Genomic DNA, 101,429 nt, shown 5'->3' with positions numbered 1-101,429 from the left:
TGCCCACAGGAGAAACCTGTAGGAGCGAGCGGAAAGCACCTGCACACGCCAATGGGGAGGGGGGGAGGGTAACGGGGACAAATGCCAGGAGCCCCCAAGGTGCCTGAAGCCACAGCTGCTCCTCGCCCAGACCTTATGGCCCACAACTACATTTCTTTGCCTGTCTGTCCTTCAGAAAACCTCTTGCTCTCAAGTGACCTGGAACCCTTAACCGCGTAACCACGTGGCCTGGAACTCAGGGCGAGCCTGCTACCTCAGCCTCCCAGTGCCTGGATTCCAGTCATGGGCCACCACTCCCGGCTGTCAAACAAACACCCAAGTCTATTGCAAAGTGAACAGTGGTTTCTTCTCCTCCTCTGTGCCCGCGCCGTCTTGCTTTCTTTTGCTTTTTCTCTCATCACTTTTTCTTTTGGCTTTCAAGAAGAGTGAGAATCATCAACAGCACGGACCAAAGCGGTACAGAACAGAACTCCAAGACCAGATGACCGGAAATTAACAATGGTTATCACATTGCACATCTGTTGTTTTCGGAAGAGGTGCCTGTATCACCAGCCATGGGCACGCAAAACTGATCAAACAGGGCGAGGGCTACCTGATCCCCACAAGGAACTCATGGGAAGGCGAGTTCCGAGAGCTCAGCTGTCGCCTGTGCATAAAGAGAAACGCATACGTGGCTGTACACGCACACACGTGTATTTTTTCCCCCTTCCTTCTTGTCTCTTGTGCCCCGTCCCAGTCGTTCTTTTCTTTTGGAGCATTTCTTTACGTTTCACAGGTATCTCTGGCACGTTTTGGATCTTCCCGACTCTTGCTGGTTTCTCACGGTAGGGAAGGAACATGGCGCTTACTCATGCAAAGGCTCAAGTGTTTCACTTCCGAGTACGGTTGCTAGCCGCATCCATTTACCTCTAAAAGTATCTTCCCTCATACCTGGGTAGTGTTCCACTAAACCAAAAGCTACTGCGTCTTGACAACAGCGTACTCCTCAGCCACAAAGTGTGGTGAACTAGACACCTGTGTGGATAAATGCAGACACCTTGAGAACCCACTCATTTGTGAAATCCCCAAGACACACATGTGTAAACTTACATTGTTTCCTCAGTGTGCGAGGGCTGAAAAGGGCAAAAGCTACGGAGGGCCGGAGGCCTGAGTTTGGTGACATGAGAGCCTGCCTGACAAGTGCAAGCTCGTGAGTTCCATCCTTGGTGCCAAAAATTACAAACGCAAAAAAATCTATACATGTATGTATATGTGTATAAAATAAACAGTTAAGACAGTTATATTCTCGATTTCTCTCAGTTGACTGAAGACAAAGATTTGCACCGCTATTACTCGGACAATTGCAGGCAGATGTCTTTTGCCCTGGGTGAATGGTTTGGTGATGACAATGCGCAACCTGTGTGCCACTGTCACCCTTTGGCTGGTGTATTTAAAATTTTGTTGTAGTTTTTTTTTTTTCCCCACCTCTCCTCCCTCTTCCTCTTCTGCCACTGCTTGCTTCTTCTTTGTCTCTGCTTTGATCTATGACTATAATGGACTTGAAAGAGTAAATGAATCAATCAGTCAATACAAGGGAAAATAAATACCACATCTCCGGTCAGCCATTCCTCGGTTTGTGGGCATTTGTTTTGGTTTGTTTCCATGGCGTGTAGCTATCCCAAGTGGTGCCGCTACCTACATGGGTGCACGGACAGCACCGAGGTTCCATGTTTTCAGTTGTCCAGGGCAGATCCTCAGAAGGGGGATTTCAAGCTGGGTGGAACGGGGAACCGCTGGTCCTACTCCTGCGAGGACTCTCCACACGGGATATCCACAACGGTGACCCCAATCTACACTCCCGCCACCAGTGGAGGACCCTAAGCGTTGCCTTGATTTCTGCCCTTCCATCTCTAGGTCTCTGGCCCCGTCCCACAACCTGCGGTGTCTCCAAGAAGCCTGCGTGGTTTGCACAGTGAGGGAACTCCGGGGTCTGGAAAGTCTCCTCCCAGGGGGCTTGCCGCATGCAAGAAGCGCCAAGGAGCCCCTAGTGGTACGGAGCAGGAGCAAAAGGACTGGAGAGCGCCCGCGGGTCTCGAACCACCGGACCGATGGAAGCCACCGGCCCAAGTGACTAAGCTTGATTGATCGAAGGAACCGCTGAGCTAAAGCCAGCCCGCAAGATATATGCTCACGAGGTTTTCTTGAGGAGAAACAACAAGGTGCGTCACAATCTGAGTCATAGTCTACGCATTGAAATCGCAGTTCCACACTGTCCAATCAGCTTCCTCGCCACACACCCAACCTGGCACCAAGCCAGGACTCCAGCCTCCTTCCCTACCGGTCTCCCTCCCTCTGCTCTGTTCTCCTCCCCTGCCCTCCCCATCTCCCTGAGAGTTGCTGCTGCAGCAGCCCGTCTTGTGCTCACTTCTGCTCTTCTAACTAGCGCTCCCCGCCTCAGCACCTTGCTGGAAGCTCGGCCTCCGCCCTCGCCGCCGCCACAGGAGCCTCCGCGCTCACAGGACCGCCACACAGGCTCATGCGCTGGGCGTCAGCCCGATCCCAGGATGGAGTGGAAGCTTCACGACATGCAGACTAGTGCGGACCGCCTCTTGGAACTCCGCAGCTTAATCCAATGAAACCCCATAACCGGATCCCAGCTATAACCTACTGGAATTGGCAGTTTTGTTTTTTTATTGCGATACTGGGAAAGGACGCCAGGGGCGCCCTAACACTGAGCTGCATCCCCGGAGCTTTTTCTTTTTCTTTCCAGACAGGGTCATGATCAATTGCCCAGGCTGTCCAACTTGCAGTCCTGCTGCCTCAGCCTCCAAAGTAGCTGGGATTACAAGCCAGGAGTATGATGTTCCCTTTTCACATCTATTCCTATCATGCCCATTGTAGATAGCCGTTTCCAAACACTTCTATTTTTTTTTTTTTTCCTACCTCAGGTTTATTTGTACAAAGAGCACAGAAGGACACTACCCACCCCACAACCAGATGGCAGTCCAGGGATCCAGAAGGGCAGTCCAGCCCTTCTGTCCTCATATCAGCAGATAGAGGACTTTACTGTGAAATCTTCACAGGGGCCTGGGCACCTTTGGACGCCTAAGCTGGACTAGAAGTTGGAGCAGCAGCCTGAGCCTCGGCCTTGGTTGGAGCCTGGACTTTAGTCAGAAAAGCCTGCGACCCTTGGCAATGTGGGCGTGGTTACTCTTCCAAAGCTTGAGATGGACAGTAGAAGCAAGTTAAATGAGTTTGTGAATCCCAAAGACACCCTTTGGGATCTTGGGCTTGACCAAGGCTTTGATGGCCGCAGCTCCTGTGTGTACTCTTGGCCTAGCATTGTTTTCCCTGGATCTTCTACAAACCCTTCTTACTCGGCAAAATGTGTGTTCCTCAGGGACTTGGTATCTACCCCTTCAGAGACCTGGATTTTTGAGATTGGGGTTTTTCAATGTCATTTCTGTGCCATGTTTGGAATATAGAACTGTACACACTGTGTATGTATAGAGAGAGAAAGAGAGAATTTTTCCCTGAAAATCAATCTGTTAAAGGCTTTTCTTTGGGAATGCTTGGTTTGTTTTTACAGTACTCAAGATTGAATCCAAGAGCCTTGGCACTGAGCTGCATCCCCGGTGCTTTTCATTGTTTTGGAGATAAAGGTTGGAACAAGGAAACTGCCACCAGTTCCAGGTCAGCCTGACCTGCACACTGATTTGAAGGCTGCTCTGAAAAACATGCATGACTCGGTCTCCAAAAAACAAGATGTGAAAAAGAAAAAGAGAAGAGAAAGAAATTAAAATATTAAGTAACCTAAATCAGACACACAAGCTTTAATATTGCAGTTTCTCTTATATGAGAAGTCTAACACATAAAGAACAAAATAAAAGATAGATCATAAAAACATAGGAAGATAGATCTTTTCAAAATGGAAAGGGAGCAGGAGATGGAGAGAGGAGGGAGCAAGAGGCAAGAAAGGAGAAGAAGAAAGAATTTGCTAGGAATGTAATTATTAAGTACTGCAAACATGTACTGATAAAAACTAAAAAATGAAAAAAAAGAAACCGAATCAGTAATGAAATATCTTCCTCAAAGCAAACTGAAAACCAAATATTGAGTTCAGTCAAATATTATGGAAAAATAAATGGTTTCAATTGTATACACACTATTCAAAGTATATTACAACCTTGGATTGGAAGTAACGCATTCTGTTAGTGTTCCACAACATGAACAGACATTTCTAATAAATTTTATCTTGAAAAATGAGTATCGTCTTGATGTACAAGTAGTATATGTTACAGAACAAGAGGAAGAGGCGAGGACAGGGATGAAAAAAGATGTCAGTTGTGTTATACACAGTGCCAATTTCCCATTAGAAATACAATCATTGTGCACTGCAAACATGTACTGATAAGAATTAACCTTTTTTTTTTTTTTTTTTTTGGTCTTTTGAGATGGGATCTCACTGTGCAGTTCAGGCTAGCCTTGAGCTCACTATGTAACCCAGGCTGGTATCTGCCTCGCAAAGATATTCTTGCCTCAACTTTCCAAGGGCTGGGATTACAGATGTGTGCTGCCATAACCAATCAAAATTAAACACTGAAAAAAAGAAATTGAATCAGTAATGAAATATGTTCCATTAGGAAAACTCAAAACCAGATGGTGAGTTCATTCAAATATTAAGGAATAGTAAATGTTTCAATTGTATACAAACTATTCTAAGTACAATAAAACCTTGGATGGGCAGTAACTTGTTCTGTGAATGTTCCACAACATGGACAAACGTTTCTAATAAGTTTCTTTTTGAAAAAGGAGCATTGTCTTGCAATACCAAGAGTATGTGATGTAGAACATCACAAGATCACCACTGAGCCAATGGTTCTTCTCTCCCTGGGCCCCCCCCCCCCGTCTGTCTGTCTGTCTGCCTATCTGTCTGTCACTATCCCTCCCTTTCCCCTCCCGCCTCTATCTCTCCAGAGTTGTGGATGATCATCTCCCAACAACACAAGGTAGTAAAGGTGATCTTGATTCTAGAGGAGGAGGAGAAAAAGGCAGAGGAATCCCTCAGGCCGAGGTGTAAAATGTGGGAAACTGTGTAAAATTATGTAGTAAATTACTACACCAAATAACATTGTAGCAGTAGGAACAGTGCTTTTGTTTGATGATGATGCAATGCCATATTTCCACCAAATCCTCAAAAGGGAGCAAAAACAAATGTCATTGGATGGGTTACTGCATTTATTGTTAAAGTGTCACAAAAAGAAAGGTTCCATTGAGCCATTAAATAGCACTGATTCCCTTAATGGTAGTGAAAGTCATCCTATACAATAACCCTCCTCTCTTTTGTCTCCCCCGCTCCACCCATGAAAAATTTCAAAGGTAAATAGAAGTTCATTTGTTTATTTTTCTTTATATTTTGTAATATCTTTATTACTTTGGATTGTATTACAGTGTTGTTAATCATTTTATATGAATTTTTCTGGGCTGTGGAAGGAATCATCTGTCTTTGTTTCCCTATTTCTTATGGAGAAATTTGCTTCGAAGTACAAGTGCCTTGCTCACAAGCCTGTTTCTCGAATGGATTCTGCTCACAAGCCACCATTTTATTGTGTAAGAAAAAGAAACGACACATCTTACATGATTTTCCATTGCTAGAATAACATTAACAGAGTCCACTACACGTCATTAATGAATACATACACAACAGTTATGTAACTGACTTTCAGCAAGTGAAACAAATTATTAGCAAATGAGAAAAACAGGACATAAAAAGAATAATTTATATAGTGGAAGTAAGTAGAAATTTCCCCAGAATTAAGGTCGAACTAGCATTACACCACTAACCAAGCATACACAACTTGAAAACATTAATGGAAAAACAGTATAATTATCTATGTGCATGTGGAAAAAATATTTAATGAAATCCACTATTTTTTCATGATTGTAAAATAATCTTAATTCATATAAACATTTTAACAGATTTGTTTTATTTCCAGTAATAAGAACATTGTTCACTTAAGTGTATCCAGAAATTAAAAAACTAAAAGACACTTGACATTAAATGATAGATTTTTCTGTGAAATCCAGAACAAGACAGGGATGCCTGATTTCACCATGTTCAATCATCACTGTTAGTATTGTTCTAAGATCCTGAACAGTGTATATGGCAACAGAAAGACATAAACATATAAGGAATGGAAAGAAATGAATACAACTCCCTTTGTTTAGAATTGATATAATTATGAACATTAGCATACCCAGGAAAATCTATAGAATACCTAAGAGAATGAAAATAAATACTATTTTTTAGGAGGCAATGGTTACTATTCACCACACATCATTTCTGAGAAAAAACCACCTGCAAATTCAATACAAAAATAAATATAGTACTACTAAGTATGTTAATGCACACTAGTAATCCCAGCAATCAGAGGCTATGGCACAAGGATTTCAGTTTTAATTCCACCTGTGTAACTTCAAGAGTCCTTCTTTAAAAAAAATTATGGAGGAGAGGTGGGTGTTGGGAGCTCAGTTACAGATCAGTCAATGCCAATGTGATAATCCAAGAGGCCCTGAGGCAGGAGGATCACAAGTTCAAGTCCAACCTTTATTTTAACAGCTTAATGTGACTGCATGGAAATGGAAAACGTTAAAAAGGGCTGGGGACATAGCACAGTGAAAAGGTCTTGGGTTCAATACAAAAAAAAAATAACGAAATAGTAAAAACAAAAGGCATATTGAAAATAACAGGTGTACACATTATAGAGAAATAAGGACTGCACCATCAGTACAAACATAAAATGATGTAGCCACTATGGAAGCAGTATGGCAGTTCCTTAGTTAAAAATACAACCACCATATATCCCAGGAATTCCATTTCTGGGTACAAACCCAAAATTATTGAAAGCACAGACTCAAACTATGTCCATGTTCACAGCAGCATTACTCACAATGAAAATAACCAAATGTCCATTCACAGATACGTGGTTTAAAAATGTCTCAAAAAAAATGTTGACTCCACAATGAAATACTCTAATTTTTTAAAATAGTGACATATCTGCAACCTGAGTGAACCCTGAAGACATCAGGCTACATGTAATAAGCCAGTCACTAAAACATAGACATTGAATGACTCCACTTCCGTGAAATGCCAAGGGCAGTCAAAATTATAGAGACCGAAAGTGTAAAGGTAGTTGCTAGGGGTTGGAGACAGGAGGGAGACGGGAAAATATTGCTTACTGGGATAAAGTTCCGGTTTCACAGGATCAAGAGTTCTGCAAGTAGGAGCTGGTGATGGCTGCATAACAATGTGAATATGCCACCACGGAGCGCAACATGTAAAACTGCTTCAGAGGGTAGATTTTATGTTCCAGATTTTACCCTAATCAAAATATTTTTAAAAACAAAATTAAAACAAATGAGTTGGCCTCTGGACTTCCACAGAATAATACCAGGCACTTGAATTTGAATCTCCTACATTTTAAAGACAAAAGTAAAAAAAATCAACAAAACCTAGTGTAGCAGATGTTCCCACACCCCAATAGTATATTTCACTTTATTAGTAGCCCGATTAACAGTTCTGCTTATAGCTCCTGTTACTTTTTTTTTTTTTTTTTTTTTTTGTCTTTTTTGTCAGAGTCTCCCTATGCAGTTCAGGCTGGCCTTGAGCACACTTTGTAACCCAGGCTGGTCTCGAACTCGCAACAATCCTCCTGCCTCAGCCTCCCGAGTGCTGGGAGCTCCTGTTACTTTTGTGTCTTAGAATCTGCTGGTCACTGTGATGCATATTGTAAGAGCCAATCAACAACTGACAAGCCATTCTGCCTCTGTACTTTCTGCTTGCTTATCCTGTATAAGCCCATGACCATAAGAGATCAGGGCCTGATATTTTGGGAATAATTCATGTCAGTGCCTGTTGACATAAATAAATCTACTTCCAAACACTGGGTTTTTGTTTTTTGGTGGTTTTTTTTGTTTGTTTGTTTTGTTTTGTTTTGGTGTAAGTGCCCGCTTGGCAAACATGAGGTCTTGAGTTCAACCCCTGGCACAAACAAAAAGAAAGTAAACTTCATTTTACAAATACATGAGTCAGTATACCTCCCAAACCAGCTGATCCTGTAACATAGCCATGTTATAGAACAGAAGCCAAAATGACATGCAAAAGACTAGAGAGCATCAGGAGCCTAGCAATGAGACACACATAAAATTGTCACTAAAAAATATCCAGCCCATCTTAAATGGAGAAATAAGGACAGTAGGTGTGAAACCTGGCAGATGGCAGGAACTGAGGAATCTCAAAGAAGGGCTTGTAAGTGCTTGAGGTAACAGATGACAATTCTGAGAAGGCATCATTTTCGAGGAAATAGGTGATGTGACAAGAATACCTTGAGAGCCTGATGGTGAAGAGAACAAAGGAAACACTCAGAAGAAATGAATAATCCACAGAAATGAAAGACAATCACAGAATCAGCGGACAGCCTATATATACTTTTTACCAAACTCACAAAATAGGCCTTCAATAGGGGCTGGGGGTTTAGCTCAGCAAGGGGCTGCATTCTGTTCTGTGAACACTAGAGGGCACTCTCGAACCAAAACCGGGCAAACCCAGATTCAATTGCTGTAGTTACAATTGGAAAACAAAACATTTCAACATGTGCAAAAAATATCAGACATCACAAGATGTAAAGAAATTTTAAAATAGATTCAATATTTTTAACTAATCAGGGAACTGGAAAACTGAAACATAGCACAACAACCTCAATAAAACTACATTTAACAGTCACGGTGACATGAAAAAGCACTGTGAATCAGAAAAAAACCTGAGAAATTGACAACAAAAAGAATAAAAACAGAATTGATCAAAATCAGGAAGTGTTAAAAAAAAAAAAAACATAAGTCACGGGGCTGGAGGTTTAGCTCAGCGGCATAAGCGCCTGCCCTGCAAGCAGGCCGTCGTGAGTTCGGTCCCCGGTACCAATAAAAAGGAAAAAGACAAAAAAATAAATAAATAAATAAATAAACAGACAAAAATCAGACTAAGTTTATAAGATGTCTAAAAATTTATTTTTTATGTTTATTAGCATATAATGATACAGTCACTATGGAGAGGTGATATAACATAACACATCTTAACTCTTTATTTCTACAGGAATATTTTACACAAAATAAAACTGGAGGGCTGGGGATATAGCTCAGTGGCATAAGTACCTACCTGGCAAATATATATATACACACACACATAGCTGAGGGATTGTGCATTTAGCTCAGTGGCATAAGTGCCTGCCGGGCAAGCACAAGGTCCTGAGTTTGATCCCCGGTACCAAAAAAAAAAAAAAGAGTAGGTTGCGTTGTGTTGTGTTTTCTACTCTTTCTAAGTGTTGCCTTCCTTTCCGGCACTACATCTCTGCGTTTCTTGCCCTGTCCAGGAATCCTGGTATCTCCAAGAAAGTTGCTTTTTTACAGACAAGGAACTACACCTTCTTGGGAAATCGTCGCTTTCCAGAGCTCTGGGCAGAGGAGGAGTCTCAACCACCTTCTCCAAAGCTGCTTGCTGAAAGAAGGTAGTAGCCTCTGGTGGCAAGAACAAAAGGACCAGAGAGCGCCCGCGGGTCTCAAACACCAGACCAGCCCAAGAAGTCAACTAAGAACAGTCGAAGGAACCGCTGAGATAAAGCCAGCCCAGAAGCCGGACTCTGTTAAGAATATCTTGACGAGAGAGAAGAACCTGTGTCACAAACTGCGTCACCTTCCCTGGGCTGACTCGCAGTTCCACGGTGTCCAATTCTCTTTCACGTCACACACTTGCAGTGCACAGACAGCAGCCAGCCACAATTCCAGCCTTTCTCCCTTCCTCCCTCCCTCCCTCACCCCCAAGGGTTTGTGCCGAAGCCCCCCGGCTCAGGCTCACTTCTCCCCTTCGGTGCAGCGCTCTCCGCCTCCACGCCTTACGGGAAGCACTGCACCGCCGGAGTGCAAGCGGCCACCACAGGAGCCTCCGCGCTCCTACCACCACGGGCTCACTTGGCATCAAGCCACACAGTCACGGCCCGAGTCCACTCGGGAGTGGAAGCTTGACCTTTGCAAACTATTTCAGGCTTCATCTTGGAACTCTGACATTTAAGCCAAATAAACCTTACTACCCTGTTCCCAGCTATTAACCTACTTCTACCATTGTTTGTTTTGTTTCTTACGGTACTGGAGATGGACGCCAGGGGGCGCTCTGACACGGCACTACATCTACACTCTTCTCTCCAGACAGGCTTCTGATCAATTGCCCAGACCGTCCAACTTTGGCCCTCAAAAGAGCTGGCATGGCAAGCCAGTCCCAACACGCTGGCCTCTACACCTATCCCCATCGCGTGCACTGCAGATAGCTCTGTCCAAAAATCTGTCTTGGTCCATTTAGCCAATACTCATATTTTGTATGGAGCCCTCCAGTCCATGTGCGTTCACTGTACACTCTGATAGAATTTATAGGTGAAAAGTCCATCTCTTGAGGGCTTTGGTTTGGGATTTGTTTAGTTCCCTTTCGTGCTACTGGAGATTGAACCCAAGGGCCTTGGTTCTGAGCTGCATGCTCTGTCCTTCGAACGGTTTCACAGATGTAGGTGCAGGCAGGACAATCACAAGTTCAAGGACAGCCTGGGCTATACGGTGAGGTCGAGGCCAGAATGCCCTGAGTAGTGAGACCCTGTCTCCAAAGTCACAAAAATTAATACATCGACAGCAAATGCTGGGCTCATTTGATCCTCCTGCCTGAGCACTTCAGAGTACCAGGACTTCAGGCCTATTTTTCTTTCCTAATAGAATATGTTGGAGAGCTTTCTTTTCAGTATGTACACATCTGATTCACATATTTTGTAACGGCTATACTATATTCCATTATTTTACTACTTTTTAAACTGTCACTATCCTAAAGCTGGAATGAACATCCTTATGCAAGTATGTTATTTGAAGAGTATTTTTGTAGTGCTTGGGATCAAACTGAGTTTCATGTACACTAAGCAACACAATGTTTTTAATACATATGCTTGAATGCTAAGAACACTGAAATGGGGCAACTGAGAGAAATGTACAAGCCTTAAAGGCGCCTGAAACCACAGATGGTAGTTCAGGCTGACATGAACTATGTTGACCTGATAGACCTGAATTCCCAGCAATTCTATTGCCTCAGCCTCCTCATTTGTGGGATTATAGCATTGCAGCATCATACATAGTCTCTGCCCTAGATTCCGAACTGGACTTTCAATAGCAATTCCACCAAAATATGAATCCCACCACCTCTGGGAAATTGGCCCCCAGCAGGAAGGTATTAGCGGTGACTATAACATCCTCACCTCCTAAGCACTTGCTCAATGACTGAACATGAGAGAAATCAAAGGTATATTCCTCAAATGGAGTGCAAAATTTCCATAGATTTTAGAGAACATCAAGTTCCTCTTCCAAAGATTTCTGAATAATGTTCTGGGTTCCTGAATTTTCCCTTTCTTCTACCTCCCCTTTTTCAAGTCACCCCTTTAAGCCCCTTCTAACACTGGAAAAGCTAGGCAGATCTCAAGATTCAAATTACAAACCCTCCCAAGGTTAGGATACCTTGAATTCAGAATTGATTTTTATATTGCTGGTACAGAAGACCAAAGGGAAAATCCCATTATGGTACAAGGACTGAGTAAAATGGTTTCCTAAATGAGGAATACCAAGCAACAGAAGGCACTCCCCTCACGGCAAATTCTTTCTTCTGCCTTAAAAAAAATGTACCAATAGGCCAAGCATATAGCTCAGCAACACAGATGCCTGCTTGGCAAGCCTAAGGTCCTGAGTTTGATTTCTGGTAAGAGAGAGAGAGAGAGAGAGAGAGAGAGAGAGACAGAGAGAGAGAGAGAGACAGAGAGAGACAGAGAGAGAGAGAGACAGAGACAGAGAGAGAGAGAGAGAGACAGACAGAGAGAGACAGAGAGAGACAGAGACAGAGAGACAGAGACAGAGTCAGAGAGAGACAGAAAGAGAGAGAATAAATGAAAATAAAGTATAACAAAGGAACTGGGCATGGTGGCCGTTATCCTAGTACTTAGGAGGCTGAGGCAGGACTGCTGAGAGTTTGAGGTTAGCCTGAGGTACACAGTGAGTTCAAGGTCATTCTGAACTGCACAGTGAAACCCTGTCTCAAGAAAAATAAAAAATATAACAAGGGCAGACTTTCACCCAAGGACCTAGAATGCATAAAACTTGACCAGGAATAGTACCCACTAATCTAACCCCACTGGACCAACACACAATTGTACTTAATAACTTGAGTCCAGTCTTCATAGCCACAAGTGAGATACTGTTCCTAGTGGCTAGATTCAGCATCTGGATTAGGCAAAAGGTACACCTAACAGTGAGAAAACTATACAAATCACAAAGGAAAGAGGACAGTGCTTTGTAAGACCCCAGGGATCCAGATACTGCAGAAAGGTGTGTGAAGAGCTACATAATACAGAGAATAAGTCATATAACAGCAGGTTTGTCAATCCGAACAGGTACACAAGCAAGTTTCAGAGGATATTTCAAGTTTACATGACTTCTCTTTTTTGTGTAGAAACTCTCATTTTCCCCTCTGTATTCCCTAGACCTAGTAGAGTACCTTGTCTAGGAGCACTCAAAGTCTTGGGGGTTTTGTTTTCAATCAATCTATGTCATATAATTCTTATGAAATGGCAGGGAAGGCAGCTTCTTCTCAGTGATTTTAAGTGACTCAGAGGCTAAGTAGGAAGAAATGTACCATCTCTCAAGAAACACAACTGTAGTTGTTACAAAATAAAGAAGGCAGGGCTCCAGGCATCTGGTAGCTAGGGATGCCACTAAACAACTCCACAAAGCACAGAACAGCGTCCTCATCAAAGACTTACCTGGCCAAGATACTAATAGTGCTAAGATTGAGTAACTAGGTGCCTAGCTCAACAGCAGATAATAGGAAGGACTAACTTCAACACCAGGCCCTGCTGCTCAAGTTCAAATCAGATTAAATTACAATATTAGTTTTGTGTAACTCATGCTAAAAGAATCTAGACTAAAATAAAAAGAGATCAGGGTCAAATGGAGAAGAAAAGGCTCTACTTGATAACCCTCAGGACAGAAACAAAATCACACACACAGGGAACATGGAAGATCCCCACCAAAAGTGAAACAGGCCAGTCAATGCCATTTATTTCGCATGCTGAACAGCCTCTGAGACCCAGGGGCGCCCATATTGAGTTTGTTTGCTTGTGTTGTATGTTTTTTCATTTTGTTTTTTGCTTCAGCAGGTTCTTCCAAAAGCCTGCTCACAAGGAAGACAAAAACAAAGAAATTCTCAGTAAAATGAAACAAACAGGAGAAGCTGAAACAGCGTACATCTGAAGAACAATATTAAAAAAACTCACCAGACATAAACCACACCACTCATCCCATTTAATTTCCTGTTACATGCGCTGAGGAAACCGAGAACATCAGGGCGCAGGGCGGCAATGCTCTGAGGTTCTAACTCAGGACTCCTCTTTGTGACAGATTCATGCACACATACATATCCACACACACCACTGACCCAGGCAGAAGTACACATGCATGCACATGTGGCTAGAGACCCAGGAGACAGAATGGGAAAAAGGACTGATCAAGGATATACCATTGACTGGAAACTGGGGACCAAGATAATCCTTCTGTTGCAGGCTGAATGGGAGTAGAAATTAAAACAGAACACAGAATAAAGATAGGATGCTCAGACAAGAGGTTGGGCAGATGAAAAGGGAAAGAAGCAGGGGGAGTTTTGGGAAAGCAGCCTTAGAAGAGGAGGCCTGTCTTTATTGGGAATTCAGGCAGAGGTCTTGTGACTCCAGTGCTACACTGAGACTGAATGAATATGCCACATTACCTCTGTATCCTGTGCCCTCTCCCAACTCGGAGGGAAACCAAAACACCCACCCTCCTCCCTGCCCACCAACACTCTAAGGAATTTACCAAGGACTTAGAAATGAACCTCTCCTCCCCAACACACACAAAATGTTAGGTCCAGCATAGGCCAAAATCAGGCCAAGTATAAGAAGCTTCAGTAACTCTTCTTGGTGGAACCAAAGCCAGAGAAGCCCATCACAGCTGCCATCTCATCATCCTCCTCAAATGTCAACTCTTCCTCGGCCCTCCTCTTCTTTTCCTTCTGTTTCTCTTTCTTGTATGCTTTAGCCTTCTCCTCCTGCAGAGGCGGAAATCACTCAGAATCAGTTCAGATTCCTGAGATAAATGTTGTCAAAAGATGTGTGAACTTCAAGAGTCATTTCTATCTTAAGGAGAAGATAAAACAGAGCCAAACATGTGGCATATGTCTGCAATTCCAGCACTCGAGGCTGAGGCAGAAGGACTGTCATGAGTTCCACACCAGCCTGGGCTACACGGTGACCTCAAGGCCAGCCCTGCACTTGTACTACATAGCAAGGCCTTGTCTCAAAAACAAGCAAACAAAAACAGAAAGTAAAATAAAACCTCAAGGGCAGAATAAAAGCCATAATGAAGATTATTAAGGATAAGAAAGAAGTTTTAGCCTTTGTAAAGTTCTCAGTCTTATACCTGACTTCATCTCTTAGTTCTTAACAGGGTTATGGGAGCAAAATCATATAACACTTCCAGGCATTTAACAGATCAGGAATTGTTGAGTACTTTGTGTACTAAGATCTCTGATAAGAATTCAGGTTTATATAGCTTTCTAAGGTTCACAGTAAATGAAGCAAACAATTCTGACCCAGTCAGCCCCTCAGAGATTTAACTCCCTCCCACAGTTTAAAAAAAGAAAGGGAAAAGCTAAGTATGTGTGGAGTAGGAGATAAACAAGGAAATCTCTGTTCTTCTCAGTTTCACCGTGAATCTAAAACTGCTTTTTAAAAATGTTAAATGAAAGAATAATTATCCAAAACAGGTGTAGCTCAGAGTCCAGGAGAAGTAGACTTACAGCCATTTCCTTTAGCTCACCAGTATCTCAAACAAGAGCAATAAAGATGGGCGCTGGGGATTTAGCTCAGCGGCATAAGCACCTGCCTTGCAAGCAGGCAGTTGTGAGTTTGATCCCTGGTACCGATAAAAAAAAAAAAAAAAAAATACAAAAAAAAAAAAAGGAAAAGAAAAGAGCAATAAAGATGTCCCCTAGATGCAGAAATCCAGAGACATAACTGGGAGGCAGCAGAATGGGATAAAATGAGGACCACCTCTGACTCACACTTACAATTCAAAGCTGAGAAAAGTGGAGCTAGGACAGTCTTACCTCTTCTCTGAGTTCCTTCATTCTTTCCTCAAAATCATAGTCCTTCTGTTTCTCTTCCATCTTTTTCTTGTTGACCTCAAAACGTTTCTTCACCTGATCCAGGGTGGAACGTTCCACACGCATAGACATGCCCAGGTTTCGCTGATCTGGGTGGTGAGATCAACAGTGAAGAGGGCAATGTCACTGCAACATCCTGAGCTCCTCAAGTCTTGTCCTGGGTCAGGCATGGTGGTGCACACCTATAATCCCAACACTCAAAAGGCTAAGGCAGGAGGGTGGCCATATAGATTTTGAGGACAGCCTGGGATACACAGTAAGTCCAAGGCCAGCATGAGCTACATAACAAGATCTTGTCAAAAACCAAAAAAAAGGGCCAGGGGTTAAGCTCAGTATCACAAGCACTCCCTGGGAAATGCAAGGTCATGAGTTCAATTCCCAGTACCAAAAAAAAGAAAAAGTTTTGTTCTGGCTAAAACAAGAGACCATGGATTCCATCCCCCAGCACCTAACGAACAAAAACAAAAAAGAAAAACCCTGTGTGTGTGTGTGTGTGTGTGACACACACAGGGTCTCACGATGTAGATAAGGCTGGCCTTGAATCCAGAGAGATCCTCCTGCCTCAGCCTCCCGAGTCTTGGGATTATAACTGTGCGCCACCATGCCTGGCCAAACATACTCTTAATAAATACCCAGCAAAAGTAAGTATGATTAAGAGAAACTTTGGCTTCATCCGTTCCTAGAGGCAGCAATCCCACATAATAAGATGTAGGTGGGTTTCAATTGCCCTTACTCTGAGCAGATGAACACCAAGTGAGGTGTTGGAGGCCCAAAAGACCATACAGTGATTTGTATTGTTAAAAAATCTAGAACAACATGCACTAGAATCATTTAAAAAAGGGGAGAGGGGAGTAAAGGAATCCCTGGGAAGTATCTCAGTTTGTCCTCCAAAAATATCATCTAATGAAATAAAGAATTTCAAAAAAATTTTTGGCCTCCAAAAATATCATCTAATGAAATAAAGAATGGCCTCTGTGAAACAACCGAAGAATTTCCCAAGGATATCAAATAACAGTCCAAGAGAAGCCATCTTTGCCTTCTATGTCGCCTCCAAAACCCAACCCCAGCCCCAATCACAAACTACCTCTAAGCCTTACGTTTCTTTCCATTAATGTGATCCAGGAAGTTGATGGAGTCCTTCACCACACAGTCACACACATTGCAATAATACCTAACAGATGGTAAAAAAACAGAATTAACTCAAATTCAATTTTTCAGAATCTGGTTTTCAATCAAGAAATTAATTTTTAGGTAAAAGCTTTCACTCTTGGGAGAGGGTAGCAGTAAACCTCCAGGATAGACCCACCACAAGCCCTGTTTTCCTGGTATCCTGTGTAGACTCTTGCCCAATTTGTACCATAGTTGATCTGTGAGATCAGGAAATTACAGCAAAAGTAATAGCATAGCACTTTTAAGATTAGGTAATACAAAAATGGGCATCTGAGATGAACATATACTCAGAACACACATTCAGAACATATACTCACAACATATATTCTCAGATGAAGAAGTACAAACAGCAAATAAATAAATGAAAAAATGTTCAACAGCACTGGTCATTTGAGAGATGCAAATGAAAACACTGAGAATTCACCTTACCCCAGAAAGAATGGCTAGTATTAAGAAATCAACTAATAACAAATGCTGGAGGGTCTGTAGGGAAAAGGGAACCCTGCTCCATCACTGGTGGGAGTGTAGACTGGTACATTCACTGTCGAAATCTGTGTGGAGATTCCTCAAAACACTAGGATTGGAGGTCCCAGCTATTCTCCTTTTAGGTATCTTCCCCAAAAAATTAAAAACATCGTATCACAGTGATAATATGTACACCCATGTTTCTAGCAGCACAGTGTATAATAGCCAGATCTTGAAAACAACCTAAATGCCTAATGACTGAGGAATGGATTTAAAAAATGTGGTATTCCAATACAATGGAATACTACTCAAGCCATAAAGAATGATAAATTAGACACTTTTATAGGTAAATAGAGGTACCTTGAGAACATACTTATTAGTGAAATAAGATACATATGTGTAAACATCTTATTGTTTCATTAGTGTGACAAGCTGAAAGAAAAAAATGCATATGTGTATGTATATAAAAATTATTAAAGTACTTTAAAAAAAAAAAGAAGCATAATGGCCTCCTTTGTCATCAATGCCTAAGGTCACACCTTTCTTTACTTTAACCCACTGTGAGCCATTTTGAGTTGACTTTTGGATGTCTTAAGAAATTTCTGATGTGCTATAACGCTTAGGTCTTCTTAATGTGGATATCCAGTTCCAGTATTATTTATTGAAGGTACAATCCTTCTCCAGTTAATTGCTTTTGCATCTTTGCCAGAAATCAATTGTCTGCTATGTGGGTGTCTATTTTGGAACTTCATATTGGTACCTTGATGACATCAATGCCATTTTGTCATGATTGGTGTAATTTTGTGTAAGTCGTGGGATTGGGGAGGGTTGGCGCTCTAATTTTGATCCTTTATCAACACTGTATAAACTATTCTGAGTCTTTTTGTATTTCTACATAAATGTAAAATCATAATGTTAATTTTTATGGAAAATGATACTGGTATTTTTTTTTTTTTTTGGTTTTGGTTTTTATTGTTACCAGGGATTGAACTCACGACTGCACAACTGCTTACTTGTAAGGCAGGCGCTTATGCTGCTGAGCTAAATCCCCAGCCCCAACGTTGGTATTCTGATAAGAGATTATTTTCTGATCTTTATTATTTTTTCCTATTTGTTTTTATTCTCTTTTACTTCTAATTTCTTAAGGAAAAACACGAGGATATTTCATAACTTGCTTCTTTTCTAACAAATGTACTTGGTGAAAAAATATTAGGTCATAAAAAACTATAGTTCTTAATTTGGTGTGGATTATTTGTTCTGAGGAACCCAGTTGATTTCTTGCGAGCAGTCATATGAAGAGAACCATGGGGTACAGAACTTAATCCTCTAAACCATAGGCATGTGACAGCTTGACAGTAGATGTTCCCACCTCATTTAAATCTCAGATATTGGCAGACTGAGCCAACTCCTTGAACAAAGCTTCAAGAAAGACCTTAAGCCAGAAGCACCTTGGTACACTACTGAGCTATTTGTTATTTTACTCTACCAAAACTTGAGTTGTTAATTTATATAGTAAAGGATAACTAACACTAAGAATAACATAACAGGATTATGAACAGCTCAGAGGAAATATTAACTGCTATTTGTGTTGCCTCCTGCTAGAAATCCTAACAGAGAGGTAGGCAAAAGGGTGGCAAGTTTTGCAGAGCCCTTCTTCCTGAAGGTTCCAGCCTTGATCTAGGAAAAAAGTACACAACCAGGAACCTTCCATACCAGTTACAGCCTTCTATTCTAGAAGAATGCCCCTTTTTTCATCATTAAGAGTTTCTTGGTTCCATTTCCACACCACCTAATTTTTCTCCTAGAAAAATCCTCAGTAGTTGTTTTATTTTTTCTGACAGAATCAACAATCCCTGTTAAGATATTCAGGAGTGGGGCTGGGGACGTAGCTCAGCGGCATAAGCGCCTGCCTTGCAAGCAGGCGGTCGTGAGTTCAATCCCCGGTACCGATAAAAAAGAAAAAGACCAAAAAAAAAAAAAAAGATATTCAGGAGTGTTTATAATTCTAATATGAAGCTCACAAAACCCCTTTTGGAGACACTATTGTGTTAAGAACTCAGGCGAAAGAAAAAAATCTAAGAGTGGAATTATGGGCAACAAGGCTGTTATCTTAGGACCATGCGCCCTCCTCAACATGATCTAAGACCAATATAGGTAGTTTATTAAACCCATTCTGGGCTTTAGAGAAAAATAAAAAGCCACTCACCCTCCCATTTCAGACTGTGGAGTGGTCTTCGTAATGACAATTGTCTTTCCAAGCTTGGATTCCAAGTCCACTTTGTAGTCCCGGTGCCGCAGAAGCTCCCGCTTAACTGGCTGCACTGGTTTTCCTGAAACATGATGGGAGAAACTGTCCCTTTATGGTTCCTCAACCAGAAAGAAGTAACACATGGAACTCAAAATTCAGAGCTACTCTCATTTCTTTGATTCCTGAAAGATGGGACACAACAGGCATTTCAAGCAGCACTTTGCAGCAGCAAGAAAAAATAAGAACACAGAAAAAATGATAAACTCTCCCCAACTTTTCTCCACTTTAAAACTAGCAAGCCTAGTCAGACATGGTGGTACCCCCAGGCTCTTGGGAGCTAAGGCACAAATTCAAGGCCAGTCCAGAAAATTTGGCAAGACTCTGTCATAAAAAAAAAAAGAATAACCAGGTGTTGTGGTGCACACCAGCACTTGGGACGCTGAGACAGGACGATCACCTCAAGTTTGAGGCCAGCTTGGGCTACATAGTGAGTTTAAGGTCAGCCTGAACTACATAGTGAGACCATGTCAAGAAAAAAGAAAAAAAAGCAAGACAGACAGAAAACAAGTTTAAAATAACTGTGTTCTCTACTCATTAATTCACTGACTGAGGTGGGAGTGGAGTTCTAAATTTTCACTAAAACTAACCTTTTCAAAAAAGGAACAAAAACATTCAGTAATGCTTTTAGCCAGGTACCCTAAGCATAATACAGAGAATGATTTTAGTTTATTAAATCCATTCTGGGCTTTAGAGAAAAATAAAAAGCCACTGGGTCAAATTTAAAAAGGGGGCCAACATTTTGAAAATATTTGTTCATTAACAGGTATATCAAGCATATCATGCATCTTACACAAAAAGCTGAAAGTGCGTGCAAGTGGTGTGGAAAGAGAATGTTTGAAAACCAATATAACGACATTTCTTTTTGTAAAAAGGAATCTACCTAGGAGAGGAACACGACTCCTTGACACTACAAAGGACAGAGCAATAGCACCACTAAGCACTAAATGAAACAATCACTTGGTTCCTGATGAGTAGCAGTGCTTTTCTCATGACTATAAGGAAGGATTCTGACTGGGCCAAGAACGTTCTCCTCCTCCCTAAGAAATTTTTAAAGAATACTGTGTGTCATCCATACTGTAACGTTCAACAGCAAAAGCCTCCACTTAACTTTTTCTCTGTCACTACTACGAATTCCAACGACCGCCCTCTGTATTTCAGGAAAGCACTACATGAACCAAGCAAAGAGAGAGCACGAAAGCAGAGGATAACAAAAGCTGAAGAGCACCTCAAAACAAACCACCTCAGACCATCTCCTTGCTCTAATTTTATGTATGTGGAAACCGAGGACCCGCGAGGCAACATCTCCAAAAGAGACATCAGGTAGGAGGGCAGCTTCATCTTAACTCCCCGCCGCTGTCCGGCCACTGCATCGCTTCTATGCCACCCTTAGCCCTTCACGAAGTAGGCACCTACCATCCTTCTTTTCTCTCTCTTCTGTAAGCCTCTTCTCAGCAAGCTTCTCGTATTCATCTTTGTCCCACTTTCGGCGAAAGTCCAAGTTTTTCGTCTGTAGGGAAAAAAGCGCTGAAGAGCCGTCATTAACCGCATCTGGACCCCTAGAGAAACTGAGGAAACCGCAGCCTCGCCAATAAGACGGCCCCAGGGTCTTTAGAAAACGTAGCCTTTCCGGACCTCACCAGGAAGGAAGCTGAGGTCGCCTCAAGACCCCAACCCAAGAGACCTCCGCGAGTCCACCGTCCCTGCATCAGGGCCTTAAGGGATAATTCGCAAACCCGGACACTGGAATTGCGAAGAGGTGTCAGGAAGCCAGTCAGGTGCCAGCGTGCGTCTGTATTCAGCGCTGAGAAGGCACCCGCCCCCCCATCCCGCAAACCTCCTCCTCACACAGATCACCTACCCCACTGCCTGACGCCATCTTCACAGTCAAGTGAATGGGAAGCCGGAAAATGCCGTAAAAAGCGAACGAGAGCCGTAAGGCAAGGTCACCCTCCAATAAATTCAGAGTCTCCAGTTGTAAACGAGGTAAGGACTGGAGGGCTTGTGACAACAGGCGTATTGGTCCCGCCTCTGCTCCAAGGAGAAGGCGCAGGCGCAAACAGAGCGTGAAGCAATGCGGAAGTAAGGGCGCGTGCTAACATGTTTTGTTTTGTTGTGGCCCTGGCTTTCAAAACAAGAATGAAGGCTTGTTTAGTTCAACTAGTCTGTTTTACAAAAAACTGAGAATCGGAAGCACTGATTGCAGACGTAAGCTAATCAACTCTGCGTGTATTGCCTAGTTTCTAAACCTTGTTTCTCCCCCACCCCCGTAGTAAGGTACTGGGGATTAAAGTGGGGATATTCTACCACTGAGCTACATCCCCAGCCCCTTTTACTTTTTGAGACGAGGTCTAAATAAATTACCCAGACGGTCCTCGACCTAAAACGTCCCTACCTAGACCTTTTAAAAGGGTCAAGTTTTCAGGGGCTCTAGCTGCCCCATTGACTGGCACGCACTAGGGCTACTACCCAAAGCTACCCTGTTGCGGCATCTTCTTCAAGGCACAGAATAAAAAGGGCTTTTTGCAGGTTTTTGTTTGTTTGTTTGTTTGTTTGTTTGTTTTTTGGTGTGTGTGTGTTTGACAGTGCCACCGTTGGTTAACCCACTTTTCCTTCACCTGGAACACATTATAGTTGTTCGGTCAGTAGCACACAATTTAATCAACATGATTGAACTTGGGAAAGCAGGTCATCAACAGCATCATAGAGCAGCAGTCCCCATTTTTGCACCAGGGACCGGTTTCATGAAGTTTTTTGGTTGGTGTTTGAGTTTTTGGCTATGTAATTCAGTGTTGGTCCAAAACTCACTATGTAGTCCAGACTGGCTTTGAACTCCCAGAGATTCTCATGCCTCTGTTTCTCAAATGCTGGGATTACAGGTCTGTACCACTGTGGCAAGTTTCATTGTTGCTTGGAAGACTATTTTTCCACAAACTTGAGGAGGAGGGCTGAGAGATGAATGGTTTGGGGATTCAATTCTCACTAGGATCATACAACCTGAATCTTTCACTTACATAGTTCACTGTAGAGTCTATGCTGCTATGAAAATCTTATGCTGCTGCTCATCTGACAGGCAGCAAAACTCAGGCAGCGATTCAGGCAATGGTGAGCAGCTCCACTGGCTCACCCACCACTCATGTCCTACTGTGCAGCTCAGTTCCCAACAGCCAGTAAGGCTCCAGAGCCTACAACTTCAGAACCTAGAGTGAAGCAGTCTGGGAACTAGCTCCCTATAGGTTTATTTTTAGTGACATGACTATATCTCCAAGCCACAGGAGGGGAGGGAGGAACTGTGGCTGCTCCCTTGCTGAATATGTATGCATCACTCCTGGAAGGTTCCTCCTAGCTCACAGAATTCCTCCAGTGTGCACTCAAACATTTTCTGTGGCCTATGCAAGTTAATCCCTTGATAACAAATTACTCAAACTACTATAGTAAACATTTTATTTAACATATTATCCAACCACTTCTAGAAAAGGATTTATGGCAAGATACGGAAAGTTAGAACAGTAATTCTAGAACAGGAAATAGTCTTCAAAATCCTAGATCTCTATCTTGCCAAATCACCTATTAAGTTCAGTGGTCCAGACTGTTAAACAGCAGCCCTGCCCTAGTATTGTTCAGTGCATGGACTAAACAGAGACCAAATAAACATAGGCATTGCCAAGCCCCTGGAATTGTACAATATTTCTGTCCCCAAAGCAGACAGTTGTCACTGTTCATCTTTGCTGTACTCCCGAAACTCCTTGGACAAGCCAAAGGCTGGATGTTGACAAATTTCCCGGACTCTGGTTCCAACTCTGGAAAGCTAAGAATCTGGCTTCTGATCTCAGGGGTTCAGTATCTTCCATCTGGAGAGGACTCTTCCAGAGTTTTGCTCACAGCAACAATCTTAGCACCTCTAGGTGGCATTCAGTGGTGCTTCCAATATGCCCCTTCAGCTACAACATGTCTCTTTCATGCCATCTGCCCCCATGAAAAGTAGGTGTTTACACTAGTCCAGGAGTCCCCACGTCCTTCAGTATTCAAGAAGAGAAGAAACTGAAGGCACTTGTCATTCATGCTGGCCAGCTGTTATAAAGTACATCAGGAACTCAATGCTAAATAAATACTTTTGTACGAAGAGCATCAGATGGCAATCAGGCTAGGATCAAGGCTGAGACACTCGCCTCTGAATTTCAGCCACAAGATGTTCCCGTTTAATGACCTCCTGAAACATAAGAGCTCTCAGGTGACAAATAAGAAAGTGATAGTAGCTCTTTAGCCACTTTTTCCAGATTCATTTTACTCTGCATCCATCCTATTATTTATACAACTATTAGGGAATAAGCTCACTGGGAGAATGTATACCAACAAGACTAAAGGAGTCAAATACCTAATCAATGTCTGTTTTGCTGACTAGTCTCAAAACACCCATGCAGATTTCGTCTGTCCCCATTTGCCCTCTTAGCCAATACTTGCTGGCTGCAGTGATTGCTTGAGATAGAATCTCATTCATCTCTACCACTACTAGCCCTCACCCAAGAGACATATTTCCTAAAAAACTCAAGAGAAAAGGAGAAACACTTTTTTACTTCTATTTCTGCCAGCCCCAACTCACCTCCTCTCTGGTGGCCACTGACCGGAGCTTGATGACCCCTTCCTGCTGTTCTTGCTCACCAATAATAACCACCAGGGGAATGCCTGTGTTCTCACAGTAATGCAGTTGGGTTAATAATTTGGGGTCATTCTTGTATAGCATCTCTGCCTGAAAAGAGTTAAAATCTATTTTAACTCTAGGTGACTTAGAGTGACCATAGCACACAAACCCCCAAAACATGTATTTTCTAAAAAGCCGGAAATTAGGGGGCCAGGGATTTAGCTCAGTGGCATAAGCGCCTGCCTGGCAAGCGTGAGGTCATGAGTTCGATACCTGGTACCAAAAAAAAAAAAAAAAAAAAAAAGGTAAAAAGCCAGAAATCAAGCTGGGCATGGTGGCACACGCTTGTAATCTCAGCACTTGGGAAGCTGAGGCAGGAGGATCGTTGTGAATTCAAGACCAGCGTGGGCTACAAAGTGAGCTCAAGGCCAGCCTGAACTACATAATGAAACTCTGTCTCAAAAAGACAAAACAAATAAGTAGCCAGAAATAAGTGGCTAGCTCTCTGCTAGTAAACTAAAAAGGCCTTGAGTTCCACTCTTATATAGGCCTTTTTTTGTTTTGTTTTGTTTTTGTCTTTTTATCGGTACCGGGGATCCAACTCTCAACTGCCTGCTTGCAAGGCAGGCGCTTATGCTGCTGAGCTAAATCCCCAGCCCCTTGAGTTCCACTCTTGCTCCTGAATTCCACATATACACAGCTGCTTCGGATATGAGCTCCAACATACCTTGATCCCAGCATCCCAAAGCTCTGCAATTAGCTTTAACCGTTCTTGGAGAAAGTTCTTTTGGGGTGTGGCCACAAATACCTGGGTCTCTGTAGTACGCACTTTCTCACCAAAAGTCTGATAAAAGACACAGAAGTAAAACTAATGAAAGTTTCCCTTGCACAAGAAATTCTGAAAACAAGACAGAAGAACTGTCAGAAAAACCACCTAGCTACACCTCTTGAAATAAGTTTTTAGGCCTCCAGCACCATCTCACCCCTAACTAAGACATACCTTCATCCTCTGTTCCACAATGTGGAAGATTCGCTCTACTCCAATGCTCAGGCCTACACATGGCACCTTATGGCCCTTAGGGTTAAACATGGCCACCAGCTCATCATAGCGCCCACCAGCAGCCACACTGCCCACATGCAGGGGCTCTTCTCCAGCAGCTGGAGGTTGTAGCAAAACTGCTTCATAGATTACTCCTGTATAGTAGTCCAGGCCTCGAGCAAGACTCAGGTCAAAGGAAATCTGTGGGGCGAGGTTATAATCAGTCCCACACCAGACTGTGACAGTCCCTGAGCTGAGCTCTCAAATTCAGCAGGTCTAATCCCAACTTGACTTACCTTCTCAGTGATTCTAAATAAAGTCAAGTATTCAAAAAGAAGCTTCAGGGACTTTAACCCCTCCAAGGCCTGCTCGCTTTGGGATAGTCTGGGATCCTGGAGCATCTGCTCTACCAGAGATATACCACCTGGAGAGAAAAGTGATGGAAAAGAAGGCCTATTCCTTTACCAAAGATGTGCTTTACCGAAATGACCTAGTCTTCCTGGTTTTTTCTTTAAAAAGATGCTGACCACAACCTCCTCTATCCCTGCCATCTAAAGATACAAAGTAGTTACAATAAATAAAAGGGAAATTAAATTCAGGCCAGACTCTAGAATTTAACACATCTACAAAAAGGAGCTGATTCAGAGATAAAAAAAAAAAATGGAACATGGGGCACCCTCAGCCGGATTTTGTCACAACTCTGAAAATACTGGTTCTTACCATGATGTTGGACATAGTCCCCAATTCGATCAGCCACCTCAGGAGCCAGGCCTTTCTTTGCCACCATTTCATGTCTCACATCTTTCCAAGATATCTGTATAAACACCCAAAGATTACCTAAGCCCCAAGTCCTTCTTTCTCTTGCTGGAAAAGGATATTTTAGTTTCATTTAATATGGTCTTCTGAGGTAGCTAATAATTTACTCAGAACAATCAGAGGCAGCTTAAGAAATCCAGTCACAGTTCCCACTGTACAGCTCAGATCTTGCATCAGAATGCTGCCTTACCTTGCTTCCGTACTTGTCTCACTTCAGTCACTATTTCTTAGGACAGAAACCTAGTTAAGGTCTTTATTACCTTGTCTAGTTTGTCCATCGAAGCACAGATAGTACGGAACTTGCTTTCAGGAACACCACAGACAGCAAAGATCCCATCTACAATCCGACGGTCATTGACCTGTAAAGTCAATGAAACCCAAGGGTCCTGTCACGCTGCCTTCTGTGAAAACAATGGCGTTCCTCTCTTACTTGTAAAAGGGTTAAAAAGGGAATCTCATAGGAAAAGCACTCATACAGATATGCATGCACACATACACAGATGGCCAAATCCAGACTCTCACTTAGTCTTGGTTTTACCTTAATGAGAAAGTCTCCCAGCTGCAACCCACTGAGGATTTCACACATGATCTTCAAACATTCTGCATCAGGGATCATAGGGTCAAACTGACCAGCAATATCAAAATCCTAATGCAAAGAAGACAGGAAAAAACACCCATTGAGCAGCCAGTTTCCAGGTTAACTATGAAACTATGCTGTCCCCATCAGGTCACTTACACACTGGTAGAACTCCCTATAGCGGCCTTGGACGATAGTTGGACTCTCCCTTCGCCACACCTTTCCAACTTGGTAGCGTTTCATCTTCTTCAGTTTATTCATAGCCAGATAACGAGCAAAAGGGACCTCACATAACTAGGTTAAGGAAAATACAGCAGTCAATGCATAGGTCCAGTATATAGACATTAAATGGGACTTAACCTCTATTTGATCTTAACCAATAGGATGAGAACAAAGATCTTCTCTGTTTTGTTTTCCACTATCTCCAAAATTTATAAGTGCTTGGCATTCAAAACATACTGAATAGTGTCAAATAAAACTCACCTAGCAAAACAACGTTGAGCAGAGAATAGGAGAAGAAATAGAAATGGCCCAGTAGGGATTTAGCTCAGTGGCTTATGTGCCTGCCTGGCAAGCTCATGGTCATGAGTTCAATCCCTGGTACAAAAAAAAAAGAAAGAAAAGAAAAGAAAAGAAAAGAAAAGAAAGAAAGGAAAGAAAGAAAGAAAAGAAAAGAAAGGATAGAAAGAAAGAAAGGAAGAAAGGAAAGAAAGAAAGAAAGAGAGAGAAATGCGGGGGCTGGAGATTTAGCTCAGCAGCATAAGTACCTGCCTTACAAGCAGGCGGTCGTGAGTTTGATCCCTGGTACCAATAAAAAGTTAAAAAAAAAAAGAAATAGAAATGACCCAAGGTCAGCTATTTCCTCCCATTTAGACCAATATCCAACTATCTCTAAATATAGTAATCAGAAGAGAGAATAAATAAATAAATAAATAAATAAATACAGTAGTCAGGAATCAGTCTACATTTGTCTCTAATATCAAACCTTTGTTTCTGAAAGTATATGCCAAGGACCAAATGCATTCTAATTACTGAGGACACCTATTTAAAAATGCAAGTCTTTGAATCTTGCTTCTATTACAGAATTAAGAAGCCCTGGAGCTGGCATTATGTTTCAGCAATCTTCCCCAAGGGATTCTGATAGACACTGAAGTTTAGTGAGAGGTCTTGGGGCCAGGGGTTTAGCTCAGCGGTGTAAGTGTCTGCTTGGCAAATGTGAGGTTGTGAGTTCGATCCCTGGCACCAAAAGAAAAAAAAAAAAGAGAGAGATGTCTCCAGGCCAGGCTTTGCTGACATAATTGACTTGCAGAAGGAACAAGAAGTAAAGATTACTGCTAGTGGAGCTATTATGTCCCATAGTCATGCTCCTCCCTTTTCTCAGAGAAAGTCCTCTGGATTTGGAAAGAAACAAGTCAGGCTCCAGCACTTAGAAGGATACAGTAAGGTCATAACGAAGGGACAACAGCTCTCCACCTTGATCCTCCAGGTCATAGATGAGCCCAGACTGCTCATTATATTTCTCAGTGAGCGTTTCCTGCATGGATCAGATAGAAAGAGCCACAGTTCAAAGGGTAACTACAAACCACAGATGAGAAGCCCTCTGGGACACTGAAGGCAAGTGAAGAAAGGAGATTCCAGATTCTCGTCTGCCTTACTTTTAGCTCAAATGCTGGTGTATCCAATCCCTGTGCTCCATGACGTTTAAAGCAACTGATAACCATATCAAGAATTTTCTCCCTCACAACCATCTGCTGGGGACTCAGATCCCTGGTGCCCTGAAAACCAAAATGGTCATAGTACAAACAAAAAACAAAGATTAAAACATGTGAAACAAAGGGTTAAATTATACCTATAATGTAAGGAATGAACTGAATTTTATTTTTTCATTTTTTTTGTAGAGTGCAAGAACTTGCACATGCTAGGCAAGCACTCTACTAATAAGCTACATCCCTACTGCTTTGTATTTCTGAGACAGTCTTGCTACATTTCCCTAGGCTAGCCTTGAACTTGTGATCCTCCTGCCTAATCCTCCCAAGTAGTTGGAATTACATAAATGCACTATGACTCTTGGCCTGAAAATTCTTTAGTTCAGATAACTCTGAGCCTCATCTAGTACATCAAGAATAGAAGAAGTTTTTAGTTTTGCTTTTGTTTGAAACTTACCTCAAAAAGATATTATAAGAAGTTACAGAGCTAAGTACAGCACAGGTCAGTTCTCCATGGTATTCTAATGGGATAAGATGGGTAAAGGACATTACCTTTGGAGTCTTGATGATAAAATTTGGTTTCTCTTGATGTGGTTTCAGTTGGGACGTTAACATTACCTCTGCAACCTGGCAGAAAAAGAAACATAAAATATAACTTATCTGGACACTGGCCAGACCAATGACATCTCTGAATTTATGGACCACTAGCCTGCAAGGATCTGTGACCCTGAGCAACAGGAAGCCAGAGCACTGTTTTATCTATCCTGATCTCAGAACCCATGTTCTGTCTACAGTATTACATGTATTATATATAAAGTCTCTATCGCTTTTCACTGTATTTGAAGTTTTGAAATGTATGAAAAAGTTTAAGCACATGAGAAAAATGAAGGCACAAAACAAAATATTACTACCACCAACACTACTCCACTCTTGGTAGAGGAGCAGGGATTAGTATCAATGCTTCCAGTTCTCAGTTCCTACTCAAACTGCAAAAATAAGAATTGTTAGTAAGATGGATCTATTTATCAGAGATAAAGGTATATGTACTTTGAATAAAGAGAACCAACCCAAGAACACAACAAGCTTGTCGAATAAAAAGAATGTATTTCTTGAATGAACTCAAAAACTACTAAGGATGCTGTGATTGAAAATTAGTAAAAGATCTTAGCTCTGTTGTTCATGGCAGCACAAAGCATCTGCTAAGAGGGCACTAGGGACTTTCTGAAATGAGGCAAAACAGAATCACCTGACTTAAATACTGTATGTCCCTCCAGCAACTGTGGTATGCTAGTTCCTTACTGCGATTCTCTCTCCAAAGAGAAGTCCTGTTCAACTCCACAACCCTCCATCTATAATTCTGAAACTAAAACTAAAAATGCTTTTCTCAAACGCATTTTAAGATAATACGAACTCTATTGTCTATAGCCATCTCATTCACTAGGAATATCCATATACTTTGCTTACGAAATATTAAAGTGGCGACTTTTAAGAACTTCGGCTAATGAAATGGGGAACTGCATTAAAATATTTGTTTGCTAAGATCTGCAGGTAAGTCTTTGAACCTTGCAGCTTCTGTCTGCTCAACTCTAAAGTGGAGAACCCCAACCTCTCAAGATAGCTCTAATTATTAAATAACAAAGCATACAAAATGCTTGGTTAGGTGCCGGTACATAGCGGGCGCTCATTAAAACCAACTGCCATAATTGTCCATATCTTCAGACCCAGGGCTCCTTCCCTAAAAGCCTGGAGCTATCTCAGTTTGGTTCACCTGGCTATGGCAACAGACCGCCGGGAGGCACGCAGCGCGAGGTGGTCGCAGCATCTGGCTGAGCAGTGCAGCGCAAGCCCGTCTGGGCAAGAATCCGAGTTGGGGCATCATGCAGCAGGACACAGCTTTCAGAAACAACAGCCAAAGTCCTGGGAATGAAGCAGAATCGTCCCCAGGAACACAGCCTGGTGCTGAAGACGTGCAGCCAGAGTACTAGAGCACGAACTAGTCCCACAAACTGAACTCGTTTTCCCAAAATCCCTGACCCGGAAATGGTTTGAGCACTCGGCAGAGGCCCTCTAGGCTGTGCGCCCGCGACTCGATAGCCGGAAGTCATCCTGACCAAGGCTGAGTTACTGAAGGCCGGTCCAGACAGCAATAATTGGCTCCAGTTGGGCACAGGGATGGCAAACTGTGCTTCACTGGAGGAGCTGGTACGACTTCAGGGAGAGCATGTGCGGAGCCTCAAGCAGCAGAAGGCCAACGCGGAGCAGGTACGATTCAGGCAGTAGGGGAGGTGTCAGGCAAATCCAGCGAAGACATGAAGCCAGGTGGTTTGGACAGAGGACTGGGATGTGAAGGAGAGGACTGGGCTGGCAGGGAGAAGGATGGTCTGGGTCGTGAGATAACTACGGCAGTTCCTCAAAGAAGCAAGGCTAGGCCGAGGCAGACAAACTTGCCTAAGTTTTTGATAAGGAAAAATATGAAATGAATGAATGGGGGAGGGAAGGAAGTGACGGATATCCGCGGCTTTTTTCCCTCCACAGATCGAAGAAGAAGTAGCAAAACTCCTGAAACTGAAGGCACAGCTGGGCCCTGATGAAAGCAAACAGAAGTTTGTGCTTAAAACCCCCAAGGTACTGTAATGTCATTCCTATAGGGAGCCTCAGAGAGAGTCTCTTGATTGCAGTAGTTAGCAAAGGCACATATATTGGCTTCCCTGAACCAGGTCACTGAGGACGGTCTGAAATATTGCAGAGAAACAATGGTTTCTATTGGTGCTGGGGTGGGTTGAACTCTGAGTCATTCTGAAATGGCAGCTGGATACTCAGACAACTTGGCCTGCTGCTGCTACTTTTTTTTTTTTTTTTTCAGTAAATACTCATTGAGTGCTTATTAGCATGATATAAAGCCCCAAATATACCATGGTGCACCGTACAGCCTGCTCTCTTATAAGCCAGTATCCTACTGTAAGAAACAGATTTAGGACCACATGGATATGTAATTACAAATTGTGATTAGAAAGAAATTAACAAGGGTGTTCTGAGAAAAACAAAAGAAGGTTGAAGAGTCTAAGAAAATCTTACCTGAGGGAATGTTATATTAATGCACCTAACAGATGGGTAAGAGATAACTAAGGAAAAAGAATAAGGAGATGAATCCAGTAGTTTGGAAATCTGGAAATAATAAAGAGATTTTGGTAGCTTCCAGGAACTAGAAGAAGGCCTATTCAACTGGAACCATGATTATACTTTTTTGGTACTGAGACTCGAATTTAAGACTTTGCACTTTCTAGGCAGGCACAGTGCTGCTGAGCTATATTCCTAGCCATTTTAATAATTCTTTTTTGTGGAGGTGGAATACCCAGAATCAGACTCAGAACCTCACACTTGCCAGGCAGGTGCTGTGCCACTGAGCTAAACCCCCAGCCCCCACAATCAGAACCAAATAGAGAGGGAGAGTAGATTAGAGTGAAGTTGGCAATTCCTAATTCATCCCTCTAGAATTTCAGTTCAAATGCCACTTTCTATAAGTTATGTAAAAAGAACTATTGGGGCTGGGGATTTAGCTCAGTGACATAAGCGCCTGCCTTGAAAGCAGGCAGTCGTGAGTTCGATCCCTGGTACCGATAAAAACGAAAAAAGCCAAAAAAAAAAGAACTATTTACCTCTTTATCTAGCTTTGTTTGACACTTTATATATATTTTTCTTCTTTTGCACTGATTTCTTATAGTTATTTGTGTAGGTTATTTTCTAGGGAGGCTGAGATCAAGTACCTTTAAATAAATAGGTATTTTATGAATGTATTTGAAATTGGATTCTAAAGGAGAGGGATGATGGTCTTCTTCCTTGTGTGAAGGTTGATTCTTTGGGCTCCTAAATTTATTAAGGTGTTCCTTTCTCTATACAGAACATTTTTTAAAGGTTAAAAAGAGACAGTGTGAAATCCCAAAGCAGTGATGAAATCAGTATTCAAACTACTGAATAAGATAAAAATTTAAAAGGAAATTTATAGCTGGATGTGGTGGCACACCCCTGTAATCCTAGAACTCAGGAGACTAAGACAGGAGGATCATTTTGAGTTCAAGAGTATCCTGGGCTACAAAGTGAGCTCAAGGCTAACCTGAACTGCGTAGTGAGATCCTGTCTCAAAAAGAAAAAAAGGGGGAATTTGTGATATATACTGACAGATCACAAATTCCTTCACCTAAATCTAGTGCTCAGTCTTAACATCATTAAAAGCAAGACAACCAAAAATTATCTTCTAATTGATGTGATGCAATAAGATTGAGCAGCTCCACCTATAAAGAGCACTCTTGCCAAGAGAATTTCAATTTGAATCTAATCAGGCCTTTAGACTATCTGTTCTACAGGAAATACTAGAGACAGAAAACACATTAAATGAGACATCAAGGATACTTCTAACCAAATGTAAAAGACACGTTGAGAGTATTGTTAACCAGATCTAAAATACAAAAAAAAATTAAGACAAATGACCAATTTCCTCAACAAATAAATGACATGAAAAGAAAAACAGGGAACACTAGTGGTGTAATTCAATGGTAGAGCACATGCATAGCATGTGTGTGGTTCTGGGTTTAATTCCCCGTACCACAAAAAAGAAAAAGAAATGAAACTGTTGTAGATTAAATAGCCATATCAACTAAATACAGTCCATGGACTTTGTTTAGAATCTGAATCAAATAAGCCACCATAAAAAGATGCTATTGAGGCAGTCAGGGAAAATTGAATGTGACTTAGTATGAGATAATGTTATTAAGGGGTTGCTATTAATTTTGTTGATTATAATAATGATTTTTTTTCAAATCCATTTTATTTCAAAGAGGAAAAAGAAAACAAAATTTCAAAACATGGGGCTGGGGATTTAGCTTAGCGGCATAAGTACCTGCCTTGCAAGCAGGCAGTGGTGAGTTCGATCCCTGGTACCGATAAATAGGAAAAAGACCAAAAAAAAAAAAAAATTTCAAAACATATCAATCAGGAAGCAACAGTGGTACATATATTGTGTAATATCCCCACATCATTCACCCAGAGCATAAAGCATCTGCATTCAATTGTCCAAACAGGTCTGGGAATATAGCTCAGTGGCACAGTTCCTGCCTGGCAAGTATGAGGATGTGAGTTTGATCTTCAGTATCAAAAAAAAAAAATCACTTCAATATCAGAAATAAATCTTCTAGTTATCTTTACCTGGTTACCATTAGTTGATATCAATAATTATCAGTTGTCTGAACAATACCAGCAAAAATCTTTCTCTTTAATGAACTCAGAGAAATCAATATTATAAGCATCTTAACTATTTTTATATATATATACATATATTGTTTCTTACTAGTGAGACAGTATGATGTTTACATGTGTCTAATTTATTTAACCTAGGAGTATGATCTCACATTTACCTATAAGTCTCCAGTTTATCCTTCTTTATGGCTGAGTAGTACTCCATTGTATAAATGTATCACATCTTTTTTTTATCCATTTCTCAGTCGATGGGCATTTATGTTGTTTCCAAGATCTAGCTATTACAAATTATGCTGCTATAAACATGGGTGCACATATATCGCTGTGGTATGATGTTTTTAATGCTTTGGGGTTGATTCCCTGAAGGGAAATAGCTGGGTTGTTACTGGTTTTTTGTTTTTTTGTTTTTTGGGTTTTTTGGTATTGGGGATTGAACTCATGACCTTGCACTTGCCAGGTAAGCGCTTGTGCCACTGAGCTGTATCCCCAGTGGAATAGCTGGGTCAAATGGGACCTCCAATCTTAGTTTTTTGAGGAATCTCCACACAGATTTCCACAGGGATTGTACCAGTCTGCATTCCCACCAGCAGTCAAGAATGGTTCCCTTTTCCCAACAGCCCCTCCAGCATTTGCTATTGTTTGCTTTCTTGTTACTGGTTAATTTCATTCTTTCTGGGATAAGGTGGAATCTCTTGAATGATCAGTGAGATTGAACATTTTTTCACATATTTACTTGCTGTTTGTATTTCATCTGAGAAGTGTGTATTCATCTCAGATGCCCATTTTTGGATTGGGTCTTTAAATCTGGGAAGACATATTTTTTTAAGTCCTTTATATGTTCTCGATAATAATCTTTTATCTGAGGTACAGCTGGCAAACATTTTCTTCCGTGTTGTGGGTTATCTTTTCACTCTGCAGATGATTTCTCTTGCTGTGCAAAAGCTTTTCAATAGGATGAGATCCTAGCTGTTGATTCTTTTTGATAGTTCCTGTGCGGTTGGAGTTTTGTTCATAAAGTCTTTGCCTACACCAATGTCTTCAAGAGTTTTACATACTCTGTCTTCCAGCAGATTTAATGTTTCTGTTTTAATATAATAGTGATATTGAAGTGTTTTAGGTTTTCTTAAGATCCTTATGCAGTAACAAATCATACTGAAGTTTTGATGGATGAAAATGATAGAATGTCTGGCACTTATGTTAAAATACTTGTTTTGTTTTGTTTTGGTATGGGGAATTGAACTCACAACCTTGCACTTACCAAGCAGGTGCTTGAACTGCTGAGCTAAATGTCTAGCCCTGTTAAAATACTTTAGAAAATAGTTTTAGAGTTCAAGTGAAATAGCAATAATAGATGCTACTAGTTGTTGAAGCTAGATTATGGAGCTGTGGATTTAACTCAGTGGCAGAGTGCTTTATCTAGCATGGTCCTGGATTCAGTCCCCAGTACCACAAAAACAAACAAACAAACGAAAACCACACTACTTTTGCAGAGATACATCTGTGTTAGGTTAAATCTTGTTTACATACTTGAACCAGAACAACATATTACAACAGAATTAGAAACAAAAGCACATATAGCTATCTTTTAATATGCCAGACATTAAACATTTGCAAAGATATAATGAATGCCATTTTAACTAAATTTTTTATTTGAAAATATGCTTTCCTAAAACATTGTGTCAACATGTAATTGATAGATTAGTAAATACCTACAAAACTTTTGTGGTTTTAATTCCTAACAGTAAATAGTGAAAATTTAGTATAAAACTATAAAGAGGTCCTAAGACAAAAGACTTTGGAGTAGATTCTAAAAGTTCAAACTAAAACTTCCAACCTGGAAGGAGAACGGAGTTCTGCTACAGGCTTGCCGAAAAGCCTTAGGATGTGACTTCTCAACATCCTATAATTTGTGTAAAATGTATCTGCCAGACTGTCACTGAAGGCTGTTATCAAAAATAAATTAGAGAAAAAATAATAGTTTTAATAAAAGTAATAATAGTATCAAAAGAAAATAATGTTGGGAAAGAAAAGTTGCTGGTTAAAATTTACACTTCAATTTGTTGAGCCAGTTTGAATTGGCTGTTCCATTCTAGAGGAATAGAATTTAGAAGGCTGATAACAAATGAGCATAGAAATGATACTAATAGTGAACTATTTGCACTCGTTTTACAGTGACTTGTAGGAAAATTCTAAATTGGGAGGCAGGATTTGCTTTCCTTCTTATTGAGCTCATCCTTTTATATTTCTCAAACTCACTGTTCTTTTAAATCTCATGCCTTGTCCTTTGGCTGCTTTCAACTTCAAGGGCACAAGAGACTACAGTCCCCGGCAGATGGCAGTTAGGGAGAAGGTCTTTGATGTAATCATCCGCTGCTTCAAACGCCACGGTGCAGAAGTGATTGATACACCCGTGTTTGAACTGAAGGTAAGAGATGTGTAAAGAGAAATTACATAGGAAAGAGCAGGTCTGTAAGTAACAGAGGATAACAAGCGTCTGAGGACCCAAAAGTTTTATTCCTATCTTGGATACACTTTTTCTTCAATAAAAAGTGAGACAGGAGTGGCTTAGAGAAAAGGCATTGCTTTTTTTTTTTAATCTTGATGGTGGCCAGCAGCTTCCCAAAGATGTCCTTCTTAGGAATGGAAATTGTTCTGACTCCTGTTTGTACTGAATTCTATAGTCTCTATACTTAAGATGTTTTCTATAAATGCAAACCATGTGCAAATAAAGTATAAACATGTAGCCAGTCTCCTATTGATGAACCCTAAGGTAGTTTCTAGTTCTTTGCTATTAGAAATCAGATTGAGGGGGCTGGGGATTTAGCTCAGTGGCTTAAGCGCCTGCCTTGCAAGCAGGCAGTCGTGAGTTCGATCCCTGGTATCAATAAAAAGGAAAAAGACCAAAAAAAAAAGAAAAAAAGAAAGAAATCAAATTGAACCATTCCCTGTTTAAAACCCATAAAACATTTATAATACAATTTCAACTATCTCGTTTTGTTTTGTTTTTGTGACAGGGTTTTGCTACATGGTCCACATTGGCCTGGAACTCACTGTGTGGTCCAGGCTGGCCTGAAACTCTTGGAGGGTCTCTTGCCTCAGCCTCCCATATGATAGAATTATAGGCGTGTGCCACCTTCCCCAGCCATAAATTCTCTCCACACCCCACCCTGTCTCCCTGTTCTTTTATTGGTGGTACTGGGAGTTGACCTTAGGCCCTTGTACTAAGCTGTATTATCAGTCCTTTTTTTAAGCTAGGATCTTGCTGAGTTGCCCAGGCTGCCTAGACTTGTGATCTTCGTGTCTCAGCTTACCAAAATGCTGCGATTATAGGTATATGTCACATACCCAGCAGGGCCTTGGTTCTTGCTCTTTCTTTTTCCTGAACTCTCTTTTCTCTAGGTTTTTCCATGGGTTTCAGATTAAATTAAAGACTATAGTTTCAGATTAAATTAGAGACTATAGATTTTAATTTCCAATCTCAACAAAAATGTAGAATAATCAAAATTAGTCATGTTTGGCTGGTGGGTTTTTGTTTTCAAAACCTTCTTTTAAATTGTTTTGCTTTCACCAGGCATGGTGGTACATGCCTACAACCCCAGCACTTGTGAAGCTGAAGCAGGAGGATTGCTGCAAGTTTGAGGCCAGCCTGGGTTATATAGTAAATTCAAGGCCAGCCTGAACTACATAGCAAGACCCCGTCTCAAAAATAAATAACAAAAATAAATAAATAAATGTTGTAGCGATGATTGTGACTAAGTTTGGGTTTTTTTTTCCCCCCTTTAGGAAACCCTAACTGGAAAGTATGGAGAAGACTCTAAGCTTATCTATGACCTGAAGGACCAGGGTGGGGAGCTACTGTCCCTTCGTTATGACCTCACTGTATCTTTCTAAACATGGGTTTTTGAGATTTTGATGGATTGGCCTTCATTGGGCTGGGGCTATTTGTAGCCTTAGATTTAGGGACAGGCAAATATAGGTAAGATTAAATATAAAGCCTATGACAGGAGAATTACAAGTACCGCACACTAACGCATTGTGCCTCTGGAGCTCCCGGGGAATTAGATCTCTAAACCACTGTGGGACTGTTGACAAGAAAAACCGTAGTCTTAGAAGTGTAAATCCAGAGTGAGACCTAAGCTTTATATTAGGGCCCTGGTTGTATAGCATCTCCCTAGTCTTAGGAAGCTTTCCCCGCCCTGTCGAGTGAACAGAGTTCTCTTAATTGAGCAGCACTTCTGCTTTCTCTCCAAGCTACACAGAAATTCATCTGCTTAATTATCTCATATGAGCCCCTTTGTGTGCTATGTCCAGTTTGCTAAACCCTGATGTACTTGGCATGGTCCGGGGAGATATTGTCTAACTTTTGCAAGACCTTAGCTGCCCGGTGGTAGTGCAATTGATTCTGATACTCAGAAATGCTGTTAATCTTTTACCGGTAGTAGTTTTACCCACACAGGGAGCGGTCAGACTCCAGCATCTGTGGGAGATGATAACTTCCAAACAGCTATAGGAGGGGTGTTCTCCTTAACTCTCTGTCACCAGGTTCCTTTTGCTCGGTATTTGGCAATGAATAAACTGACCAACATTAAACGCTACCATATAGCAAAAGTGTATCGGCGGGATAACCCAGCCATGACCCGTGGCCGATACCGGGAATTCTACCAGTGTGTGAGTGCTGGAAAGTTGGGGGTGAGATGGGGACAGCATGGGTAACATGGACCCTCCTTCATGCTACTGGAATCTATTGAATGTTGTAGTTTTCTGAGTAAACTGGATGTTCAGAAAATACTTTCAGTTTTCCGTGGTATTTTCATGTATATTCAGTGGCCTTGTGGAGTATGAAGGAGAGGGATTTTCTCCATTTTATAGGAATAACTTGATGTTTAGCAGATGTGGTGATCATAGAGCTTAGACAGGCAATCTGTGTTGTGTTCTTTGTGTTAAATCACAATGATAGGATCACAGGAGAGGGAAGGGAAATTTGATTTAAGATACTGAAAAGAGGACTTACGATGAAGAGAAAACTTAAGGATTAACACTGGATAACTGTCCTATCCAGTATAAGGAATTAGGGAAGAAAAAAATTATGAAGAAAAACAGCCCAGCAGATGAGGACATTAGGACTGGTCGGGAGGCCCAAGAATGTTGGGCCTTTCCTCAGAGCTAATGGCCAGACAGCAAAAGAAGGGGGAAGTCTGTTCCTCTGTGCAAACGGACCTTTTTAAAAACATCAGAGCTCTCAAGTTCCCCCCTTAAAGCTATTGATCCCCCGAGAAACTCTGGTTCCCCTTTTCCTTGCAGGATTTTGACATTGCTGGGCAATTTGATCCTATGATCCCTGATGCAGAGTGCTTGAAGATCATGTGTGAGATCCTGGGTTCACTTCAGATAGGAGATTTCCTGGTCAAGGTCAGAGCTGAACAAGGCTGGGAGGGCAAAATTAGGTCTGGCAGAGGGACAAATACCAAAAGTTATTGACGATCCCATAAAAGAGATTCCCTCCTCATAATGCCTTGGGTCCCACAGGTCAACGACAGGCGCATCCTAGATGGGATGTTTGCCATCTGTGGTGTTCCTGACAGCAAGTTCCGAACCATCTGTTCCTCAGTGGACAAGCTGGACAAGGTAATTAAATACCGGACTATATTCTTCCCAAATCCTACCCTGCCTTGAGAAATAGAAAACAAGGCAGTATATAGCTGGGCATGGTGGCACATGTTTGTAATCCCAGCACTTGGGAGGCTGAAGCAGGAGGATCCCTGTAGGTCTGAGGCCTGGCTGTTACATACTGAGTTTAAGGCCACACTAAGCTACCTAGAAAGACCCTATCTCAAAAAAAAGACAGGTACAGTAGTGCATTTCTGTAAATCCAGTACTCTGTGAGGCTGAGGCAGGATGGTGGCAACCCTCTTGAACAACTTGGCAACTTCGAGGGATTTTCTTAAAGTAAAATAAATATTGATAATACTAACATCAAAATGGGGGCTGGGCATATTAGCTCAGTGCAAAGGCCCTCAGTTCAATCTTTAGTACCAAAATAAAAAAAGAAAAGAAGAGTGAGAAAAGCACTTGCCTCTAGGTCCACGTGAAGACATTAGCCCCAGGTTAAAGGACAACTTCAGGTCTGACTGCTACCCAAGGAGGGGCCACACTTGCTCTGTGCTAGGAGGCTGCTCAGGAATTCTTCATTGTCCTCTGTCTGCCCAGGTGTCCTGGGAGGATGTGAAGAATGAGATGGTGGGAGAGAAGGGCCTTGACCCCGAGGTCGCTGACCGCATTGGGGACTACGTCCAGAAGCATGGTGAGGAACAGAACCCAGGCTCCTTCCCCAGTGGCCACTGCGCTGGCCACAGACCTAATGTTAAAACACGAGCACGCGCATGTGTGCATATGTGCATGTATGCTTGCAGTCTGGGTGACAATGTGCCTTTATCTTCTCCTTATTGGTTTGCCTTACAAATCTGTCTTCCAGGTGGAGTATCCCTGGTGGAGCAGCTGCTCCAGGATCCTAAACTGTCTCAAAACAAGCAGGCCTTGGGAGGTCTGGGAGATCTGAAGCTGCTGTTTGAGTATCTGACCTTGTTTGGCATTGCTGACAAGGTGAGTCAAGTTGCAGGTGTGAGTCTGGCCTGACTGTGCTATTAGGTCTCTGATCTTAATCTGGTACTGACCATGTCCTTGTCTCCACAGATCTCCTTTGATCTGAGCCTTGCTCGAGGTCTGGACTACTATACTGGGGTGATCTATGAAGCTGTGCTGCTACAGACCCCAACCCAGGCAGGGGAAGAGCCCCTGGGTGTGGGCAGTGTGGCTGCTGGAGGGCGTTATGATGGGCTGGTGGGCATGTTCGATCCCAAAGGGCGCAAGGTGCCCTGTGTGGGGCTCAGCATTGGAGTGGAGCGAATCTTCTCCATCGTGGAGCAGAGACTGGAGGTAGGTCTTCAAGACAGTCTGAGCAGTTGGTGGCTCCCAGCTGTCTGATCTACAGGGGAGCAAAAGATGCTGTAAGCAGCATCTCAGAGAAATAGAGAAGAGATGATCACTGTCCTTATAGTCTTACCCCATTACAGGCCAGTTTTTTAGATCTTTGATCTTTCTTTCTCCACTAGATCTCATGCTCTGGAATCCTGCTTTCCCTGGGCTGTCAGGAATGTAGGCTGCTGTATCCAAAACCCAGATCTTTCTCATGACAGAATACTAAACATTTTATTGCTCGTGGTCATGAGATTTTAAGAGAGTCAGAATTAAATCTATGTAGTAAAGTCCAGTGTTTGGCTCCTATCCACTCTGGTAATACTGCCTCTCAGTTGGAAGCATACATCAAGTCCTGGGGTCCCCCATGGCTGCCTTGACTAACATCCTGACTAACATCAAGAAAGGCCACAATGCATGATCTCAAAGCCTTCTGTGTTGCTACTGCTCTTAAGTGGTTGGCTGCATTTCATCCTCATGAATGCTCTGGTGTCCTTCCCAATGTTCTTGTCCCTTTTCTCTAGAGTGGACACCACCCAAGCTTCTCAGCTGACATCATCATTTCATTAGGCACCTTACATTGTAAGAACTTTGAAAACAGATTGGCATAAAAGTCAAGGGGCGCCAGCAGCATGCTCCCTTACTCCCCATCCTTATGTACCTTGAGATCTGCCCCATGAAAGGCATGGGCTCCTGAATGGACAAGTAGGTAGTTGGTGGAGACTAGAATGCCAGGGTGATTTGATTTCTAGGGTTGGCTCACAGTAGTACTTGCATGTGAATATTTTTGTGGACCCATAACCTGCTGGATGAAGATGAACTTAAAGTGAATGTAAATAAACTGCCTGTATTCTTCCCCTAGATTACTTATTCTGGCTAGTTCTGTTCTAGTTAACTCTTTTTTTATGCTTTTTTTTTTTTTTTTTTTTTTTTTTTTTTTTTTTAGGCAGGGTCTCACTATGTAGCCCAGGCTGGCCTTGAACTCACAGTGATCCTCTTGCTCAGTCTCCCAAGTGCTGGTACTGCAGGCATGTGCCACTACATGCCTGTAATTGATTATAGGCTCTCAGTTGACCTTACATCTCCTAAGAGCTACCTTATACCCAGTTTCTAAGTAAGGACAGGTTTCTCTCTTGTTGGGGCTCACTGAACAGGACGTAATCTGTCAGAATCCTGACTATAGCCTTCTCAGTTGGCTTTTTGATGGTTTTAGCCCAGCTCTCTATTTGCTCTTTCTCTAGGCTTCAGAGGAGAAGGTACGGACCACAGAGACACAAGTGCTTGTGGCATCTGCACAGAAGAAGCTACTGGAAGAGAGACTGAAGCTTGTCTCAGAGCTGTGGGATGCTGGTATCAAGGTACAGGAGGCAAGCCCCATGACAACAGGAGGTTTGAGTGTGCGAGGTACAAACCTAGTGTTGTACAAAAATTAATGTGCTACTTCTTGGAGTGGAGCTAAGAGCAAAGTGCCAGCTTGGGCCCCCAGGAGGTTGTCCCTGAAGGTAGTAGAAGCCAGCTTTTATCTTCTATCCTGATCCCTTATAGGCTGAGCTGCTCTACAAAAAGAACCCAAAGTTACTGAACCAGTTGCAGTACTGTGAGGAAGCAGGCATCCCACTGGTGGCCATAATCGGTGAGCAGGAGCTCAAGGACGGGGTCATCAAGCTACGTTCAGTGGCCAGCAGGGAAGAGGTAAGTGGGGAAGGCAGGAAGGCTAAGGAATGTATGCTACGTTGTTAGGCCCCTGCCCATGTGAGACGTGAGCCAGCTTGTAAAAGCTCTAAGGGCCTAATCTATTTCTGTGGTCAAGGTGTTGGATAAGATCTCCAGTCCCCACATAAAGAGTACCGGTAGTCTTTCTAACTTCCCCAGGGAGCAGTCTGGGGTGTCTGCCTAGGTCCCAATCTCCCAGCAGAGCCAAACCTGATAACTAGGTAGGCACCTAGAGAGCACTGAAGTGGAATATGTTCATACATTCTTCCCTCATTCTGGCCAGGTGGATGTCCGAAGAGAAGACCTTGTAGAGGAAATTAGAAGAAGAACAAGCCAGCCCCTCTGCATCTGCTGAGCCAAGTGAACTATCAGAAGAAGGTGGGACTCACACTACTTTGTGCTAAAACTGCATTTGTGCTTTAATAGTTTGGCACACTTTTGTGCCAGGAAGAAGACCTGAGGAATCATAACCATGATTGGCAAAAATGATGGGGTACTACACCACTTTCTACAGAATGCCATGGGAAACTAGGCCAGTCCACCTCCTGAGCTATGTGGACAGGCCTGACATGTCCTCATCCACAAGACCCAACTCCAGTCAGAACAGATGCCTACCTACACCCGTCGCCAAAGGTCCAATAAAATGCCTCAACCACTGAACTGTCGCTGATGCCTCACTCCGCCTTCCCCTCCAGCCTCTTGAGCTACCCATTCAGATCACTTTGTGGGTGGGAAAGGGAAAAAGACTCCAGGTGAAGGGCTCCCTCTAGATTCTTGCCTCAGGTGATCACCCTTCCCATTTGAGCCACTCCTCAGCTGGTAACTGCCTGCTACTGTCTTGCACCACAGTGTCTAATTTTCCACATGAGGTCGAGGGCCTGGGGGCGCACGTGCAGCTCCACCCCCGAGAGGCGGGACCTCGCTCAGAGCCAATGAGCGCGTGGGGGCAGAGGGTAGAGAAGTTTCCAGAGGCCTACAGCTAGTGGGGAGGAGGAGGAACTTATAAAGAGGGTGCGGGTGACGCTGCTGCACAGCCATGCAGTCCAAACGTGAATGTGAGGTGAGTACCGCCGAGGAGTTCTGCGGAGGAGTTTGGAGTTCGGCCTGCTGCTTAGGCTGTGACCACAGGAACTCTGAATCTACTGGGGGCGGGGGCGGCAGTGCGCAATTCCATTTTGCCTTTTCCCTCAGCAATGGTGTGAGAGGGTGAATCCAGAGAACAAGGCGGCCCTGGAGGCTTGGGTCAGGGAGACGGGCGTCCGCCTGGTGCAGGTGAACGGGCAGAGGAAGTATGGCGGGCCACCCCCAGGTACGACTTCCCCCGCCCCCCCGCCCCCGTGGGCCCAAATGCGCCGGCCGGCCGGCACCCTCCGGAGGAGCCCGACGGCACCCTTCGGGAGGAGCTAGGCGTGCACCTCTAGCACACTGGGAAGTTTGCTTGGGTTCTGCACCCTCATCCTCTGCGCGGGTCGGAAAGCGGGAGTCAGCCCCAAGGTGCACCTGCTCAGCGCCAGCCTTGTTGGTAGTAGCTCGGTCACCTCTTCCCCTGCGGCCCCGGTGTACCCCTTTGGTGGACGGTCGCTCACATTGTGCCCTCCGACGCTGACAGTGCCTTCCGCACCCCCTTCTCCAGGCTGGGTGGGCAGCCCGCCGCCGCCTGGCTCCGAGGTGTTCATAGGACGGCTCCCCCAGGACGTGTACGAGCACCAGCTGATCCCACTCTTCCAGCGCGTGGGCCGCCTCTACGAATTCCGCCTGATGATGACCTTCAGCGGCCTGAACCGCGGCTTCGCCTACGCCCGCTACAGCTCGCGGCGCGGCGCCCAGGCAGCCATCGCGACGCTGCACAACCACCCTCTGCGGCCATCCTGCCCGCTGCTTGTCTGCCGCAGCACCGAAAAGTGCGAGCTGAGCGTGGACGGGCTGCCGCTGGCCGTGACCCACAACATGCTGCTGCTGGCACTGCAGCCACTAGGGCCTGGCCTGCAGGAAGCGCAGCTGCTGCCCAGTCCCGGCCAGGCGCCCGCGCAGATAGCGCTGCTTAAATTCAGCTCGCACCGCGCTGCCGCCATGGCCAAAAAAGCCCTAGTAGAAGGTAAAGGGGGTGGGGGGAAACGAGAGGGGGCGGGAGGCGCGCTCCTGCTTGGCGTCTAGCCTTGGTTAGTCTTAAAATGTTAGGGCCAAGGAAATTTGTTTTTTAACTTGTAGTTGTGTTACAGGTAACTCTTTACCTAAAACTTAGCACTCCCTGGGCATTATCTCATGGATTCATTCTCAACATTCCAGTGAAAAAGAATTGACTTGCTGCCCAAGGGAGTCCAACTGAAAGGTTCTCCTCTAGAGCTGCCTCTTCAGACTTGTGAGAATTAAGTAACAATGGACATATGGCACTTAACATATTTCCTGATCCACAGCTAGCATTGACTGGGAAGGCTGGTTATTGTGATGGTTATTAGGTAGATAAAACCTGCAGCAAAACAGTACTCCTTCAAGGAAACAAAAGGCAGTTTTATTAACACCTCTCTTACAAATAAGGCCAAGGCTGTTGTTAACTTAGGCCCTTAGGCCAAATACTGTGAAATGGTGAGGCCATGACTTAAACCCAAGTCTGTCCTCCTTGGCTCACTCAGGCGTCTCATTCAAGACACTTTGTGTCTTGTTTTCTGCAGGTCAATCCAGGCTCTGTGGAGAACAGGTGGCTGTGGAGTGGCTCAAGCCAGACCTAAAGCAACGGCTCCGCCAGCAGCTGATGGGTCCCTCACTTCAGTGCCTACAGCCAGAAGGCAGCCAATTGGTCCTAGGCAGGGGCAGGCTAGGGTACCAAGGTGCTCGGGCTGCCCTGCAGCTACTGTGCCAACGAATGAAGCTGGGTAGCCCAGTATTCCTTACCAAGTGTTTGGGCATAGGACCTGCTGGCTGGCATCGCTTCTGGTACCAGGTAGTGATCCCTGGGCATCCAGTGCCTTTCAGTGGCCTCATCTGGGTTGTGCTAGCAACAGAAGGGCAAGATGGGCATGAGATGGCCAAGGATGCTGTGTCAGCACGGCTGCTGGAGGCACTGAGTGAGTCCGGAGCCAGTCTCTTATGGTGTTCTGGAGCTGAGGCAGGTGCCGTGGTTAAGCAGTGACCCCTTACTCTCCCCTCAGGCAGCCTGAACTGCAGGCAGGGCCTGTGTCTGCCCTCAGCCCAGCAGGCCTGGGCAGAAACTAAGTTGATCCCTAGAAGGGGAGGGGCCCCCTCCCCAGGTCTTGAGACAGCAGCACCACTGGGGCAGGGCTCAAAGAACACCTGAGGACTGCTCAGATTTGGCTTAAATTGTGAGGCATTTTGCCCTCCTGCCCTGAACCCAGGGCCATTCCCTGTGTAACACAGAACACCATATCCCTGCTCTCCCTCACCCCCAAGATAGCATGAATCTTTGTTTTTATTTGGGGGACTGGCTGAACCAAAAAGTCAATGTCTGCCCTTCTACCCCACCAGTTGTCATTCTGACTTTGTTTGTAATATGGTTTTGAGCTTTTCTATGCTGGTTGTATTTATATTAAACTCCTAGTTAGTATACATGATGTCTGTGCTGTCTTAACACACTGAGGGTTTGTCGTACATTGTTAGATCAAGCAGCTGCTGCAGGGCATAAACTCTTCACCTATTCAGTACTCTTGAGTTTTGATCCCCTGCACAAGTGTTAATATAGTCATGGTCTCAGGGCTGTGTGCTTTATATGCACAAGCACCAAAAAGTTTGGTGTTCTCTTTAAGAAGTCTTTTTTTTTTTTTCCCTTGGTACCAGGGATGACCTCATGCTTGCCAGGCACTTACACCACTGACCTAAATCCCCAGCCCTAGGAATTCATCTTAAGAACAAGAAGCTTATGCTCAATGAAATTTCTGACCCCAATAGATTCTCCTCATCCTCTCAGTCACTGTCATCCTCACTCTCTTCTTCTGGGCCCTTGGTATCTTCTTCTTCCCTCAGTCCTGCAAAGAAGTCATCAGTGCTCCAGGCTTTGTTGCTCAGGGCACGCAGTGGCCCTCCTTTTTTCTTGCGTCGACGGTAGTCATCCACCACCACAGTTCGCAGCTGGGCCATGTCCCAAAACTTGAGGTGTTGGTCATGGCCACTACTGGCCAGGAAGCGGCCACAGTGAGAAAGGGCCAGCTCCTCCACGGGCTCCCCAGCATGCTGGCCTACACTGCCCACTACTCGGTTAGGCAGGATGTTCACAGCCCTGAGCAGGAAAAGAACAGTGTTGGGGTACTTGCTAGTGGGAGCTACCCAGCTTCCTTGTCTTTCTGACCCTCCACCCACAAACACATTAATCGGCTCGGAAGCTGTTGCAGTTTCCCTTACCTGATGATTCCATCAGTGGACCCAGTACACAGCAAACTCTCAGTGACTGGAACCATGCAGTCAATAGACTCGGCTCTCAGGGCAAATCGGTCACTTGTGGCCCCAAAACCATTCCAGTTAAAAAGGTAGATAGTACCTTCACTAGAACCACAGGCCACCTTCTTCCCACACTGCAGAGAAAAAAACCGCATTTGTGCAGGCACCTCAGACCCACACCCCTAGCATATACACCCAATCCCATCATACCCAGCTATACTTTCATAAGGGTGACAGAGGTCAGGTCCCCAGACTGAGGCTCTGAGAGTAGCTCAAACCGGCGTCTTTTTATGTTGAAGACACCAAGGCAGCCGTCACCACTGTAGAGAGCAATGCAGCAGGCTTAGGTGACAGTTTTTTTGAGGAAAACTAACGAGGGAAAAGATGAGGCAGCTTTGAGGTTGTACCTGGCCGTCAGCAGCAGCTTTTTGGCTGGGTCGAGAGCCATGTCAGCAATGTATTCCTCATGCTGTCGCATATCCATTAGGGGGCCCTCCTTACGCTGGTCCCAGAGCCGTACACCACCTGAGTCATCCCCAGTGGCCAGAACATTCTCATCTACCAGCAGCAGACTGTTGATGGGGGCACTGGAGAGATGTGGGGAACTTAATTAGAGCATCCCTATCCTAGTAGGGACCTCTTAGTCCTTCACACAAAAATTGACAGCCCTTACCCATGAGCCTTAGAAATCCGTCTTTCTAATCGGCCCTGCTCCACATCTAGGATATGAATGGCTTTATCCTTGGAAACAGTAACAAGTTCTGTGGGAAAAGGTGCCCAGCTCAGTGCTGCTTACTGCATCCTTCCCCTCACCACACTGCTGGCTGCTTTTTCCAGTACTTACTCTGCCCATCTTCAGAAAAGACTACAGCTCGGCAAGCCTTGAGGTGGTGACCTGAGGACCAGAGTTCCTTAGTTTCTCCCTCTTGGCAAGAATAGGAAAATCTGGGAGAAGGGAAGAAAGGTAAATGATCCCAGACCACACCTTGTGATGTGTGACGTGGAGAACAACTAGGTAGACCAACTTTGCACCTACCTAGGAGTTCTTGCTTATATACATCCAAGAGCAGAGCTTACCATCCTGTACCCATTTTCAATAAGCTTCAAAAGGTTGGTCTTGTTTCAATGCATATTTCAGGTACATTTGCACAGGACTTTTTGTGACCTCACTCTACCCCCACCTTCATCATCCTTGAAAGCACCAGACTAGGAAAAGACTGGGTCCAGACGTCTATGAGGGCCCAGAAATACTTGTTTAAGCAATAACGGAAGACCCAGAAGTTGGAAAACTGAAAATCAGGATGTGCACTCCCAAGTGCCTAGGAGCTAGTATTTGCCACAGTTAATTACAGCACATTATGACCATTATCAAAATGCTGGGTGTAGGGGCTGGGGATTTAGCTCAGCAGCATAAGCACCTGCCTTGCAAGCTGGCGGTCCTGAGTTCGATCCCTGGTACCAAAAAAAAGAAAAGAAAAAAAAGCTGACAGAGATGGGACCAAAATGGAGGTAGAACAGAGAGGCACCAGCCTGTAAACTAAGCTTTGAAACCCGTACCTATCCAGGGAATCCTCAGTGCTTGACACACAGCAGACCTAACTGGGCCAAATACACAAATACTTAATTGCCAGTAAGTTCCATGTGGACACAACTGGGTGTGCTCATTGTCTTCTTTGTCCTTGTGTCTAGCATGAAGAAATGGCTTGATAGTTACAAACTGAATACTTGAGAAGGGAGATGAGACCCCGTGGACTGGGAATGTAGCTCCGAGGCATAGTATGTGCTGAGAATGTGAGGCCATGGGTTGATCTGCATAACAAAAACCAAACAAAAGGCCCTGAAAATTAAGATGACAACATGTCAGTTGGGCCATGAAAAATTATCTCAACTGGCAGAGAACAGGGAGCACACTGGAGGCAGGCATCAATGTCTCTTCTAGAATAAAGTCTGGCTTTTTTAGGAGAAAAGGAACTGCTTGAGAATGATCATGAAAGGAGGAGTCAGAGGATCACCAGAAGGCCTTCAGTGAGGGTGAAGAACTGGGGTGGGGGTGGGGTGTTTCCAAAGATTGTTCTCCTGACCATTTATAAGATGGAGAACTTCATGATAAACTGAGTAAATGAAATTTTGGGGAGTGGAAAGAAAAGTGGTGGTGTAGGGCATGAAACTCCCAACTATCAGGCACTGAAAACATGGGTAGCAGTAAAAAACCTACATGTGTTGAGCCGCTCAGGGAATAAACTGAATAGTGTCCTCTGCAAGGCACATGTTATTCCCATTTTTACAGATGAAAGCACACAAGTTAACCTGCCAAAAGTCATTAACACTAAGGGCTGACATTTAATTATGTAAATTTCATAGCATAATTCTCCTGCTTATAAACCTTGAGGGGCTTTCCAATGCCTCCACCCTGTACCTCACGTTTAAGCATGCATTGAGTACCTATTCTTGAACTAGAAGCAGGAGACAAAATGGAGAACAAACAAGACTACGGATTACACTCCAGTGTTGGCTTTTTTTTTTTTTTTTTTTTTTTGTCTTTTTCATTTTTATCGGTACCAGGGATCGAACTCACGACCACCTGCTCGCAAGGCAGGTGCTTATGCCGCTGAGCTAAATCCCCAGCCCCACTCCAGTGTTTTTCAAATTCCAATATAATCCACAGTAAATGTCAATCATCATGTTGTGTACATGCAATAACAACTGAATAAAATAAACCAGAAATTATCATTATGCATAATGTAAATGATATTTTTACTGTGGGGCAAAGCCAAAAACTTTGAAAAAAGAGCTAAGCATGATGATGCAATACTAGGTGGCTGAGGCAGGAGGATTCCTGAGAGTTCAAGTCTAGCCTGAACTATGTATGGAGATCCTGTTTCAAAATGACAACAAATTACATACCTATAGATTAAAAATGAGCCCACTAAGCAAAAGGGAGCGCAGGTAAGAGCTAGGTGGTCAAGAACTTAAAAGCCAAATGGAGTTTGTTTTAAATCCTAAAAACAGATTACGAAAGGATTTTAACCAAGGGAGTGATGTGATTGCACGTTGTTTTTAGTGCAAGCTGGCCTCGGAGTTTTTCCGGCAAGTGTCCTCCCTCTGCCTTCTGAGAGGCCAAGTGCTATGATTAGAGGTTTAAGCACCACCTAGCCAAGCTAGGTATGTGGCTTTTTTTTTAAAAAAGATCCACTAAAAAGGCAAAAGCAAGGGTTGCTGTTGAACCGTATGGCTCTTACTACAAGTGGGAACTTCGGGACTCAGGCATCTTTTCTTTTCTTTTTTTTTTTTTCCTGATACAATCCCTGGACTCAGTCACAGTTTGTTGTTGGTTTGGGGCTGTTTTGTTCTTTAGAGAAAGAGTCTCTATCTGTAGGTCACACTGATCTTGAACTCACTAGGAAGCCCAGACTGGTCTCTAAATCGCGGCAATCCTCCAGCCTCAGCCTTTAAGAGTGCTGGGTTTATGGGGGTGAACTACCAGGCCAGGCCCGCCTCTTTCAGTTCTACTGACACCACTGTGGATTAACTTGTTCAAGAATCGAATCCAAGTCTTGCGAAATTTGTCTCCTGGCAACATTCTTTCCATCCTTGTCCCAGTTCCATCCCTGGGGAGCTTCAAAAAGAGACGACCGCCTCCACTACGCCCTCACTCACACGAACACGTCCCCGTCCACGTCCCCCGCCGCCAGCAGGTCGCGGGTTGGGTGGAAAGCCAACCCGCTAGCCGGGGCTTCCAGCACAATGTCTTCCGGGGTGTCCCGGATCCGGGCCGGGGCTTCAGTGGAGTCAGAATCCTCCTCGTCGCTCCCATCGTTCGCAGGCCTCTCTTCACACGTGCTGTCCATGCTCAGAAGGATTCCGAACGGAGATCCCGCCCAGCACCAGCACTGAAACCAACCGTAAGGCTGTGGCTGCGGCTGCGGCCCGGACACTGCTTCCGTGTTGGGGCGGGGACGGAAGTGCGCCGAATGACGTCACAGGTGGGAAGGCGGGCGTCAGGGTTCCGAGGGCCCTTCCACCCTAATCAGACTTTGTTTTTATCTTTTTTTTTTTTTTTTTTTTAAATATGGAACGCTTCACGAATTTGCGTGTCATCCTAGCGCAGGGCCATACTAATCTTCTCTGTATCGTTCCAGTTTTAGTATATGTTCTGCCGAAGCGAACACTTTTCTTTCGTTTTTTCCTCTTTCCTTCCTTTTTAATTTGCTTTTTTACATATATTCGTTCATGTAATTGGGAATTACGTTGTTTTATCCCCTCCCCCTCCCCCATCCTAATAGGTGCTCCCTTGGGGCTGGGGATTTAGCTCAGCGGCATAAGCGCCTGCCTTGCAAGCAGGCAGTCGTGAGTTCGATCCCTGGTACCAATTTTTAAAAAAAGGAAAAAGAAGAGGGATGCATGGTAAATTCAAACCATGGCAAGCTGCAGCCAGGATGCTCAAGCCGCAGCTAAAGCCACAGTTACCCAAAGATGACAAGGCATCCTGCACACTTGTTCAAGCTGACTATGCACAAGGTTTTTATGGTTAAATGAGAAGTGCTCTGCAATTTCCCTGCAGTTTGGTTTCGGGACTCTTGGTAGTCAAAATGACCTGGGCTTAAGGCTACCAAGCTGGAAGGGGAAAAGGGCAGGACAGCAGATGTTCTGGACATCCCTGCTGTCAAGTCTCAGTGATGGGACGCTGCACGGTGGGGATAAAGGGCAGGTATACCCTTGTGTGACCAAAGGGAACTTCCTTACATCTCTGTAGTACTGCCTTCTAAGCCTTTTTTGTTGTTTTGGTTGAGACAAGCTCTAAATTGCCCAGGCTGAGTTTAAAGTTGGAATCCAACCTCAGCTTCCAGAGTGCTGGCTAAGACATTTGATGTTGATGCTACTTGAGAGGGGAACCAAGGCTTAGGGACTTCAGAGAGGCAGTCTGTCACACTTGCTAAGTGCCTGGAAGTCATTACAGTATGTGATCCTGAGTTTTTGTCACCCATTCAACATGTAGCATTTCGGTTTGCTTCAGTGAGACATAATAGTACCTGCAGAAACTGAATTTTAAACTTGGAAGCCAACCCCCTGGGCTTATTCTTACTGAGCCTTCAGGTATCCATGATCCACGTCTCTATGACCTTTTTCCTAATTGGAACTGGGTACTGTCCATGGATTTAGAATCACAGTTCAATAAAGACGAAATAACTGTGATTTTTTTTTTTCAACCTGAGATTTAATTGAGCCCAGAGCCTTCACACTGAGATACAGCTCCAGCACTTTTTGTTTTTTTGAGACAAGGTCTTCATAAATTACTAAATTACATGGGCTGGGCTCAAACTTTTAATCACTCCTGCCTCAGCCTCCCAGATTGCTCGGATTATGTGTGCACCAAGACAGATACAGTGCGCATCCTTGTGATTCCAGCACTTGGGAGACTGAAGTAGGAGGATCTCCACAAGTTCGAGTAGAAAGACTACCCAGCTCTGTATGTGATTTAATGTGTTCCCACCAGTTTGAAATACTGGGGTATGTACATAACTGTCTCAACAGGTGATCTGTACCACCGAATACAACTGTTACATGCTCCCAATGGGACAGTGATATATGTATTACCAGTGAGTGGTATGCATATACCACTGGTGGTACAGAGCCTCCCAGCAGTGAGACAAACGAATTACAACCCCATCAAAGTGTTCATATAACAGCAGAACTGGCCACCTAGTGCTCTAAGGGACCCTTGAGGAAGGAGTACACTCAACAGAGAAGACAGCAGGTTAACCAATTTTAATGGAACCAAATGATAATACAATAAAATTTTATATACATTCACAAACACACAAAAAACTCCACATTGTAACATTAGTAGGAATTACAGGAAGAAAGTAGTAGAAACAATATCCATGTGGAGACTCTCCAGTAGAGATTAGTATTTTGGTCTTTTCACTTCAACCCTGCAATGGAAGGAGAAATAGGTCAGCATATGATCAATGCAATAAGCAATTCCAATGAGTCCCGAAGAAGAATAATGCTGCTCACCCATCAGCTTCCATCTTCTTCCTCTTCTCAATGATCTGCAAAAAAAAAAAAAGAATAGTCTATAGTCTAAGCTCACCTAAGGCCCAATGCTTCTCTCTCACTTCCATGGCCCTCCAACCCTGTGAATGTTCCTCAATCTGTGGGCCAGTGTCCCCTCCCAGCTGAAACCCTCCCACCTGAGAGTGTGTCCCACTTACTGCACTAATCTTCTTCCACTGGCGATCAAGTTCTGCCTTGTCATTAGTTTCCTTGAAGCGTCTGGTTTTTCGTCCTTCAGACATCTTGATGCCATACTGGAATGCAGCCCTTAAAAGGACCATTAGAAGAAGGTATTAAGAGTCACACAGTGTTGGGGACCACAAATTCACAATGGCTAATTTTACATATTTCTCTATGGGATAAAAGGAAGAACTGGGATTATCAGTACCACCCATCTGAGATTTCCCATTGACTCTTCTAAGATTAAGATCATCTATACCTTAAGTCATCTCAGACTTATACTCAAGGACAAGATATTTCTAAGTATAAGATCACCTATGCCTTCTTAAAAGTCATCACAGGATTATACTCGGGGTCAAGATACTTCTAAACATAAGATTATCTATACCCTCTGGAGATGGGGTCTTTGGATGAATTATAATTCTTTGTTAGCCCCAACTATCACTGTATACACTGAATAAATAGTGGCTGCTTTGGGAGTGGAGGAGGTTGGATCCAGAGACTGACTTTCAGCCATTGAAGGAATACTTGCCTCTTTATTTTTCTCACAGCATTCTAGAGACAGACAATTGGGATTCTTGGCTGGATTCCTGAATTAACTATCAGGACTCTTGGATAGGTTCTTGATAACACAGCAGTAACAAGGTTTTTCCCCAGAGGGTTCTGCAAGCAATGTACCTATCAGAGACTTCAGGACTATGTCCTCTAACCTGGTGTGGGCTAGTCTACCCAGGTGCGAAACTCCTCCTCATTCCTGCCCATATTTAGTACCAACTCACTTCGGCAAAGCCTCCTTGTTGTTCATGTATTCGCTGTACTCCTCCTGTGTATCGAAATCCCAGCGGCCTAAGGGGCCCTTTTTGTTACCCTGTGGCAGGACAAAATAAGTAGATGGGGAAATAGACGTCAGTAGAAAAGGAAACTTAGCCAGATTCTTCTACAAACTCAGGTTAAACCATTAAAAATTCCTATCCTAATAAATAATATTTCCTATACATTTACTTTTAAGTACCATACATTATCCTAAACACTAAAAACACATTCTCACAAAAACCTGTGAAGAAAAAATGTATTTCTATTTTCCTGATGAGGAAAACCAAGGCAGTTATAAACAGTAAAAGAATTTAGCAAGGAGCCCAGCATGGTGACATATACTTACAATCTCAGCTATTCAGGAGGCTAAAGCAAAGAGGATTGCCGAGTTTGAGGCCGCTCTGGGCATTGAGACTATTAAAAAAAATTCAATTGGGGTGATGGGGTACTGAAAATCAAACTCAGGACCTCACATTTGCAAGACAGGAGCTACACTGCTGAGCTATATCTCTAGCCCCCCAAAATACACTTTTTTAAAAATCTAAGGAGGTAAGTCAATGGTAGAGTGTTTGCATAGCATGTTGATAAACCTTGGTTCAATCCCAGTATTGGGGGAAAAAGAAAATTACCAAACTAATTAATAGCAAAGGCAAGATTAAACAAAGCTCAAACTTATAGCATGCTCTTACATTGTAGTATACTGTGAAAAAGAGAAAAGTAGATAAAATTTCTTCACAAAATTTCTTAAAGCTGTTAATAGTGATTTGTTACTATCTTTCTTAGTTCATGTTTACAGTACATGAGTACATTTATTATGGGAAGTTTGTACATGTGTACATTTATTTATTTATTTATTTGGTACCAGGGATCAAACTCATGACCTCATGGTTGCCAGGCAGGCACTATGCTATAGCCTCGGCCCTCTTAATTCTTTTTATTTTTCCTCCCTTTCCCGTCCTATCTCTACTCCAATTTTTATTCTCCCTTCCCACTCACAGAATCTCTATTTCATTTTTTCTTCAATTCTCCCTTTCTTCTTTCTTCCTTAGTAGAAAGTGTAGGAGGAATTGTTCTCTTAGAAAATATCCAGAATTTGGAGCTGGAGATTTAGCTTAGCTGCATAAGTGCCTGCCTTGCAAGTATGTGATCGTGAGTTCAATCCCTAGTACTGATTAAAAAGAAAAAGACAAAGAAAAGAAAAAAAAAAAACTAAAAAAAAAAAAAAAGAAAAGAAAATATCCAGAATTCATCCAACCAGGACTGGCATTTTGCTCTTGTTTTAAGCAAAATTTTTAAAAATAGTATTTGAAAACTATATATATACTTTTTTTTTTTTTTTTTTTTTTTTGTCTTTTTCCTTTTTATCGGTACCAGGGATCGAACTCACGACTGCCAGCTTGCAAGGCAGGTGCTTAAGCCGCTGAGCTAAATCCCCAACCCCTGAAAATTATATTTAAGACAGAGGAAAATGTCAATTGTGGCTCGAAATCCAGACATTTTCTAAAGACTGCAGTTCTTTCTAACCTTTGCATCTATGTATTAATGCTTACTTACTGCTGCAGATGAGAAACTGTGATATGCATTTTTTGTAGGAAATAAAAAAAATACATTTTGGCTCTATCTTATTTGATCTTGTGCAGACTCTAAAATATGACCTAAAATATGACTAGTAGCTTTAGCTACTAGTTTTTTGTTTTTTTTAATCAGCACCCTACTAGTTTTTTGTTTTTTTTAATCAGCACCGCGGATTGAACTCACGACCACCTGCTTGCAAGGCAGGTGCTTATGCCGCTGAACTAATTCCCCAGGCCCAAAGCTACTAGTTTTATTGTTAATAGCAGGAGTAGAGCCTAAGAACTGAGATGAATTTGGAGGGAGAAAGAGGTACCCTAGAGTAACTGCCCAAAGACTCAAAGCATCCTCCTAATCTCATACCTGGTCCATTTTGCTATAATCCACTTCCTCATCACTATCCACAGCCATATCATCCATCCTAAAAAAAAAAAAAAAAGAACAATTGAAAAGATGGTGTAAACTCAGACCACTATGCTTCATATACAAATCCAAACATTAGTCATGACCACTCCATAGACCTCCATTCAGAACCTAATAGAAGGATTCATCCAAGTAAGAAATACCCTTGGGTCCCTATGAGTCAAGTTCTCACCTCATCAACATGCTCCCCAGTCATCCGAACCCCTAACAGGACCCTACGTACGTGGCTGGATAGCACTCTGCATAACTATTGGACATGCCAAAGAAATCGCCCAGCTGCTTTTTGTCTTCCGGCTTCTTCAGCATATGCTATGTTAAAGAAAATACTAGGTAGAATTTGATCTCTTTCATGCAGGAGCTTCAGGCAGGGAATACATGGGCAACAGGGCTCAGCATGAAAAGCTTCAAGAGCAAATTGTGAGCTTGAATGAATCCTCTGAGGAAGAGGCAAAGTATGATTTTTATCCCTTTCAAATCCAGCAAGAAAGAAAAAGTGTAGGTAGGATAGAAGGGTATAGAAAAGTGAGAGCTAGAATAAAAAGAAAAAAACCTCTCTACAACCCAGGAGCTTATTTAAATAAAGGATATGATTCAGTGCCTTCCCAGCCAGCAGACCCAGCAAACTTTTCATTGATGGACTTGATCAACTCCTTGGCAGATCCAGGTCCTGAGTGGACAGAAAAGTCTGGTTAGGTTTGAACTAATAGTCTCTCTTTTTTTTTAAAACTAATATTCTGAATCTCCTCATCACAACGTATTTTCAATTTGTAGCTCCATTAAAACCTTTTTAAGGCAAAAGGACCCCTTTAATGTAACAAAATTTTAACCAAATTCCAGATAATAATCAGCTATTCTGATTAAAAAGGGTAATGGGAACCAGAAAATAGACTCTAACCCTATCTCAATCCCTGTCGCACTTCCTCAAAAGCGCACTGCTTGAAAAATTATTTATCTAACAGCCCATATACCCCACCACTGCCCAGCAAGTGGATAAACTCCACATTCACTCTATTCCATTAGGTAAAATGTGGTTACTGTGGAGCCCACACCCAGGAGTTCCCCAATCCTACCTTTGCCAGTTTTGTATACAGTTCAGACTCTGAGCCCAGAGGAAAGCAGGACTGTCAGAGTCAATGTGAGATGCTCTAGTTACAACTCACCTTTGTCAACGTCCATGGGCTGCAAAGAAAACAAAAATTGAGGTAAATGTCATCATAGGCTATTCCCACTCAGCCCTATCCCGTCTGAATCAATTCCTTACCCCACCTTCCCTGTGACCAGAATGATTCCAACTCCCAGTTAGTTGGCCAGTTGCTTGTAGGAAGCCACAAGACACCTATGTATCAGGAGGGTCCCAGACCTGGCCTGGCAAAGAGAAGTAGCTCCACTGCCTGGTGCCAAGGGCCAACATCTCACCTCATCATCCACTTTGGGCTTCTCAAAGTAGCTATGCCTCTTCTTTTCCTCCTCTCTCTCTCGGTCCTGCTCCCGCTCCCGATCCCGTTCTCGTTCCCGTTCTCGGTCCCGGTCTCTGTCTCTCTCCCGATCACGCTCCCGTTCCCGGTATCTCTCTCGCTCCTTGTCCCGAGGTGTCTTGGTTGTGGAGGGAACATAATCCCCAATGTCTTCAAAAATGCTAGGTAAAGGTAGAGATCACTAGGTGCCAGAGTCACGTACACATCTACTCACCCTAGCCACTCATAGATTCCCGAACCAACAAGGCCTCTAACAAGCACAGAACCCCCCCTCAGACCAGGTGCCCAGGCTAGGACACGTACTTCATGTCAGCTTCAGGTGGTTTCTTCTCTTCTAGTTTCCCTGTGAAATAAAGAAAGCAGTCAGGAACACACTTTGAAGTTAATTCCACATATAACCCACTGCAGTTCTTGATGTCCTTTTTTTTTTCCCTTAGGAGACAGGGTTTCACTATGCAGTTCAGGCTGGCCTCAAACTCTCAGCAATTCTCTTGCCTCAGCCTCCCAAGTGCTGGGATTATAGGCATGTGCCTCCACGCCTGGTTTCTTAATACCTTTTTAACCGCTTCTGTTTGAAATGTAGGAATATATACTGATCACCATTAAAGTCAGAACATCTACTTTCATGTTATCACAATACTTAAGGTATAATGCTTATTACATATATCATTTATATTTTAAGGCTCTATTTAAGAATACTTTTTTTTTTCTCAAAATAAAAAGACATCTCAGGTGTTTTTTGGATTACCTAAAAGCTTTCATGTCCCAGAACTTAGCCTTTACCTATGAAATGTCACTACCCATTTTTCATAGTAAATAAAGTAGCTGTACAACAGTATGTATTACTTTGTATATTTTTAGCTGTGATACAACTTTGTGATTAAAAAGGAATATTTTAGTCATGATTTTAACTCCAAGAATAACTTTTTTTCTAACCATTTCTTATTTTTTTTTTTTCTTTTCTTTTTTTCGGTACCAGAGATCGAACTCACGACCGCCTGCTCGCAAGGCAGGTGCTTATGCCACTGAGCTAAATCCCCAGCCCCTTTTTCTAACCATTTCTTATTTTTGTACTTTGTCAAGTATGCTTTTAGCATGTGTGGTAGCAGCTATATGTACATGGTTATAACCAAAACAGGTTTTGAGGTTACAAAAGATATATTTGTTTCTTTTATTTTTTACTTTTTTTGAAATATGTTTGATATAGAAATTTTTTTTTAAAAATCTCTGTATTTATATATAATGGGACACTATTAACAAAATAATGAAGTCACATTTATTTTAAAAAAATGTAGGAATATAGAACAATATTCTCCCTCCTCCTGACCATTGCATTCTGGGTGGGTCAAGCAGACAGACCCTGGGTATACTCATCTTGCTTATGTCCTCTGCACTAGCACCCATTGTTCTCTACTGCCTGCAAGGTTTTCAATGAACTACAGACAGAAAACTCCAGACCTTGGCTCCACCTTCAAATGCCATCCCCCTGGAGGTAAGGTTTCCCTAACATTCCAGATACCTTTATCCTTCTTTTTGAGTTTCTTGTTACGGGTACCCTGTCTCAGGTAGGAAAGAATCTGAGTGAGCTTGCTGATGACAATGTCATTTGTAGTCAGTGTAGTCTGAGCCTAAAAATCCCAAAAAACAAGAACATTATCACACTGAACAGGAACATCTTCATTTATTAATCTACTCATGTAATAAATTAAAGGATGTTACAGTTAACCAGGTGAAGACAGGGAACAGGGAAGACAGAGAAAACAGCATGCATCAAGGCCCTGAGTTAATAAGTGAACCCAGAACATTCGAAAAACCCAGGATGACAGGAGAACAAACAACAGGGAGGCATGATGAAATGGGGCTAGAAAGACCAGATGTTGCATAGGCTCAAAGGCCCATGGTGAAGAATTTGCTCTTTCTCCTAGGAATAACAAAACACCCAAAGCTTCTAAGCTGTGATAACACAAAAATTTTGCATTATAAAAATAAGAAGTACCTGGGAATACAGGTGGTGCACACCTATAATCCTGGCACTTGGGAGGCTGAGGCAGGAAGGTCACCTCACAGCCAGCCTGTGAAGCAAGTCCATCTAACCACTTCCCCCACCTCCCCCAAAAGATGATCTAGGCAAGGAGGGGGAAAAACATCACCTGACCAAGTGTAAACATGTAAAAACCACATGAGGGTGAGATGGAGAAACTAGGAATAGCAGACAGCTAGACAGTACACAATTTCTTGCAGGAATGAAAATTGAATCCAGAATCTTTGTGTTAAACAGCCTCTTTTTAATTTATTTTGAGACAGGTCCCTAAATTGCCCAGGCTCAACTTGAACTTACAATCTTCCTTCCTAAGCCTCCTAGAGTGCTGGGACTAATACGTATGCCACCACACCTGACTTAGTATAGGGTTTCTTTGGGGATAAAGGCAAATTCTAAAACTTATCATCAACAGGGACTCCCAAACTTGATGAATATGCTAAAAATTATCAAACTGCATACTTTTCAAAAATGAACTATTGAAGGTGAATTATATTTCAATAAAAAGAAATGATTCAACGAATAGAAACCAGAGTGGAGGCAGGAGTGGTAAAAACAATTAGGAGCCTCTGAATATTTCCACCAACAGACTATGATTTAGACTGCAATGTTGTTGGTGGAAATGAAAAACAGTGATGGATTCAGCTGAAACTTTGGCGGTTAAAAAAAACAAACAGGACACAGTGATATGACAGATAAGGCAACACTGATTCCGAAGTTTGAGGACTATTATGCAACAGGCTCTCAGAACTCTCTTACTCACCTCCATAGTAGGACAGTCAGCCTTGCTTCGGATAAGAGTAGTGGGGATGTCTGTGTCTGCATACTCATCATCCAGGTCTACCACATAGGCCATTCGACCCGGCAGGAACAGCTCATTGCGCTCATACGCTTTGCTCTTAAAAAGCATACGGTAAACATTGCGGCCTACACAAAGAAGAAGAGTAGTTATTAGTCAATGAGAACCTTTTATAGTAACAGTAGCCAGGCATGGTGGCACACACCTGCAATCTTAGAACCTGAGAGACTAAGACAGGATCGCCACAAGTTCGAGGCCACCTGGACTACACAAGTCAGTTCAATACCAGTCTGAACTACACAGTAAGACCCTGTCTCAGAAATAAACAAAAACCAAACAACAAACAAGCAAAAGCAATGGCCATTTACTAGGTACTCACCTTGCCCTAGGCACCATGTCAAATACTATGCTTAATTTATTTCATTCAATCTTCACAATAGCTCCATGAGAGGACATTATTATCCTTTTTGCTACTAAGAATACTAAAGCTGAGAATGAAGTGATGTACCTAAAGTTACAGAATTATCAAATAAGAGCAAACAATAGGATCCATGTGTCCAATTCCAAAGCCTGGGCTGCTGAAGTAAATCAGACACACAAGCTTGAACATCACGCAGTCTCCCTTATATAAAAAGTTTAATATATAAATAAAATATGACATAAAAGACAAATAGGGATTAAAAAAAGTATTCTTAGTATACTTCAGCTATTGGTTTATGGGTTTTTTTTGGTTTTTTTGAGACAGGGTGTCACTATGCAGTGCAGGCTTGCCTTGAACTTACTTATGTAGCCCAGACTGGCCTCGAATTCATGGTGATCCTCCTGCCTCAGCCTCCCAAATCCTTCGGCGGTTAAAAAAAACAAACAGGACAAACAGGCATGAGCCACCACACCTCGCTTACTCTGAGCTTTCAACCACTAAAAATGGTACCTTCTTTAATACATGTTTCAAACTAAAAAAGCTTTCAATCTAACTCAAAAGACTGTGGAATAATTAAATCTATGTTGGGTGCTTTTTTCCCCTGAGTACTGGGGATCAAACCTAGAGCTCTGCACATGCTGGTAAGTGCTCTACTACTGAGTTACATCCTTTCTACTACAGCTGATGGGAATTAGCTTGTTTGGGGAACAAAAAGAAGAAAAGCTATGAGGAAGAAAAATCATACTCTGATGCAGCAGACTGTGTCACCTAGAATACATAGTTACTAACTAGTACAGAAGGTACATACCCAGACGTGTTTTAAATTCAATTTTGTTTTCAGGATCCTCATCTTTCCTGAAAACAAAAACATCATAATTATTATTTTTTAATAACTTTGTTCCTTATTTTAGGCCCCAGCTTTTCCAAACTTTTAAGTATTCCCTGATACCTCAGTTCATGAACTGAATTTGTTCAAAAATTTTGTAAAAGATGCCCATATCTGTGTTTGTGTGGCAAAGATGGTTACAGCATGTGCCACCTGATAAGGTTTGCAAACAAAAGCATTCATGAATGAAGGTTATTACCTTATTTACTTACTTGGTTTCCTTCTGGGGCTTCTCCATCAGTTCTTCTTCCTCCTTCTCTTTGCTAGCAATCTCAGCTCGTACCTAACAAGAAAGACAGTAGAGCTTAGACATTCATACTTTATGTACATTTACCAAACATCCACTATACCATACCATGCCAGGAAAAAAATCACACTGTGACATACTGTTCTTACTATAGTAGAGTTTATAGCAGGAGACACAAACAATTTCAACAAAGTGTAATAACTGCTATAACAAATATAAGAGTCATGCAAAGGCACGGGAAAGAGGCAAGGTTTAAAGGACTTAATCCTGGATGACTGTAGATAAAATTTATGTTGATATTGAAGGAGGAACATTAACAAGTCTTGCAGAAGGGCCACATTTAGCTCTTCTTCCAGAAAGATGGTCAGTACTAGGAGGTAAGTCCCTCTTCACTTCACCAAAGTCCAGACAAGAGCATTCAGTACTCTAGTTAATTACTCCCACCTCACCTTCTGAAGCAGAGCAAAATCCAAGCCTTTCACCAAATGGGTGTGTTCCATGTCACCACCCAAGAATTTGGACTCTTGAATCAACTGTCTTCTCTTTTCTGCAGCTGATTTATCCCTGTATAATGATAAAAGTCATATAGAACAGTTTTTTGTGAGTAGCAAGTGCCTCTTTAAATAGCATAGTGTGAATTCCAAAGCAGAACATGTAGGAGAGTTTGTACTGTGATTGTATGAAACTATGCCCTGGCTTCCTCAGTACTCACGCTTCAGCAGTAGGGCCCACAGCCCTGTAATTAGCTGTGGTGCTAATAAGCTCAGTTTCCTCATAATCTTTGTTCACACCATCTCTCCGTTCCTTGGCACGGTCCCGGTATTTCTCCGCTAGTTCTCTCTCTCTCTCAATTTCTTGTTGGCGTAGTTTGGCATAGTAACTGTCACCAGAGAAAGCAAGTATGTAAGACTCATCACTTACTAATGGTCAAAAGAATTATTTCTGCCTATTTCTCTGTATCTTTTATCCATCTCTCTATGGTGAAGGCTACGTATGTCTTAATCCAATTGCTGGCTACTTCCTTGATAACCCTCATATAAAACTACAATTTCTTTCAGCTCACAGATATTTTTTCAGTGGCATCTTAGGATACTGCAGCTGCCACTAGAGAACTTGTCAGTCCCCCTCTTTCTTTTCTTTCCTTTTTTTTTTTAGTACTGGGAATCACACTCAGGACCACATACTTCCTAGGCAGGCGCTGAGCCACTGAGCCCCAGCAGAACTCTTTAATGCCACCTAACTCTACTGATTTTCTGTAGCCATGAGGGACTTGTGCATATACAATAAAAAAAAATTCCTCTATATAAGTACTTTTTTAGATACAGGGTCTTACCATGTCATCCACACTGGCCTTGAACTTACTATAGACTCAGAACGGCCTTGAACTCATGCTCATCTTGCTTTACTTTCCCAAATGCTGGGATTACTAGCATCCAGCATCTCTGAATTTTTACTACTTTTGAAATTTTAACTAAACATAACATTCCTTGCTGTTCCACCCTCAGAAGACAAGAAAAGAGAAACAAAAGTTACAGAATTTTTTTCCAAAAAGTTTAATATTATATAAAAATGGTAATGATGATGATAACAGCCTGGATTGAGTGGGGGACACCATATGCCAGGCACTGGTTATAAGCATCTACACACACTAAGATCTTGATAAGTTACTATTATCTTTTTTTTTTTTTTTCTGGTACTAGAGATTATACCCCAGGCCTTCACACTAAGCTACATTCCCAGTTTTTTTGCCTCCCGAGGTGCTGAGATTACAGGTGTACACTACCATATCTGGTTTGTTATCTACATTTTATCCATAGGTTAGAGGTTAAACAAAATACACAAGGTTATCCTGCTAAAAATTGGTAGAGATGATAAAATACATTCAGTCTGATTCCCAAGTCACACACTGCCAATTTAAGTAGCACCTTCTTCATTAAGGAAGCAGAAAATGTCAAGATAACAAATGAAAATCTCAGCTTCTACTCCCTTCCTCTAACACTATCTGTCTTAAAACCCAACACCCCTTCACTCTTGTTCCACCTTTTCTTTTTCCTCCTTCGTGCAGCTGGGTCTTCATCCTCATTGTACTCTCTTGGCATCCTATAAGAGACAAGAAAATCACTGACAGTACAACTTTGCCCCAACCTTGAAAACTCCAAGAAGCAGCCACAAGAATTAAAAAAACAAAGGTATATAATACTGACCAAAGCAAGTTTCAATCTGGCAGAAATAAACATCAGTATTTTTAAGTGATCAGTTCTCAAATTCTAAAACCATAAATATACATTAAGGGACTATTAAATTAAATAGCCTTAAGTATTCATTCCACATGGGGTTGTAACAGGCCCAAAACTCTGTTCATTAGCACCAGCAGCAACTCTAAGCGTGGAACGCACAACAGGAAACAATAAGAACATGAATTATCTAATTGGAACATCAGTCTTCACAGGGAGGAAATCAAAAACACAGGATTGAAAAAAAGGACTTTCAAATTCTAAGATACTCTGGTTCAGTAAAAAGGGACAGACAGGAACAAAAGAGAAAACAGACTGGGCCAACTTACTCATGATGACGTGACTTAGAAGGTGGTGCAGAAGTAGGTGCAGCCCTTGGAGTCATGAGAAGTTTTCTAAAGTCTTCATTTGTAAGTTTGGATCTAGAAGAAAAGACAAAGATTTTAAAAATTAGTACCCAACAGGAAATGAAACAAGAACATGTAAAAACCATAGATTTATAATTGAAACCAGAGAAATACAAAGTAAATCAGTAAAACTAATTTGGAAGAAAACTTGGCAGTATTTCTTAAAATTTAAGTGTATATATTATGTGAATCAGGAACTCCTTTAATCTACATTTAGGTCAGCCAATTACTATCACATATATAAGACTTGTAAAAGAGATTTAGTTGTAGCCTTTTTGAAAATAATAAAAAGTAGTAAGAACCTAAATGCCCCTTAACTGGAGATTTAATAAACAAACTGATGGGCTGGGGTTCAGCTCAGTGTTGTAAGAACCAGCCTGGCAAGTGTGAAGTTGTGAGTTTGATTCTTGGTACCTAAACAAAACCAAACAAAACCACAAACTGATGGTATTTCCCAAGTGTGGGGTAGATAGCACTGATGGTACAAGGAAATTTTTAATTAGTACAACGACTTACTCCTTGATAAAATCAGACTTCTTCAAGTCCTTCATAATAGGGCTCTTCCTTGGCCTACTGACCCTAGTCTTAAAGGAAGAACCCTGTTAATTTATCAACAATTCCCTGTTTTCTGTTCCCCAAGCTCTCTGTACCCTTCTCCCATCTTTGACAGCTAAGAAAGACTTTATTGAAAATGACTGTCATAGGAGTCAACATTATTTCAATAAAAGAGATTGAATTTAACTCCAATACAACATAAATAAGTAAAGATTTATGGAAAATTACAAAAGAGAAACACATTATATAATGCAAGATGTAATGAACAGATACTCTGAAGAAGAGACGCTAAGAAACCCAATGCTAATTTTGTAGCATTATGATATAAATTCTAGCAATACTATTGTTCGCTGATTAGAATGACATTGGTCTGGTCTCTTGAGTTCAATTTCAGCATATGTAGAGATGGGGACGGCTACCACGAAGAGAATGAGAAATGCGATGGTAGTTATTATTGTCTTCCCTAATGTTGGATCTTGAAGACCTAAAAAGCATTCATCATCCTGTAATGATTTGATTAGTTCTATAATATGCAATAAGTATATAAAGTGGGTGAAGATGGGGACAACTATTTGTAAGAAACTAGAGACAGTTAGATAGACAGTGAAGATCTCCAGTGGACTTGCTTTGAAATCTGTATTTCTTTAAATTGTTTTTTTAACTGTTTTGTTCCGTTTTGATATGTTTAATCTTACTCTCTTTGAGATGTAAAACAAGTATGTAGGACTGATAACCATATTACTGAGTTTTTGTTCGATCATTGAGCAGAACTGTTTGTAGTGTCACTTTTTGAATGTCATTCTAAATAATTTTGTAACCTGAACAGCTATTTCTTTTTTTCAATTTTTTTTTTTCTTTTTCTCTTTTTATGGGTACCGGGGATCGAACTCACGACCGCCTGCTTGCAAGGCAGGTGCTTATGCCGCTGAGCTAAATCCCCAGCCCCCTGAACAGCTATTTCTAAGATGACAATATGTAACTTATCAACCAGCAATTTCTTACCGTTTGTTTTTCTGTAATTTTGTATTATTTCTACCCTTTTTTATCTCCATGTATTTTTTTGTTTCCTTTTCTTTAAATAAAAAAAAAAGGGAGAGAGAAACACAACTATGTATGTACTGAGAAGAGTTAATACTGCTCTAACTGGGCTTAGCAAGTCAAGGACAAAGCCTAGTCAAAAATATGTTCTTGAGGGGTGGAAATATAGCTCAGCAGCGTAAGTACCTGTGCCGTGCAAGCGTGCAGTCATGAGTTTGATTCCCAGTACCAAAAAATATAAATAGATAGATAGATAGATAGATAGGTTCATTCTTGGAACCTGACATGTGTGGTCAAGAAGGGAGTCTTTTCTGGGACTGGTGGTGTACACCTGTAATCCCAGCATCAGAAGCTGAGACAGGAGAATCATTGCAAGTTCAAGACCAGCCTGGACTACAAAGTGAGCTCCAGGCCAGCCTAAACTGCATAATGAGACGCTGTCTCAAGAAGACCAAAAAAAAAAAAAAAAAAAAGAAGCAAGTCTTTGTCATTGTCATGAAAAAAATCTCCAAGACATTCAGTGGGGTTTAAAAAATGGTATATATTGTATAACATCATTTAAATATTTTTACTTGCAAAGATTTAAAAGCTATATTTTCCTCAGATAACTATGTGTGCACATAACTGTTTTAAGACTAGGAGAAAAAGATATACATTTAAAAAAAGGAACTGTGCTTACTGCTAAGAAACAAACTGGAATTGGGAAGATTAACAAAGACCTTACTCTTTTTTCAAATATTTTAATTTTGTTCAAGAAAAGCTAATTTCCATATAATACGCTGTAAACAGATTAAAGAACAAGCACTTTCTTTGTTAGAATTTCTCCTCTAATATTTGTATGTGGGAGGCCTTAAACCACTTAAGGTTCACAGAATAGGTCAAGCAATACAATCTCTCTCTCTCTCTCTTTTTTTTTTTTTTTTTTTTGTCTTTTTCGTTTTTATTGGTACCAGGGATCAAACTCACGACTGCCTGCTTGCAATACAATCTCTTGACCCTCCTTGTTAACAAGATATTCAGAATTCTTTCACTACTAGCATCACCACCACTCCTATTCATTGTTCTTCTCACTTTCATAATCCTAAAACAAATACTTACTGATGGAAGGAGTGAGGATCATCCACATCGTGGCCATCTGGAGCCAAAGGATTGGAGAACGGCTCACCTAAGAAAACAAAATCACCGTTCATGTTATTAATCTTAGTGTCTGGTCCTCTGGAAAAACTGAGGATTACAGCAGCAAACAGTACAAAAGAAAGCCAAAATAAGCTGCAGTGACAATACACGGTTATAATGCCACACCTGGCACACCCACAAACCCTGCACTTGGGAGGGTGAGGCAGGAAGATCGCTGAGTTAGAAGTCAGTCTGGGCTACATAAAGAGTTCACGATCAGTTTTAAACACAGGAGATCCTGTCTCAAATAGTAAAAACAGAACGAAACAAAAAATAAAACGTATTAATTGCTTAAGTGGGAAAATGTAAGAAGCTAGGACGGCACAGAATGGTTTCTTCAAACTGAGCTGGAAGGTTAGCAAAGGTTGTTGAAGATGACATCTAAAAATGCTATATGAAAGAGCTGGCAGTGTGCACGCCTGTAATATCAACTACTCAAAAGAGTGAAGAGGCGGAGGGCGAATTCTAGGCCAACTTGGGCAACAGTGGAAGACCCACGTCTCAAAACAAGATAAAGTAATAAATGAACCGGAGCAACACATTAGTTAAGTAAAGGTGGCGATAAAGACGGTCGTAGTCCTGTGGGACGGGGACGAGGCTCGGGGAGTCTACAGCAGTCTGGCCTGTGAGGGCCAGAAGGCTTCGCCCGGCTGCGAGCGTTACAGGACACCGGTTAAGTTTGGCGGTCAAAATAACACGCCAGATGTCCCTAATCCCGCAGAGAAAAAAGAACAAATTAGCCAACACTTACTATCTCGCTCCGGCATTTTGTCTCAGTCTCTCAACACCAGCAAGTACCAAATCTCTAACAAGAAAACGACGGCGACGCTTTTTTCCCACAGTGCACCTCGAAAACCAACCACAGTGCTTTGCGTTCCGAGCCTCCGCTTCCTCCCTCTCGCTTGGGTCCCAGCCTGCTAGAATGCTTTCGTGTCATTGGCTAGACTGTGTCCCGCCCCACCAAGTCATCCAATCCACTATTGGTCCAGCTGAAGAATTTGACTGGGGTTTAAGGTCTGAGCGGCGATGGCGGCAGCCGCAGCTAGTAGGGTAGTTGGGGCAAAGCTGGGCCTGCGTGAGATTCGCATCCACTTGTGCCAGCGCTCGCCTGGCAGCCAGGGCGTCAGGTAAGGTGTGGGGGAGGGATCGGGGTTCGGGAGGCTGAGGTCGAGACTTCGACCTTCCGATGTTTGGGGAAGTCCGCGTCTACCGTAGCGCAGGGCTCTATCTGGTTCCGCAGGGACTTTATCCAGAAACGCTACGTGGAGCTGAAGAAGGCGAACCCTGACCTTCCCATTCTAATCCGGGAATGTTCTGATGTTCAGCCCAAACTGTGGGCCCGCTATGGTGAGTGCGGGGCAATCGGGGTCTAGGAGAAAGCGCAGTCCAAGGTCACACGAAAATATGTGGAGAGACTAAGCTCGGATTTAAACCAGGTTGTTTCCGCTGAAAAGTTCACATTCGCGGCCGTGATGCTTTGTATGTTGGATAACATTTGTGTAGGCTTTGGTTAGGATCTACTTAGGTACCAGAGAGATTTTCAGGTCAGAATTGGCTTCAAGAGCCAGGCACATTCGGGAGGCTGAGGCCAGAGGATTTCTGTGAGTCAAAGGCCTTCCTGAACTACAAGACCTTGTTTCAAAAACAACGAACAAAATAAAAGAGCTTAAGAAAAAAAGAAAAAAAATGCTATCCAATTGCTGTCAGTCCTTTCAAATTACCTGTGGCCAGTGCAGATGTAGGTACTGAGAATCTCAATAATGAGCAGTAATTTGTTCCCTAAATCTCACTTAATCCTGACTAAACATGAGGGGTGGATTAATTTTTCCTGTATAGATTAGAAAAATAGAACGTTATGAAACATACTTATGCAGCTAATGTAATGATAGGATTGAGCCTTTACATTTGGTCCCTTAAAATGCACCTCCAGACTTTCACAGCTGACTCTTATTACTAAGTTTGTTGTCATTTGTGTCTAAATACATCACTTCAAAAAGACAATCCCTGCCCAGTAATGTAATATTGTCAGTCCCTTTTCATTACCCTCTATTATATTCCACCATATCCCAATCTTAAATTCCCAATGCTGCCTAACATGTAGTAGAATTTTGTTTTTCGTTACACTCTACCCTCAGAATGTTTGGGGGTAGGAGAAAGTTACACCTAAGGCAAGTTGGGTGTAACTATGGACATCTGTACACTAATACAATGAGGAAAGGTTCTCGCCCTTAAAGCTAGTAGACAGTAAGAGGAGATACAAGTAACTTCAGTCTATTGATTGTAGAAGCCCTAAGAATGAAAATCTAGCCAAGGCTAGGCTCATATATATTATACACTGGCTGCCATGGTTAGTAATAAATGCTTACAATGACTCTTGAAACGTCAAAATTCCTTGAAACACGTCAAAATTCTTGTTGGATGTAGGTGTATTTTGAAACCCCCTGGATTAATTTTACACATACCAAATTCACTTTGATTATAATCTCTTTACTGTCTTTCGCATCCTAACAAGACTTGTAATTTGGTAGCCCCAAATGAGGTACAGTGATATCCACCTATAATCCCAGCATTCAGGAATTTGAGGATAGCCCTGGCTACATAGTGAATTTATAACCCTTTTTCAAAAAATAAAAACAGATAAAACCATCTGGTAGTCCCATGATGCAGAGTACTTATTTAGTAATCTTTCTGTCTCTTCAGCATTTGGCCAAGAAAAGAATGTCTCCTTAAACAACTTCAGTGCTGATCAAGTCACCAGAGCCCTGGAAAATGTGCTAAGTGGCAAAGCTTGAAGCCTTCACTGAGGATTATGACCAAGAGCCCCTGAACCTGGGCTCTGCAGGACAGTACAGTGGGAAAATGTGTTCTCTTATAAAGCTTGTGCTGTAAAATACTGATTTAGAGTGTTCTTTCAATTGTTTTACTTCTACCCCTTATTTTACAACCAGAGGCAAAACAGTGTAATATAAAAATAAAACTTTATTCTTTCTCATCAGAAGCCACCAGTTGAGCAGGGGTAAGGGTTGTAGTGAGAGAACCGGGGCCCCAGAATAAAGATTGTATCATTCCCCCGGGTGTCCCTGTTTAAACAATGTGGGAAAAAGAGTAGCTAAAGTGTGGGAGAAGAAAGAGTTCATAACGATCCTAATCCTCCTGAAAAAAAATGAGCAAACAAGTGACTGGTGAGAGTGTGGGGAGTATGTAACATTAAAAAGCCAGGTCAGCTATGAAGAGCTATCTGCTGGAGAGCATGCACTCGATCCTGAAGCTGGACTTCCTCCTGATGCCTTTCCAAGGCCTGCAGGCCAGATTGCTGCAGGAAGGCCTGGGCAGCCTAGGGGAAGAAAAAGACCCAACACCTGGGTTCCCATGCCCTAAGACTCAATCCTAGCCTCATGGATTAACCCGCTTTTTGGTGAGCTCCTGGAAGAGGGTTCATTCCCAACAAGACACAGGTTATAATCTATAGCCCACACCAAGCCAACCCCACCTGAAGAAACATCCATAGATGGGACTAGGAGGCCATAGTGACAGTAGAGACTTCTGAACAGAGAAATGAAAGGCCAGGGGCAGAAACCCACCTCTGGCTGATAGAAGAATAGCAGCTGCAGCAGCTCCAAGCTCTGACCTACTACCTCAGTGTCTGAGAAGGTCACTGTATTTAGCAGACAGGGGAGCAGTGGCCCTGGCCACAGCCGCTGACAGTAAGCCGGACCCTTCTCTGCAACATTGCACAGAACTGTGAGCACCTGCAGAGAAAGGTATACAATCCCTCAGAGGAGGAATAACAAAGATGATATATGGTATTGGGCACATACACACTATCCCAAACTGGTAAGCACATCCTTTAATCCCTGCAACTAACTCAGGTACTTTAGCCCCAATTATATGTGGAGAGGCTGACTGATTGATTTGTATAAGGAAAGTAGTAATCCAGTTTAGGAAATTATACCTAGATTGGCCTAGATCTCAAGTCATAACATACCACTTGTCAGCTTTCAATAACAGTGTCAGCTTTACCACTTCTGAGAACTGAGGACTTTTTGTTTACTCTTTAACAAGCGAGTCTTGGACTCATCACCCTAATACATACCAGTATGCTCACCACATTTGACAGTGACAACAGCTGCAAGAGGGGTTCAACCAGGTCCAAGGAGAGCAGAGAAGTACATGAAGTAGGACTGTTTGCTGGAAGGGAAAATGTCAGTATGCAGTACTTTATACTAGGGCATGAACTGTTTCACCCAATGCTACCCAACTCAGCCTAGCTCATGTGTAAGCATCCCTTATAGTTAAAGGTCTGAGCCAGCCTAAAGAAACCAGTTTTCCAGATGGTTGGTCTGCAGGTCCTGTGGACAAAAAATGCCTATCTCCACTGATGGCTACTCCTAGAGCATGTGCCTCTCTGAATTCTTCACCATCCTTCACTTTCCTCCCATCCACATCATGAAGCCCTTCATTACCACCTGTCTTCAGGAAGACAAGAGTGTCAGAGACCTCTTTAACTGTGGCTGAGGACTGGACCTCCCTAGATTTCTGACAGGGGCTAAAGGGGGCTAGTTTCCTGAGATACCCACTCTGTTTCAGCAGCTCTGGAGCCCCCTTCCCCTGGCCCTGCTCCAGCCCCAGTGGAAAAGTTTCATTTACACTTCTGTCTCCAAGAGTTTCCAGCTGTGGGGTGCTAGCTACCACCAGGACGCTGAATAAGCCAGGACAGGAAGGCCTCCACTGAGGGTTAAAGAGAGGTAGGTGAAGGACCTCCTTAAATCCAGACTACATAGACCCCTCCAGAGATACTGAAAAGTCCCCCACCTACCCACCTTTCATTTTGCATTTTAGTTTTTTAACTGCTTTATTCCCTCATGCTTTGGTTTTAATATTTTGATGATATTAAAATGAAGGGCCAGATCTGAATAGACAGACTGTGGTACATACCAGTGAGATTATTGAGGAGCCAGAGGCCCTCAGGAAGCAGGCGGGGCTGTTTCTGAAGGAAGAACTCAAGTAGGATAAACAAGGCTGCCACAACACGTTCATCTTGGAGCTGCATTTGCCCTCCTACATCCTCTACTGCCACCTCTGTTAGCAAGTTACTTAGACACCGAATCACAGGGCATGCAAGCTGCAAAGACAAATCGAGGGTCAGGTGTAAAGAAGAAACGTTACTGAACACCAGAAGGGCAGAGAATAAAGAAGTATCTCCCAGACCATGACCCGTCCTTTTCACCTACCAGCTCTAGTCCTGCATCCTCTGTTCTCTGGACAACCTCAGCCAAGTCCAATAGCAGCAGCCCTAGAGTAGACAGAGCTCCATGGGTGATAAGCAGGGTATTGTTGACCTGGCTGGGCAATAGGACACAAGTAGTCAATACCTTTAGGCTGGGAAACAGTCTCATTCTGGGCATGGGGGGGGGGGGGGGAATGCGCTGCAGGGCAGTGAAGGGACATACCACAGAGTATAAAAACTGGTGTTTAAAGACCTAAGATAACACATTAGGAAAGATCTCCAGCATTTTCTCAAATAGCCTGTGTTACCTGCAGATGATGTAGTGAAGGCACCATGCGAACTCCACAGCAACCCCAGGGTTCAGCTTTGGGCCTGGCTGCATCAACTGCAGCATGTGCTGTGGCATGGTGGAGTTCAGGATAGAGCTGTCAACAGAAACAGGGCTAAAATGTGCAATAGCTTTGGAAATCAGAGCTGATCACACTATACTACCAAGAGGGTTGATCCTGGCTGAATATCTAGAGACATAATTTTACTTACGGAATGATCTCCTCTGGAGCTTCCTTAGCCTGCAGAAGCTGGGACAGAGCGTATCCAACAGCTTCCAGCACAGCCACATGTGGTGACTAGAAGTAGACAGGGTAGCATTCTGACTTTGGAAGTCGGATCACACGGTCACTTGAGACTTTTAGCCTGCTGGTATAGAGCTGGGAGCTACCTACTCAAAGCCAGTGGGGCATGAAGGGAGGAGCAAAGGGAGGTTTTCCCAGGAGACGGAAAGGAAGCACTTACCTGGATGCAGGAGGCCAAGGCTGGAATAATGCCCTGTGGCAGCAGCTGTCTCCTCACAGCCCCACTCTCCACAATCAGGTTCCCCAGTGTATATAGACACAGCTCCTGAGAGCAGGCAAGAATGGCATTGGGCTGGGCTCACCTCATGTCAGATCTTAAAGCTCACAAAACAGTGTTGAAAGGTATATCCACTACTGTGGGGATCAGGAATGCTTTTTTATTTTTTATTCTGCCTATCTGTCAACTCAAACTGAACCAAGAACACTATTTTTAAATCTAAGCCCAGAACAAGGTGGTAGGGACAGGGCTTACTATGAAGTCTGAACTGTGACCGCAGAGGTAGGTGAGGAGGTAAGAAGTAGCTGGTAGGCAGGCTTCAGCCACAGCAGACTGCTCAGAATGAGAGAGTTCATGAAGGCACCGAGCTGCCTCAAGCTGCAACAGGGCTCGGTTGCAGGTCAGAAGCCCAACCAGGGTCCGCATGCTGCCCTCAAGCCTACATGAGTGAACACCAGAGTCCTGATAAGCCTGTGATTCAGTCCCTTTACCCTCTTCTGTCCCCTCAGAACTCCGGGTGACCACTCACACTGACCGGATGAAGGTTTGCTGTGTCTCAAGGTGCTGCAAGCCTCGACGAAGGGTGACCAGAGCTTTCTCTCTCTCCTTTTCCTCTGTCCCCCGCTGAGCTAGTCGGAGGAACTGCTGGATCTAAAGTCCAGGACAGAAGAGAGAAGACTTAATTGCCAGGAAGCAAGTCCTGTGTCCCTCTCTGCTCACTTCACTTGTAGGACCTCCAATATCACATCATCTCCAGAACTTGTCCTAACAAGGCTAATAAATGCCAATGCTGCAGGGGAACATGCAGGTAGGGAATCAGAGCTAAATTCTAATACCAGCCCTGCCACTCACTCTAAAAGAATCTGAATCTGTTTCCTCACCTGAAAAAAAGAATGATAGTGTTTTCCTTCTTATGGGGGTATTTCAAGGACAACATTTAAACTTTTCAGCCTTGCAAACTACTTTCCAGATCAACAATGGCGAACTTTTAGAGACAGTGCCAAATGCAACTCAAAACCTATTTACCTATCACAAAATGGCAACAATGCAATTAAACAGTTTAGAAAAAAACAGCTCTACATTATCTTTTGTCTTAAAAGAAAAGCACAATTACAATTAACAAGTGTCCTATAGGTTTACCACCACTGCTTTGGGTATTTCCCCCCATACAATCTACAGCCCAGAACACTCAGCAAAACGACTTATAATTTTAACACTTCCAAGCTTTTGCACATCTATTTCCCCTGCCTGGGGACTCTATCCACTTTCTCCAGATTTCTGTTCACTGTTGTCTCAGAAAAGTTAGTTCTTTCAGTCCTCCTTTGGCAGACTTACTCGGAGTTTCTTTGGTACCTTATGATTCTTTCCATTATGATAGGTGGTAACACAATTGTTTCCTTCACAGGTTTGTGAGCACTTCAAAGAAGAGAACTCTTATCTTTTCATCTTTGTACTCTTTGAGGTCCTGCATAATATTCTGGCATAATGTGTGCACATAATGAATAAATAGTATAGCCTAGGCCTAAGTGCTGTCTGAAATTAATATATAAGCACAGGCAATACAAACACAAAATATATCTAATGCCTGTTGAACGTATAAACGGTATGTATTCATCCAATAAATAATAAACATCTATTCCACCCAATATAAAAGTCTAAATTATCGTGTAATTAAAAATCTACCTGGAGGGATGGTAAAATATAAAGCAAACAATTTGGTAATACGATTAACATTCTGCAAGAAATAAACAGGCTGCCAAACAATACCAAAAAGGATCCACTTTGGATGTAGTAAATACAAACACCTTGACAAAGCACAAAGAAGTGAACAGGAAGGAGACGGTGGTTGGTAGAGTAAGTTGATAAGAATTAGTTGTAAGTTAACCAGAGTTTTGCAGGTCAAAGGAAGGATTTTGGTGTTTTCAAAATACACGCACTGAAGATGACAAGTTTAAACCTTTTAGCTGCAGCATCTAGAAGATAATGACTGCATCTGAGATAACGACGCATGTGAAGAATCTATGAGTTCCTTAAGAGATGAAATAGCTAGGATTTGATGGAGTGATGTGGGGAGGAGGGGCAATGAATTTTAGACGATAATTTCCCTATTTTTAGCCTGACCCACAGGACCTATGGACGTCTACAACGCCTTGAGTTCAGGTTTGGGGCAGACCTCAAGTACCAATGGAGTTCTGGAGCCAGGGAGTGAGCACTACTGAGCACTACAGCGGGCATTTCTCCTGGCCCTCTCACCTCGGTTTCCCCAAGAATGGTGGCCGCATCTTCTCCAACAGCTTCCTCTGGATCTTCTCTCAGCAGCCTCTTGCTGACCAGTTGTTGCTCCCTCCGCGCCTTCCGCAGTGCTGAGGACAGCGCATCTGGTTCGGGGTAGGCAGGCGCCAAGCACCCAGAACCCAGTTTTCAGCTCGGCGTCTCCTTTCCCCACCACCGACCGCGACAGCCCGATTTCCCGGTGTCCCTCGCCTGCCCACACCTGCCTCCCGCTCCCGCCGGCGGCACCGCAGCTCCTCCACCCCGCAGGCCACCCGCCTGAGACGGCTTTGCCGCCGGCTCCACATGGCGAAACTGGAAAAGACTACTAGGGAACTCAAGGGCTGCAACGTCGCCCGGAAGCGGAGAAAATAGAAGGAATTGCGCAGTTGAGCGCGAGGGGCGGGGCATAGGACGGGGTGCGTTGTAGGCGGAGCACAGCGCGGTGAGGGGCGGGGCGGTGAGGGGCGGGGCGCGGGGAATTGTACCTCTAGCGCCACCAGAGAGGTGAGATCTGTGGTACGTTTCTTTCCTTACCTATACAGGAGGCCAGCAGTGTCACAGTGTCCCTATACTCTCGCCCAACATATTCAAAACAATACAGAGTCTAGGAAGAGCCGCATGCCATTTCAGCAATAACTTGGCTCCCACTGGAGTGTGCTGCCTAAATGCTTGAAGCGCATTATCCCATTGAATGTTTGACACATCGACTGTTATCCCCATTTTACTGGTGAGAAAAGCATTGCATTGCTATGCACAAAAGGAAGTTCCATTATTTTTACGATAAAATAAGTCTTTTACCAAATGTTGAGCACCACTACTTTACCAGGTACTAGAGAAGCACTAAAGGAGAGAAGGGAAAAAAGTGCTCCTCGCCCACAAAACCCAAAGTGTTGCAAACCACACTATATGATCTAATTCTTGATTTCCCTTCCAGTCTAGAGTGGAAGAGAGTCTCATCTTTTTTGTTTTGTTTTGTTTTGTTTTAAGATCTCTATGCTTGTTTTGAGACAAGATCTTGCTGTGTAGTCCAGACAGACTTTGATCTCGTAGCAGTCTTGCAGCCTCAGCCTCTTGAATCCTGAGATTACATGTGTGTGCCACCTGGGCAATTTCTTTGTTCTTTAAAATAGCTTTCTAGACACTAAATCCCACTTTTTCACAGGTTGTACACACTGCTAGGAACCCTGTAACTGCCTTCTACCCACACCCTTCCCTTAGCATCATCCTGGAGAGTTCATCTCCTATGTCACCCACACAGCACCATGTGACCATTGTCCCTGTTATATACTTCATAACTCTTTTCACAGCTGTCACTAAATTACAGTGTAATTGCTTGATGTTATCTCTTCCTATATCCCTTCACAGTTCCTGGGGGCACTTAAGAATTTTTATTGGCAGCCTCTGGTTTTTACAAAACTATTATTTAGGCAAAGGTACAAGAAAGGAAAAGGTATTGTTCCTCAAATCATTTTCCTTCCAATTCAATTGTACCCCCCCCTTGAAACCAAACAATGAAGTCTATAATCTCTTCCTCAAAACAGTCTATTAAATATCCACAGACCATCATCCTGACCTCACACCTTTTCTCCAAGCCCAAAATCCAGTCACCCATCGGACAGCTGTTAATTGAGCGCCTGTTATGCACAATGCAACGAGGACAGAGCTGTTGATGATTCTTAATGCAACAGGCTGGCTTTTTAAACCCATATCCTATCCTTGGTGGGGAAAATGAGACCAATTCTTGGGCAAAAACTATGTTTTGCCTATGCCTCAGTCAGTCACAGCTGTCCAAATTGCCTTTCTTCACCTATTTGCAACACTGTTTTCCCTGTAAGAACTTACCCCATGTTTTGTCTTCTCCAGGGCTGGCTGTTCCTTTCTCCAGAACTCTTATAGAGCCACCTCTGTAAGAATCTTCTTCATTATGGACCGGTTTTCTTTCTTCATATTTGTTTCCCCACCCACTGGAGCACTTGAAGGACTATGTCTTGGTCAGGACTGCATCCAGAGCTTCCCTCCAAATGTACACTTGTCCCTGTCCTAGTGACTCTCCTCTGCCTGAGTCTCCCTCTGCTGACACCACCCTAGGAAAAGATAGTCTACTTAGGTATATCATAACAAGGAAGTCGGGATAGAGTTTATATGAGGTTAAGGAATTTGGATTAGGACAGAGCTAGTTTCTTTTAGTGTTTTGGACAGATTTTTTTTTTTTTTTTTTTGTGGTACTGGGGCTCAAACTCATGACCTCGTGCTTGCCAGGCAAGCTCTTATGCCTGCTTAGCTAAATCCCCAGGCCTCTTTTAGTGCTTTGGGAAACTATCTAAACACCTTTATCAGTGCCTGGAAATTTTCAAGGCCCTGGATTGAGTTCAGAACTGCAGGGGAAGCAGAATACAAAAATAAATAGCACTACAGTACAACACAATGAACCCACCAAGAAGCAAGTTAGGAAAACAATTCTATTCACAGTAGCTTCAAAAGCAAACAAATACTTAGGAATTAACCTAACCAAGAAGGTGAAAGACCTTTATCGTGAAAACTGTCATATCCTCAAAAAAGAGATTAAGGAGGACATCAGAAAATGAAAAAAATACCTCCTGTTTCTGGAAAAGTAGAACCAATATTGTCAAAATGATCACATTATCAAAACTAATATATAGGTTTAATGCAGTCTCAATCAACATACCAGAAACATTCCACACTAGAGGGCATAATCCTAAAAGTCATATGAAACCAAAAAGATACCCAGAAGAACAAAAGCAATCTTGGGCAACAAGAGCAAAGCAAGTGGCATCATAATCCTAGATTTAAGGTAAAGTTATAATAAAAATCTACAGTGATAAAAATAACAAATACTGCACAAAACCAGATATGTGGATCAGTGAAATAACCCAATACATTCATCTATCTGATATCTGACAAAGAGGTCAAAAACAATGCTGGAAGAAAGATAGCCTCTTAAACAGTGCTGGGAAAACTGACTACTCACAGGCAGAAGGTTGAAGCTATACCCATAACTTTCACCATGTACTAAACTAAAATAAAAAATAGACCAGAGACCTACATACTGAAACAGAAACACTGAATCTGATACAAAATAGTTAAAACTCATGAAGACACAGGGAAGGACTTTACAAACAGAACCTCATTTTCGCAGGAAATGACACCAAGAATCAACACATGGAATTATATCAAATTTTAAACTTCTGTACAAGTGAAGAGACAATCTAAAGAATGGGAAAAAAATTTTTTAGCATCTTTGTACAGAATTCTAGTGTGTAGAATGTTGTAACCTATTAAAAAAAAAAACCCTCATAAGTCTCCCTAGAGGCAAGAGAAAGATCAAAGGTAACTCTAAGAGCAGAACAGGATGTTTGCCTAGCCCACCTGAACTTTGTTCTTTCCAAGAAATGTACCCACCGTGTTCCTGTTCTGTAGTGCGCTGCAAACCCCACTCGCCTGCATTGTAAGACCAGGAGCTGTTTGTAGTTTTACAGGATAAAAACCCTGCCCTTTAGCTGTTAGGCACGCAGTCTTCCATATTGGCTATTGGAGGCTGTGTCGCCAGGTCTGTGCTTTAATAAATAATTTTTTTCTGTCCAAATTACTTTCTCTGGCTCCTTCATACCTCGGGAAGCGGACCACCACATAGAATGTATAAAATGTATAAAAGATCTAAAAAAGTTAGACTCTACCAGAATAAAAGACACAATTAAAAGGTAGGCTATTGAGAAATCAGGCATTGTGACACATTCTTGTAATTCCAGCCCTCAGGAGGCTGAGTCAGGAGGATTACTGTGAGTTCAAGGCCAGCCTGAGCTACATAGTGAGTTCAAAGCCAACCTACATAGTGAGACTTTGTCTCAAAAAAAAAAAAAAAGGCAATTGCAATGAGTAGTGCCAGAACTGGTGTTGCACACCTGTAATTCCAGCACTCAAAAGCCTGAGGCAGGAGGGCTGCTAAGCGTTTGAGCTAGCCTGAACCACTTAATAGGTTCATGACCAACTTGAACTACATAGTGAGACACTGTCTCAATAATCTAAAATAAATATGTAAATAAATATACTTCTTAAAGAATGAATGACCAATAAGTACTGTATATGAAAAAATTCTCATCATCTTTGCCCATTAAAGAAATATAAATCAAAACAACACTGAGATTTCATCTTACTACAAGAATAATGACTGTCATCATAAACTCAAAAAACAACAGATCCTGGCAAGGTTGTGGGATAAAAGAAACCCTTCTATATTATTGGTAGGAAAGTAAACTAGTACAATCAGTATGGAGATTTCTCAAAAAAAAAAAACCCTAAAAACATTAAATTCCATTCAACTCAGCTATATTATACCTCTTGTAGCTATCTTCTCAAAAGTTAAAGACATCATATTATAGTGATACAAGCATATCCATGTTTGTGGCAACACAACTCACAATAGCTGAACATTGGAAACAGCCTGTATGTCTATCAACAAATGAATGAATAAATAAAATGTATTTATACACAGTGCAGAGTACTAATCACCCTTAAAGAAGAATAAGCTCGAGTCATTTGTAGAAAAATGAATGCACCATAAGACCATGGTGCTAAGCAAAATAAATCAGACACAGGCTAAATATTATATGGTTTTTCTTACATGAGAAAATCAAAGTATAAATAAAGAGCAAGGCCTGGGGATTTAGCTCAGCAAGTACTCGATTGTTAAGTTCGATCCCCAGTACCAAAAAAAAAAAAAAAAGAAAGAGAGAGAGAGAGAGCAAAACAAAAGATAGATGATAGAAAAAGGGAGGTAGTCCTTTTGTAGATGGGAAAGGGATTTGGGAATGGAGGGAGGTAAAGGAGAGGAATGCAAAGAGAAGCAAAAAAGACCAAGACTCACACAATGAACATATTCATTATATATCAAGAACATAAATAAATAGAAGAGTGGACTGAGCCCTTGCTTTCTCCTATAAAATTAGCCTTTCACATGTGAATGGGCCATTGGCCTTCACCTGTAAATCAAACATTATTTTCAAATATTCACAGATTCCACATATTTTCACCTCCAAATTATATAACTATGACTAGTCACATATCATAATGTATCTCTTGAAGTCCACACTCCATTTTCTTTTTCTTTTCTTTTCTTTTTTTTTCTTGGTACTGGAAACCGAACTCAGGATCTTGCACTTGCCAGGCAAGCACTGTGCTGCTGAGCTATATCCCCAGCCCCCATTCCATTTTCTTTAAGGGTGTACTTCTTTAATTCTAGCTAATAAGCTTATGTATCTCTCTTTAAAAAAATCAAAAAGACTGAAAGGAGGGGCTGGGGATTTAGCTCAGCGGTATAAGTGCCTGCCTTGCAAGCAGGCAGTCGTGAGTTCGATCCCCAGTACCGATAAAAAGCAAAAAGACAAAAACTAAAAAAATAAAAAAAGACTGAAAGGAAAAACAGCTGGCCAGATCACAGAGCATTCTGTATTTCTTAGGACAAAAGAAAAAGTCCTAAGGGCACCTTGGGGGATCCTACAAGAAAACTGTATTAGAAACATTATGTTTCCTAGTTTTAGGTCAGAAAATAGATACTGTTAGTGATAGAATGACTTAGCCATTAAGCACTTCTACTTTTTGTAAAACTTTATTTTAAAGAGAATAAAATCAAACACAATAAAGCCAATCAAAACAAAACAGTGACAGTGATACAGGACTTCAAAACGGGATAATAAGCAATCAATAAGGGTTTCCATAAGGCCTACTGTTATTTTCAAAATTGCTGTGCATACCATCAAACATAAAATCAATCAAAACAGAATATTGAAGAAAATAAAACAATAAAATGTAACAAAGCAGTGAGAACAATTTGGATTTCAAAAACAAGACAGAAGAAAATCCTCTATAGTTGCTATATTGCATATTGTTATCCTCTAAATAGATGCTTATACTATCGGCTGTAGACCTGCAAAGTCAATCAAACAATACAGAAATTAAGTTGTTTTTGAATCTCAGTTGCTATCGGCTCTGCCTGTGGTCCTTCAAATCAGTCAGTTGCTTTTCAAGGGGCTCTTCTTGTCTCCTAGTCTATGTTCTGGCTGGCTCACAGGAAGGATGAACTGGCTTCTTGTTTCTCTTCCTGGTCCTTCATGGCCTCTTCTGGCTCACGGAACACCTACTTTTAAGAAAGATACTAGAACTGGGTGTGGCAGTGCACACCTGTAAACCCAGCACTTGGAAGATTGATGCAGGACGATTGCCACGAGTTTGAGGTCAGCCTAGATTTCATAGTGAGTTCTAGACCAGCCTGAACTACATAGTGAGACTCTGTCCTAAAAGCAGGAGGAAGCAGGAGGATCATTGCAAGGCCAAGCTGAACTGCCTAGACAGACCCTGTTTCAAAAAGACAAAAGAGAGAGAGAAAAAAAAAAAAAAAGGTGTGTGTGTGTGTGTGTGTGTGTGTGTGTGTGTGTGTGTGTGTTAGCAGAGCTGTTCTTCACACCAACTTCGTTCTCTTGAACCTAATTCTATCCTCTGGAGTCAGCAGATGAAATTCACAAGATCCCCCACAAAACATCCAGTTAAATACCTAAGGAAAATCAAGGGCTGGGACTTGTACCGGCCTAAGGCGCTGGGGATCCTTGTTTCCTTGTATCCAATAGACATTCTGGAGTGCCTGAGTCATCCTAACTCTGCCTGGCCTGCCGGGCACCAAGTGGCCTAAATGCCCTGAAAAACCCTTCCTGTTTTGGTCACTCTCCCCAAAACAACCTTCGTTGCAATATTTCACAGACAGGAAGTGAGTGGTGGGAAGGAGGAGAAGTAGAGAAGTGACCAGTGTTCACTGAAGGGAGCGGTAACATCTAAAGTTACATAAACTCTCACTGACTGCCCAAAAGATAAGCTGGTCTGTCTGAAGTGGGAGGGCTCCGCAGGACGGGAAAGAAGCCAAAGTCCTTCCCAGAGCCATTCTCGGAACTCCCGGATCATGGTGAGTATAGCTCTCAGGGTCGAACGAGGGTGGCCTGAGGAAGCTCGGGGCGGGCTGGGACCGGCCCTGACCCCCGCTGTCTCGCAGGAGCGCGCTCCCTGCTTGTTGCCGAGGCTGCTGCTGCAGCTGCTGCTGCTGCTGCGCATCTCGGCGGGCACCTCGCAGTCCGCACCGCCCGAGCCCTGCGAGCTGGACGAGGAGGATATCCACTGCGCCTGCAACTTCGTGGATCCACAGCCCGACTGGTCCAGCGCCTTCCAGTGTACTGCGGCCGTCGACGTGAAGATCCGAGCCGGCGGCCGCAGCCTGGAGCCGTTTCTGTCGCGCGTCGACCCCGAGGCCGACCCGCGGCAGTACGTGGACATGATCAGGGCTCTGCGCGTGCGGCGGCTCACGCTGGGAGCCGCGCGGGTTCCTGCTCCGCTCCTGTTCGGCGTGCTGCGGGCACTGGCGTACTCGCGTCTCAAGGAGCTGACGCTGGAGGACATAGAAGTCACCGGCGCACCGCCGCCCCCGCCTCTGGGAGCCTCCGGGCTTGGGATCTCCACCCTGCGCCTCCGCAACGTGTCTTGGGAGGCCGGCGGTGCCTGGCTCGCCCAGCTGCAGCAGTGGCTCAAGCCGAGCCTGCTGAAGGTACTGAGCATTGCCCAAGCACCTTCGTTGGCCTTTGTCTGCGAACAGGTCCTTAGTTTCCCAGCCCTTACCTCCCTAGACCTGTCGGACAATCCTGGGCTGGGTGAACGCGGACTGGTCGGGGCGCTTTGTCCCCACAAGTTCCCGGCCCTCCAGGATCTGGCGCTCCGCAACGCGGGGATAGAGACGCCCAGCGGCGTGTGCGCTAGGTTGGCGACGGCTGGGGTGCAGCCCCGCACCCTGGACCTCAGCCACAACTCGCTGCGCGCTACCATAAACGCTGGCGACCCCAAGTGCGTCTGGCCCAGCGCGCTAAACTCCCTCAATCTGTCATTTGCTGGGCTGGAGCAGGTGCCCCAGGGACTACCAGCCAAGCTCAATGTGCTGGATCTCAGCTGCAACAGGCTGACTCGGGCACCGCGGCTAGATGAACTGCCCACGGTGGGTAACCTGTCCTTGAAAGGAAACCCCTTCCTCCTCGCTGATGCCGCCTTCTCCCAAGGGAACGCTATGAACTCTGAGTCTAACGTGGCCCCAGCCTGTGCACGTTCACACCTGGCAGTGGGGATGTCAGGAACACTGGCTGTGCTCCAAGGGGTCCGAAGCTTTGCCTAACCCAAGGGAAAATGAATGGCCTGATTTGGGAGCACCATCACAATAACCAGCACTTCTTGATCAACCAACTGTCTGCCTCACCTTTATTAAAATTTTAAACCACAAGTCATGTCATTTACTCAACAGATCCTTCCTGGGTAGCTGCTATGCTCTGGGCTCAGGATTGGATAGAGAAAACCATCTTACTTAAACTTGCTTCACCCTTAACCCCTAGAAACTATCTGCCCAAGAAAAGAACTTCAGGTACAGAAGGATCAAAGAAATGTTCCCTACTTGATCCTGTGTGGAAGAAATAAATGCATATTCACAGCTTCCTGAGCAGGTTACTGGCACTTAAAGTGTTGAATGGTGAACATACCTAGGAGGATACAGAATGTTTCCTCTCTGGCTCACTTTCCAAGAAACAAAGGTTAATAAGCCTCAGAGCCATTGGTTTATGGGCTTTGACTTTCTTCCCCACCCCCTCGAGGGGAGGAATTTCACAATTTCATTTTCACAATTTAAAGGATCCTCCCCCATAGTTAAAATTCCTCTGCCACTACAAGTACAGTGGATTTCACTGTATTCTCATCCTGGCCATGGGGAATTGGTGTATAGAAAACAGATGAGATGTAATCTATTACTGAGCCAGAGATCTGTTGTGTTAATATGTGTGTGGGTAACCCTTTCAGGCTGGAATTTTTTAAACAGGGTTTCACCATGTAGCTACAAAGCTACAGTAATCAAAAGAGTGTGATACTGGCAGAAACAAATACCTATAGTTCAATGGAATATATGCATATATGGTAAAATTATCTTTGAGAAGGGTGCTAAGACTATTTGGTAAAGCAAAAACAGATCTTTTTCAACAAATGGTGCTGGGGAAATAGAATACCCTTAACCAAAAGCATGACATGAATCCTTATCTGACACCGTAAAGGGAAACTAACTTAAAATGAATCAAAAACATAAATATCAGATCTGCCAGGCCTGGTGGCACACACCTGTAATCCCAGCACTCAGGAAGCTGAGGCAAGAGGATCACTGCAAGCTCGAGACCAGCCTGGGCTACAAAGTGAGCTCAAAGCCAACCTGAACTGCATAGGGATACACTGTCCCAAAAAGACAAAATCAAATAAATATTAGATCTAAAACAATAAAGTGTTAGAAGAAAATATAGAATAAAACTTCACAAGTTGGGGCCAGAGATTTAGCTCAGTGACATAAGCATCTGCTTTGTAAGCATGAGGTCATGAGTTCAATACCTGGTACAAAGAAAACCAAAAACTTCACAATGTTAGATTTGGATATGACACCAAATGTATAGGCAACAAAAGAAAAAATAGGCTAACTTCACTTTATGAAAAAAAATTTAAATTCATGTATCAAAAGACTCTGTCAACAGAGTAAAAAGAATGAGAGAGGGCCGAAAATACAACTCACTGGCACAGTGCCTTGGCTGGCAAGCGCGCGGTCCTGAGTTCCAGTCATGGTACCAGAAAAAAAAAAAGAATGTGAGAAAATATTTGTAAATCGTATATCTGATGAGGAATTAATATGTAAAATATGCTCAACATCACTAATTATTAAGGTAATGCAAATTCAAATTCCAATGAGGTAGGAGAGGAGATTGAGCCCAGGAATTTAGAACTGTAGTTTGCTATAGCAACCAGGTGTCTGTCCAACAAAATGATTTTCTCCAACTAAGTTTGGAAACTAGAAATTATGTCTTTAGGCATGTGATGTATATTTTTTCTGACAGTTCATAGCCGCGTATGAGCAAGATCCATTTGTCTAATTAGTTAGGATAGAAATTCAGGGAAACCCCAGTAAAGCTCCAAAATTGAGAAATTTGAACTGATACAGCAAGGCTGAATAACAGACCCGGGAGGAGGAAGTGAAGCAAGGAGGGAAATATGACTGTGATAGAAGCTAGGTCTGCACTTCCACACGGCACTTTGTGGTCAGATAGTTGGTATGCTGCGATGGATTTTATGCTGAAAAGATGAGATGTATTCTTAGGGCTTCCTTTTCTGAGCCAAATCTGTTTCCCTGCAGCTCTTTTGTCTTGGTTCTATCATCTGGAAGCAAGCATCCACTAGCTCTTTTCTTTAGATACTGAGAAAGAGGTTTAGTCTTTTAAAAAATCTCTCTCTCCCACCATCCCTCCATTACTTAGTCTTCTCTTCTCTAACACAAACACTTCAGCCATTGCTTTTGTTTGTTTGTTCATTTGTTTTGTCTCAAGTTGCATTCATTTACCTATAAAAGTCTCCAATTTACCCTTCTTTACAGCTGAGTAGTACTCCATTATATAAAAACACCAAATCTTTTTATCTATTCCTCAGTTGAGGGGCATTTAGGTTCTTTCCAGATCTATTACAAATTGTGCTGTTATAAACATGGGTTCACATATATCACTGTGGTATGATGTTTTTAATTCTTTTGGGAAGATACCCAGAAGGGGAATAGCTGGATCAAATAGGACTGCTAGTCCTAGTTTTTAAAGGAATATCCACACTGATTTCCACAGTGCAGTGATGCACACCAGTCTGCATTACCACCAACAGTGGAGAAGGGCTCCTTTTTCACCACAGCCCCTCCAGAATTTGTTATTGCTTAATTTCCTGATGACAGCCATTCTTTCTGGGATCAAGGTGGGAATCTCAGTGCTGTTTTAATTTGCATCTCTGAAATGACCAGTGATGTCGAGCATTTTTTCACCTATTTATTTGCTGTTCATATTTCTTCATCTGGGGAGCTATGGCAAGAGAACTGAAAATTTGAGCCCATCTGTGCAACTTAATGATTTCGTGAGTTCCGATCTCAAAATAAAAAATAAAACAGAGCTGAAGACTGTAGCTCAGGATGAAGGCCCTGTGTTAAATTCTCAGTACAGGTACTAAAAAAAGAAAAAGGAAAGAAGGAAGGGAGGGAGGGAGGAAAGAAAGAAGGAAGAGAGGAAGGAAAAATGGAAGAGAAAGAAAATTTCATTTATAATAGCAGCATAAATAATAAAATAATTACAAATAAATATATCAAAAGAATAGCAAAACTTAAAAACCCAAACCTACAAAATACTGTTAAAAGGAATTAAAGAAGATCTAAGTGGATGGAGTAACATCCTGTGCTCATGGATCTTAACATCATTATGAAGGCAGTCTTCTCCTGACTCAGCTACAGATTCAATGAAATCCTTATAAGGATTTGAGCAGCTGGTTTCTTTGTGTACAGTGACAAGCTGATTTTATAGTTTTCAGACACAGAATAGACAAAATAATCATTAAAATAATCCAGTAAAAGAAAAACAAGTTTGAAGGGCTCATACTTCCTGTTGTAGTCAAGAGATTGCAAGGAAAATAATTACATACAGGGCATAAAATTTACAGAATTATTTTATAATAGTCACTCAAAAAATTAAATAAAAGAATCCATCTGAGGGCCTGGATCCCGTGTCAACATCCTGCATAAGTCCAGCTGAAGACCTAGAGCCCATGACAGTGTCCCCCATGAGTCCAGCTGGAGGCTTAGAGCCCACGAGAATGACTCATGCAAGTCTGTTTCATGGATCTGCGCTGGGAAGGCCCGAAGGTCAATACTGGAAGCTAGAAAGTCTGTGCCAGCAAGATGAAGGATCTGTGCCAGTAGGCTGAGGGTTCTGCACTGGAGCCAAGAAGAAATGATCAAAGTAAGAACCAGAGTTCCCCGCAAAAGTACCACAGCCATCCTCAGCAACAATGAGGTCTCAACTCCTCCAACAATGAGAACAGCAGAGTTCATATCAGGAAAGAAGCTTAACAAGCTCCTCCAGGAGAACCAACAGCACCACAGACAACTAACAACACTGTCTCTTCCTCTCCAGTTCTCCCTTTTATCTTGGCAATGATCCGCTGGTGGCCTATCCACACTCAACACCACACTGATTCAATTCAGCTGTTATTACAGGGTGACCAACAGCTATCAATCCACCACACTTCCTGATTTTAAAATACATTGTGAAGCAAGAGCAATCAGGACAATGTGGTATTAGCATAAGGACAGACACTGAGATCAATGTAATAAAAGCAAAATTTAGAAACAAACCAATGTGTCTATGTATGATTCATTCTGTCAGGGCTGCCAAGTACATTAAATGAGGAAACACTTGTCTTTTCAATTAATGGCACAGGGATACCTGAATACTCATATGCAGACTCATGAATTTTGGCCCACCTCTGTTCATAATTAAAAGTTAACTCAAAATCGCTTATTGACCTAAAGATAAGTGTTCAAACTAGAAAACTGTTAGAAGAAATTCATCTACATAGTAGTTTATCATATTAAAAGTAAACATAAAAAATCTAAACATGTAATTATTATCATATGATGCAACACTACCATTTGTTTATATATCTAAAAGAATTGAAAAGGGATATTCAGCTGGACATAGTGGCACATTTCTGTAACTCTGGCACTCAGGTGGCTGAGGCAGTAGGACTGCCATGAGTTTGAAGCTGGCCTAAGCTACGTGAGTTCAAGTCCAGCCTACATTACTAAGCAAGTTCCAACAAAGAAAAGAAAACTACAAATAAATATGTTATAAATGTAAAAATTCTTGGCAAATACTAGTAAATTGAATCTGCAAGCACATTTAATTTTTTTTTGTCTTTTTCCTTTTTATCGGTACCAGGGATTGAACTTGTGACTGCCTGCTTACAAGGCAGGCACTTATGCTGCTGAGCTAAATCCCCAGCCCCTAGCACATTTAATTTTTGATACTAAGAATTGAACTCAGGACCTTGCACTTGCCAGGTAGGCATTTATGCCGCTGAGCTATATCCCTGGCCTTCTAAACACATTTAAAGGCTCATATATTATGACCAGAGGTCTTGGTTACTTTTCTCTCATTGCTAGGGCAAAATACCTAACACTCAAAATTAAGGAAAGAAAGCTTATTTAGCTCACAGTTTGTGGAGGTTTCCATCAGGTCTCTGAACTAGACCCCTGCCCAACTAGGAAGAAAAACTCTCCCAAACAGATCTGTTATTCACACCTAGGGGAGCATGACATTCAACAGGAAACCAGCAGCATGTTCCCACATGGCTCGACCTACAAAGAGCTGGTTCCACGAAAAACCACAAGAGACCTGCTGCACCTGCCAGCATGTCCTGTTTCCAACTCTGCCCTATCATTCAGACTTAAATCCCCTACTCAGAGACCCAAAATTTCACATCCCCCTCAGCAACACCTCCCTCCTCTACCTAAACTTCTCTATAAAAACATGCCTTCACCTCTTGATCAGGGCCAATGGTCTTTTTTTCTTTTTTAATAAGTGCTTTTTATTTTATTTTACTTTTGTCTTTTTGAGATAGGGTCTCCCTGTGCTGTACAGGGTGACCTTGAGCTCACCTTGTAGCCCAGGTTGGTCAAATTTGCAAGGATCCTGCTGCTTCAGCCTCCCAAGTGCTGGGATTATAGTTGTGTACCACCACACCTGATTGGGCCATTGGTCTCTTTACCTTTGGCCCTATTACACCTGATTTGCAATAAAATTATTGCTGTTTGCTTCAACGTTGCTTGCGATGGTGGGTCTCAGCTGTACCTCGGTTTAGCCTAACAGTTTCAGGCTATAATCAGCTGGCTCCAAAGCAGGGTGGCATGGCACAGGAGCAACACTTCAAGGCAGCAGAAGACAGCAAAGAAACAGGAGCAAAAAAGTGGGGGAGCAAGCCTCCTTTTCCTCCCTTACATTGTACACAGGTCGCCCCTCCTCCAGGGCAGGTGCAGCAATCACACCACCTCTGCGCTCTCCTCTTGCATAGGATCAGGATGCTTACAAAGTAAGGATACCGGCTCAGTTAAACTTCTAAACTTCTCAAGTTGACACAGTGTATCAACCATAACACCAGGTTAGATTATCGCAGAAATTCTAGTGTAGTTAAAAATAAAGACAATTGACCAATGTAATATATCTTATTAATAGAATAAACTGGAGTAAAAACAATAAATTTGGAATAAAGGGGTGTTTATCCCATGCCAGTAAAAGGCATTTATGAAAAACACATATGTAATATCACATTCAGTAGTGAAAGATTGAACACGTTTCCCCTAATATCAGGCAGAAATTAAAAAATGCCATGTTCATGCTGCTATTCACTATTTTTTGTTTGTTTATTTTAGTTTTTTTGGTACCAGGGATCAAACTCACTATCTCATGCTTATCAGGCAAGCACTTGAGCAGCTGAGCTAAATCCCCAGCCTTACTCACTATTTTTAAAATTAAGTTTATTGGTACATTTTAGGCCTGCATAATGATTGCATTCGTTATAGGGAATTTGTTATCTGTACATGATACAACTTGATTCTTTCCCCCCATTCTCCTACCCTACCTTCAACTCCTCTTTCCCTCCCTATTTGCAAAAGCTTTGTTTCCATTTTTTCTTTCTTTTATCTTCATTTTTTTCTTTTCCCTTCCTTTCTTTCCCCCTCCGCCCTCCCTAATTCCCCTTCCCATTGGGACATTTTCTTCCTATTTCATAATATCTATTATACATTGTGATCCTTAGTTACACTTTCAGTTTTTCATACAAGAGATGCAGTGTTTACATGTGTCCAATTAATTTCAGTTAAGAGTATGACCTCAAGGTGCATCCATTTACCTAGGAATATCTCAAGCTTATCTACATCTTCTTTATTCAATCATCCATTTATGGGCATTTGGGCTGTTTCCAAGATTTAGCTATTACAAATCGTGCTGCTTTAATATATCACTATGGTATGATGCTTTTAATTCTTTCAGGAAGATACCAAGAAGAATAGAATCCCCTAGTTTTTTGAGGAATCTCCACACTGATTCCATAGTGGTTGTACCAGTCTGCACTCCCACCAACAGTGAAGAAGGGTATCATTTCCCCCAACAGTCCCAGTAGTATTCATTATTGGATGGTTTCTTGATAATAGCCATTCTTTCTGGGGTGAGATGGAATCTCAGCATTGTATTAATTTGCATTGCTTAGATAACCAATGATATTGAACATCTTTTCATATATTTATTTGCCATTTCCACTTCTTCATTTAAGATACCCATTTTTGGAATGGATCTTTAAATATGTTTGGGAGGATCTGATATTTTTGTGTTCTTTATATGTTCCAGATAGTTGTCCTTTGAGACTATTCAAAATAGTTTTTTTGTTTTGGTACTGAGGATTGAACTCATGACCTCGAGCTTGCCAGACAGGCGCTTACGCGACTGAGCTAAATCCCTGGCCAAAGACTACTCCAATCTTTTTCCCACACTGTAAGTTGTCTCTTCATTCTGCTGATGGTTTCTCCTGCTGTGCAAAAGCTTTTTAATCCAATAAGATCACAGTTGTTGATTCTGTGTAATATTTCTGTTGCAGTTTGTGTTTTGTTCATAGTCTTTACCTATACCAATGTCTTAAAGAGTTCTACCTATTCTATATTCCAGTAGATTTAATGTTTTGGTTTTAATATTTAGATCTTCGATCCATTTTTATTATAGTTTAGTGCACAATGATAGACATGGGTCTAGTTTTAATCTTTGGAATGTGGAAAGACAGTTTTCCCAGCACCATTTATTGAAGAGGCTATCTTTTTTCCAGTGAACATGCTTAGCACCTTTATCAAAGATAAAGTAGCTAGTGAGTTTGGAGTTGTTTCTGCATTTCTAATCTGTTCCATTGGTCTTCAGGTCTTTTTTTTCAGTATCATTTTGTTTTTATCATAGTAGATTTGAGGTATAATTTCTTTTTTTATTTGTAGTGTAATTACAAGTCAGAGATTGTGATGCCTCCTGCCTTGCCCTGATTGCCCAGAATTGCCTTTACTATTCTAAATCTCTTCTGCTTCCAAATGAATTTGAGGATTGTTTTCTCTAACTCTGTGAAATATGCTCTTGGAATTTTGATTGGGATTGCATTAAAACTGCATAAAAATTTTGGAGGTATGGCACTATTCACTATCATACTGGAAGTCTTAACCAGTGCAATCAGGCAGGAAAAAGAAAGAAAAAACACTCAAATTAGAAAGTAAAAAGTAAAATTGTACAATATCTGCAAAAGACAGATCTTATACAGTATGCAGAAAATCTCATAGAATCCACAAAAATAAAAAATAATTATAGAAATAATAAATAAGTTCAAATGTTTCACAGTATATGATAAACACAGAATGCATGGTAAAAATTAGTCATATTGACCCAGGCATAGTGAAAGATGCTTGTGATCTCAGGACTCTGGGAGGCCGAGGCAGGACGATTTCAAGTAAGAGCCCATCCTAGGCAACTTCACAAGTCTCTGTTGCAAAATTAAAAAATAAAAAAATTAGGAAATAGCTCCAGGGAAAAAATCCTTGGTTCATTCTCCAATACCACAATATAAATAAATTAAATTTAAAAGGGGCAGAGGACATAGCTCATTGTGAAGGTCCTGGGTTCAATGTCCAGTACTGTCAAAAAAATAAGGTTTTTTGTTGTGTTTTTTACAATAGTGATGAAAAATCCAACAAAAAATTTTAATCCTACTTACAATGCTATCCAAAAAGAAATCAAATTACCAAAGGAGTAAAATATTTGTACAATGAAAGATAGAAAATATTGTGAAAAGAAATTAGGGCTAGGGATTTAGTTCAACATTTTAAGCACTTGCCTGTTAAGCATGAGGTCGAGTTTGATCCCTAGTACCAAAATAAAATAAAATAAATAGAAAGAAAGAAAGAAAAAAGAAAATATTGTGGAAAGAAAAAAAAACCTAAATAAATGGAAGGACAGTCAATGTTCATAGACTGGAAGACTCAATATCCTTAATATGGCAGTATTACTCAGAGCAGTCTACAAATTTAGTACAATTCTAAAACTTTAACTTGAATCTTAGAACTCTGAGAGACTGAGGCAGGAAAATCATAAATTTAAGCCCAATTTGGATAATTTAGAAACTTAGACTCTGTTTCAAAAAATAAAAAGGGCTGGGGATGTAGCTCAGTATGAAGGTCCTGTGTTCAGTCCCTGGCACTGCTCTTAAAATTTGTTGGTATGTATATGGAGAAATAAGGACCTTCATACTTTGCTGAAGGAAAGGCAAAATAATTCAGCAACTCTGGAGACAATTTGGTAGTTCCTCAAAACTTTAAGTGTATTCTTACCAGTTACAATTAATCTCATTCCTTGGAATACACTCAAGGGAAATTAAAACATACATCCATACAGAAATTTGCATATAAATACAATATATATGGAAGCAATATTCATAAGAAGCAAAAGGTGAAAACAACCCAAATGTCGATCAACCAGTTATGGTTAAGAAAACTGTGAGGTCTTCCGGGAGAATATGGCAGATAGATAACAGCAGCTAAGGATGCTCTCTGAGATAGCCAGCTTAGAATCCAGGAATGGTGCAGTATGAGGAGTCCTAAGCAAGAGGAGATATACTCTGCTGACCAGGAACGAACTAAGCTGAGAAACCAACTGGAAATGCAATCCCAGTGCTATAACCAGAACAGATAAAATCTAAGCACCGAAGCTGGAACCCACGCCTCTGGAAATCTCAATTTGAATTTCCTGCAGCAGCTGCTGCATCTGAATCAGCACGGCAGGGACAGAGACATGAAAGCTCTGAGGGCAGGAATCCGCAAATGGGGTTGAGAGCAGGACTGGCGGGGAGCCCTGCATCAACCTGTGGTGAGTGAGAGTAACGGGGACTCTTCCATAGACTAGGAGGCTCCAACAGAGGACATTCTGGGACCAGGCAGACTAGCCAGAACAGGATGCTGCAGTAACTTTAATCACATATGCCCCTCTCAAGCAGGATTTGTGGGGAGCACTTGGCCTGGGTGATGCCACGGACTAAGACCCAGTAGGCTAGCCCAAACCAGGTCCCTGCACCTGGCAGTTCATCCTAGCAGTGAAGCCTTCAGTAGGTTGACCTGGAGGAGCAGGCCCAGCAGAGGCTGCCCAGGTCTGTGTCTCCCTAGTACACTGCAGTGGGTGGGAACACCTAGCCAGTGGATTCAAACAAACTGTAACCAACAAAGAAAGAAACTGGGCCTCTATATACGCTTGTATGGAAGGAACAAAAAGTATGGGAAGAGGGAGCAACAAGAAAGGGTCCTCGGCCCCCAATCCTGAGAACACTGATCCAGGAAAGGTAAATGCAAAGGAGAATGAGGACAGAAAACATGCAATATCAGACATGGCACCAATAGACATAAAGTGATATCTCCAGAACCCCATAGATGAGTTCAAAAGTGAAGTATTTAACAAAGTAAAGCAAGATATAAGTAGAATAGTTAGAGAAATGCTAAGCACCACCCAAGAAAAAACAGATGGTGGAATGGAAGAACAGAAAAAAGAGGAGAATTGTTTAATGGAGAAAATAGAGAAAGCATAGAATACTTGAAGCAGGTTCAAAGAGATTACCAGGAAACTAAAAACTCTATTGAAAGCTGGCATAACAGCTTGAAAGAAACTAAGGATAGATTATCTGAACTGGAAGACAGATTTGTAATGTGGGAGCGTGAGATGAAAAACTTCTTAAAAATAACAAGGAAACAAACAGCAATAATACAAAGGCTAGAAGATGATAAGAGGATCTATAACTTAAGAATTAAGAACACAGGGGCTGGGGATTTAGCTCAGTGGCATAAGTGCCTGCCGTGCAAGCAGGCGGTCATGAGTTCGATCCCCAGTACCAATAAAAAGGAAAAAGACCAAAAAAAAAAAAAAGAATTAAGAACATAAAAGAAGAAGTAGGGACACAAACAAATGAACTACAAAGGCTATTCACAGAAATAATCCAAGAGAATTTCCCTAATTTAGCAAAAGGTAAAGATACTCAGGTGTATGAGGCATACAGGACCCCAGCCACCTACAACCCAAACAGAGCTACACCAAGACATATAATAATTAAAATTCCAGAAATCCAATATAAGAACAGAATATTAAAATCCATCAGAGACAAGAAACAGATCACTTACAAGGGAACACCCATCAGGATTACAGCAGACTTCTCGGCATAAACCATCAAATCACAGAGTGTGGGGGGAAATAATTCAAGCTTTGAAAGATAATAATCTCCAGCCAAGATTGATATATTCTGCACAACTGTCCCTAGAAATTGATGGAAAAACAAGGTGCTTCCAGGATAAAGAGGAACTAGGGGAATTTGCAACCACTAATTCAACTCTACAGAGAATACTGCAGGACATTCTTTAAAAAAAATACCAAGATTCCAGAAACAGTGGCAGAGAGGCCACAATGAATGGAGCAGAAAGCAAAATGAAGAAGACATACTGACAACTAATGACAGGAAAAGAGCTCAACAGAAATGAGGCAGAGAAGGTTGGATGGTAGGAACAGCTATTTTGGAGAAAACAAGACATCATAATAGCTAGTGCTGATTTAATATCATCTTGTTTTGAAGTTCCATCAAGCTTTTGTTCTTCTGTCTCCATCGGTCTTTACATGTTGTAACTTATTGGATTTTATTATATGTAATAATATAAACAAAAACTTTTATAGACAAGGAGATTATACAGAAACCATTCTTCATTTTCTGTTAGTTGATTCTAAATACCGTGTAATACTGTCATTCTTTTGAATGGTTTTACATTGTCTTGATATGTTTGATGCTACAGTATACAGTTATACTCAAAGATTTCAAGGAAAGAGACACTATGTTAACTACTTTTATGTAGGGATATCTTGTGGTGAAACACTATTTTGCTTAAATGGTTATGTTTTGACCTGGGCTGTTCTGTTGTTATGTCCTCTTTTATCTCAATCTCCTTTTTTATTATTTACTTTTTTATTTTTATCTTTTTAATTAAGGGAAAAATAAATTAAAAATAGCAGGATATATTATAGTAACCCACTTTGATTTTCTATTAACTTGATTTGAAACCCTGTATTGCTCTCACCATCTTATTTTGACTGATTTTCCTCTGTTCTGTTTTGCTTGATGATACCAAGTTTGAGAGTATAGGCAACAACTGTGAAGACAATAAGATTCATTATGACGCCCATTCTGGTTTGACTATTATCTTCTTTTGAAGTCCTGTAATGTCTCCAATGTTTTGGTTTTATTGGCTTTATTCTTTACTGTTTTGTTCAATTTTATTATAACTGATGATATAGGCAATTCTTTTTAAGATAGCAAGAGGCATTATGGTAACCATTGTTGATCACCTTGTATTTTGTTTTTACATTATGTGTATTATGTCCATCCTTTTGATTTGACTGACTCTGTTTTGTTATGTCACATTTGTTTTGTTTTGTCTTTTTCATTTTTATCGGTACCGGGGATCGAACTCACGACCGCCTGCTTGCAAGGCAGGTGCTTATGCCGTTGAGCTAAATCCCCAGCCCATCACATTTGGTTTTATCTCTTCAAAAAAAGTAATAAGAACTATGGGAGTAATAAAACCCCAAATTTGTAATTGTCATTATACAAAAGAGGAAAAGAAAGTGCTCTAAAAGATATAACTGCATGTATATTTAAGTGTATAAGATAGATAAACATATTACTGAGTTTTGTTGGGTCACTGAACAGAACTGTTTGCAATCTCATTGTTTGAATGTCCACTTTATGTGCTTTAATTTTGTAACTTGAACAACTTTTTCTAAGATGACAATATGTAATCTATTAACTAGTAATATCCTGTTTTGTTCTGAAATTCTGTATAACTTGTACCCTTTTTCTGTTTTTTTTTCTTTTTCTCCTTAAATAATATAAAAAGATAAAAAAAGAAAATTGTGAGATATATATATATATATATATATATATATATAATTTATCCAAAAAAGGAACAAAGTTGTGATACATGTCACTATTTGAACCCCTAAAATCAATGCTAAGAGAAAAAAACTAGAAACATGAAGTAAATCAAAATTATTAACTTTAGAATTGAATTGGGTGTGATGGGGCACACCTATAATTCCAGCGATTGGGAGGCTGAGGCAGGAGGATCATTGCAAATTTGAGACCAGCCTGGGCTACAAAGTGAGCTCAAGGTCAGCCTGAAAGCATAGCCAGACCCTGTCTCAAAAAGACAATAAATAAAATAAAATGCTGAATTGCCTGTAATGTGAATTTCACCCCATTTTTAGAAAACCCAAAGTGAGAAAATAAAACTGTAAACAGTTATAAATCACTATGCTAAGAAAGATAAATGAGATTTTTGGGGACTATTTTTTTCTGTTCTAGATAACCTTTTTTACCAGATGAGAAATCAGCTTGAGTACAGCCTGTCCTGTAGCTATTGAAGTTGACAGATATAGACATTATGTCCTTTCAGCTACTGGGAGCACAGAGGCCTGGCTCTTGCTGTTGGACTTAAACACAAACCCACACATATACACACCCATATACATAACCATAACTGATATCAGTGATAAAAATATTCAGAAACTAACAGATCATAAGACGGTGGTAAGTGAAAGGAGTGATGATAGTGGACATTCTTGTCTTGTTCCCAGTTTTAGTGTAAAAGCTTTCAGTTTTTGTCCATTTAGCATGATGTTGGTTGGCTGTTGGCTTGTCATAGATCACTTTTATCAGATTGAGGAAAATACCATTTATTCTAATTATCTGTAGGGTTTTTATCATGAATGAGTCCTGGACTTTATCAAAAGCTTTTTCTTCATCTATTGAGATGATCATGTGATTTTTTCTTTGACTCTGTTGATATGGTGTATTACATTTTTTGATTCGTGTAATGTTGAACTTTTGCTGCAATCCTGGGATGAATCCCACTTGCTCAAAGTGTATAATCTTCTTGATGATTTGCTGCATTCTATTTGCTAGTATCTTATAGAAGGTTTTTCATCTATGTTCATTATGGAGATTGCCCTGTAGTTCTCTTTCTTGGTTGGGTCTTTCTATGGTTTTGGTATCAGAGTGATACTTGCTTCAGGAATGAGCTGGAAGAGAATATTGCTTTCCCTCAATTTTATGAAAGAGTTTGAGGAGTATTGGTATTACATATTCTTTAAATTTCTTGTGGAATTCAGGCATAAATCCATCATGGCCTGGATTTTTCTTTATTGTTTTTAAACTATTAATTATGTTTGTGATTTCATTAACTGATATTGAGTTATTCAGAATTTTTATTTCTTGATTCAGCTTTGGTAATTCATGTATATCTAGAAACCTGTGCATTTCTTGTCTGTTTTGCATTCTATGTGAGTAAAGGTTGTCAAAGTAGGTATTGATGATCTGAATTTCCACAGGATTTGTAGTGATTTCACATTTTTCATTACTCGTTGTATGAATTTATGTTTTTTTCGTTCCTTTTTTTTTTTTTTTTTTTTTGTCTTTTTCCTTTTTATCGGTACCAGGCGTTCCTTTTTTTGATAAGGTTGGGGAGGGGTTTATCATTTTATTTATTCTTTCAAAGAACCAACTCTGATTCATTAATTCTTTGTATTGTTTTCTTAGTCTCAGTTGTGTTCATTTCTGCTGTAATCTTTATCATTTCTTCCTTTCTGTGGGCTTGACTTGCTCTTCTTTTTCTAGAAGTTTGAGGTGCAACATTAGTTTATCTATTTGTGCTCATTCTGTTTTCCTGATAAGGGAATTTACTGTCATAAAATTCCCTCTACCATTGTGTTACTGCTTATTTGATTTTTCATGTTCATTAATATTTGCCTTACATAGTTGGGTGTTCCTGTATTTGCTGCATACATACTTATAATTGGTGGGGGTTTTTTTTTGGTGGGTTTTGTTTTGTTTTGTTTTGTTTTGTTTTTTGATATGGGGAATTTAACTCATCACCTTGCACTGGCCAGGCAGGCACTTGTGCCACTGAGCTAAAGCCCTGGCTATACTTATAATTATTATCTCTTCCTCTTAGATTTTTTCCCCCTAACAAGTATGTAGTGACCTTCTTTGTGTCTTTTTATCATTCATGGTTTGAAGTTCATGTTGTTGGCTAAGAGAATAGTTACACCTGCTTTTTTCTGGGTTCCTGCTGCATCCAAGATTGTTTTCTATCCTTTGACATTTAGTCTATTTCTTTTTGAGTTAAATGTGTTTCCTGTATACAGTATATTGTTGGATCTTGTTTCTTGATTTAATCAGCCAGTGTGATTGGTGAATTGAAGCAATTTACATTAACAGTTATAACTACATGTATTGGCTTGTCTTTGTCATGTTATTTTCCTACTGCAGGTGCCCTCATTTTCCCTTCTGTTTTTTTGCCCTGCTTGGTGGTTTCTTTCTGTTGTTGTTGTTCTTGGAATTTTGGTTGTTACATCTTTATCTAGGATATTTTTCAGTACTCTTTGTAATGTTGCTTTGGAGGTTATGAATTTTTTCAGTTGTTCTTTGTCATGGAAGTATCTTATTTCTCCATTAATTTTGAAAGATAGTTTTTCAGGGTACATAATCTAGGTTGGAAATTGCTTTCTTTAGGACTTGAAATACTTCATACCTCTCTCTTTCACTTGAGTGTTTGTGTTAAGTCTGCTGTGATTCTGATGGGCTTTCCTTTACAGGTGATCTGTTTCTTTTATATTTTCTCTAACAGCTTTTAATATTCTGTTCTTGTGTTGAATTTCTGGAATCTTGAGGATTATATGTCTGAGTGTTGATTTATTTTGGTTATGGTTAATTGGGATTCTATATGCCTCACTTATCCATATTGTCAGATTCCTTTCTCATGCTTGGGAAATTTTTTTTGCTATTACTTCTGCAAATAGTTTTTTATGTCATTTGTATTACTGCCTGCTTTTTCGTTGATACCAATTATTCTTTATTTTGTGTGTGTCATCTTGCAACTGTTGAATTATTTCCTGATCTTTTGTTATTTTCCAGGGGTCTTTCTTTCTTCATCTCTAGCCTCAGTCCTGTCTTCAAGGTCTGAAACTCCACTACCAGTTTTGTTCAAGCAGTTTTGCAAGCTTTCAATGGAATTTTTAATTTCCTGAATATCTATTGAATCTGTTTCATGCATTCTATTTCTTTCCTATATTGATCTTTCATGGTTTCCATCTTGTTCCTATCATCTTCTTTTTTTTAAATCTATCTCTGCTCTAGATTTTCTGAATACTTCATCTAGAAATGTTGGCATATCTTTTTTTACCTGAGAGATTATTTCTGAACTGATTTCCTCTGTAGCCTTGAGGATTTGCTTCTTTACTTCAGTTGATACCATTTCAGAAACTTCAAGTGTGTGTCTTCCAATTTCTTCTGTGTTGACGCCTCCTGGACTTGATCTGAGAAGGCTGGATGTCTGAGATTGCATTTTGCTCTTCATCTTGTCATTTTCTATTTCAAAAAATATTTATTTTATTTTCTGTGATGATCCTTGTGAGTTTTTGAAGTAGTTAGCTATATCACTGGTATCAAGGCCTCTCTAGGAAAAGTCTGTTCTTCAGGAATGTCTTCTTTGTGTAGGAGGTTCTTGGTGTGTATCTCTCCTGAGATCCTCGTTTCTTAATTGTTTAAGAGTGGGATGTTGGTGACTGTTTGGCCCAGTCTCCAGTCCTGTGGTGCAGGGCTGTGGTTACTTCAGAACTTCATAGTATAATTACAGAAGGAAAAATAACTCATTATACCAGATATGACATCCTAGCTAAAGTAATAAAATCACCAGTAGCTATAGCATCAAGCACAGTTTAGAAACTGACAGACTGTGGTAACTATTGATTTTGTACATTAGACTATAGGAGCAAAATCTATATTTATATAACATAGCCAATTCCAAATTAGGAGATTGTAAGCAAAGTGTTTCCCCTGGGTGGAGTGTTACATTCTCTGATGGGGATTTTTAAGGAGGATAGTGTATAAAACAAAGATAACTGACAAGGCAGTAGAAACAATGATGGAGGACAAAAGATGGTCATGCAAGGTTTGGGAAACTATAGATGGAGGTAGAAAGAAAAAGGATGGAGGAATATTCAAAGGATTATCTGTGTGTGGTCCCCGTGTCTGGGGTATGTGATTAGTTTCTTATGACTTGTGATTACCCCAGTCATTAAGAAAAGAAAGAGAGAAAATAAGGGGAAAAAGTGAAAAAAGAATGAAAGATAGAAGGAAAAGAGAAAGAAAAAAATGAAAAATGTAAAGAAGAAGAGAAAAAGAAAAAAAAGGATGAAGAGAAAAAATATTTTCCCTGGTTCCTCCCACACTGGTTGCTGTGGTGTAGGAATAGAGTCAGGCACCTGGATTTCTCTCTGGGTGCTCACCACACAGTCTCTGATTCCTCCTGTGCTGCTAGCCCCTCCTGTGGTCCTATGCAATTTATTTTGGTTCTACAGGGATGAAACCAGGTTTTAATAATATACAAATATAAATGTACAAAAGAACTAGTAAGTATGCAAAATCAACCAAACAATTACAGGATGAAACATTTTTAAATTGAAAATTCAACATCTGTGGTTTTAAACATTTATTTTTATTTTTTGTCTTTTTGAGACAAGGTCTCTCTATGCAGTTCAGGCTGGCCTTGAGCTCGCTTTGTAGCACAGGCTGGTCTTGAACTGGCAACAATCCTCCTGCCTCAGCCTCTCAAGAGCTGGGATTGCAGGCGTGAGCCACCATGCGCAATTTAAACATTTATTTTTAAAAGTAAACATTGTTGGGGGCTGGGGCTTTAGCTTAGCGGCATAAGCACCTACTTTGCAAACAGGCGGTCGTGAGTTCAATCCCTGGTACCGATAAAAATGAAAAAGACAAAAAAAAAAAAAAAAAGTAAACATTGTTCTACATTTTTATTATGGTTTTATTGCAGTCTACTTTTGGCAACAAAGTGAACATAAGAACCCTGATCAGATGATCAGATTTTACTCAACACAGCAGTGTTTCATGGATGCTTATGGTCAGTCTATAGTCAGTTTAGCCTCCTGCATCAACTTAGTATCTCTTACGGAATTTAGGCAAGAATGACAACAGTAAGGCATTGAAAAATGGCACATCATCTAAGATTCAACTGTATTTTACAAAATATAACAGAGATTTAACTCAGTGGCACAAGCATCTGCCTGGTCATGAGTTTGATCGCTGGTACCTCCAAAAACTTGGGCCATGTGGCTGGAGGTGTGGCTAAGTGGTAGAGTATTTGTCTAGCATGCATAAAGCCCTGAGTTCAGTCCCCACTACCACCAAAAAACAAAATCCTCGGGCCAGGGAGGGTGGCACGCATTTGTAATCCCAGCACTTAGAAGGCTGAGGCAGGAAGACTGCTGTGGGTTTGAGACCAGCCTGGGCTACAAAATGAATTTAAGGCCAGTCT

The 101,429-nt window shown here is 41.9% G+C and overlaps 9 protein-coding genes and 1 non-coding gene across 16 annotated transcripts; 4 read left to right on the top strand and 6 right to left on the bottom strand.

The window, feature by feature from the left end:
• Window positions 1-13,139: 13,139 nt before the first annotated feature.
• Window positions 13,140-21,281, bottom strand: Zmat2 (zinc finger matrin-type 2). Its single transcript, XM_003477204.5, has 6 exons — window positions 21,103-21,281; window positions 20,658-20,751; window positions 19,143-19,266; window positions 16,399-16,472; window positions 15,245-15,390; window positions 13,140-14,185 (listed from the first exon to the last, which is right to left on the bottom strand). The coding sequence occupies exons 1-6, from the start codon at window positions 21,118-21,120 to the stop codon at window positions 14,042-14,044; spliced, it is 600 nt and encodes a 199-aa protein (XP_003477252.1). The 5' UTR covers window positions 21,121-21,281; the 3' UTR covers window positions 13,140-14,041.
• A 1,387-nt stretch (window positions 21,282-22,668) lies between these two features.
• On the bottom strand, window positions 22,669-30,049 carry LOC100730771 (histidyl-tRNA synthetase 2, mitochondrial). Of its 2 annotated transcripts, XM_003477202.4 has the most exons (13): window positions 29,787-30,049; window positions 28,571-28,645; window positions 27,968-28,087; window positions 27,751-27,846; window positions 26,472-26,597; window positions 26,274-26,381; window positions 25,996-26,094; window positions 25,640-25,733; window positions 25,216-25,343; window positions 24,881-25,120; window positions 24,608-24,724; window positions 23,842-23,988; window positions 22,669-23,451 (listed from the first exon to the last, which is right to left on the bottom strand). In XM_003477202.4, exons 1-13 carry the CDS (start codon window positions 29,895-29,897, stop codon window positions 23,392-23,394), a joined length of 1,521 nt encoding a protein of 506 aa, XP_003477250.2. In that variant the 5' UTR covers window positions 29,898-30,049; the 3' UTR covers window positions 22,669-23,391. The 2 variants fall into 2 exon arrangements, with proteins under 2 accessions (XP_003477250.2, XP_063088292.1); XM_063232222.1 differs by lacking the exons at window positions 27,751-27,846; window positions 27,968-28,087 and having other exon boundaries at window positions 26,472-26,606.
• Window positions 30,050-30,086: 37 nt separating this feature from the next.
• On the top strand, window positions 30,087-42,613 carry Hars1 (histidyl-tRNA synthetase 1). Its single transcript, XM_003477199.4, has 13 exons — window positions 30,087-30,280; window positions 30,554-30,643; window positions 35,574-35,693; window positions 37,052-37,147; window positions 37,811-37,936; window positions 38,570-38,677; window positions 38,795-38,893; window positions 39,476-39,569; window positions 39,741-39,868; window positions 39,959-40,201; window positions 41,482-41,598; window positions 41,786-41,932; window positions 42,237-42,613. Exons 1-13 carry the CDS (start codon window positions 30,191-30,193, stop codon window positions 42,306-42,308), a joined length of 1,530 nt encoding a protein of 509 aa, XP_003477247.1. The 5' UTR covers window positions 30,087-30,190; the 3' UTR covers window positions 42,309-42,613.
• Window positions 42,614-42,761: 148 nt separating this feature from the next.
• Window positions 42,762-45,514, top strand: Dnd1 (DND microRNA-mediated repression inhibitor 1). Its single transcript, XM_023560510.2, has 4 exons — window positions 42,762-43,013; window positions 43,145-43,262; window positions 43,587-44,048; window positions 44,623-45,514. Exons 1-4 carry the CDS (start codon window positions 42,990-42,992, stop codon window positions 45,078-45,080), a joined length of 1,062 nt encoding a protein of 353 aa, XP_023416278.2. The 5' UTR covers window positions 42,762-42,989; the 3' UTR covers window positions 45,081-45,514.
• Wdr55 (WD repeat domain 55) lies at window positions 44,441-50,295 on the bottom strand. Of its 2 annotated transcripts, XM_003477196.5 has the most exons (7): window positions 49,997-50,295; window positions 47,184-47,284; window positions 47,013-47,100; window positions 46,747-46,926; window positions 46,560-46,659; window positions 46,304-46,473; window positions 44,441-46,181 (listed from the first exon to the last, which is right to left on the bottom strand). In XM_003477196.5, the coding sequence occupies exons 1-7, from the start codon at window positions 50,185-50,187 to the stop codon at window positions 45,869-45,871; spliced, it is 1,143 nt and encodes a 380-aa protein (XP_003477244.1). In that variant the 5' UTR covers window positions 50,188-50,295; the 3' UTR covers window positions 44,441-45,868. The 2 variants fall into 2 exon arrangements, with proteins under 2 accessions (XP_003477244.1, XP_005007012.1); XM_005006955.4 differs by lacking the exons at window positions 47,013-47,100; window positions 47,184-47,284.
• A 107-nt stretch (window positions 50,296-50,402) lies between these two features.
• Window positions 50,403-50,506, bottom strand: LOC111753776 (U6 spliceosomal RNA). Its single transcript, XR_002788561.1, has one exon. It is a non-coding gene; the product is annotated as a U6 spliceosomal RNA (small nuclear RNA).
• Window positions 50,507-52,090: 1,584 nt separating this feature from the next.
• On the bottom strand, window positions 52,091-67,568 carry Ik (IK cytokine). 2 transcript variants are annotated; one of them, XM_063232221.1, is made up of 21 exons: window positions 67,412-67,568; window positions 66,583-66,649; window positions 63,814-63,906; window positions 63,291-63,350; window positions 61,963-62,130; window positions 61,700-61,814; window positions 61,216-61,286; window positions 60,926-60,972; window positions 60,479-60,538; window positions 59,661-59,824; window positions 58,379-58,487; window positions 57,163-57,202; window positions 56,801-57,020; window positions 56,545-56,563; window positions 55,973-56,051; window positions 55,608-55,688; window positions 55,325-55,382; window positions 53,356-53,444; window positions 52,555-52,663; window positions 52,358-52,392; window positions 52,091-52,272 (listed from the first exon to the last, which is right to left on the bottom strand). In XM_063232221.1, exons 1-21 carry the CDS (start codon window positions 67,425-67,427, stop codon window positions 52,245-52,247), a joined length of 1,728 nt encoding a protein of 575 aa, XP_063088291.1. In that variant the 5' UTR covers window positions 67,428-67,568; the 3' UTR covers window positions 52,091-52,244. The 2 variants fall into 2 exon arrangements, with proteins under 2 accessions (XP_063088291.1, XP_003477243.1); XM_003477195.5 differs by lacking the exon at window positions 60,479-60,538 and having other exon boundaries at window positions 67,412-67,567.
• Window positions 67,569-67,581: 13 nt separating this feature from the next.
• Window positions 67,582-69,557, top strand: Ndufa2 (NADH:ubiquinone oxidoreductase subunit A2). The gene is made up of 3 exons (XM_003477190.5): window positions 67,582-67,787; window positions 67,901-68,007; window positions 69,361-69,557. Exons 1-3 carry the CDS (start codon window positions 67,687-67,689, stop codon window positions 69,450-69,452), a joined length of 300 nt encoding a protein of 99 aa, XP_003477238.1. The 5' UTR covers window positions 67,582-67,686; the 3' UTR covers window positions 69,453-69,557.
• A 64-nt stretch (window positions 69,558-69,621) lies between these two features.
• On the bottom strand, window positions 69,622-75,421 carry Tmco6 (transmembrane and coiled-coil domains 6). Of its 4 annotated transcripts, none has more exons than XM_013140955.3 (12): window positions 75,231-75,421; window positions 74,990-75,099; window positions 73,266-73,387; window positions 72,992-73,175; window positions 72,680-72,784; window positions 72,428-72,513; window positions 72,196-72,312; window positions 71,892-72,003; window positions 71,596-71,782; window positions 70,754-70,848; window positions 70,242-70,409; window positions 69,622-69,994 (listed from the first exon to the last, which is right to left on the bottom strand). In XM_013140955.3, exons 1-12 carry the CDS (start codon window positions 75,313-75,315, stop codon window positions 69,881-69,883), a joined length of 1,485 nt encoding a protein of 494 aa, XP_012996409.2. In that variant the 5' UTR covers window positions 75,316-75,421; the 3' UTR covers window positions 69,622-69,880. The 4 variants fall into 4 exon arrangements, with proteins under 4 accessions (XP_012996409.2, XP_012996410.2, XP_063088293.1 ...); XM_013140956.3 differs by having other exon boundaries at window positions 73,272-73,387; window positions 75,231-75,420; XM_063232223.1 differs by having other exon boundaries at window positions 74,990-75,114; window positions 75,231-75,394.
• Window positions 75,422-81,772: 6,351 nt separating this feature from the next.
• Window positions 81,773-83,330, top strand: Cd14 (CD14 molecule). The gene is made up of 2 exons (XM_005008438.4): window positions 81,773-81,977; window positions 82,065-83,330. The coding sequence occupies exons 1-2, from the start codon at window positions 81,975-81,977 to the stop codon at window positions 83,223-83,225; spliced, it is 1,164 nt and encodes a 387-aa protein (XP_005008495.3). The 5' UTR covers window positions 81,773-81,974; the 3' UTR covers window positions 83,226-83,330.
• Window positions 83,331-101,429: the final 18,099 nt, after the last annotated feature.

Source organism: Cavia porcellus, unplaced genomic scaffold, assembly GCF_034190915.1.
Source record: "Cavia porcellus strain 051 isolate PalLab524CR breed Dunkin Hartley unplaced genomic scaffold, mCavPor4.1 scaffold_21, whole genome shotgun sequence".
NCBI classification, from domain to species: Eukaryota; Metazoa; Chordata; class Mammalia; order Rodentia; family Caviidae; genus Cavia; species Cavia porcellus.
This window is presented reverse-complemented; position numbering and strand designations above follow the sequence as displayed.

Excerpts from the sequence above, each read along its gene's own strand:
- Ik (XM_063232221.1), bottom strand. Across the intron at positions 61,815-61,962 it reads GTGGGCCCTACTGCTGAAGC|GGATAAATCAGCTGCAGAAA; the intron begins GTGAGTACTGAG and ends ATCATTATACAG. Across the intron at positions 59,825-60,478 it reads GGCCAGTCTGGGCTACATAA|GCCGCAATGTTTACCGTATG; the intron begins GTAAGTTCAAGG and ends TTCTTTGTGTAG.
- Hars1 (XM_003477199.4), top strand. The coding sequence starts at position 30,191 with ATGGCAAACTGTGCTTCACTGGAGGAGCTGGTACGACTTCAGGGAGAG. Across the intron at positions 30,281-30,553 it reads AGAAGGCCAACGCGGAGCAG|ATCGAAGAAGAAGTAGCAAA; the intron begins GTACGATTCAGG and ends TTCCCTCCACAG. Across the intron at positions 38,894-39,475 it reads CAGTGGACAAGCTGGACAAG|GTGTCCTGGGAGGATGTGAA; the intron begins GTAATTAAATAC and ends CTGTCTGCCCAG.
- Dnd1 (XM_023560510.2), top strand. The coding sequence starts at position 42,990 with ATGCAGTCCAAACGTGAATGTGAG. Across the intron at positions 43,263-43,586 it reads GTATGGCGGGCCACCCCCAG|GCTGGGTGGGCAGCCCGCCG; the intron begins GTACGACTTCCC and ends CCCCTTCTCCAG. Across the intron at positions 44,049-44,622 it reads CAAAAAAGCCCTAGTAGAAG|GTCAATCCAGGCTCTGTGGA; the intron begins GTAAAGGGGGTG and ends TGTTTTCTGCAG.
- Ndufa2 (XM_003477190.5), top strand. The coding sequence starts at position 67,687 with ATGGCGGCAGCCGCAGCTAGTAGGGTAGTTGGGGCAAAGCTGGGCCTG. Across the intron at positions 67,788-67,900 it reads CCTGGCAGCCAGGGCGTCAG|GGACTTTATCCAGAAACGCT; the intron begins GTAAGGTGTGGG and ends CTGGTTCCGCAG. Across the intron at positions 68,008-69,360 it reads CAAACTGTGGGCCCGCTATG|CATTTGGCCAAGAAAAGAAT; the intron begins GTGAGTGCGGGG and ends CTGTCTCTTCAG.
- Tmco6 (XM_063232223.1), bottom strand. The coding sequence starts at position 75,315 with ATGTGGAGCCGGCGGCAAAGCCGTCTCAGGCGGGTGGCCTGCGGGGTG. Across the intron at positions 72,514-72,679 it reads CCTTGGCCTCCTGCATCCAG|TCACCACATGTGGCTGTGCT; the intron begins GTAAGTGCTTCC and ends GTCTACTTCTAG. Across the intron at positions 69,995-70,241 it reads TATTCTTCTATCAGCCAGAG|GCTGCCCAGGCCTTCCTGCA; the intron begins GTGGGTTTCTGC and ends TTCTTCCCCTAG.
- Wdr55 (XM_003477196.5), bottom strand. The coding sequence starts at position 50,187 with ATGGACAGCACGTGTGAAGAGAGGCCTGCGAACGATGGGAGCGACGAG. Across the intron at positions 47,285-49,996 it reads GTGGACGGGGACGTGTTCGT|ATTTTCCTATTCTTGCCAAG; the intron begins GTGAGTGAGGGC and ends CCCTTCTCCCAG. Across the intron at positions 47,101-47,183 it reads CTTTTCTGAAGATGGGCAGA|AACTTGTTACTGTTTCCAAG; the intron begins GTAAGTACTGGA and ends CTTTTCCCACAG.
- LOC100730771 (XM_003477202.4), bottom strand. The coding sequence starts at position 29,897 with ATGATGCCCCAACTCGGATTCTTGCCCAGACGGGCTTGCGCTGCACTG. Across the intron at positions 26,598-27,750 it reads CCCTTCGTTATGACCTTACT|GTCCCTTTTGCTCGTTATCT; the intron begins GTATCCTTCTAA and ends TAGTTATGTGAG. Across the intron at positions 25,344-25,639 it reads GGACTATGTCCAACATCATG|GTGGTATATCTCTGGTAGAG; the intron begins GTAAGAACCAGT and ends TTTTCTCTCCAG.
- Zmat2 (XM_003477204.5), bottom strand. Across the intron at positions 19,267-20,657 it reads AGAGAGAGAAAAGAAGGATG|GAAAACCAGTGCAGCCAGTT; the intron begins GTAGGTGCCTAC and ends ATCATGTTTCAG. Across the intron at positions 14,186-15,244 it reads TGAAGGAACTCAGAGAAGAG|GAGGAGAAGGCTAAAGCATA; the intron begins GTAAGACTGTCC and ends CCGCCTCTGCAG.